Below are 123859 nucleotides of genomic sequence, written 5' to 3' on the forward strand. Positions count from 1 at the left end.
TTTTCATTTTCTACCCCATTCCCATAATAGAGTAGAAGCTCCATGAAGGTAAAGGTCTTTGTCATTTTTTTAGGTGATATAGTCCAAGCACATAGAATAAAGCTTGACTCAGAGCAGGTGCTTAACAAATATTTGCTGAACTATTGAGTTAAAATTTTACATATGTACATAAATTATTTAGATTCGGTTGTACAACTTACCATTTAATTTTCATCTAAACTGAAGACTCAATAAAAGCAAGTATTATTGCCTATCTTGTTCACCATTATGCCCTAATACTAAGTATACTACTTAGCGTATAACAGACACTCAAATAGTAAACACTTGCATGAATGAAGCAAAATAGAGCAATGGCAGATCCTTTATAAATTACCCAAAAACAACAAGGAAAAGGTCTACATCTGTTTTAGTTATAATTGATTCTTGATTCTAAACCCTCTCATCAAGCATTCTTTTTCTATGGCATGTTATATTATGCCCCAAAGGATCATAAAAGCAGCCAGGCTATATGTCCACCCTGAAAAAAAATTATGTCACTGCTGGAGTTAGAAAATATTCCAGTTCCCCTAGAAAGAAGTAGATAACATTGTTCTACATCTCTATTACCAGAGTTACAAAACAGCCCAAGAGTAAAAAGCATTTCCAAAGACCTCAATTTAGAGGGATAGCCTTGGTTAGGTCTAGAAGGACTACATATATACAGGCCAAAGAAAATAAAGTCCATCAAAAAGACCTCCGGTTTCACAAAACACAGAAATTGGGCAAAAACAGGAGAAACAGCAGAACTTAGCTATGCTAAGGTTAAGAAGTTCCTTGAAAATTTGAATGTCAAATGGTAGAACTCTTGAGGATATACTTCTAAAGTGTTTTGTATTAAATTTAAATCTCCAAGAATGCTGGCCAATAAAGCTCAAACTCATGAAGGAAAAAATGGTAGGTTTTAAAATTTAACTAACATCATTCATTCTCGCTTTTTTTTCTTTCTGAAGGAACTAAGGAAAAAAAACATTAGCTTTGAGAGAAAACTGAAGCCTTGAAGAGATATTGCATAGAGGACTCGTTTTACAAGGACCTGAATTGCCTGCAGGTTACTGCTGATCTAATTTGAAGTAATAATTTAAGGGTGAAAAACGATCTGTCTCATTATCTGTAAGTTTTCATCAAATTATTCTTGAAGATGCTATAATTATTTTCTATTATGTGCTTTGTAAATTAATGTTTAAGTATCACCAAGAAAAGGGTGGCATTTCAGAAGGAAATTTTATTGGATTTATTCATCTTGAATTATTGAACTTGTGTGATAGAAATGATAATAGAATGTTCTCTTCTTCCACTTTGGAGTAGTATTAATGAGCCATTTACTGTCTCCTTTCAAACAGGGAGCTGTCTCCTTCTGTACTCTGCTCAGATTGAATCTGTCTTCTCTCTTGTTCCAGCAGAGAACAACCCTTACACAGCCAAGTACAGAAAAGAGGACCACAAAAAACTTCAGGGTAAGCTTGCTATATGATTCTAAAATGCTCCATAGCATTAAAGAATGGCAACACCTACCCCTTCTTTCTCCCAGGTCATTATTTAGGTCTTAAAGTAATGTAAGGTCAAACAGCTATATACTGGAAGGGATATTTATCTGGAGAGATATTCATCTGTTTGATGGGGTGGTGGTGAGGGAATGGAAATGACATTGCTGTTTTAATTCAGAGAAGCAAAGGGTATCCCACATAGGTCTCAGCATTTTTACTGCATTAAACCTCTTATTTCCATGTAATGTGCACACCCACCTCAAATACAGACTTCATCCTAAATAGCCCCTTATATGATATGACAATTTTATTGCTAACACAAGAAAACTACAAGCCACAGTTTGATTCGCTAAATCATAAAAGGCACCTATTTATCACAAAAAAGCTATATTCGAGCTAATTTTCCATTCGGAAACAGTAGGTAAAATACAACAATTTACATAGACATAGGTTTAACCATTCTTACAAGTACTTCTTCATTCACCTTTGCCACACTTATCTACAATTATAGACTAGCCACAATTATATTATGAGTTTAAGTGGATAGGGCTTGCAATGTTCACAAAAGTAACTTACTACAGGCTTGAGTTAAAATGACACAATGCTGAAAAATAGTAAGCCATGAATTTAATACCAATATATTTTCATAAAAGGTATCGAATCAATTAATAGATCATCTTATAATACTTTGTCAGAATGAGAAAATGAACTGGGAAGACAAGTTTTTCAGGAAAGAGTCAGGTCAAAATATGGCCAGTGGTTTGCAATCTGAGAAGACAAGGAAGTAAAGGAGAGTGCTTAGATATATGGTGTTGAGAGGAGAAGACACCAAAATTGGAGAATTTTCCTAAATAGGCAACGGAACCATATCTAATATACATATCACTGTTTTATTCAGCATTTGTGTAATACTTTGGAGTTTGTAACAGTCTCTTATGTCCAATGTATCTTATTATATTCATAGCCAGATTGTAAGAAATGTAGGCAATAACATCATCCCAAACAGGAGAAGTCATCATCCCAAATCATTAAAGGAGATATTAAGAGAGTTTTTTCTTGTATATTTATTTAAAAAAATATTTTTTGAAAACATGGTACTGTCATGGGCTTTGAGGATAGAGTACTGAGCAAGATAGGTCTGATTTATTCTCCAATTGGAATGATCTTCTAGTGGAAGATTCAGATAATAAGTAGACAAATAAATATAATTGCTCTCAACTGCAATAAATGCTACACAGAAAACAAACAATATATGATAGCAAGTAACTTCAGGAAAATCTCTTTAAAGATATGATATATCATTGAGACCAGAAGGATGACAAATCATTAACCACTCAAATTATGGAAAAAGATTGTTACAGGAAAGTGGAAAAGTATATGCAAAGGCCCTGTGGCAAGAAAGAGGTTAACATGTTCAGTAAGTATAAACTATGAAGTCATGGGAGTCAAACCTGGCCCTTTCCAACTATGCCTTCCAGATTTATTATATTTTAATTTTGCAACAGCCAACTCTGAGGTAAATGCAATATAATCCAAAAATTTCCCAACGGAGTGATTACAAGAGGCCTTACTTGTACTTGGAGGTCACTAGTGTTTACCATGGGTCATGTTAATGACCAGTTTTTAACTTAACTAGCTGTTAAATTGGCTAAACTAACTTTACTGAAAATGCCACAATCAGATTTTATAGTCAAAGGGGATTGTTAATGGGATTTTCTGGCCCCCAGAGATGTTAAGATAACACAGTGATCAAAAGAAGACAGAAACCAAGATTTCAATGCCATTACTGGCTATATAATCTGAGGTAACTTAAATGGTCTTACTGAGTTTTACTTTCCATATAATAGTTCTCTTTTACTATCATGCAGGATTGAAGTAGGGATTGAATGAGAGAAGGTATGTAGTACACCTTAATATAGAACTTCATCAGAGGAAAAAAAAAAAGCTGTCTGATCTAATGTGAATTCTTTCTCTTTCAATAAGAATTTCTGCTCCTCTCCTAAACTTCCTAGACCGTTCTTGCCTCAACACAGCTGCTTCTGAGAAATAATTTTCTTCTAACATCAATCTTGCTCTTTGATATACACTTGTTGAACCTAATTTTTTATCTGTTCTACACAGAATCACATAGGGAAAATGGTTGGTAGGTAGCTGCCTGCAGACACAATTCTAATGACTCTTTATCCCAGGGAGTACATATCTTCAGCAATTTTGTTTATTATCATATGAAAATTCATGTTTTGATAGTATTTAAATAAGGATACCTGGAGAAGAGTCTCCTTGTTGAAAATGCATCATAAGCAAAGTAAAACACACTAGTGCTATCATTCTTCAGATTTATATATATAATGTACAATTTTAAATTATTAAAGATAATTTTAATAAATTTAATAGCAAAGAAAGAATTAGAAATTTCAGTGATGAAAGAAAGAATGAGAAATTAGAAAAGCACAACAAACAGGATTCTTGTTATACTGGGTGTGGTGTACAAATGGCATCAAGCATGGTAGTTTGCTTCTATTTCAATGATCCACAGTATTTCTCAAATTTGGCAATATTTAACAGTCCAAATATGATATTAGTTATCATTAAATAAGTCTAATATTATATGAAAAATACCGAAAATTTTTGTAATACTTAAAGTCACTGTAACTATATTTTGAGTAGCTCTCACTAAACTATGTAATGTTATGCAAACCAAGTTTGTAAGTCTGAGAAAGAAGGGATGTAGCCCATAATTCACATATAATTTCATATATAATTAAAGCAAGTATATCGTTTATATCAGCTACCATGTTTAAAGTTGTTTATCCATTGATGCAATAAAGAGCTTTTCACCATTCAAGAGCTATACAAAGCAGTTTTTATATTGGAGAATTTACCAATTATCTTAACTTTGAACTTTAGTTCCTTAAGATATAATAGGTTATGTAGCATGTTTTGTTTTCCACATTGGTAAAGCTAATTTAGTAATATGAAAACATCCTTCAGGATGCCTGGGTGGCTCAGTCATTATGGTAAGCATTTGTCTTTGGCTCAGGTCATGATCTCAGAGTCCCAGAGCCCCATGTAGGGCGTTCTGCTGTGTCAGAAGGCAGAGGGGAAGTAGAGAGCCTGCTTCTCTGCTTCTTCCTCTCCCTCTGCCTTGTGCTCTTTTTTAAAAAAAGATTTTATTTATTTATTCATGAGACACACACAGAGAGAGGCAGACACAGGCAGAGAGAGAAGCAGGCTCCTTGCAGGGAGCCCGATGCGGAACTCGATCCTGGGTCCCCAGGATCACTCCCTGGGCTGAAGGTGGCACTAAACCACTGAGCCACCCAGGCTGCTTTGCCTTGTGCTCTTTCTCATGCTCTTTGCTTCTCTCTCAAATAAATAAAATCCTTTAAAAAAAAAAAAAAGCTCCTCTCAATTTACAATGTATAGAGACTTCTGGTGGTACACGGCAAGAAGCATTTTAATAATCATACCTTTGATCTACTGTTAGGGACAGCAAAAAATTATTTCATGTTACATAGGAAATGTTTTGGTGTCTACATTTCTGCTCAATCAGAAAAGAATCTTAGTGCTAAAAGGAGTATGATAAAACACTTCTATCACTACATGTGTTGAAATCAGCACACCAACACAGGACTCAGAATAAAACAAGAGCTAGGCACAGTCATTTCAAGACAACAGCTAAAGCAGACAACAAGCATTTTACAGATTATTTTAAGTTTTCTTTGCTGGACAGAGACTTCTAATTGCCCTGCATGTTCTAATCAGTTGGTCCAATCAACTATTTAAACATTTAATTTTCATTTATTAGGTAGGAGGGGGAAAAATAAATTTCTGTTAATAAAATTTTTGTACTTAATGTTCAAAACAAGAACTGATATAACTGTTATACAGTATTTTATCTTTGATTTTTTTCCTTAGAGTTACAATATTGTTCACAAATGAAGAGTTTTTATCACTCAGAATTCACCAACATGTCTAGATGTTTTCCATATCTCAATTTGAATAGTCCTTGCTCATCCTCTGTGGGTAGGGTAAATGTCACCCATGTAGTGGCTTAAATAAATAGAATAGGTTAGACTAACTGCCACCCCTATAGTTGCATGAATAAATAGTTTAGACCACTTGCTTTCAGAATATCCAAACACCAGAAGTAGAGTCAATTATTCAAGCTGAATTAGGAATCTTAAGTTCAGGAGGCCACATTGGAAACACTGTCAAATTCTCTTACTGATATAGTTTCCATTTTGGGGTCCCCAACAATTTTAAACAAATCTTTCTTTCTAGGGACACCATGTCCACCCTTGGGACTTCATTTCTTGTATGGAAGCCATTCATTAACTTCCTTTCAAAAACACTGTGAATTGCACCCTAGGAGAGGCCATAACAAACATCCAAGTGTTTAAGAAAATGCCACGTTAGACTGGATAGCCCTCAGATGTGTGGGAACCTCTCATAAATGAGCTACAATTGGTTAATCACCAGGCAATGTGGAGGGATAACAGACTTCCTATTTATGCAAACTGTATGGACAGTTGTCTCTATATTTGGTCACCTAATTAGAGAAAGTGATATGAAATTTGTTCCTGACTTTAGCTGAGGTGGTCAATGACACAACTTGGTCCTGGAAGTCATCAGATCAGCTCAATTTATTGGCCAAGTTTGTCCTGGATCAACAGATGCAGACTAAAGCAGGATCTTATGCAATTGTTTATGTACCCTTCTCTACCTGGATTAATGCCTCAGGCCAACAAAAGAGGTCATTATGAAACTGAATGAGAAAGATAAGTGACTTCCCAAGGTAAACTCTAATGATTTATGAATTGTTCTGGTTTACTGGTTGGATCTGGGACCTTGGGAGGCATGGTTGAGCTCAACAAAGAAAGTCAAAATTTTCTGCTTGGAGTCATTTGGTAGTAGCATTAATTAAATGCTTTAGGAGACTAATTAACAGATTTGGTCCCAAATTTTGTCAGACTAATCATGGTCAACAATAAAGTGGCATACTCAGAGAATTTCCCAGAAGCCAACATAGAGTAGAAAAGAAGGGTATATTTTTGGGAAACAATTCCCTATTTGTCTCTCACATTTCTACATAGCTTGCTAGTGATGTACTGCTTTTCCATTTTCCTGGTTGATATTTTAAAGGATGTTTGTAACATGAACAGCCTTGGAAGATAGTGCCACCCTACATAGCAAAGAAACAGGCTTGCTTACAGCCTTGGAAGATAGTGCTTCTTTCTGGAGCAAAGAGTAGGCATACTTATTCTCTAGCAAAATAAAGAGAATTTTCCCCTCTCAGGTAAAATGACAGATTTTCTTACTGTTCATTATAAAATATGTGGTTTTCCTGAATTTTGAGTCTTTCACCTATAACATAACCCACTCTGGGTCCATGTGTGTTGATCCTCTGAAACCTGGGGGCACAGAGAAATGATAAAAATATGCTCATCACACACTATCCATTGTGTGATAGTAATAAACTTTTTTCCCTCTGACTCAGGAGTCTTATATCTTTTGCCAACATCCATGAAATTATGGCAAGCTAATGAGTTAACATGGATGTGGGGTATGTATCAGACACTTCACAGTTCTTGACATCCAGTAGAGACAATCCTCCAAAGACAGGGACTTATCATACTACATAACATAACCTAGCCTTATATCTAATTAAAAAAATCTTATTTCAGCAACAACCATCTGCTATTCTGCTGGTTATTGCCTTGTTACAATAAAAATGTGACATGTACTCATCATGCATATAAGAATTATATTTTTAACAGTTTGAAGATTTTGTTTCTACAATAGCATAAGCTCACTAAGGATAGATCCCATGACTCCTACTTCTTTTCTATCTCCCCCAGAATACTTTCCAAAAAGTGATATTTCATAACTGAATTTTAAATGAATGAACATGACATTTTATATTTTACTTGGATTTTTTTAAATGCCCTAAATCTTTCTAAAGAAATTTGACATTTTGAAAACAATAAATTTATAAAGATAAATACCAAGGACACAGAAAGAAAAAGAAAAAGAGATATGGGCAGCTAACATAATTATTATTATTCTCCAAATGGATAAATGAATGATTGCCTAATTTATGAATGAGTGATATAGCTTTGTGACATAACTAACTAGAATTAGAGATTTAATCACTGGTTATTCACCATCCTCATATAATTCTAGTATTTCCGAGAGTTAAAATCATGACCTTGTTGTTTATACATCCAGTATTTTTTTTATAGTAGAGCTAACCTAACTCTAAAATATGTAGACTGCATGATAAAATATTATTGTTTTAAATATAACTGTTTTCTAGATGATCATAGATAATAATGATATGCTCTTTAAACATAGGAAAATAACTATCTACATATTTATTCTAAATATAAGGATACATACACATTTACATGCACATGCACACAAACACACACACATAAATGCAAAGAATGAAAAGCATAGATGATTTAATTGTTCTTTTACCTAATAAAAGCCCAAAGTGACTCCATTTGTACATCACAGGGTTTCAGCATCCCAGTATCATTCTCAATCTATTTTAGAAGAAATATAGTATACAGACAAGCAAACACGCTATGTTCTTCTAAACCTAATTACCCAAATCTTCATTAATATAAGTAAAGTAACACAAAGGGAGCTACAATATTCAATTAAAATAATTATGAAGCTACATCTCCCCCTGATAGAGCACAAATAATTATGTTTACAGGTTTTCTATCCCATATAAACAAATATCCCTGTAGCAAATCTGAGTAATAACAAAAACTACATAAAGTTAAAGAACTCTAGGCATAGTATCTAACTAGGATTGATGTAAGCAGTTTTGAAGCTCTGTACATTTTAGAATGTTTCTTAGCAGTGGTGGCTCCGAGGCATCTACCTATCAATAGCAAGGCTATGAGATTGTATTTGCATAACATTTTAAGTAAATGAGAAACTGTGCTTACACGACAAAGCATGAGGAGTGAAGCTTACTGAGAAAGCTGCACTGTCTCACTGTGAGATACACTTTGGTGCCTACTATTTCTTTTTCTTTTTCTTTTTTTCAAAACCACAATTGGAGAGCCTTAAAGCAGCTGATGCAAATCTGGATTTCCCTGAGTTCAACAGTAATTTCAGAGATTGTTCTCCAATCGAGTTTATGATTTAACAAATAATATGCCCAATTCTCCTTTCCCTTACTTTCCAGAAAAAAGAATAAGACTTTAAATGAAAATAGAACAAAGAAAAAATAAAAGTGTCACTTTTTTCCTCCATAATTTCTCCCCAGTGAAGCATTAGTGAATAATGTCTAGTCTTTTATCTCCATTGTAAGAGTGAAGGACATTGTGCATCTTGGAGAGATTTTCCTCTGTTTCAGCAGATGTAAACAGATATTCAAATAAAAATGTTTCATCAACTCTTCTCGCCTTTTTGGACATAACCATAATAAGCTATGAAAACTATTACTCTTCCTTTGGCTACAGCTCTCAAATACTTCCAGACAATGGATTCTAAAAAAGAAAGCAATAAGGAATAAGTCAAGACAGTGCTGATGTTTGCTTAGCTCCAATCATTGTTATAAGTGACTTATGAGTGTTATCCCATTTATTATTCAATTATAAAAAACTCAGTAATACCTTTTTTAGAACAAAGTAAAAGATTTTCTGATAAGAAACTGAGTCTCAAAAAAAAAAAAGAAACTGAGTCTTACGAATTAAAAATAACTTGTCTAAAATCACAGTCAGAAAATGGCTGAGTTCAAACTTGCACACAGTGCTTTCCCATTCTAAATTTTAGATTTTGTTTATTGCAAAATTAGCATAAAAACTTTAATATCATGAAAGAATAACTACTATCAGACTTGTCCTCTTGCTGTAAACAACTATGAAACTGAACAAAATATAGGAAGCAACCATTTTCAGGCTCTGGACAATCAGCCGCATAGGAAAAGAAAGAAAAGAAAGCTTATGATGAATCCAAAGATCATTCTCTATTTCTGCTTGGGAGCCATTTCTAAAGTGGTAGCAGCAGTATTAGTATTATTGGGCTCAGAAGGAACAGATTCGAGTTCAGGGCTGCTAAATAGCTAGAATGTGCAGAGTAAGGTAATGGAGAAGAGAAAGCTGTTCAAATGGGAGTAACAAGAAGTATTGCGTGGGGATTCATCAGAGTTCTCTGACTGCCGGCTAAATGGTATATGCACAGGCTGAGACTCCATGATGCCTAAGAGATTACCTACCCTTAGGCTAAGAATTTAATAGTGATAATAATAAAGATAGCACAGTAATGGGAGATGTTGAAGATCCAACCCAGAAAGAATCTAAATCATAGTTTAGATTCCGGAAAGTCTAAAACTTAGGAAAAAGGACCACAGTACAGAGCAATGGCCAAGGCCTACAGCTAAATTCAAAACCTGACTATACTGCTTAGCAAAAATACAGTCTACCAGGAAAATTGAACTATTAGGCCAAAACTAAACTCACCACCATTAAAAGAAGACAACACAATTCATGCTCTCTATGACATATTATCTATATCGTCTTGGATACCAAACAAATAAAACAAACAAAACGACATGTGAAGAAGCAAAATTTTATCTGAGTGGAATGATGGTGGAATGGAAGCTTGACTACAGTGAGTGTACAAGTAAATGTGAGATGAGAAAGTAAAGGTGGAGATTATACTTTTCAAGGTAATGACATTGAAAAGGATTAGAGGGGTTAGTAAGTGGTAGGAATAATGTCCAAGAAAAGTACACTTTTTTAAAATGGGAAAGACATGGCCATGTTTATAAGATACAGAGAGGGAGGCACAATAATGAAGTTTTAATATCATAAAAAAATTATAGCCAGATGAGACAAGGAGAATTCGATCAAGAGTGTATGTGGAAATATTAACTTTATACCAGGAAAAATACTTTTTCCCTTGTGATTTAATAGAAGTTGGTAAAATGCAGAAATTGATATTTGAGGACAAGTCTGGCAAGAAATTTAAATTGTTTTTAACATTTTTCCTTTTTCTCACTGCTAAGTAGAAATGAAGAAATCTGCTTAATAACAAAGAGGAAAAAGGGACTTGAGCAAAGTGTCAACACTTGTAATAATCAAGGACATGAATTGGAGGGATAGTTTAGAAAAAGTGAAAGCTCAATTCTATATGAAGATAGATACTTGAGTCTTTTTTTTCAAAAGGCAAGAGCATTTTCAAATGTTTTGGCACCAAAACAAGAGAAACAAGATTACAAAAATAAAAAATTAAATTAAAAATCATTCTGTCCTCAGAAATCTTAATCATCAAAACACAATGAAGGAATATGTATAGATGTTTGAATAGAAAAATTCATAATCCGAGATAGCCCAAGTCATGTTTTTAAATCATGAGAAAGCAGAAGGAATGGTTTAAAGTCTCAATGTGCTTTTCTTTATAGTTATAAAGCTCAAAAATTTAATACTACCCACTGATGATTAAGGCATTTTTATAAATATCACAAATAAATAGGGACTTTCTCTTCTCCCTTTGATAAGTTTGGATAAAGGTTTATCAATTTTGTTAATTTTTTCAAAGAACTGGCTGTTCATTGATCTGTCCTATTGTTGTTGTTGTTGTTGTTTTTTAGTTTCTCTATTCTTTATTTCTGCTTTATTCTTTATTATTTCCTTCTTTTAAGCTGGCTTCAGGCTTCATTTGTTGTTCTTTTTCTAGGTCCTTTAGGTATAAGGTTAGGTTGCTTATTTGAGATTGTTCTTACTTCTTAAGGTAGGCCTGTATAGCCACAAACTTCCCTTGTAGAATCACTTTTGCTATATTTCAAAGGTTATGGACCACAGTGTTTTCATTTTCATTCATTTCCATATATTTTTATATCTTCTTTGATTTTTCCAATTGATCCATTCATTGCTTAGTAGTATGTTGTTTAACCTCCATGCATTTGTGCCTTTTCAATTTTTTTCTTGTTTTGACTTCTAGTTTCACAGCATTATGGTCAGAAAAGGTGCATTGTAGCTGGTACAGCCATTCTGGAAAAAGAGTATGGAGGTTCCTCAAGAAGTTAAAAACAGAGCTACCTTACAACCCAGCAATTGCACTACTAGGTATTTATCCCAAAGATACATACAAATATAGTGATCCGAAGGAGTACCTGTACCCCAATGTCCACAATAGCCAAATTTTGGAAAGAGCCAAGATGTCCATTGACAGATGAATGGACAAGAAAAATGGGATATATATATATATATATATATATGACATATATATCATACACACACACACACACATGAATATTACTCAGCCATCAGAAAGATGAATACTTACCATTTACATCTATGTGGTATCTATGTGGAACTAGAGGGTGTTATGCTGAGCAAAGTAAGCCAATCAGAGGACAATTATCATATGGTTTCACTCATGTGGAATATAAGAAACAGCACAGAGGATCATGGGTTAAGGGAGGGAAAACTGGGAAGTTATCAGAGAGGGAGAAAAACAATGAGAGACTCTTTTTTTTTTTTTTTTTTTTTTTGAGAGAGAGAGAGACTCTTAACTACAGGAAACAAACTGAGGGTTGTTGGAAAGGAAGTGGGTGGGGGATGGGATAACTGGGTGATTAAAAAGAACACATAATGTGATGAGCACTGGGTGTTATATGCAACTGGTAAATTATTGAACAATACATCTGAAACTAACAATGTACTATATGTTGGCTAACTGAATTTTTAAAAATCAGCAAATAAAATATCTTTTCAATCTAAAAAAAAATAAAGTTTAATGTGTCTGATATAAATTTTGTTGCTCTGGCTTTCTTTTGACATCCATTTGCATGATAAATGTTTCTCTATCCGCTCACTTTCAGTCTTCAGGTGTTTTAGGTCTGAAATGAGTCTTGTATGAAGCATATAGATGAGTCTCATTTTTTAATCCATTCTGACACCTTATGTCTTTTGATTGTAGCATTTAGTCTATTTACGTTCAAAGTAATTCTTGATAGATACGTATTCATTGGCATTTTATCACTTGTTTTGTTGTTTCTGGCCACTTTCTCTGATCTTATCATGTCTTTATCACTTTTGGACTCACATCCTCACACTGCACATGCTTCAGAATGGCTAAACTCAACAAGAAACCACAGGTGTTGGAGAGGATGTGGAGAAAGTGAAACCTTTTGGGATTGTTGATGGGAAAGCAAACTGGTGTAGCCACTCTGGGAAGCAATATGGCGATTCCTCAAAAAAGTTGAAAACAGAACTACCATATAACCCAGCAATTGTACTAGTAGTGAATGATTTCACTCATATGTGGAATTTAAGGGAAAAAAAATGAGCAAAGGGGAAAAAAGAAGAGAGAAAGAGGCAAACCAAGACTCTTAACTATAGAGAACAAACTGATGGTTACTAGTCAGGAAATGCATGAGGGGATGGGTTAAATAGGTGATAGAGATTAAGGGGTGCATTTGTTGTGATGAGCACCAGGTATTGCAGGGAAGTGAAGAATCACTATACTGTATACTTTGAAACTAGTATTACTCTGTATGTTAACTAACTGGAATTTAAATTAAAACTTTTAAAAATAAGAAAATTGTAAAAAAGACTGGTAGTAAGTTGGAAGAGCAGAACTGATTTAAGAGGGAATTCAGAGGGAGAACTGAACTATAAAAGAGGAGAAAATACAAAAATAAAGGAGAAGAAGCAAAATATGTGAAGCTTTAAACTTAGGAAGTCTAAACATATGCAAGTCTCCAAGAACTTTTGGAGAAACAGAAAATGCAGATTAAGATCTTCAGACTATTTACATTTTCGAAACCATCAAAGTGAGGTGAAACATGTTGTGCCCAAGATTGCAAATCCGAGAAACCACCGAGAAGCCAACACTGATGCAAGTTTACGAGGGTTTATTTGCAAGCTGGAGCTTGGGTCCAAGTATACCCGACACAGGGGAGCAGGGACTTGGACCCCAAGGCTAAGTGGCGTAGCAGTTTTATAGGGGCCAGTGGCCAATGAGATTGTAACACACATAAAGTTGCACAGTCATGTCGGTCCACACGCAACTGAATGCGTGTGGCCAACTGAATTACAATTTACCCTATAGTGACCTTTTGAACTAGCCTATCACTCTGGTCAGAATTGGTGAGCAGGTTTGGCAGGCAAAAGGTGGGATTTACATTCTTTGGCGGCTAGGGGTGTTGCATTCCTATATGAGCAGGTTTCTGGTAAGGGTGTGCTCAGCAGCTTGACTAGGATAGGGGAGTGCCTTAAGCAATAACCAGGTCATGTGGGGGTTATACATGAGATGGCAGGTGTAGCACAAAATGGAGTTAGTCCTGCTCTGCTTGTCCAGGGGTAGGGGATTTTTGTTAAATTCCCTGGGTCCCACAAACAAAAACATGATTCAAACTTTATCAAATTCATGCAGCAGCAGGACGCTTGGCTAGTGTGTTTGGAAAACAGCAAGGAAGCCAGTGTGATGGAAACAGAGACAGCAATAAGATATTCTAGACTGAAAAAGTCAAAGACACAATAGGGGGTCAAATCCTGAATTTTGCCCGTCTTTGTTAAGATTTTGATCTTGCTCTGAGATAGGGTTTAGCAGAGAACTTACTCTATCCAACTTAAATTGGCTGTTTTGTGGAGACAAAAACATAAAAGAATGAGGTTGAAGGAAAGACAAGAATAAAAATGTTATTGCAATAAACAGTTGAAAACTGGGACATCTGGGTGGCTCAGCAGTTGAGTGTCTGCCTTAGGCTCAGGGTATGAACCTGGAGGACAAGGATCTAGTCCCACTTGGGGCTCCCCACAGCGAGACTGCCTCTCCCTCTGCCTTTGTTTCTGCCTCTCTCTGTGTGTTTCTCATGAATAAATAAATAAAATCTTAAAAAAATAAAAACAGTTGAAACCTAATGGTTGCTTTGAACCAGAGTGGTAGAAGTATAGAATGGTGAAAATTGGATTCTGAAGGTAAAGCCAAAAGGATCAGTGGGGAGACTGGATATGAAGTCTGAAGAAGAGAGAGGAGCCAAGGATGACAACATGGTACTTAGGCTTGGGAAATAAAGAGCTAACCTTTATTGAGATGGAGAAGGACAGGAAAAAAACTGACTTTTTGGAAAAGGATTGAATCAAGAATTCATTTAGGGGCACATTAACTCTGAAATGTTTACTAAACATTGAAAAAGAGATGTTAAACAGTTCATGGGGGGATTTTAGGCTGAAGAGATAAATCTGTGTGTCACTGGAACATTTTTTTAAAGATTTTATTTATTTATTCATGACAGACACACAGAAAGGGAGAGAGAGAGGCAGAGACACAGGTAGAGGGAGAAGCAGGCTCCATGCAGGGAGCCCAATGTGGGACTTGATCCCGGGTCTCCAAGATCCGGCCCTGGGCTGAGGCAGTGCTAAAACACTGAGCCACCCAGGCTGCCCACTGGAACATTATTTAAAAGCATAAAATAATATAAGAATTTAGAGAGAGGGAGAGTGGAGACAAAAGTAAAGTTTCAAAAACGAAGGCCTCAGACATGCCAATATTTACCAGCGAGATTGGTGAAAAATTTTAGAAAGGTTTGTTATTGCCTGTCCCAATGAGTAAAATGTCTCAGGCAGGCTTAGGGCAATATAATATATTTAATTCCAGACCTTCTAGAAACATACACCATTTTTCTGTCTCTTCATTGTCAAGGACTTTTCTAAAAACCAGATTCCAAGATAGGTAACTTAAAATTATTTTATATGACTTGAGGTTTTCTTTCTATTCACTTAAAAATTACAGATTAATCTTTCCTAAGGAATTTCTTTGGCAAATAGTATCAAACTTACAATCACTATATCTTGTTCCTGAACTTTCTGCCAAACACTGTGTATATCTACTAACCAGGAATTTTTGGACAATTTATGATAATTTCAAGACTAATTTTACCAATTCTTCATTATTCTCCAATAAATGATAAGATTTCAGAGTCTATATTCTATACACCAATTACCCCCAAAGAAGCATAAACACTGTCTCAAAATCAATCTGTTCTGTAGACAACCAGCTTCTCCTTATGGCAAAATAGCTCATATCAGACCAACATTCCCACTAATAGTAATTATAAAATTATCTAACTATCTACCTATCTATCTATACACAAAAAATACACACACACACACACACACACACACACAGAGATTCTGTTGACCTTTGAAAAAGAACTGCAAGGTGTGAGATCCACACATATCCACCTTTTCCCCTAAGGACACACCAAGAGTTCAGTTAATGAGTAACAGAGCTCCAACAAAAAGCACCAGATTTACTGAGCTGATGATGTTCCCTTGGGACTGCCAGAAAGACTGGAAAGTGAAGGGAAATTGCAGAAAGGAACACAGGGAAAGAGTAAGAATCTGGGTACTAATTTGCCTTTAAATCCTTGGCAAACTCAAACTACACATATGTGGCATAAGATTCCAAGAATTCCAGCAGAAAGATATAATGGGAAGACTAAAAGAACAGATATTTCATTAGCTAATAAAGTTTTAGTTCAATTCCTGCCAAGATGCAGGATTGGCTAACAATTCAGATTTCTGTGGAAATCTGAAAGGGCCACACCCATGTCCAAGTACCAGGAGTAATGACTATATGACAAAACTAAAGAAAAAAAAGTTGACTTGTGCTAAAAGAGTCAAAATTCAAGCTTATGAGTAAGATGACTTGCCAGTAACTTAATAACTTGTTAAGTGTATCTGAATGTATATTCCAAATATCCATATTTAATTTAAAAATTGCTGAGCAAGTGAAGAAAGGAAAGATGTGGCCCATATGATGGGGAGTAAGGCTAGCTGAGGACAAAGCACAGCTGACATCCCACAAATGATCCCACCCAAGGTGGGATATGTGTGACATTCTTCAGAAAGTTACCAATTCTCTTAATGTTAATACCTTGCTAGAGGGAAAATAAATCTTTAACTTGACAATGGCAAGGCCTCCAGTATCTTCCTTAGCATATAAAAATCCTTCTGAAATCTCCCTTTTGCTTACTTTCCTCCAACTCCAGGGTATATAATCAGCCACCCCTCAACCCTGGGGCAACAGGTCTTCTGCCCCAGGGTCCTGTCCCCAAGCTTTAATAAAACCATCATTTTGCACCAAAGACGGCTCAAGAATTCTTTCTTTGTCGTAGGCTCCAGACCTCACCTATATTCCAAAACTTCATCACATTTGGTTAAGGGCTTCAAAATGACCAAGGGCTTTAAAATAATTATGATAGATGTATTGAGTCTTTGGGAAAAGATGAATACAATGCATTAAGATATGGGAATTTTTTTTGAACTTTTAAAAAAATGGGAATGTTTTATAGCAATTTTAAGTCACAACAAAATTGAATGGAACATAAATTTGCCATATACCCCTTAACCCCACATACATACAGCCTTTCCCATTATCAAAATCCCACCCCAGGATGGTACATATATTACAATGAACCTATAATCCATAATTCTGCTTTGAAACATCATAATCATCCAAAATCCGTAGTTTACATTAGGGTTCATTCTTGGTACTGTACATTCTATGGGTTCAGACAAACTTATAATGACATGTATCCACCGTTGCAGCATCATATTGAGTAGTTTCACTACTCTAAAAATCCTCTGTACTCCACCTGTTTATTTCTCCATCCACCCAAACTCCTGTCAACCACTGATCTTTTTACTAACCCCATAATTTTGCCTTTTCCAGAATGTCATAAAGTTCAAATCATACAGTATTTGTCTTTTTATTTTTTTTATTTTTTATTTTTTTTTTTTAGTATTTGTCTTTTTAGATTGGCTTCTTTCACTCAGTATATGCAAGTAAGATCCCTCTTTTATTGTCTTTTATTTTCATTCTTCAATTTCAGTTAACTAAAATCACACAGACTGCTTTTGTTATCTGCTGAGCTACAGAATTAGTATTTGAACAGCCTTCAGATTTCATTAAACTTGATTTGAAATCCTTAATTACTTCAGTAGGAAAAATGATTCTATATGCTTTTACTATTGACAGGCAAGAGCTACTTTTGGTCTCTAGAAATTTGAAAATTTGAATGATCATTGATGGAAAAATGATTACATGTATAGGCCTGTGTTAGGCACAAAATTGCAAGATGGCCCTCACCGCTGGTGTACGTACACCTTACCCCAGTTACTGAATCAAACTCTAATATAAATATGTTAAGAAAGGTGTTTTGCAGATGTAATTAAGGTTTGAAATCAGCTAACACTAAGATAAGGGGATTAACATGGTAAGCCCAACCTAATCAAAAAAGGCTTTTAAGGGGGATTCCTGGGTGGCTGAGCGGTTCGGTGCCTGCCTTTGGCCCAGGGCGTGATCCTGGGGTCCCGGATCGAGTTCCTCGTCAGGGTCCCGACATGGAGCCTGCTTCTCCCTCTGCCTGTGTGTCTCTGCCTCTCTCTCTCTCTCTGTCTCTCTCTCTGTCTATTATGAATAAATAAATAACCTAAAAAATATATTTAAAAATAAAGGCTTTTAAAAGCAGAGTGTGTTCTCCAGCTGATCACAGAATAAAACATCAGAAAGATGTATGCTAAGGCTGGGTTAGAAGAACACAAATATCCATGCTATGAACTGCTTATAGGGCCACACGGCCAGGAACTATGGGCAGCCTCCATAAACTCAGAGAGGTTCCAGGCTGAGAATCAGCAAGAAAACAAGACCTCAGACACACAACTATAAGGAACAGATTTCTGCCTATAACCAATGAACCAGGAAGAGAATCCCAAGCTCCAAATGAATACATAGTATATACCCAACACTGATTTCAACTTTGTGGAAAAATCACACTGTGCCTAGACTTCTGGCCTATGTGAGCTAATTAAAGGTTTTTGTTTTGTTTTAAGATGTTAAGTGTGTAGTAATCTGTTGAGCAAAAATAGAAAACTAACTTGCGCACTAAGTACAGGTTATTATTAGTAAAAATCAAAAGTCAAATGTACAAAAATTATAATTTTTTGAACCTACCAATTTTTTTTGCAAATTTAGTTTCAATTTTGACAAGAGACCCCCTTGTCATGCTTCTTTTTTCTATTTATTCAATATCATACATGCAAAGCACCTGGAAACCTCCAAGTGATCAGGACACTTGACACACTGTGACAATAAAGTGTGTCTGGTACCATATAAGGTTTTCCAAAAAATCTAAACTGCATGCTCTCTTCACCTATTACCACACATATGTCCCAATTTTTTTTTAACATTTTTAATAGACCTATTGCCATTTCTTATGTGGCTCTCTTCAGGATGCTAAAATCCTGGAACACTATATATCATCTGTTTCATCTCATTTATAAAGAATTCATAGTATCCCTTCCTAGCTATATAATTAGATGAGGTGTCTTTAAGTGTAAAGTTAGCTGAGATGATTTTCATGTCACTTCTAATTCTACATTCTGAGTGATAATCTATTTTTTTTTAAAAATTACTTTGTTTAAAAAAAAAACAGTTGGCTAGCCATGTAATTGAAATGTTGTAAGGAATGTGCACAACTGACTTATTTCCCATGAAAAATTCCCAGATAACTGCATGACTTCCTTTTAGAATTTTTATTCCCTGGATGGTTGACAGAGCAACAAGAAGTTGGAGAAGTTAACATATAATTTTGCCACCACTTGCCACCATTTACAGAATTTACTCTATAACTATTGTGTAAGTACATAAGGAGAAGTAGTCTTAGTATATAGCAAGTATAAAGCTTAGAATGGTAAGCATATACAAAATTTTTCCAAACCAAAGTAAGGAGAAAAGAGTGAACAGTTGTAACTATTCACGATGTCATAAAATATAGAGGTTAGTTAAGAGTTAAAGGTCTAGGTCTAGTCAGGAAGACCTGCATTAAATTCTTTACTTTATCTTTCCCTAGCTTGGTTACTTTTGACAAGTAATTTACCTTCACTGTGGGTAACCAGCTGCAGAATTCATCTGAGAACTGAATCTTGTTGTCCTTGGCACACTGGGGATACATGAGGTCCTGAACCAGCACACTAACTCTTGACCAAATTGTTCTCCATATATGGCTTTTCTGCTCCCCCTCCTTGAATTAATAGCCTTCTTGCACATCTTATGGCATGGTTGCAAAGTATTGTGCAGAACAATTATTTTATCCTTTGGAGTAAATATGTTTTGCTCTGTTTCCCAAAATTAATCATTCCTATAGCTGAACAAGTAGATTCATGATGATTGTTACCTGCTAGCTCTCTTAATAAAAGCTAGATGAGACAAAGCCTCGGGGTCAGTGTCCAAGTGTTCTCGGTACCCTGTCCTCCAGATTGAAATTTGGTGAGACTCCAATTCTTTCTTCATATCATTGTCTCTGACTGTCCTGGCTCTGTGGCACTTCACAAAACCTGTTTCTTTATCTATAAAATGGACACATTTCTAGTACCTATTTCATCACATGGGGACAAAAAAAATCTGACTATAAAATACTGATGAAAATAATTGAAGATAACACAAATAAAAAGATATTCCATGCCTATGGATTGAAAGAATTAACTTTATTACAATGTTCATACTACTGAAAGCATTCTACAGATTCAGTGCAATTCCTATCAAAATACCAACAGCATTTCTCACAAAACTAGAACAAATAATGCTAAAATTTGTATAGAATGACAAAGATCCCAAATAGCCAAAGCAATCTTGAAAAAGAAGAACAAAGCTGGAGGTATCACAATTCCAGATTTCAAATTATAATACAAAGTCCCAATAATCATAACAGTATGATATTGAAACCAAAACAGACACACATATCAATGGAACTGAATAGAGAGCACAAAAATAAATCCTAGCTTATATGCTTATATGGTCAATTAATCTGAGGAAGAAAGAAAGAGTATACAATGGGGAAAAGACAGTCTTTTCAATAAATGGTGTTGGGAAAACTGAACAGCTACATGAAAAGGATGAAATTGTACCACTTCCCTACACTATACACCAAAATAAACTCAAAATGGATTAAAGACCTAAATGTGGGATCTGAAAGCAAAAAATTCTAGAACACAGATTGTAATTTCTCTGACATCAGCTGTAGCAACATTTAAATAAACTCTTGTAACTACATCAAAATAAAAAGGTTTAGCACAAGAAAGGAAACTGTCAACAAAACAAAAAGTCTACTGTATAGTAGAAGATATTTGCAAATGACATAACTGATAAGGGGTTAATATCGAAAGTATAGTGAGAACTGATACAACTAAACTCTAAAAAAAACTAATCTGACTAAAAAATGGGTAGATCTGAATGAGCATTTTTTCAAAAAAGACATGCAAATGGCCAACAGACACATGAAAAGATGCTCAACATTACTAATCATCAGGAAAATCCAAGTCAAAACAACAATGAGATATCACCTCACACCTATAAGAGTGGCTGAAATAAAAAACACAAGAAATAAGTTTTGACAAGGATGTGGAGAAAACAACACTCATACACTGTTGGTGGGAATGTAAATTGGTACAGCCCCTGTGGAAAACAGCATGGAAGTTCCTCAAAAAATTAAAATAGAATTACCACAAGATCCAGTAATTTCAGTACTGGGTAGTACTGGGTATAACTAAAAAGGTGAAAACACTAGGAGTGCACGTCTGGGTTAGTCGGTAAAGCATGTGTCTTGATCTCAGGGTCTTGAGTTCAAGCCCCACATTGGAAGTAGAGTTTACTTAAAAAAGATTTAACAAAAATTGAAAAATGAAAACACTAATTCAAAAAGATATATGCACCCTCGTTTATTGCAGTATTATTTACAATAGCCAAGATATGATAGCAACCTGTGGCCATTAACAAGCAAATAGATAAGGAATTATATATATATATATATATATATATATATATATATATATATATATATAGGAATTCCTATATATAGGAATATATATTATATATATATATAATATATATATATATTTGAGTATTATTCAGTTGTAAAAAGAAGAAACAAATCTTGCCATTCCTGACAACATGGATGGGCCTTTACTATGTAAAATAAGTCAGACTGAGAAAGACAAATACCATATAATTTCACTCATATACAAAATGCAAACACCCAAATGAATAAACAAACAAAAAGCAGAATCAGACCTATAAATACAGAGAACTAATGGTTGCCAGAAAAGATGGGGGTGAGGGGGGGTGGACAAAATGGATGAAGGTTAGTAGGAGATACAGGCTTCCACTTAAGGAATGAGTAAGTCACAAGGATAAAAGGTACAGCATAGGGAATAGTAATGATACTGTAATGATGGTGAATGATGACAGACAGATGGGAGCTACACTTGTGGTGATTACTATATTGTAGACTTGAAACTAAGATCACCCGTGTGTCAACTACACTCAAATAAAAAAATTAAAAACAAAATAAAACAACACTGAGGCTTAGAGAAGTGTAGGGAATAACAAGATTATGTAACTAAAATGTAGAAGAACTGGTACTAATACTGGGTTGGGTCTCACTCAAACTTAAAGCTCCTGTTATAATAAATAATCCAGTTTACCTTTATATTCATAATAATTATTAAATTAATTAAAACAATAAATAATTTTATTAATGCCTATCAATGTCATATAAGCCCTAGGATCATGATTGAAATATTACGGGTTTGCATTACTTCATCTATGGGTAGGCAGTCAGCTGACCACTGAAGAGATATAGCAGAGTAGAGATGACCTTACTCTTTGGTCCTAGGGTCAAGTGTAGGCAAAGACTAGGACAAATAAATTATATCTATGTCTCTCCTAGTGAAGAGACAATGGAGCTTTAAACGTTGTAGGAGTCCAGAAATGCACCTTGCATAGGTAACTTCAATAAATGGGGTTTTCAGAAAAAAAAAGTTAGTTTAATAGAATGTGTTTCATGTTCTTTAATCAGAAGAGATAGCCTAAAAACATTAGAAAATGGCTGTGAACATCATGAATGTTATTAGGTAAAAATACTCTATAAAAATTTAGGTAAGCACTATTTAAGATTCTTAATATTGTTTGGGTCAAAATTCCCTCTAGAGACCCTTTAGAAATTTTTCCTTGGAAGAAAACAACACCTGAGTATAGGAAACAATTCATCAATCACTCATGATATTCTAAGCGTTTTACATATATTATTTTTTATAGTGTTCACAGAATCCATAAAGACTTGCCTTATTTTCCTCAAGTTTTCAGATTAGGGACTAAGAGATGAAGTAATATGGGAAATGTTACATACTTAGAAAGTGTCAGAATGGAGTTTTCAATCCAATCCAATCCAACTTCAAAATCCATGCTCTTTCCACTTCACCAAGTTTTCAAAATAACCATGCCTTTTCAGATACAAAACAGTGCAGTACTGGAATAAAGCAGTGACAACTAAAGCCTGTCTTCTGAGGAATATTTTAAATAGAAGGACATCTAAGAGGAAAAGTGAATTTCAAAAAACTATAATATGTTCCTCCTGAATTTACTTCTCCATTTTCAAGTTTTGATCTCAAACACAGACATTTAAGTGTAAAATAAGGCAATCTCTGACCATCATCAAATGGCATAGGAAACATAACAGAGAATTAACATTTGATTCAGCTACAAGACTAGTATATGTGTACTATATTTTTATAAAATGATGTAAATGATCGTGAATTTGCATTTCACATATGGACGTTAAGGAATTTACTGCTCTAATTTTGTCCACTAAAAGCCAAAATTATTTTACTCACCTACTCTGCAATTTTTCCTTTATCGTTACAGATCAGAGAAAGTGAATCTTTTTTTAGGTTGTCTCTACTGATCAGTAACTCCACCACTCCTGTTAAGTATTAATTCCTTAAATGAGTCATAAATTCCTATAGTATTGTATTTCACAAAAAGGATATTACCTAAATACCCCTCCCTCACCCATGGTAAAAAAAAAAAAAAAAAAACTTAATTATTCCTAACTCCTTCGGTTAACTAAGTTAACTCCTTCCGCTAACCACATTTAGCATCTAATTCATGCTGGCAGGCTCCTCAGTGGGCTGTTCAGGGTAGAATCAGGCACTCCACAGGGCCATTACTTAGGCTTATATTTTTATGGTGACGGCAGGTTACATGCAGCACCTTCCATGATCCTTATTCTTTTTTTTTCTTTTTTTCCATGATCCTTATTCTAAGACATCACAAAATCTAATGTATTCTGAGGGTTGTAATTTTTACTTCTCAATCAACTGTCCAGGTAATGAAGTAGGTCTAGAGCTCCATTGTGAAAAGAATCTTGCTTTTTGCCCATATTACTAAGGAAGCACACTGCCATATGCTGGTGAAACCCAACAGAAAACATGACCTAGTCCGCTTAGACCTCCTGTTAGAGAATCAACACTGGCCATGGTCATCATGTGGTCCACATCATATAACAATGTTTCCTAAATCAGCAACATAGTATTGAGCCAGAAAATAAGATCCCAGGTCTATGCTATTTAATGTCTAGCAAAAGCCTAGCCAAAAGAAATAGGATTTAGAAGTAAAATTTAGGAAACCTGTAATTCCAAAATGAGTTGATTTTTAGCCAAATCTAGCAAACTTAAAAAAAAAAAAAAAAAAAAAACAGATTTGGGGATGCTGGGTGGCTCAGAGGTTCAGTGTCTGTCTTTGGCTCAGGTCATGATCCTGGGGTCCTGGAATCGAGTCCCACGTTGGGCTCCCCACAAGGAGTCTGCTTCTCCCTCTACCTATGTCTCTGCCTCTCTCTCTGCATCTCTCATGAATAAATAAATAAAATCTTAAACAAACAACAACAACAACAAAACAGATCTCTGGGCCTTACTCACCATGTACAGTATTACAATGTTTTGGTGGTGGACCTGCAAATCTCTTCTCTTCAATGTTCCGCCAGGTGCTGCTGCTGATGAATCAGATTTGAAAGCATCCCTTTAGGAACTCCAGAGGATATAAATCTCTAGATATAATAAAATCTAGATCGAGTTAGTCTTTGCACATGGAACATATCGGCCTAGCTCTTAACCACATCCCTTTTTCTGTCATAGCATGTCTTCAATTTTAATGAAATTATCCTTCAAGAACAATCTTATGAAGTCAACTTCTACATTCAAAGTAAAACAATTCATTATGACATTCAATGTCCATAATATAAAATCTCAAGTGAGAATTTTTTAGAATATGATATCAAAAATAATTATCTTTCTTCTGATAAACCGGCATGCTGCCACCTTTTGTATGAGGATGAATGATTTTTTTTAAGATTTTATTTATTTATTCATGAGAGACACAGAGAGAGAAGCAGAGACACAGGCAGGGAGAGAGAAGCAGGCTCTATGCAGGGAGCCCGATTTGGGATGGATACCAGGACCTCAGGATCATGCCCTGGGGGGAAGGCCAGGTGCTAAACCTCTGAGGCACCCAGGCATCCCAGGATGAATGATTAAAACACATCTTGGTTCCTTTTTGTTTGGGTTGTCAGGAATCTGAGCTAATATTTATTCTGAGACACTGCATTTTGTTCTCTCTTAGTATTTTGCTTCCTCCTTTCTATCCATTTTTGAATTCCTCATTTACATCTTCATTCATTACCTGGGTGGCTCAGCGGTTAAGCTTCTGCCTTCAGCCCAGGGTGTGATCCTGGAGTCCTGGAATTGAGCCTGAGCCTGCTTCTCCCTCTGCCTGTGTCTCTGCCTTTCTCTTTCTATGTCTATCATGAATAAATGAATAAAATCTTAAAAAAAAACCTTATTATACAAAACATGTATTTAACAACTCCGATCTTTTAGAGTCCTTATTACATATCATCAGTAACTATGCTAAATGCTTTATGTAAAATATTTCATTCTCATAACATCTTCGTATTTTGGGCTGCTATAATTAAATTCCATAGACTGAGTAGCTTATAAGCAATACAAATTTATTTCTCATAGTTCTGGAGGCTGAAAAATCCAAAATCAAAGTGCCAGCAGATTTAGTGTCTGATGAGAGCCCTGTTTCCTGTTTCATAGATGGTCTTCTGTATCCTCATAGAGTGAAAGAGGGCAAACAAGTTCTCTGGTCCCTTAGAGCATTAATGCAAATCATGAAGGCTTATGACTTAATAACCTCCCAAAGACCCACCTCCAAATATATCACACTGGGGATTAGGTTTCAGCCTATGAGTTTGGGGAGGACACAAACATTGCCTTTGGCTTTTAATAAACCAGAAAGATGAATATTATCATCAACCCATTTTCCAAATGAGAAAACTGGCTTAAATAAAGAAATTATATATCTTCCCCAGAGTCATGTTCTTAGTAATGGCACATACATGGTTTGAATACAGAACCAATTATTTTGTCTGTTACAGTATCTACTCTTTAAGATGATTATTTTTTGTGTGTTTAATTTTGGGAGAACGAAGGGAAAGGAAAAGACAAGGCAGTAAAAAGAACTATTTAACAAGAGATTGTTAATAATTTTATAATGTTATTAGGCTCTAACTTAATATAACCCATCCCCTCTATCTGAAATACCGAAATATAGAGAATAAGCAAAAAAAAACAAAAAAAAAAACAAAAAAAAACATAGTTCTCACTTTCTTTAGGAAGCAATCTTCATGGGAGTTGTGAATATTCTCTCTCATTCAAGACAGTAAACAAACCAGACTATTTGCATATTATGCAACTCAATGCATCTTTCATTATCATTTCCAAATACCATCTTTCTATTAAAGGGGAGAGAAACTAGGTTTTCTACAATAAAGCCTGCAATACATAAGAAATATAAATAGTACTCACTAAATGCTACAAAAATATATTCAAATGTTTACTGAAAGCCTCAGGGGTTTATAATCTAAACACCATTAATTATAAATTTATGTCGAATGTAATTTTATTTTTGTTGAGCATTGATTAAATTATTTCTCTACAAATATTCAAGAGAAGCTAAGCTACTTAAATCTTGTTCCAAATATGGGACATTATGTAACTATATGACCAGTATGGTGGCTTCAAATTATTGTGATAGACTGGATGATAGACAGTCCAGACTCTCTTTAGAGATTTTTTTTTTGGTTTTGGCACCGCAGTGGCTCAAACATCTGTACTTAGTACTGAACATGAAACTGCAAAAAGAAATGCATCCAGGATCAGCACAGACAGTGAGCCAAAAGAGAAAATTTTCCAAAAATAAAAGCTACTCATTTTTATTTTTTTTATTTTTATTCTGTGACTTAAAAAAGGAAAATCCCTTTTAGTCTCATTTTTATGCTCCATTCTCCATTTCTAGGACAAACTACCCTCGAATTCTTGATTCTTGAGGGGAATTCCCTGTGAAGCATGCCCTTCTCTAGTGTATCATATTGCTTTGTCTGATCCATTAGATTTGGCATCACTTTGGGCTGCAGTTAGTGGCTCATGCAGTATTCCATGTTTGAATGTGAAAAAGGAACAAGATTAAATTAAAGAAAATGAAATCAAGGAAATTAAATAATCACAGACATTAAGGCTGGACCATCTATTAGGTAACAATCTGTTTCCTTATAAAACAGTATTGGTTCTGACTATAGAAAACACTCATTGTAAGTATTTCATACAGGTCCACTATGAACAAAATTCCATGCAAAATTATGCCTATTTAAAGACTCCCGAAAATTATGATAGTATAAAACAATTTCTTTTAATCATTATTTAATCACCATCTTTGTCAGGTAGAGAGACACTTGAGTTCCTGTTATAATAGCACAAAATTTAACTGCTCTTTTTTCTATAACTCATGGAATCCCAGGTCTTCGAACTATAAGATATCTAGTCCAATTTAGGACTGCAATCATCAGGAAACATTGAAGTATTAGCATTATTTATATATTTAAATTGTTCCCTTCATACTGCCTGAGATTTGATGTCATGTATTGTTCCACAAAACAGGTCTAACTTTAAATTCTTTCCTTGAATATTCATTATTCCATATTACTAATATTCAAAGGTCCCTTAAATTTTCTTTTATTACTCTTTTGAGATAAGACATATCAAAAAGAAAGGCAGTTTCTCTACTAAACATATTGCAACAGATGATAACTATGTTTGACCTAGTTAGCAGATTAGGTAAGCATTAGCTCAGAACTAAAGAAGGATATGCTTAAAGCATACAAATAAAGACAAACAAGAACTTGACCCTCAAAACAAATCAGATTGTCTCTTCCTTGTCATCCATTTCTTCTACATTATAATAGATTTAAAAAAAAAACAATCATATTTGTGGTGCATGCATAAGAAAGAGGATGACAATTTGAAGAAAATCAATATTTTTTCTCAATTAAAAACATTTTTAATCAATATTTTAGAAAATCAAATCTAAAATTATGTAAAGAGGAAATATGACTAACTGGAGTATATCCTAGAAATGCAATGTTAGTTTAATTTTCAAATTAATTTTTAAAATTCACCCTATTAACAGAGTGAAAAGAAAAAAAAACATATAAACAGATCACTCAAACTTCATTTCTGTAAAAATCAAACTTTATTTGCAAAACTCCAAATTTATTTCTGATATAAACTCTCAGAAAAATAGGAATAGAAGGAAAGTTCCTATACCATAAAGGGCACCTATGAAAAATCTATAGTACACATCATATTTTATGATGAAAACCTGACAATTTTCCCTCTGTTTGGGAACAATGCAAGAACGACTGATCTCACCACTTCTGTAACATTATACTGGAGATTCTAGGTAGTTGATAAGGCAATAACATGAAATAAAAGACATAAAGACTGAAAAGTAAGAAATAAAACCATCTTTTTTATTCTAAACATGATTATCTACATAGAATGACTTTCAGAAACTACAAAAAGCTACTAAGACCAAGAGATGAGTTTAGCAAATTTACAGGTCAATATAGAAAAGAAGTGGTATTTCTGTATGCCTGCAATTCAGACTTATAATTTGTAACTAGTGAAAAAGATTTCCAATGTCATAAAATATACAAAATATCTAGTGATAAATTTAATGAAAAATGTGCAAGGCCTGTACACTGAAAGTTATAAACCACCACTGAGAGAAATTAAATGAGGTTAAATAAATGGAGAGATATATCACACTCATGGATCAGAAGACTCAATTTCATTAAGATTGTCAGTTATGCACAAATTTTTCTGCAGATTCAGTGTAATCTAAATAGAAATCCAGTGGACTCATGTTATTTTTTTTATTTAAACTCAATTTAGTTAATATATAATGTATTATTAGTTTCAAAGGTAGAATTTAGTGATTCATCAGTTGCATATAACACCCAGTGCTCATTACATCAAGTGCTCTCTTTTATGCCCATCACTGAATTACCCAATCCCCTTACCCACCTCCCCTCCAGCAACCCTCAGTTTGTTTCCTGGAGTTAGGAGTCTCTTATAGTTCTCCTCCCTCTCTGTTTTTATCTAATTACATTTTTCCTTCCCTTCTCCTATGTTCAGTTTTACTTTTAGTTGGCATACTAATTCTACAATATATATGATAACACAAAGTACCTAGAATGGCAAAAACAACTATGCAAAAAAAGAAATATTTTGAAGAACTGACACTATCTAATTTCAAGAATGATTGTAAAGCTTCACTAATAAAGGAGAGGAAGAGTTTAGATGGTGTAGAAGTGGGAAATCCAGGGTTTTCCTCATCCCTTGAACACAGCATTGAGGTCAGATCACTTAAAACTCCAAGGACTGGATCTGAGAACTGGAAGGAGCTCCATGGTTGGAAGGAGCTCCATGGTTGGAAAGAGCTCCATGGTTGCGTGGTATGTGCAAGGTATGTAGGAGTAAATTAGAGGAAAGAAAAACTGCCATGCCATGGAGGGGAAGAGAAAGGGATTGAGAGAGTGCAGCATTGGGTCTGCACAAAAGAAAACCTCTCTGGACCACAGAGTGAGAAATGAGGGGAACAGAGTGCTACAGGTTTTTCTGTAAACAGTGTGTGGGGCGCAAACTCTGAGGTTTCAGGAAGTGTTTGACTTTCCCCAAAGCTTTGGTGTGCAATCCTGAGGAGTAGGAAGGTGCTGGTCAGCACACAGGGTGGTGTAGGGACGTTCTGAGTCACACTGTAAGAAAAAACTCTTCTTCCTGGAGTACAGCTGGATAAAGGTGTATTGCCTCTGAAAGGATGAAACCCTACAGATGTCAGCAAACAGCCTTTCACTGGAAGGGGACAAAGGCACAGCGGAAGGTGGATAAACTGGTCGATGCTTTTCTAGGTTCTACAACACAGATTCTGAGCTCTTTTTTGTTAAGCAGGCTCCCCCCTCCCTTTTTTTTCCAGGCTTATTTTAACAAACAAATCAAAGCACATCTAGTTAAAGGTCCAAATATTCCCTATTGCAAACAAGGAAGAATGCTTCAGGGGACTGACAAGTGGGAAAGAGCACCCAAAACACAACAGCAGAGTGTACACAGCATAAACAAGATACACTTCCTGAAGTGCCAGGCTCTGGACAGTGTATGACCTCTTTTTAATGTAGCAATATTCTCAAGTGTAGGAAATATAACAAGCTTTCATAATACCCAAAAGACAGAAGCTTAGCCAAAATTACAAGATGGAGGAATTCCCCAAAAGAAAGTTCAAAAAGAAATCATAGCCAAGGACTTGCTCAAAACAGATATAAGCAATGTATCTGAACAAGAATTTAGAACAACAGTTGTAAGTCTACTAGCTGGGTTTGAAGAAAGAATAGAAGACACCAGAGAAGCCCTTGCTGCAGAGATAAAGAACCTAAAAACTAGTCAGGTTGAATTAAAAAATGCTATAACTGAGATGTAAAATAGACTAGATATAATCACAATGAAGATTAAAGAAGCAGAGGAGAGAATAGGTGATATAGATGCTAAAATTATGGAAAATAATGAAGATGAAAAGAAGAGGGAAAGATCATGGAAGTAGACTTAGGGAACTCAGTGATACAGTGAAACTCAGTGATAAAGTGAAATAATGTCCATATCACAGAAGTCCCAGAAGAAGAATGGGGAAAAGAGGTAGAAGGTTTATTTGAACAAATTATAGCTGATATCTTCCCTAATCTGGGGAAGGAAACAGGCATCCAACTCCAAGAGGCACAGAGAACTTCCCTCAAAATCAACAAAAGCAAGTCAATACCATGACATATCATACTGAAACTTGTAACACACAAAGATAGAGAATTTTCAAAGTAGCTAGGGACAAATGTTCCTTAACCTACAAGGGTAGACACATAAGGTTAGCAGCAGACCTGTCTAAAGAGACCTGGCAAGCCAAAAAGGAGTAGAAGGAAGTATTCTATATGCGAAAGGGGAAAAATATGCAGCCAAGAATACTTTATCCATCAAGGCTGTCATTCAGAATAGAAGGAGAGATAAAGAGTTTCCAAGACAACCAAAACCTTAAGGAGTTTGTGAACACTAAACCAGCTCTGTGAGAAATATTAAAGGGAACACTTAAGTGGGAGAGAGAGACCAAAAGTAACAAAGAAAGGAACAGAATCAATCTACAGGAACAGCAACTTTACAGATAATACAATGGCACTAAATTAATATATTTCAATAATTACTCTGAATATAAATGGACTAAATGCTCCAATCAAAAGACATAGGGTATCAGAAAGGATTTTAAAAAAAGACCAATAGATGTGCTACTTATAAGAGATTCATCTTAGACCAAAGACACCTGCAGATTGAAACTGAAGGGTGGAGAACAATCTATTATGTTAATGGATATCAAAAGTAAGTTACAGTAGCCATCCTTATATCAGACAAACTAGATATCAAACCAAAGACTAACAAAAGATGAAGAAGGACACTATATCATAAGAAGGGCATCTATCCAACAAGAAGATCTAACAATTGTAAGTATGTATGCCCCTAACTTGGGAGCAGCCAAATATACAAATTAAGAATTAATCAATTAATGACAAACTTGAATAAACTTATTGATAATAATACAATGATAGTAGGGGACTTTACACCCCACTCACAGCAATGGACAGGTCATCTAAGCAGAAGATTGACAAAGAAACAGGGTTTTGAATGATACAATGGATCATATGGATTTAACAGATATATTCAGAGGACTTCATCCTAAAGCAGCAGAATACCCATTCTTTTCAAGTGCATGTGGAGCATTCTCCAGAATAGATTACATACTGATTCACAAATTGGGCCTTAATCAGTACAAAAAACTGAGATCACACCATGCATATTTTCAGACCACAATGCTATGAAACTTGAAGTCAACCACAAGAAAAAATTTGGAAAGAACATAAGTACATAGAGGTTAAAGAACATCGTACAAATAATGAATGGATTAACCAGGAAATTAAAGAATAATTTTAAATAGACATGGAAGTAAATAAAAATGAAAATACAGCAGTCCAAAACCTTTGGGATGCAGCAAAGGTGGTCCTCAGAGGGAAGTATTTAACAATACAGATTTCCTCAAGAGCCAAGAAAAGTCTTAAATATACAACCTAACCTTGCACCTAAAGGGACTTGAAAAAGAACAATAAATAAAGTCTAAAATCAGCAGGAGACAGGAAATAATAAAGATTTGAACAGAAAGAAATGATACAGAATTTTTAATAAAATACAGTAGAACAGATCAATCAAACTAGGAGCTGATTCTTTGAAAGAATTAACAAAATTAATAAATCCTTAGCCAGACTTATCAAAAAGAAAAGAGAGAGGACACAAATAAATAAAATCATGAATGAAAGAGATCACAACCAACACCATAGAAATGCAATCAATTATAAGAGAATATTATGAGCAAATATATGCCAACAAATTAGACAATTTGGAAGAAATAGATAAACTCCTAGAAACATACAAGCTACCAAAACTGAAATAGGAAGAAGTAGAAAATCTGAACTGACCCATAACCAACAAAGAACTTGAATCAGTTATAAAAAATCTCCCAACAACTTGACGGGATGAGCACTGGGTATTATTCTGTATGTTGGTAAATTGAACACCAATAAAAAATTAATTTATTTAAAAAAAAAATCTCCCAACGAGCAAGAGTCTAGGGCTGGATGGCTTCTCAGGGAAATTCTACCAAACATTTAAAGAAGAGTTAATGCCTATTCTTCTCAAAATGTTCTAAAAATAGAACTGGAATGAAGACTTCCAAATCCATCCTATGAGGCCAGCATTACCTTGATTCCAAAACCAGACAAAGAACCCACTAAAAAGAATTACAAACTAATATCCCTGATGAACATGTATGCAAAAATTCTCAACAAGATATTAGCTAATGGAATATAACAGTATATTAAAAGGATTATTCACCACAACCAAGTGGGATTTATTCATGGGCTGTAGGGGCAGTTCATTATGTGCAAATTAACTAATGTAATACACTGCATTAATAAAAGAAAGGATATGAACCATATGATGCTCTCAATAGTTGCAGAAAAAGCATTTGATAAAATATAGCACCCTTCTTGATAAAAAACTCCCAATAAAGTATTGATAGAAGGAACATATCTCAACATCATAAAGGCCATATATGAAAGACCCACAGTTAACATCATCCTTAATGGGGAAAAACTGAGAACATTTCCCTAAGGTCAGGAACAAGACAGGAATGTCCACTCTCACTATCTTTGTTCCACATAGTACTAGAAGTCCTAGCCTCAGCAATCAGACAACAAAAAGAACTAAAAGGCATCCAAATTGCCAAGGGGGAAGCCAAACTTTTATTCTTCTTAGACATTATAGTCTATATAGAAAACCTAAAAGACTCCACCAAAAAAATGCTAGAACTGAGACACAAATTCAGCAAAGCTGCAGGATATATCAAAGCACAGAAGTTTATTGCATTTCTGTTCACCAATAATGAAGGAACAGAAAGAAAAATCAAGGAATCGATCCCATTTACAATTTCTCTAAAAACCATAACAAACCAAGGAATAAACCTAACCAAAGAGGTAAAGATCTCTATGCTAAAAACTACAGAACATTTATCAAAGAAATTAAGGAAGAAAAAGAAAAGGAAAACATTTCATGCCCATGGATTAGAAGAAATATTTAAAATATCTATACTTCCCAATACACATTCTCTGCAATCCCTAGCAAAATACCACCAACATTTTTCATAGAGTTGGAACAAGCAATTCTAAAATTTGTATGAACAAACAAAAAACAAATAAAAACCCTTCACTACTACAGATAGTGTAGCATTGGTGTGAAAGTAGAGAAATAGAACACAATATAGTATAGAAGGATACTCTCACATAAATGATCAAGTATTTGAACAAAGTACAAAGGCAACTTCGTGGTAAAAGAATACTCTTTTCACAAATGATGTTAGAACAATTGGATCTATATCCAAAAAAATAAATAAATAAATCTCTATCCACATCAACACTGTACTTATAATGTTAATAAAAATGGACCACATATCTAAATGTAAAATCTGAAGCTATATAACTTCTGGAGGAAAACAGAGAAGGAATCTTTGTGACTTTGTATTAGTAAAAGATTTCCTAGATATAACAACAAAGATCAACTGTACAAGAATTGATGAGCTGTACCTCATCACAATAAAGCATTTTAATCTTTAAAAGGGCTAAGAGAATGAAAATAAAAGCCGAAGACTCAGAGAATTTATTTGTAAGTTATATTGATGAAGAAATTGTATCCAGCATAAACACTCAAAATGCAATAACAATAAAGCAAACAACTCAATTTTAAAAGAGCCAATCAATTTGAACCCGGACTTCACCAAAGAAAACAAACAAATAGCAAATAGGCACATACTAAATGCTCAACAAGATTAGTCATTAGGAAAATGAAAATTAAAACCATAAGGAAAACTGATGGTTATCAGAGGGGAGGTAGGCGGGTGGATGGGTGACATAGGTGATGGGGATTAAGGAATACACTCGTGTTGAGCACCAGGTGATGTATGGAAGTGTTGGATCACTATATTGTACACCTGAAACTAATATTACACTGTATGTTAACTGGAATCTTAATTTAAAAAGAAAAAATACAATGAAATACCACTGCACACCTATTAGTATGGAAAAACCTGACTATACCACAGGTTCATGAGGATATAGAGCAACTAGTACACTCACTCACTGCTAGTAAGAATTAAAATGGTCTACAAAATTTAGAAAATAATTTGTTGTTTTCTTAAAATTGAAACATACATTATTTCACTCCTAGATATTTACATAAGAGTAATGAGAACAGAGAACCTATACACACAAATACTTGAACATGAATGTTTTTAACAGTATCATATTAGCCAAAACTACCCAAGTATTCATCAAAAGAAGAATGGATCAACAACACATGCTGGTACACCATTATCTTAGCTGAGACGCTATAACAAAGTACCATTGGGTGGATAGATGGCTTATAAGCAACAGAAGTTGATTTATCACAGTTCTGGAGGCTGGAAGTCTGAGGTCAGGGTGCCAGGGTGGTTAAGTTCTAGTGAAGGGCCTTTTCTGAGTTGTAGACAGCCATTTTAATATGCTTTTATGTGGCAGAAGGTGGAGAGAGGAAGTAAGTTTTCTCCAGACTAATCCCATCCATGAGAGTTCTACCTAATTTCCCTATTTCTAATAACCTCTTAAGGTCCCCACCTCCTAATAGCACCACATTGGCAGGGTGGGGTGTGGGGAGAGTGTTTCAACACACGAATGGGGGAAGCACAAACGTTAATCCCTTATAGTCATATGATGGAATATTATTCAGCAATAAAAGGCAACAAACTATTGATACACACAATGACATGAATGAATTTCTAAATAATTATACCTAGTGAAAGAAGCCAAACAATTAGAATATATATTGTATGAGTCTATGTAAATAAAATTGTATGAAATGCAAACTAATCCATAGTGTGAAAAGCAGTTCGATGTTTGCCCAAGGTTGGGATGAAAGGATAAATGGCTAGGGGAATTACAAAAAATATGAAGGAACTTTTGAGGGTGATCGATATGTTCATTATGTTCATATGTTCATTGTGATAATTTCTCAGTTATATACATATATTAAAACATAAAATCAAACCCTTAAATATGGGCAGTTTATTGTATGCCATTTATACCTCAATAAAATTGTTTAAAAACCATTTAGTATAATAAGTAAAATATGTCAGGCTATTCTTTTTTTTTTTTTTTTAAGATTTTATTTATTTATTCATGAGAGACAGAGAGAGAGAGAGGCAGAGACATAAGCAGATGGAGAAACGGGCCTCAATTCCAGGACAATGGGATCATGACCTGAGCTGAAGGCAGATGCTCAAACACTGAGCCACTCAGGTGTTCCTCTCAGGCTATTCTAATAAAAAAATAAATAAATAATAGGGACACTTTCTGTAGGAAATAATAAACAATTATTAAAGTATAGATATTGCAGAGGTAGTAACATGAAAAATCATAACACATGACAGGTCTAGCCTTCCCATTAGCCAATGTAAAGTTATAATCCAGTCACTATTTTATTTATGATATTAAATAAATTTAGATGGGAATAAGAATGATAACTAGGGAAAAACAGGGGCCCCTGGGTGGCTCAGTCAGTTAAACATCTGCCGTTAGCTCTGGTCATGATCTCCAGTCATGGGATCGAGCCCCCGGGCATCAGGCTTACTGCTCAGCCTGTTTCTCTCCCTCTGCCCATTGCTTGTTTATTTTCTCTCTCTCTCAAATAAATAAATGAAACTTTTTAAAAACGCTAAAATGGGGCAGGCCCCTAAAATTGCAAATCCAGGGCATTAACTTATGTGGTAATCAAAGGGCTAGAAGGAACTGTGTGTCAAGGATGGCAGTGAGGGGAAAGACATTGTAAGTGCATGAGTAAAAGGAAAGAAAACAAATTTAACCCAGATACATCATTTGGTATTTCTGCTAGTGCTATCCCAAGATGGATTGATTTAATGATATTACTATGTATTACCTGATATAAATCTAATTTAAGATTTGTTTTCAGAAAGGCCTTGAAAACTGAAAGGAAATTGTATGTATGTATGTATGTATGAATACATGTGTATGTGTCTGTAGCCCTGTTTATTTAACAACTTTGCCTTCACATACCTACCTATTAGCAAGATACAATTTTATGAAAACTTGGCATTTTCTTTTATGTTAGGCAGAGTCAGATATAATGCACAGAGTTATAAACTAAAATTTGACTTCAGAATTGTTTTGTATGTCCTAGAAGAGTCCTAAACTTTACCTTGGTATGTGCACTGCATAGAAACTACCAAGATTTTAATACATACCTATAATTTATAGCCTGCTGGTTTCCAAAATGGAGCAGAGGCAACTCATTCTAAGACGTATCATTTTAATTAAATAAGTTAAGAGGAATATAAAGAAAAAAACATGACCAGATTGAATTATCAAATGTAAAATTCACCTCTGTTTTCTGAGACTCAAAGTCACAAAGAAGAAGACATTCTCATTACATAATGAAAAGTAAGCATCAAATTTAAGAAACAAAATATTAAAAAAAAAAAGAAACAAAATATTTTATCAGTGCAAATTTCTGAATTCATCACATGCACTAGAGCCATAGGTCACATTGATATCACTGATATCTGGCTTTTATGGAGTATATAATGTTCTCGTTGTGTCTCTTTTAAGACCCAAAACTAATTATAACGTTTGTTCTTCCAAAAGTATTTTGCTAAGCACTTGGTAAGCATAGCCTGTTTAGCTTCTTATCGATAAAAGACCTCATGAAATGCTAGGATAAGCATACAACCTGATTTCCCCAGGATGGTTCCAATATCTGCCTGTTGCCCCAGCTTACTGATTAATAGCAACCTTTTCAGTTTCAAGAGTATGCCAGTTAGGATGATAAATTATATGCTCAACCTATAAATGACTCACTTACAAAATTCAGCAGCAAATCTCACTAGACACATAGGAATGTAATAGTTCTATAGTCAGAACTGTCAAATGTTAGGCGTTTTTTAAAAAATTGTGTTTACTTTCTCTTAAGTGATAACAATCAAGTATAGAGAAAAATAATGTGAACTAAAAAGGATGTGAAAAATGCTGGAAAAATCCAAATTATTTTGTCTGTATTTCTTTTAGGGGAGTACTCTTTCTCTGCCACTTTTTTTCCTCTCTCCTGGCACCACCATTGTTCTTTAGACAACTGTCATTGTTATGAGTAAATTTTCTTGTATTTAAATATATAAATATAGTCCTGGGACAGTGCCTACTGATAAGAATGATGGCTAAAGTTTTCCATGTCATTCACAAGAATATTGACAATAAATATGCCTTTCTTCACATATGACAAGGCTATCATTTCATTGTCTCATCTGGAGTTTTATTTTTCGTGGCTAAAACTGTAAGTCAGAGCCATAGTGAGATAGAGGTAATTGGTGCCGTAACAGAAGACAGGAAGTTCATGTAGCACAGTAGGAAGGCTGTTGGCAACGGAAGACAGCAGGAGCTACAGAATTCTCACATCTATCAAAATTTATGAGATCAGCTAACAGGGGAACTATGTTTACCTGACCTTTTATTAGTTTATGTAAGTAAAAAGACAAAAATACTAATTCCTTTACTGAAACTGTATTAGTGTAATAAGCACAGATTTTCTATTTCCACAAACACAATCCACCTGCAAATTAAGGCGTGTTTTAAAAGGATTTTTTGATTTTCTAGTCTAAGACACATGAGTGGACAGGTAGTGAAGTGTTTCCCTATGGATGGGCCATGTTCTAATGCAGTGCCAGGGTTCAGGCTGTGGAGGTGAGATACTTATCCAACACCACTGATGGTGGGATGACCAGGGGAGGCCAAGAAAGAGAGCCAGGGCTGAATGCTGGGGTCAAATGTGATTTGAGGTTTTAAGGCAAAACTGTGCTCAAGAGAGGGAAAAATACATGAGAACTAAAATCACCATGTAAATAAAAAATGATTAAGAGTAAAAATAGGAGCAATTCCTGGAAATTACAGTTCAATTTTTATGTAATTGGGAATGAACTCTGATGATTCTACAATGCCGAAAAGGGCTATATATATATATATATATATATATATATATATAGCAACAAAGCTTTCTTTTTCAAAAATTGTTTTTTCATCCGAATGAGATTTATTAAGGACCTAAGTGTTTGAATTAAACAATATGTGATTATTCAATTTATTTAATAAGGAAAATTAAGTACTTTGTTTTTCTTCCTTTGCTACAAGCTGCCCACAAAAGACACATAGTCTGTTTACATACTTCAACCAGGGTCTGTTCTAAAACAGTATCCATTATTCATAGAGTATGCACTATGTGCCCAACACTGTTCTAGTAAGTAGAGATAAAGAAAAAATAAAAAAGACATATCTAGGGTGCCTGGCTAGCTCAGTTGGTAGAGCATGCAACTCTTGATATCAGGGTTGTGAATTTGAGTTCCATGTTGGGTGTAGAGATTATTTAAAAACCAAATCTGGGATCCCTGGGTGGCGCAGCGGTTTGGCGCCTGCCTTTGGCCCAGGGCGCGATCCTGGAGACCCGGGATCGAATCCCACGTCGGGCTCCCGGTGCATGGAGCCTGCTTCTCTCTCTGCCTGTGTCTCTGCCTCTCTCTCTCTCTCTCTCTGTGACTATCATAAATAAATTAAAAAAAAAAATCCTATCAAAAAAAGAAAAAAAGACAAGACACAGGATGGTTGTATAGGAGGTGTTAAGTAGTAATCAAAAGCTGAATATATTTTAAAGCAGAGCTGTATTTGCTAATGTGAATGAGTATAAGAGAAACAGAGAAGTCAACATAAATCCACTGTTTCTGGCCTGAAAGATAAAATTTCCATTTGTAAGGATCAGGAAAATTTGGAAAGAATAAGGACTCAGTTCGACACACCCATTAACCACTGGAATGATCACTACAGAAGCTACAGAAGTCTTACTTCACCTGCACTGGACTTCAGCTATTGTCTATCAAGCAAGATTCATCCTTTGGATGGTCCACATCTGACTATTCTGTGTGGATATAATGGTCCAAGACACTCAAAATCCTAAGTGGGAGTGTGTTTGGGAAACTCCTGAATGTGTGCTGGAAGCAAAAGTGTGTTGTGTGAAAGAATAACTGGAGTAATAGTTGGTGACACTAATTGTATTCACTGCAGTGCCCCTGACAGTGTGAGGTTTAGTTGGTACTATAAGATAATAAATCATCATTACCTAGTTAGTATTTTCAAATTTATTAACTTATTTATCCTGTTTCCTAACCTACACTAGAAGGCAGGCTCTTAGAAAGCACAGTCCTTATCCATCTTCTATCAAGCAACAAGCCATTTGAATAAATGAATCAATTATGTGTTCACATAATTCAATTATGGGTTTACATTTACTAGAAACCTGTAGCTTAGATAATTATGATTTTGCATAAAGTTTGCATCTGCCAAGTTTTAGAGAATGCAAAATATATTGAAAGCATGTGGGTTTTTTTTTTTCAAAATTCAATTTTCTTAAAATATTTAGCACACTTATAATGCCACAATTATTTAATTTTACCTATTAAATATATTTTTCATTAGAATTTGCTTTGAAGCTTTAAAGTATAAGCGATGGAAAAACCAACACTAGAATTTTTAGAAGAAATGGTGTCTAGCTAGAGGTAAAGGAACAGTGGAAAACCGAAGAAGCCAGGAAAACTCGGAGACGACAAAATAAGCAAGAGTAGTGAAAGGAAGGATTACAGTAAGGATATTATCAAAATGGGCTACAAGATCTAGCTCCTTCTAGGGTTCCGTGAGCTACACTGTGTAAAGATGCCCCAGTTCCTTTTTGATGACAACCAACCTATGGCTTGGTTTCTGTTAGACTAATTTGTTTCACTCCTCACCTCACTCCTTTGGGAAAACAGGGCATGTTTTCCTGTCTCTATGTCTTTATGCACCAATTCTCTTCCCTCTGACACATTTATCCAGCTAAAGCTCACCCTAGATACTACTCATTAATTGACTACTTTACTGGGTCCTTCCCCACCCCACATGCCTGGCTAATGTTTAACTCTGGGCTACCAAATCCACACACAGAGAAAAGACACCAAGCTGGTCAAGTGCCCAGCTCCACAATGTCCCAAAGGCCTAGATTTTTCTTTTAGGTTCAGCTGGGAACTCAGGTATATCACTCACTTAAGCTCCTTAAGTTTCAATGTCTTTATTTATTTATTAGGAATAAAAATAGTACCCACTTCATAGAGTTAAAAAGAATGAAATGAAGCCTCAAAATTGCTATTATTATTATTATTATTATTATTATTATCATTGTCATTATCATTATTAATAGGTATCCATTGTCCCAATCCACTGTAAGGTTTTATTGAGATGAACACTTATTAGGTTTTCAATAAATAGTTGATCACGGGAGCTTCCCTCTTCTATATATCTAACATTATTTTAAGTTAAAATGCAAGAAACTAGATGTCAAAGAGTAGATATTATGAAAATAAAATGTTATCCTTATGTCAATTCTTCTCAAAGTTTAATTTTCTCCAGGTATTAATCTAGGTATGTTTAAATATATTTACACATTTTCATTTAAGTTGCCTTGAATAATAACTGCTAGAGGCAGATTACTGAAATTTATTATCATTAGACTATTGCTCTTCTCCAGCATAATTAAGTTGTTAATCTGTTGTCTACTGGAAAATCAATTTGTTTTAAATCTTTTAAAACTATCATGTTTTCATTTCATGTAACCAAGAAGAAAAATTAAGTGTCTAAATTCAGTCTACAAAAATGGATGGAAAACCTGAGATTTACTTACTGTTTTTTACTAACAGCTATGAACTGCAGATATTCCTCTTTAATCTTTTTATTCATCACCAGCTTCTTCCTATTCTGTCCAAATAACTTATCACCTTCCCATACCACCAACTCCAGCCCACTGCTACCTTCCTCAATTTCAGCAGATGATTTCACTCCATGCTTACCTAAGGACGTAAATACCATAATACTGCCCACACTTTTCCCACTCCACCTTGACTTCCAAATAGTCCTCCTGCCTGTCAAGGTGACCCTCTTTTTTGTTCTTTTAGCCCCACTCCCCACCTCCCAACTCTATTATTCCCCACTTCTACCTCAAGTATTTTTTTCATCAATTGTCCTTTTTTCTGCATCTTTGATCTTTCTCACTACGATGACTTAAATTCCATTCACCAGAAGATTCAAGTCCTCATAGTCTTAAATACCTTTCCCTTGATCTTCTTTCCTTCTCTATCTCCAGCCTCATTTCTCCTCATTCATTTTTCTACGCTGCAAGAAAGATAAATCAGTCTGTTTGGATTTTTAAAATTTCACCCATTTCCAAATCATACTACACATGTGGTTTCTATGCTCATCATGCCACTGAATTATTCATCTCTTCACCCCTGGCATTCTAATTTCCAACTGCTATTTGGCCTCTCTTTATCACATAGCCTATTCCAGTGCTTTGTAATATTTAATATGTTTGGTCACATCTTCCTCTGAAATTTTATTTCCTTTTCTTCTATGACACTATTCCCTTCTAACTTTTCTAATTTCCCTCTACTTTTTCACTTTCTTCCACTCTCTAAATAATAGCATTTCCAAGTATCTGTCTCAAGTTCTTTCCTAAGATCTACCTAAGCTGATTCATGGGTTCACATTTCATCCATTCACCAATTATTTTCACATCTGTAGCTCCAGTTTTTTTTTTTCTTTTCTCCAGGTTGGAATTTTTTTAAGCCACAGATCCACATTTCCAAACACTTAATGGGTATCTCTAGAAAGGCCTTTTGCCTGCATTATAAACTTAACATTCTCAAAATTCAAATTTCCTTCTAAACCTGCCTGTTCTCCAGAGCTCCCTAGCTTAGAGCACTAATATATACCAATATACAGGATCCAAAATTCTGGGAGCTAAGTTTGGTCTTTCTTTTCTATTTTCCAATTTTATTATTCAATAACTTATTTGTTCAAAATTTATTATCCAATTTATTTATTCAACAACAGATCATCTTTGTAGTATGAGATAAGGTATTTTAATACATAATAGTATATATGCCTTTCTAACCTATATTTATTATTTTATTAGTCTTAATATTTCTCAAGAATTTGCTACAAATGCCTCCTACCTTATTTTATCTGCCTCTGTTCTCTTTGAACTTATTCATAATTGCCAGATTAATTTTCTAAAATATAAAATAAATGAGGTTATTCTATATCTACTTTTATGTCTATATATTCAATGACTATAGAATAATGTCCCAAGTTCTTACCAGCCATTCAAAATTCTTCACGATTGCATTTAAATTAGTGATTTCTAGGCCCATATCCTAAAACTCTCTACAATACTAATTTTCTTTCTCCCATGTGTCCTCTGTGTTGTCTCTTACTATATAATGTTCTTTTTATATAAAATATGTATTTTTATAGAATTCTCTGGGTGACATCCTATATTCAAACTTCAACATCAAGTCAAATTTAAAATTTGTGACAGTACCCTCCCTTGACAGGTAGATTGAGCATACTTTGATCTGTGTTCCCATGTTATCCCTACTGCAGTAGAAATAAAAAATGAAAAAAGTCACTGCAACTAATCACTCTAGCAGAGGACAAACAAGATTTTTTTGAGAGGCCCATTTTGTTACCATATAATTATTCTATTTAACTCAATGGTCAATAAAATGTATAGTAGCTTTATAGGATTTCTGAACAGAAGAAATATCCAATTGAAGGAAATTCTAACATTACAATGGGAGGACCAAAATAAGCATTAAACTAAATTGAAATCTAAGGGCACACATTGTTTAAAAGCTAAAATAAGATGATATATTGGTCCAAATATTGGGTCCTGAACTTGAGAACCTAAAATTAAAATAGTAAAGCATGTTAAATAATTAAATCACACATCAAAATTATCAGAATGAAGTTAAACAAGTACCTAAGGGGAATGTATACCCTTTAACACTTACACTAGAAGAGTTGAAAAGAAATGAGCTACTACCTAACTGGAAAATCTAATAAAAAGACTACAGAATATATCTAAAGACATTAGGAGAAAATAGGTAATAAGGATAACATCAAATACTACAGAAATAAAAAGATATTCAAAAGGTTAACATAAATGCCAAAAAGTAACATAAACACACCCAGAAATTCACTCTTAAGAAATGTTACCAAAATAAAACTGCAGCAAAACTAACCTAGAAAAAAGAGAACATTTATTAATATGAATTACTGAAAATAAAAACATGTCAAATTTTAAAAAGAGAATAAAAATAATAAAATCACATTCATGCCAATATATTTGAAATCTCAGATTAAATGGACATGTTCTTTAAAAACTATGTTACCAAAACTATTGCAAGAAAACATAGTAAAATAAATAATCCTAAATTATTAAAGAAAATTATCAGACCAAAATTTAAAATCCACAAAAAAAATTAAGTACAGATATTTTTAATAGATGATTTCTGTCTATTTCAAGAACTAATCATGTAGGGACACCTGGATTGCTCAGTGGTTAAGTCTGCCTTTGGCTCAGGGCATGATTCTGGAGTCCTGGGATCAAGTCCCACATTGGGCTCCCTGCATGGAACCTGCTTCTCTCTCTGCCTATGTCTCTGCCTCTCTCTCTCTGTCCCTCATGAATAAATAAATAAAATCTTAAAAAAAAAAAAGGAATTAATCATCTAAGCCTATATATACTGTTCCAGAAAAAAAGAGAAAACAAAAAATACTCACCAATTCCCTGAAAAATTGTTATTAAGACCAAAATAGGGTTGTGCATAAAAGGAAAATTACAAATCAATCCCATTTATGACAATAAATGGAAAGACCAAATATAATTTTTTAGAAAAATAATACAACAAATTATATCATTGTTAAATTGAATTTATGCCACTAATGCACAATTTGCCTTATATGAGAAATGTAGAAAAAGTAAGATCTCAATAGCTGCAATAACAATTTCAATTAAATTTCAATAATCATTCACAGATTTTTTGAAGAAATCTAAAGAGAATTCTCAGAAAACTAATAGATTGAAAGGTCTACTCAGTAAGTGTAATCTATAATTACAAAAATTACTTTTATATATCACTGGGAAACATTCAACTATAATCTAGAAAAAAAACCCACTGTCATCCTTTTTTAAAAAGATTTTACTTATTTATTTGAGGGAGAGAGAGAGAACAGGAGCAGTGGGTAGGGGCAGAGGGAGAAGGAGAAGCAGATCCTGGCTGAGCAGGGAGCCTCACATGGGGCTCCATCCTAGGACTCTTGGATCATGACCTGAGCTGAAAGCAGAGCTTAACAAACCAAGCCACCCAGGCACCCTTGACTGTCATCCTTCTTTCAACATTATATTGCAGTGCCTAGTCACTGCAGCAAGATAGGGAAAAAAAGTCGTGTGAGTTAGAAAGAAATAAAAGTGTAACTTTTAAATGATATAATTAAAATACCAAGTATTTTTAAATGCATCGTTGGAATTATTCATAGCATTTAACAAATTGTCTAAATATAGGATCACTGTTCAAAACTATATTTTATTTTATTTTTTAGAGAGAGAGCATGCATGAGGGGGTGGGGTGCAGAGAGGTAGAGGGAGAAGGAGAAAGAGAAAGGTAATCAGGTTCCACACCCAGTACAGAGCCCTGCATAGGACCCCATCACACCACCTTGGGATCATGAACTGAACCAAAATCAAGAGTGGATCACTCAACCAACTGAGCCACCCAAGCATCCTATAAACTATACTCATATTTATATACAGATAAATACGGCTAGAAAAATCACTTTAAACATAATATGCCTAGAAATATTACAAAAGATGTTTAAATCTTTATAGATTTAATTATAAAATACATTTAAAACGTTAAGTCTTAAATAAATGAGCATTTTTACTACACTCATACACAGGGAAATATCATAAAGATGTCAATTTTCTTTTTTTTTTTTTAAGATTTTATCCATTTGTTCATGAGAGAACAGAGAGAGGCAGAGCCATGGGAAGGAAGCTCAATGCAAGGAGCCCATATGGGTTGGGACCCCAGAATCATGCCCCAAGCCCAAGGCAGGTGTCCAACCACTGAGCCACCCAGGTGTCCCAAGGATGTCAATTTTCTAAGTTTACCTGTAAGTTAAATAACTCAAGATTCTAAATTATGAGAGTTTTGCGAAGACTTTCACATACAAAGTTAAAAATGCATATGAAAAAGTAAATCTCAAGCGCAGCCATGATTACATAAGAAAATAAAAAAAAAAATTGGGCAGCCCGGTGGCTCTGCGGTTTAGCACTGCCTTCAGCCCGGGGTGCAATCCTGGAGATCCAGGATTGAGTCTCACGTCGGGCTCCCTGCATGGAGCCTGCTTCTCCCTCTGCCTGTGTTTTTGCCTCTCTCTCTCTCTCTCTCTCCCTGTGTGTGTCTCTGAATTAATAAATAAAATCTTAAAAAATAAATAAGATGGAGAGACTTTCCTTACTATATACTAAGCCTTAATATAAAGCTATAGACATCAATGTAGTATGATACTGACCAAGAATAGACAGATCTAGAGAATAGCTTTGAGAGTCCAAAATATCCATGCATGGAAACTTGGCAGATGATATATTATTATATTGGATATCATTTAGAAATGGAAAGACAGGGCAATGAAAGGTGCTGAGACAATTGGCTATCCATAGTGAGGGGAAAAAGACATAACCAATATTCTATTGGCAATAGGCAAAAGACACAAATAGTGATTTAAGAGAAGAATAAATAAGAATGTTTATAATAAATAAATAGTATATCATTGAAGACATGTTAGAGAAATGGAAATTCAAACCATAATTGATGTAAAATTTAAATCTATTACTTATGCAGAAATTAAGTCTGTCAGTACTAGGTATTGGCCAGAATGTTGAATAATACACTTCAACTTTGTTACTGGGATTTTAAATTGACATCATTATTTTTAAAAATTTCTTGTAAATATAGATATGAATTTACCTAAGAATGCAACAATTGCAGTAAGGGTTAAAAGAAACATGCACAGGAGTACCTGGGTGGCTCAGTGGTTGAGCCTCTGCCTTTGGCTCAGGTGGTAATCCCGGGGTCCTGGGATCAAGTCCTGCATTAGGCTCCCTGCATAGAGTCTGCTTCTCCCTCTGCCTATGTCCTTCTGCCTATGTCTGCCTATGTCCCTCTGCCTATGCCTCTCTCTCTGTCTCTCTCAGGAATAAATAATATAATAGATATTATAAAAATAAATAAAAATATAATATAATAGATATATTAAATATAATAGATATAATAGAAAATATAAAAAATATAATAGATAAAATATTATAGATAAAAAAATAAATAAAAAATAAAATAAAATAAAAGAGACATGCACAGAATGTCCACAGCAATACTTATTTTTCTTATCTCAAATTATTAGAAATAACCTAGACATCCATATATCAAGAAAAGGACAGACACAAGTTGTTTAACTTTATCAAATGAGATTTAACAGTGACAATAAATGAGAACAAATATGTACAGCAATATATAGTCTTAGAAACATGTTGAGTAAGGAAAACAAGTCCCAGAAAGCTACTTGCACTATAAAACAATTTTATAAATTTGGAAACAAGCCACTAGTTCTTCACTTAAATATTGAAATAATCTTTTTATGCAATTTAGGAAACAAAATGATAGACATTTGGCAAGTAAAAAGAGTACAGTTTTGGCTACATTGTTAAAGAACAAAGCATTTGTCAAATTATGTATCACTTCATTATAGTTGCTGGCTTCAATTAAATTGGTACCCTTTAATTTGAATTTTGGTGATAAGTTCTGTTGAAGTGAAACAAATATGGCCGCTGAGTAACATTACCTGGGATTCTACAATTGACTAAAAATAAAATGCTCTCCCTCTGAGCTGTGTCAGCTTCTCATTTTACATTTCATAGTTTCGTGAGTTCCTCATAAATGGCTTGAAATTCTTTGTGGTAAAAACTTGCTATCTTGTGTAAGAAAGCAGCAAGAGGTATGTTGAGTTCTTGTAATAGATAATTTAAGTGAGTGGCAAGGGAAATGGTGTGTGTTTTGATTACTTCAATTTCAGTCTTTTAAATTAAGTATGATAGAACACAATCCTCTTTTGTGTGGTTGCTCTAACTTAAAATGCTATAATGGAGTAAAAAAGTGTCCAGATGTTTTAGGATTCTGAGTGAAGAGTAGTCTGAATCAAATTTGAAGATGAAAATCAATTGCAGTTTCTTATGTAAATATAAGAAATGACTTCTCAAAAGTGCCCATGGCTGAAAACATCATTCACTAGACATCAGGGATTCTGAATCTTGGCACTGCAGACATTTTGACCTGGATAATTCTATGTTGTTGAGGACTGCCCTGTGCTTTGTAGGATGCTTACTAGACCCCAAGCATCTACCAATTAGATACCAGGAGCACCCTCCCCCCACTTGTGGCTATCAAAAATTCTCCTGAAATTGTCAGATGTCCTTTGAAGGACAACTATAGCTGACTAAGAATCACTTCCCTACACCAAATGCTGCTTTCCAATGATGATAACAATATTTGATATAATAAATAATAAATCTTAAAAACAAGAATGGAAAAGATCAAACTATTCAAAATAAATTAGCTATGCCCCCAAAAAGCAAGAAATTAATGGGAATACAAAAATATCCAGCACTCAACAGAATAAAATTTAAAATGTCTGGTATCAATAAAAATCTATGAAGCTCATAAAGAAGTAAAATATGTAACCCAGAAGAAAAAAGAAAGACAATCAATAGGATCCAACTCAGAACTAACAAAATGATGGAATTAACAATCAACAAAATGAACAGGGATGGGAAAAAATATTTGCAAACAATATATCTAATAAAGGGTTAATATCCAAAATATATATTCCCCAAACTTGATGGAAAGTATTAACCACAGACCCAAGAAGCTCAGTGAACTCCAAGCACATGAAACATGAAGAAAACTATATCAAGGCACATTATATTCAAATTGTTCAGATTGTTTAATTCAGTATGTAACAGGTCTAGTTTCTCAGCAATCCATAAAAATAGACATGTCACATACAAGTGGGACAAAGATAAAGATGACAACGTATTTCTCATCAGAAATCATGCAAATAGCAAGACCTCAATGACATTCATAGAATACTCTATGCAAGACCAACATAATAAAATTTATTGTCATGTGTACATGGAACATTTACTAAGCTAATATTTGCTAACCATATTCTAGAAATAAAATGAATATTAAAAAATCTCAAGACTTCAAGACATATAAATTATGTTCTCTAATTACAGTGGAATTAAAATATAAGTTGATTACAAAAAGATATTTGGAAAATTCTTCAATATTAAAGACTAAATAATGCACTTCTAAATAGTCCATAGGTAAAAAAAGAAATCAAAAGGAAAATTATAACATATTTCAAGCTGAATGAAACTGAAGGAACAGTATATTAAACTTTGGTTTTGAAGCTAAAATAGTACTTATGGCAAAATTTTTTGCATGAAATACCTATATTAGAAAAAAGGAAATGCAGGTGCCTGGGTGGCTCAGTTGGTTGAGCCTCTGACTCTTGGTTTCAGTGCAGGTCATGGTCTCAGGGTCCTGAAGTTGAGCCCTGCATCAGGCTCTGTGCTCAGCAGAGAGTCTGCTTCTCTCCCTCAGCCCCTTCTCCTGTTCACACGCTCTTGCTCTCTCTTTCTCTCTCAAATAAATAATTAAATCTTAAAAAAAAAAAAAGAAAGTAATGGTCTCAGCTTCTACCCTTAAAAACCTAGAAAAAAGAAGTGCAAATTAAATGCAAAGTAAGTAAATGAGATTGAGAACAAACAATAGGGAATATAATTGAAACCAAAGCTGATTCTTTGAGAAGATCAAGATTATTAAATTTCTAGTACAAGGAAAAAAAGAAATAAATAATATCAGAGATGCAAGAGGTAGTATCACTACAGACTCCACAAATATAAAAATCATAAAGGAATGTTATAAATAACATGATACCAATGAATTCAACAACCTAGATGAAATAAACGATTCCCCTGAAAGACACAAACTACCAAAGTTCACTAACATAGAACAGACTGCCAAGGTAGGCCTCTACCTATAAAGGAATTACATTTATAGCTAAAAATATTAGCACAAAGAGAACTCCAGGCCAAAATGGTATATTTTAATGAATATTAAAGGAAAAATAATATAAAAGCTACATAAATACTTCTAGAAAGTAGAAGAATAATTTCCTACTCATTCTATAAGACCTGGAGCATTCTAATGTCAAAGCAAACAGACATCACAAAAAGTCAACAAACGAACTTCCATCAGGAACATAAGTGCAAAATGCATTAATAAAGTTTTGATAAGTCAAACAGAAAAAATATAAAACTTATATCCTGACCAATTATGGCTTATATCTTGAATTCCAAGTTGGTTTAATATTTAAAAATCACTAAATGCAATTCACCATATTAGCAAACTAAAAAAGAAGAAAAAAACATATATGTATATTTTTCCAATAGACAGAAAAAGAATTTGATAAAAATCCAACATCCATTCCTAAAAATACAGGAAAATATCATTGTAATCTTGGGTTAGGCAAAAATACTATAAAAATAACACCAAAAATATGACACATAGATAATTGGTAAACTGAACTTCATCAAAATTAAAAATTGGGGGGATCCCTGGGTGGCGCAGTGGTTTGGCGCCTGCCTTTGGCCCAGGGCGCAATCCTGGAGACCTGGAATCGAATCCCACATTGGGCTCCCGGTGCATGGAGCCTGCTTCTCCCTCTGCCTATGTCTCTGCCTCTCTCTCTCTCTCTGTCTCTCTCTCTCTCTCTCTCTGTGACTATCATAAATAAATAAAAGTTTTTAAAAAAATTAAAAACTGGGATGCCTGGGTGACTCAGCAGTTGAGTGTCTGCCTTCCGCACAGGGCATGATCCTGGAGTCCCGGGATTGAGTCCCACACTGGGCTCCCTGCATGGAGCCTGCTTCTCCCTCTGCCTAAGTCTCTGCCTCTCTCTCTCTCTCTCTGTGTCTCATGAATAAATAAATAAAATCTTTTAAAAAAATTAAAAACTTATTTTGAGAGACATTGCTAAGAGAATGAAAAGGTAAACAAATTTAAAGAAAATATTTATAAATCATATATCTGGTAAGATTTTATCAAACTAATTCTTAAATCTCAGAAAGAAAGCAAACAACTCAATTTAAAATAGGCAAAATATTTGAAAAGACACTTCACCAAAAACATATAAATGGCAAATATGCACTTCACATCTCCGTCCTTTATGAAAATGCAAATCAAAATCACAATCAGATACGTTACTTCTATTCAATGTTGCATTGGAGGTTCTAGACTGGACAGTTAGGCAAAAGACAAAACAACAAAACAAACAATGAAATAAAAGGCATCCAGATTATAAAGTAGTAAGTCTCTATTTGCTGTCTCTACTTACAACTACACATCTATAAGAATGACTAAAGATAAAGACTGAACATATGAAACCTTGCCAAAAACTCAATCACTATTTATGAGAATTTTAAAAAAGCAAAATCACTTTGGAAAATAGTTTGAAATTTTCTCAGAAGCTAAATATATATCATCATAGGATCCAACTACTATTTATTCAAAATAAATGAAGGCATAGCTCCATATAAAGCTATATGTTAGTATTCATAGTACCTTTATTTGTAAAAGCCAACAGCCCATATAAGTCAACAAAAATATTAAAATATTATATCCATACTATGTATGCCCATACAATACACACAGATTCTGTTTATATTAAAATCTAGCAAGTGCAAAGAAGCTAAGATGTCAGAATATAAGTCAGTGGTTACCTGGGAACAGGATGGAGGTCAGGAAGAGATGGGAAAAGACAATTAAAAGAAAAGAATAAATTTTCCAGGTCATGGATATGTTCATTATCTTAATTGTCGATGCTATTACTGGTATATGCATATAACACAACCTCTCAAATTATTATTATTTTTAAAAAGATTTTATTTATTTATTCATGAGAGACACAGAGAGAGAGAAAGGCAGAGACACAGGCAGAGGGAGAAGCAGGCTCCATGCAGGGAGCCCGATGTGGGACTTGATCCCAGGTCTCCAGGATCCCACCCCAGGCTGAAGGAAGATGCTTAACCGCTGAGCCACCTGGGCTGCCTGAACCTCTCAAATTACATACTCAAATATGCATAGTTGTCAATTATTCCTCAATAAAGCTATTTAAAAATAAAATATGACAATGTAAAAATAATTTCTTTCAGAAACACATTTGTTTCTGCCCTTATAATATAGAACATACTACTGTAACTGCACATTGGGGCTCTAGAGCCACACTGTATGTGATCAAATCCTAGCTTCCTTGAAACAAGGAAGAAGGGCCCTGATTGAGGAGAAGTGAACAGTTTTGTTCTAAGATAAGATACGTACTTTGCTACTTGGTTTGCTCACCATATATGTTCCAGTGAAGAAGGAGGAAACCCTTGGAGACATGGCCAGGGGAAAGGTGACAAAAGCTTCTCTAAAAGGTTCTTTACCAATTGGCTCAGAAAATGGGCTCTTTTTTTTTTTAAGATTTTATTTATTCATGAGACACACAAAGAGATAGGCAGAGACACAGGCAGAGGTAGAAGCAGGATCCGTGTGGGGAGCCTGATGCAGGACTTGATCCCAGGACTCCAGGATCATGACCTGAGCCGAAGGCAGATACTCAAGCACTGAGCCACCCAGGTACCCCAGAAAATGGGCTTTTATTTGATTGAGATCCTGAAGTTGGAATCTTGTTTGTCTTCATAGGCCAGGTGTGGGCCAACAGGAATTCTGACACACTCCATGGACAAGAGGGCCAAAGAGGGCAAACTAACCAAAGACTCACAGAAACTTCACTGTGAGCAACCATATGCAGAGACATATGCTTCTCTTTTCCCTTTCTGAACCCTACCACTAGGTCAGTATGTGCCAGAAAGAGGGAAGAGTCAGGGTGGGGGTCATGTGAAAGCACATCCCTTCACCAGTTCTCCTCACACCCTCTATCACATACTCACACAGCCACAAATGTTATGTTGCCTCAGCTTTGCTTGAGAATACAAAAAAAAAAAAATTGAACCAACTGGAGACAGGAGTTTTAAATGTACAGAATTAAAAGTGAGATTATTTTATTGTAGAAAATATGTGACATGTCATGGAATCAGACTGACATGCTACAAAGAGAGCATTCTATCCAGATGGACGGCGGGTTTGATAGGGCACTGTTGGTAGAAACTACTAGGGAAAAGAAAACTTTCTTATGTTTACCCTTGTGATTTGTGACTATATATTAAATTGGCTAAAGCTCTATTAAATACATGTTACCTGAAAAATATATCACATGAAGCATTTAGGTCATTAAAACTTGATATGGGGGATGCCTGGGTGGCTCAGTGGTTGAGCATCTGCCTTTGGCTCAGGGCGTGATCCCGGTCTGGGAATTGAGTCCCGAATCGGGCTCCCTGTGAGGAGCCTGCTTCTCCCTCTGCCTGTGTCTGTGCCTCTCTCTCTGTGTTTCTTGTGAATAAATAAATACAATCTTTAAAAAAAAATCCAAAACTTGATATGACATGGTGTTCTCAAAGCTATAACAATTTGTTTTTGAGTGGGAGTAGGGAGTCAGGAAGGTGAGAGAATCCCATTTCTAGTTAGTTTGTGAGGATGTCTGCTTCCAATAAACAAGGCAGGAAGCTCTGTTTTGAGGAGAGGTTAAAATGGAATTGAGTAAATCTACAAACCTGATAAATCTAGAATGAAAAAAAATGTACATGTTAGAGCATTTTTGAGGGATAGAATCCACAGTCTTTACAGATACTTTCAGGATTCCATGATCCCCAATTCTAACTTGCAAGCATAGTTCTAGGTGGTAGCAGAACCAGTCTCTGGGAAAGTGGGTCAGCAGACAGATATGGATTAACAATGAGTAGAAGAAACTAGTGAGATGGGGCAAGCAACAATTGCCTTTAGACAGGAATGGAAAAGTGCAGAAGGGAGAGAAAATACTGCTTAAGGGGGATCTAGAGAGGCACAAAGGCAAAGGTGCCATTAGAAAAGTGTGCCTGGAGTCAGAACACCATATTTCAATGCAGTATGTTTAAATGTGAGCATGAAGTTCCTGCCCCTTATAATTTATGTTTCTGAAGAAAACATTAAAGAACCAAATAATTAGTTACTAAGGCAGCATTTAAATATTGCTGACAACAAACATATGTTAAGGCTTGAGAGGAAATACCCAGCAAGAAATTAATGTATTTAAATTTTGTGTAAATAATCTCTGTTCTCTAAATTATAGGAAATAAGTCAAGTATATACAATTCTGATGGGTTACCACTTGATCCACTTATTGTTATTCTTACTGTTTTAGTGCACTTAGTTTGAAGATTTTTTAATCCAACTAATACTGCCCTAAAGTATTTATGGAAACAATATAATAAAATAAAATATTATTTTATTTTATATAAAATAATAAAACAATATAACAAATAATAAAATACAATATAATAAAATAAAAACAATATAATAAAATAAAATATTTTATTTATCTCTCCACTTTAATATGCATTGCCTTATTCTGGGGAAGAGGGTATGATGATGGATTTTTCATTTTTCCCACTAGACTTGAAGCTCCTTGAAGCAAGCAATTTCAACTTACTCCTGTCTATGTCTTCAAGGTCTAGCAGAGAGTTCTTTACACACAAGAGCTTACAAATCATAAATGCTCAGTGCATTTTGCCTAGAAATAAATATAGCCCTAGAAACATAAGGAATAAGTTCTTAAATAAGTCTTAAATAATTAGGAAAGTGATAACTCATTGTAGGTTCTATCACAGAAAAGTTTATAGAAGAGGAGGAAATGAACTGGATGACAAGAGATAGGTAAGATGTTATATAAGGGTTTGTTTAAATCTGATAAAATGTTAAATGAAAACTATAGAGAAATTTTAGATAAAATTGCCATGAAATTTTGACAAGCCATGAAATATGACTTTTCAAAATGTTTCCAAGCGGACTTAGTATTCCATAACTAAGAGGATACCACACCAAGAAGATGTATCTTGAGGCAAACTTGAGATCAGGAATACACTGGAGAAAAAAGCAAAAAAAGATTATCCACTAGCAAACACACAGAAACAGAGAAGCTTGAAAAGCATTTTGGTGGGATCCCTGGGTAGCTCAGTGGTTTAGTGCCTGCCTTTGGCATAGGGTGTGATGCTGGGATCCTGGGATCAAGTCCCACATCGGGCTTTCTGCATGGAGCCTGCTTCTCCCTCTGCCTATGTCTCCACCTCTCTCTTTCTCTCTCTCTATATCTCTCTCTATCTCTGTCTCTCATGAATAAATACATAAAATCTTAAAAAAAAAAAAAGAAAAGTGTTTTGGCTCTTATGTATAAATGCTTTGAAAATACAAATCTTGGGGGGAGTCAGTCAAAGATCCATCTGAAGGTGCTTACCATCACATTGTAATCAAAGCTAGACATTTCAAGCAATTATATTTCTGTTATTGCATAATATATATATATATATATATATATATATATATATATATATATATATGTTTGAGCCAAGAATTCCTCCTACCCCAGCCTAATTCTCTTATTCTCTTTTCAGTTCTTCACCCAGGAAAGTCACTTGTCACCTGAAGCTAACTTTAATGTACAAATAATAATAATAATAATAATAATAATAATAATAATGAAACAGATCAGAAAGGCAAAAGGAGGGAAATAATTTTTCCTTTTTTTTCCTCCAGGGAAGTAATTTTTCAAAAATCAATCCACGAACTGGAGACCTCAGAATATTATAAGATATTTGGAAGGATTTGAGAAAAGAGTGCTAGTGACTAAGATGACCTGAAGTGGGGCTTTCTAGAATGAAGCATAAGAAATGTTGCTTGACTGGGGTTATACATATTTACAGTCCTTATAATATTCTACATACCAAGAAGTAAAAATGTAAATCCTTCATAATATCGCTTTATGCTTATTTGGATTATGTGTCTTTATTTTATTTTTTTTAAGATTTTATTTATATATTCATTAGAGATAGAAAGAGAGAGAAAGAGGGGGTGGGGGGCAGAGACACAGGCAGAGGAAGAAGCAGACTCCATGCAGGGAGCCTGATGTGGGACTCTATCCTGGGTCTCCAGGATCAGGCCCTGGGCTGAAGACAGCGCTAAACTGCTAAGCCCCCCAGGCTGCCCAGATTATGTGTCTTTAAACACTATATCTTGTCAGGCCTGACCTCCAGGAACCCAGTTTCAATGAGGTATATACAATAACTATGAATTAATATATTAAAAGAAGCAATTCATGTTTGTGCTGATTTGTTCTAAGTCCTCCTGCACAAGTTTCACTTGCCCAAAAATACCATTTTGATTTTGATTTTGGCAGCTGATGGTATTCTCCTGGTCCTGGGAATAGAAGCAGTGCAGTAATCTTTGAAAACGATAGCACAATTGATTTTACCTTATAAATTTCATATTAGGAAAGGCACCTTTATGATCAGTTCTAAACATGAGCCTTGATGTATTTCTCTGAAGACTTAATCCATGGAAAGGGACTGACTATGGTAAAGGATATGTGGCTAAATAAATGAAAGGGAAAAATAAATAGGAGAAGAAGAAAGAGGACACAGAGACTATGGTGGGGTCTGGCTCACTCAGGCTCTCCCCTTAAAATGGTCATGTCCCTGATGTGTGTGCTAAAAGAAATCCTTTCATCCAAGGGATTACAATGAACTCTGAACTTTCTGACATGGCTTTAAAATGTGAAACACTTCAAATCATATGTAGCAGAAAGTTTAAAATTTTTTCTATATTTATTGTCCACATCATGTTTGCTTTTTCCTTTCTGTGTCAATTTATTAATCACTTCCCATGACAGTTTCATCTCTAGGAAGAAAAGAGACTCTAGGAAGCAACTATTCACACCAAGGATGAAGAAATCTCATTCAGAAAATAACTGGTATTTAACAGGCTATAAGGATGGAGCCTGACCCACCTTATATAGGGGAAAAAATTCAGTCATCTTTTACAGGCTACAATCATGTGTCTCATCTTCCCCAGCTTGCATACATCAACATCAGACTACTTTCAGCCATTGGATATTTGATGGAATTGAGGATGGTCTAATAGAGAGCCAACCTCTGATATGGAAATAAGAAATTAATACAGTCTAATATGATAGCACCAAATGAGTATACTGGGAAACTCTTGCTTCATGATTCTGAGTCCTCTAATATATATATATTTTTTAGAAATAGGGCATTGAGGGAGTAAAGTTGAAACACATTTTTCATTGAGTAAACAATCAGTCTTTTTTCATAAGAAGTAATAAGAATTTGATCCTGAATTCAATAAATAAATATTAATTCTGTCTGCCTTCTTCTTAAACATAAGCAACTAATTTGACTAAAATCTCACGTGGGTAAATTTCTTTTGACTCCCGGAGGCTGAATACCCTCAGTTAGCTCTGGTCCAAACACCAGAACTATATTTCTTTAGCTCATTTAGGTCATAAGTTACACAGCTATTCCCCCTTAACCACAAGGGATATGTTTCAAGACTCCCAGTGCATGCCGAAACTATGGATAGTAACAAATCCTATGTATACTATGTTTTTTTTCCTATACACACATATCTATGATAAAATTTAATTTATAAATTAGGCATAGTAGGAGATTAATGACAATAGCTAATAATGAAATAGAACTATTAGAATAAAATACTATAATAAAAGTTATGTGAATATGGTCTCTCTCTCTCTCTCTCTCTCAAAATATCTTATGGTACCATACTCACTCTTCTTGTGATGATGTAAGGTAATAAAATGTCTAAATAATGAGACTAAGTGAGATGAATGACAGTGTTAGGCTACTATTGAGCTCCTGTTGTGTGGTCAGAAAGAGGATCATCTGCTTCCAGACTATAGTTGACCATGAGTAACAGAAACTGGGGTAAGAGATATGTTGGATAAGAAAGGTCTACTGTATTTGCTATTCTCTCACCCATATGTTCAGAAAAGTTTGCCCATTTCTAGACTTTCATTTGTAACCTGACCAGAGCTGAGAAAAGCCTTCTGGAAGTATTGGTCATTCTTATTAATTATAGAGACCCAGATTCCTACTTGACATTGCTCACAGGGATGTCTGTTAGGACTAAGTACTCCCCACCTCCTCTGACTCTGTGTACCCTATGAAACAGTGACTCACTTCCCTCTTGTTAAAGAATTCTTGCCACACACTTTTCTGTAAAGTTACTGACCTTCTGGCTCATTTAAAACTTATGTATGTGGACTAAATTTAGTTCTGAGAAGAGGACCCTCAAGAAGCCCACTGAGATTCTTAGAAATCATACTGCATAGTGGCAAGTACCTGCAAGGCAGGCCCTTACATCTGTCTGAGCTCTTAACAAAGGGTTTTACAATCACACTCATTAGACTTTGGGGGTTCATCTCTATCGGGAAAACACACTTTCCAGATAGCACCCTGGATTACTCATTGTCCCAATTCCTTCCTTACTTTTAGAATCTTCTACTAGAAGAGACTGGGAATAAAACATAATCTTATTTTTGAACTCAGCAAGTCCTTGCTCCTTTAAATTATCTTTAAATACCTTGTAATAAATAATTACTTCATTACATCATCTGTCTCCATCTGTATTATGTGATTATCAACTAAAAGAAACAAGTTGACATTTTTGATATTATGCCTAGAAATTTCCTTAGCCAGATCCATCAATTGAATGGGTGAATTTTCTATTTTTCATGTTACCTTGGGTGACAGGTTTGCTGTACTTTCTATCACCATGTAATAAAGAATGTCTAAGATACTTTATTCACTCACATGTTAGTCACCTGGGCCAGGATGGATGGAATAACAGAGGCTAGATGAGCATCTGACACTCTCTTCATGTCTTTTCCATATGGGAACCTAGGCTTCCCCATAGCACAGTAGTCTCAGGATAGTCAGACTTTTTGTGCCCCAGAGAGAATATTCCAAGAGACAGGAATTAGAGGCTACCATTTTTAAATTTTTAAAAATTTTTATTATTTTTTAAGATTTTGTTTTTTAATTTATTCATGAGAGACACACAAAGAGAGGCAGGGGGGACACAGAGGGAGAAGCAGGTTCCATGCAGGGAGCCCAATGTAGGACTCGATCCCGAGACTCCAGGATCATGCACTGAGTTGAAGGCAGAGGCTTAACCTCTGTGCCACCCAGGCATCCAGGCTACCATTTTTTTAAAGCTTAGATCTAAAACTACCATGTACTCACTTATAGCATATTTTATTTGTCAAAACAGAGAGTCTACCCAGACTAAACAAGAGAGAAAATAGATCTCTTCAAGGTACAAGTGTCAAAGAATGTTTGGCTCTCTGTAAACTACCATATTTAATTTATACTCTACCCTCTCCATTTCACTAAGCTTAAGAGGCCTAAACTTTTAGTATCCATCCATAGAATTGGCAGCTCCATGTAGATGTCTCAAAAGCATCCGATCACAACAAAAATCAAACTCACTCCTCTGCTGTTTCCAGAAGCAGTCAAGGCGTCTGTCACTTACCAAAACTTTTGAGGTCATCTTTGATATTTCTCCCACATGCTTTATGTAATGCATCACCAAGTCCTAATGATTCTACCACATAAATATCACTATTTGCTATTTTTAATCCATTAAGCATCCATTCTAGAGCTCAGATTTCTTGAGAATAATTCATCATTCAGGCATAAAAAGAATGGTGAAGAATTAACATCACCCCTCTCAGAACCACCTATTTCTTGTTTACAAACCCTAAGCCAGCAAGGATCTACATATCCCTCCCTCTTCACTTTAATTAAAAGCTGCATAATTTTAATTAATGTCTTACAAATGATATGAATAAAAAAATTGTGGGAGGAAGAAAAGATGGTGTTTTTCTATAAAAGAATAAATTACCACTTGTCACCCTTTGGACAATGCAAATATACTCTGTAATACAGTTTTCCAGAAATCTTTAAGATATAGGACTGCCAATTTCAGGAAGCTGAAATTGTACCATTATGTAATTTTAAAGTGTGACCTCAATTTTAGTCTTCATTTAGATGATTTTGTTTTTCTATTATTTTGTTATGCAGCTCATTGTTTTTTTTTTTCTTTTGGTCTTAGGAATATACTGAATGAGACTTGCCTCTGGGATGCAGGGGACACGAACCATCCTACACTTCAACTTTAATCTCCCTTCCTTCTCCCAATACATTTCTTACAGTTTGAGGTCTAGTATTTGATCTCTGGACTAGGTTTTCCTCTATGATGGATATACTGCTTTCTAACTCTTAGGGAGCAGGGGTATCTGAACTGCAATTAGGTTTGTCAAATCCCTAATATACCAGTTCACAAATGGAACTTTCTAAGGGTGTGTATATGTATATACACACACACACATTTAGCCTATTACATAATAAAATTTCTTTGTTTAAATTTGTGAATTCATACTTTCATCACAAAAATAACATTACTACTATTAAATGCTTATCTTGTGTTTTAGAACTCACTCAATATTGCAACACCTTCATTATGCTGCCATTTTTACAAATGGAAAAATTTAGTTTTTAAACAACTTTTACAAGTCACATAGTAAATAGTGATCTGTCTGGAATGGACTGTACAAGGAGTGTGTTTCATCATGAAACATGGAATCACACAAAATAATGGAGCATTGTGTCTCTGTCCTAGCAAATCTCAAAATTTGCCATGTGCTTAAGTTATTAGAACACATGCTTTTCCTTCCAATATATTTTGTAGTTTGGAGTTGAGGAATCCCTACTTCACAACTTTTTCACCTTGGGAAAGTTATTTAACCTCCCTACTCTTCATTTCTCATATATATAAAATGAGGGGGTTGAGCTAGAGTCTCTATGGTCTCTTTAGGTTCTAGGGTTCTGTGATTTCTGTGACTGTGAGCTCCTTGAAAAGAAGTATCTATTCATCTTGTATTATCTACAATCAATACATAGTTGAGTGCAATATATCTAGCAGCTACTCTACAAATGACTATTGAGTGAAGTGGGTGGGTTTTAGAATGTCTTAGTAATTATCATTTAAAGACAGAAATCCATTTATAAATACATGCACCCATCTTTAAAACTAAGGCCCAGAAAGGTTAACTGATTTGCCTAGGATGACATAAGCAGTGAATGAAGAAGCCCTAATTAAAACTCAATATTTGATTCTATGTCCAATAGTCTTTCCAGTATAGTATGACAATCCCTATTATCTCAATGATCAGAGAGGAAAGAGTCTGACCGAAATAAGCAGTGGGCTGAGGACTTAAATCTGGAAACAGCCATACTTAGTGGAATGGAGAAGTGAGTAAGGTTAATTTAATTCTGCATACATCAAGAGTGAAAGGAAGTCCAATGACACAAGAACAGTTCCTAACAATGCATTCTAATAATAATTATTTTTCTTTTTTTAAATAAATTTTTCAAACATAAGGTGTCAGAGAACCAATACCATATCTCCTATACTTATTTTGTGCTTAGTCAATAAGACACACATGTGATCACAAAATAAAGAATAATTGTCTTCTGGAGGTATTTGAAAATAGAAGTGTTACTCCTTTACACAGCATGATGGTGAGGAATGGTACTATGTGAGGGCAGAAGATAAAGATAATTCTTCTTTAAATTCCTAAATACAAGTATCCTTCTCTGATTTGATGATAATCCAATTCATTTGAAAGTAAAGCTTAATAGTTGAAGAAAATGAAAAACACTGTTGATTTGTTTCATACCTATCTACCTAAATCTGTACTTTGGGAATAAATAAATTTTACTGAAGGGCAAAATAAATCTATTAAACACTATGCAAAAGGACCTTATAATTTAATAAGAATCCTCTTCTGATATTGCTCCCTCCTTGATTTTATTGAAACTGAATTTTAAAAATAAGATTGTATAATAAAACAATTCCCAGTCAATGCCAACTATTTCTGGACTTCCATTTTCCTTCATACTTCAAATTTTATAAATTACCACTAACTTAAAACCTGGTTTGAGAGCCCTATTAAGGGAACACTGAACATTAGCTATAAAAATAAGTATGGGACCACTTGAGCAGAGCTTAAAAGAAAATTACAGTGGTCTTATTAAGAATCAGAAGATACTCTTAACGAGGATGAGTCAGCAGACCTAAAAAGAAATTTAAAAATGCTTCTTGTTGTCTTTTCCATCTCTGTTGGCTTGATTTTCTTCTGTGTTGCTCTAAGTTTTGAAGACAACTCAGAGTTTATGGGCTCTAAGCAAATTTTCATCTGTATTGAACTGGGGAACAAGAAGGGAATGCTAGAAATGAGAAAACATGATTTTTTTCCCCAGGCACACATTCTTTTGAAGATGCTGACATGGCTATCTAAGCAGGGAAAATTATAAAAGGTCAAAGACTTATTTTCTATAAGCCTGAGATAAAACCTTACTATAGGAATAACCTTGCCTTATTTCTAATATAACTCAATTTACAGACCAGGTTAAAAATTTTAAAGCAACAACAGCAATTTCTGTGTTGAATTTTATTGCACTTAGTTACTTCTCCAGAATTTTTTCCTTTTTGTTGGTCACCAAGGTTAGGAAAAGAGAACCTAAGTAGTTCTATTACTGATTTATAAGTGATTTTTGTTCTGATACTTAAGATTTTCATGTCTCAGTTTTGTCATTTATAAAGTAAAAAAATGGATGTCATTTTATTCTACAAGGATACTATAAAAGCACCTAAAATATCCTGCACTAAATAAAATATCTGAGCAAATAGCAAAATGTACACAAATAATATTGCTAACAATTATTCAGACCCAATGTTGCTTGAAAATATGACTTATTTGAGGAAGGAAAATTGTAACTCTACTCAGATAATTTTAGAAGGGCCAAAATTGCCTGGATATCATTTTGCCTGATGCAAGAATTTCCAATGCAATTGTGAAATTTTTTTCTTTTTTTTTTTTTGCAATTGTGAATTTTAAGACTATCTTTCATTCTATGAGGCTAGCATTACTCTAAGTCCAAAACCAGACAAAGATACTATAAGAAAATTACAGATCAATGTCTCATGAATACAAAAATCTTCAACAAGATACCAGCAGATTAAATCTAACAATGTATAAAAAGAATTATATACCACAACCAAGTGGGATTTATCCTAGATATGCAAGACTGGTTCAACATTTAATATTCAAAAATCAATTACTATAATCCATCACATTAACAGAATAAAAAATACACATTATCATATCAACAGATGCACAAAAAGCATTTAACAAAATCCAACGCCTATTCATGATAAAAACTCATAATGAACTAGGAATAGAGAGAACCTTTCTCAATTTGATAAAGACTATTCACAAAAGCAAACACCATACGTGCTGGTGAGAAATGTGAAGTTTTCCCACTAACATCAGAAATAAGAAAAAGATGTCCATTCTCATCACTTGTTTTCAACAGTGTACTGGAAATCCTTGCTAATTCCAATGAAGCAAGAAAGGGAAATAAAAGGCAATCAGAATGAGAAAGAAGACATAAAATAGCCTTTGTTCACAAGTGACATGATTACATATGAGCAAATCTGAAAGAATCAACAAAAAGCCTCCTGGAATTAATAAGCAATTAAGTTTGCAAGATACAAGTTTACTTTATAAAGGTAAATTTATAAAAGCAAATTGTTTTCCTATATACTAACAATGAAAAGGCATAATTAGAAATTAAGAAGACAATACCATCTGCATTAGCACTGAAAAAATGAAATATTAAGGTATAAATATAATAAAATGCATACTATACAAAATGTATATGAGGACTACTACAAAACTCAAATGAAACCAAGAACCAAAAAATGGAAAAATATTCCATGTTCATTGATAGGTAGACTCAATATTATCCCTTACAATGAAGATATTTTAAATGGAAGCAAATGTATCGTTATTTTATTTAATTTTTGTATCGTCTGTAGGGGAGGAAAGAATTAGTGATCTTGCAAAATGATAATTTATAGTAGAAATTTTAGTATAATTTTCTATCCATTCTCAGGATTCTACTGATGAAATGATACTTGAATTCTAAATTTGATTCAGGTTATAATATCAGTATATGTTTTATAATTTACTGTCCTTCAGTGGACAGAGAACATCTTTAATGTTGTTTGAAAAACTGGACATTTATAAATTCAGAATGATGAGTCATATGTTTAATTAAATCAAAGTTCTTTATATATTTAAAACTCAAGCACGGAAGTTTCTGTATTGAAAAAATGATCCAATTTATGCAAACTGTACAGCAGGAAAATGTATATGGCAACAAATTGCATAATGGATGTACTATGATCAAAATAGAGCAAAATACAATATTAAGCCAGGTGGTTCACACATTTTTTACTTTACTCTATAGGAACAAATTGCTGTCTGGAGAGCAAATAGATGAGTCAGAGCAGAGAGGTAAGAAAATTTTAAAGATACCAGCCAATGCCCACCCAAAATAAATAACAATTACAGAATAGAAAAATATTTATAATGATAATCTGGTAAGACTAGATGTTTTTTGGCACTGTGGTGTACTGTGGAAAGAGTTGAAGATGTTCTTTTCTTTAATGACTTTATTTTTTTGAGAGTAGTTTTTAGGTTTACAACAGAATTGAGAGATACAGAGATTCCCATATATCTGTTGCCCTTGCACATGCATAGATTTCACTATTGCTAACATCACTAACCGGAATGGCACATTCTTTATTAAGGATGAATAAAATACCTACATTTGTAAATCATCAGCACCAAAAGTCTTTAGCTTACCTTACCATTTATTCTTGATTTGTATATTCTATGGGGTTAGACAAATAAATACTAGAGTTGCTACTATAAATTATCATTTTGCAAGATCATTAATTCTTACCTCCACTATAGACCAATACAAAAATTAAATAAAATAATGATATAGTTGCCTTCATTTAAAATATCTTCATAGTAAAGAGAAGAAATTTACAATAATTATTCCGTATTCTTATTTTGGTTGTCTTTTTTTATAATCACCCATTTTGTCTTAATCTGAAGCTGAAGTCTTCAAAATAACTTTAGTCTCAATTTTATAATACTATGTAACCATTTCAACTGCCTTACTGAAAAGAAAAGGTTATCTTCTTTATTGAATACTCAAAAAAGCTTGTTATTTGAGCCATTAGAAGTCTTTCTATCTCTACTAAGTACAATGAAATAAAAGAGCTTTATCTTTATCATCTGGCTTATGGCAAAAACAAAGTTAGAATGTTTCCATATTATACATATTTTAATGAATTTGTATGGAACAAAAAAGATGTCAGTTTCTAAGGCTTGACAACCCATTTATTATGTGTAGAGACAGAAAGATTCAGTTTATTAAAAAGCTGTTAAATCTTTTATCATAGCTAGATACCTAATCCATAGAAATAAACAAGCTACATTGTCACCAAATTATAATAGTTTCCCTGCATTGTGCTGTGAAAGAACAAAGAAGGTATTTTGAAAATTGCAGTAGAAACAGCAGTTTCCACAAATTCATATATGGTAAAATACTTTAAAATGTTGATAAATTTAACAGTTGCTCATGTCTAATCATCTTATATGAAATGCAGGACATTTTAAAAATTGTTTTCTAGGCATTGGGAGCTTCTATTAGATTTTTTTTTGGGGGGGGGGGGTTCCATGATGTGTTCCAGTGCCCTCTGCTGAAAACTAAGACGAAGTTGCTATTTATTTAATAGATGATGGTAAAATTCAGTCAAAATATTATAAATTATAACTTTTATATGAAGTTGATTATTCTAAATGTTGTTGTATGGGTAATAACACAAATATGCTGGTGACTTAAAGAATTTTATTAGGAAGGAGGTGACATTCATCATACAAGAAGCACCTGTCACTATTTAATATAGATGTCTTATTTGTTTTATTATCTTTCTCTCCAAAAGAATTTGTTCTCTTATTATTCTCTGAATTGTTACTCATCTGCACAAAATTCTCAACTACATATATTTGCCTCTCTCTCTCTCCTCTTTGTGTATTCTCATGAATAAATAAATAAATTTTTTTAAAAAATGCAAAACTACAAATTACCTTTAAAGTATCTTGTTTGCAGAGAGTTGTCCTCCCAAGTTGTTACAGTTTTAGAGCCTATTCTGTGAATCCATTTCTTTTTTACTTATTTCAATTTTTTCTAGCTTTTTAAAACTTTGGGGTATTTTCACACATAATTTTCAGATGTACAACATTGCAATTTGCCATCTGTATACACTACAAAGTGATCACACCCAAAAGTTTATTACCATTCATCACCTTACAATTGACCTCTCTCACTCCTTTTTCACACACTGCCAACCCTTTTCCCTTCTGTAACTACTAATCTGTTCTTTATATCTATGAGTTAGTTTTTGTTTTGTTTTTTGTTTCTTTGTTTTATTTTGTAGATATAAATGAAACCATATGGTATTTGTCTTTATCTTTCTGATTTATTTCATTTAGCACTTGGGGTCCATCCATGTTGTTGCAAATGGAAAGATTTCATTCTTTTTTAGGGCTGAGTAATACTCCATTGTATATAATAATATACCAGACTTTTTTATCCATTCATCCATTAATGGACATTTAGGTTATTTATATTTGTTGATGCTTATGACTAATGCAATGAACATAGAGGTGCCTGTATCTTCCAAATTAGTCTTTTTCTTTTCTTTACATAAATACCCAGAAGTGAAATTGCTGAATTATAGCAGTTCCATATTAAAAGTTTTGAAGAATTTCCATGCTGTTTCCAATAATGGCTGCACCAATTTAGAATCCCACCAACAGTGTACAAGGGTTCACTTTTCTTCACATCCTCATAAACACTCATTATTTCTTGTCTTTTCAATAAAAGCTATTCTAATAGGTGTGAGATGATGTCTCAGTGTGGTTTTGATTTGCATTTCCCTAACATCTGTTCATATACCATTTGGTTCATATACCAAATACCATCTGTATTTGTTCTTTGGAAAAAATATCTGTTCAGATCCTCTGCTCATTTTTTATTAGGGTGTTTGGTTTTGTCTTATATGAGTTCTTTATATGTTTTGGATATTGACTCCTTATCACATATATGATTTTAAATATCTTCCCCCATTCTCCTATTCAGTAGTTTGCCTTTCATTTTGATGATGGTTGCCTTTGCTGTGCATAAATTTTTTTGGTATTGTCTCATTTGTTTATTTTTGCTTTTGTTTCCCTTGTCTTTGGAGTCTGATCCACAAAAACGTTGCTAAGACTGATGTCAAGGAGCTTACTGCCATTTTCTTCTAGGAATTTTATAGTTTCAGGCCTTACATTCAAGTCCTTAATCCACTTTGAGTTAATTTTTGTGTACAGTGTAACATAGTGGTCTTTTCATGCTCTGGCATGTAGCTGATGAATTTTCTCAACATCATTTATTGAAAAGACTACCTTTTCTTGAGTGTACATTCTTGGCTCCTTTGCCATCCATATGTGTGTAAGGTTTATTTCTGGCCTCTCGATTCTGTTCCATTGCCCTATCTGTCTGGTTTTGTGTCAGTACCATACTGTTTTGATTACTATAGTTTTGTGGTAGACTTTGAAATCAGAAGGTGTGATACCTTCACTTTGTTCTTCTTTTTCAGGAATGCTTTAGCTATTTGGGGTCTTTTCTGGTTCTGTACAAATTTTGGAATTATTTGTCCTAGTTTAGTGATAAATGCTATTGGTAATTGGATAGGGACTGTATTGAATTGGTTTATTGCTTTGGTAGTATAGACATTCTAACAATATTAATTTTTCTAATCCATGAGCACTGAGTATCATTCTATTTATTTTTGTCTTCTTAGATTTCTTTCACCAGTGTCATCATTATCAGTGTGCAATTATTCACTATCTTGGTTAAACGTATTCCTAGGTATTCTATTCCATTAGATGAAAATGCAATAGGAATATTTTCATAACTTTTATCTGATAGTCTGTTATTAGTGTATAGGAACACCAGAGATTTCTGTATATAGATTTTTATATCTTGTGACTTTACTAAATTCATGTATTAATTCTAACTCGTTTTTGGTGGAGTTTTTAGAATTTCTCTATGTAAAGTATAAGGTCATCTGCAAAAAGTGACAGTTTTACTTCTTCCTATTCAATTTAGATGCCTCTCCCCACCCCTTTTACTGGACTACTTACTGTGGATAGGACTTCTAGTATTATATTGAATAAAAGTGGTGAGAGTTGCCATCCTTGTTATAAGTTATTAATGTACTGTGTCTTCAAATAGTTCTGTGCTAAATATATTTTTTAGTACTTATTTAAAACTCTATTGTTTCATCTAGAAAATAGACATGGCATGCATGTCTTATTTACTTCTGCACCCAACTAGATATTTTCAATATCTTACACTGCAAAGCAAAGACAGAGTTCATGAATACCTACCGTAGAGAGCTCTTGGGGGAGAAAGTGAGATAAAAATGAAACCCTCTCACAAATTATACCCTAATACTACAGTATGATAGATACTATAATTCCCTTCCCTTGAAAGAGGTAATTCTATATTGTTTTGGATAGTTATCATAGACACCAATCATTGTTTTCAGACATATTACATTTGTACTAGACACAAAGCAGGGAAAGCAGAAAATGTACTGATCACATTTGAATGATCCAATTATATTCTACAGGAATTCTAAAAGCCATGCATAGAAAAGAAATGGTAAAATAGTTGTCGTTGAATTTCCCATATGAAAAATGTCAAACTTACTCTGATCTCTTTAATATAACATTTTTTAAAAATTTTTATTTATTTATTCATGAGAGACACAGAGAGAGAGAGAGAGAGGCAGAGACATAGGCAGAGGGAGAAACAGGCTCCATGCAGGGAGCCTGATGTGGGACTCCATCCTGGGAGTCCAGGGTCACGCCTGGAGGTAGATGCTCAACCGCTGAGCTACCCAGGTTTCCCTTTAATATAACATTTAAATGTAATGTCTAAATTAGAATGCTTAAAACATTATCAAATTATTTCCCTGAATGCTAATCTTAGAAACAGTGTTCTTAATTGTAGTGCATCTCTTAAACAACCTCTTATCATTCTTTTAAAATCAGAATAATAAACAATAATGTATTCATATTTTAATTAATAAGGCAACATTTATACCTTTTGGCTGCCTACCATAATAAACAATACTAAATTTTACAAGTTACAGTCAGGTTCCAAGATAAAATTTTGCCTTCCAAATTTCATCTACTTTCATAGATATAGACATAAAAAGAGATGTAGATAGATATAGGAAAGATAGAGATGATAAAGATAGAGATGGAGAGGGATCCCTGGGTGGCTGAGTGGTTTTGCGCCTGCCTTTGGACCAGGGTGCTATCCTGGAGTCCCGGGATCGAGTCCCACATCGGGCTCCCTGCATGGAGCCTGCTTCTCCCTCTGCCTGTGTTATGTCTCTGCCTCTCTCTCCCTTTCTCTGTGTATCTCATGAATAAATAAATAAAATCTTAAAAAAAGAAAGGATAGAGATGGAGAAATAGAGATGAGAGAGAATTAGAGAGACAGAGACAAAGGCTGGAAAAAATTTCCCCATATTTCTAATTTAGTGATCCAAGGGCAAATGTTACTACATTCCAATTTCCCATTTAATCTATGACTATTAGAGCCATATTATTAAAATAGTTAAGAAAAAGTTTAGAGGCAGTTGGGCCCAGGCAGGAAAATGGAAAATATTTACATAATTCCACAAAAGAACTTTAATATAAGAAATTGGTTACATAATCTTTGGAATGATGAAAGAGCAAAAGGGAGATGTTTGAATAACTCAGAGATAATAACAGTAACAATCTGCTACCACTCCAAAACTGGTGGCATAGAATACATTGGGACTCTCAAAAATTAGGAGTTCAGAGGTGAGGCTCTGTGAAATAGATGATCAGGATTTTGAAGGAAAGAAGTGTCCTGGGTGCTACTAGTACCTTAAGAACTTGATAGATAGTTCTCAGACCTCTGAAGGAGAGTAGCAGCACCACTGAACTTTTGCTGATATCATTATTAAGTGAACACAAAATTATCATTCTGGAAGTGCCTGAAAGAGGCTGAAAACAGGAGCCAACTGCCCTGCTGGGAGTGGATGCTGCTCCTCCAATGCCAAAGAAGGAAGATCAAAGCAGGAGGATATACCTTGTCCCTGACTACTATCCTATAGTATTATCATTCTTAGCCTTAGCTTCTCATGAGAATCGCTTAATCCTAAAAAACCTGACACCCAATCGTCACATGCAAATAATGAAAACTGAAATTGTGGACATGGGTGTTAGGCACTAATAGTCATCAACATTCTCCAGGTGATTCCAGTATGCAGCCAACCTTGAGTAGTTGAGAACCATTGCCCTGGTGCCTTCTCCTGGCAGAAGTGTTCTAGCAAATGAGTCCGGGTAATATAGTCTGCAGTTCCTGTTCCAGAACCACAGAAAAGAGTATATAAAGGTGGATTTAGAGCAGAGATAATAGTTAACCAATCGGCAACCAATGTTTCCTGGCAATTAAACACAAATAAATTTGTAGAAATAGTAATACAGGGAAATTTTCACAATATGTATCAGTGTGTCTAACATATTATGCAGGATCTGTCATAATGATTAAATTTAAAACTCATATAGTCCAGACTATATCATTTGGAAATACATTTGATTACATAATGACTCAAACCTACACAATATGATCAATAAATATATATTTTATTTTTATTTTTTTAAGATTTTATTTATTTATTAATGAGAGATACAGAGAGAGGCAGAGACATGGGCAGAGAGAGAGAAGTAGGCTCCATGCAGGGAGCCTGATGTGGGAGTCGATCCCGGGTCTCCAGGATCACGCCCTGGGCTGAAGGCAGGCGCCAAACCACAGAGCCACCCAGGCATCCCATATTTTAAAGATTTTATTTATTTATTCATGAATGACACAGAGAGAAAGGCAGAGACACAGGCAGAGGGAGAAGCTCCCTGGGGGGAGCCTGATGCGGGACACAATCCCAAGACTCCAGGATCATGACCTGAGCCGAAGGCAGATGCTCAACCACTGAGCCACACAGGCACCCCTCAATAAATATTTTTAAATTACGGAAATATAGGACAAGGTCTCAAGATATGATAAATGTGACTGTAATATCTTGATTATCTTAGTTTCCATCACGTATTTCTGTAATTGAATGATCTTCATACAAATCAACTTTTTCAAATCTAAAATATTGGCACTTTTCATAATAGAAAAGGACATAGATCAATGCCTCAAACAATAAGAGTATAGAAACAATCAAAATAATAATTATGTTAATATTGAACTTTAAAAAATTTCAGAAATGACATTATCACTTCCCAACAGATTTTGTGTATTAAACAAGTAAAAAAAAAAAAAAAAAAAACCACACACACACCTCACCCCAAGTCCTGGGATATAAGTGACTACTATTGCCTTTAGTAAGACATGTTCTGAATTCCAGATTCTGAACTAAAGCAAAGCAAAAAAAGATATAAAGACACCCATAAGTTTTGACAGTTCCTTAGTTGAATGTATTGGTAAATTAAGATAATGCATCATTCTGAATGGAGGTTGGCCAGCCAGGAGTCTACATAATCCAGTCAGCAAGGTAGTTAAAGTTGGCACTTGCAAAAGTCTTAAATTACTATCAGACTATCTGATTTCATTGACTTGGTTGCTAAAGACTAGAAACTTATGCTATTAAACATAAAATCCTTTTTTAAAAAAGATTTTATTTATTCATTCATGAGAGAGAGAGAAAGAGAGAGAGAGAGAAGCAGAGAGAGAAGTAGGCTCCATGCAGGGAACCTGACATGGGACTTGATCCTGAGTTTCTAGGATCGTGCCCTGGGCTGAAGGCAGTTCTAAACCACTGAGCCACCCGGGCTGCGCTAAACATTAAATTCCTTTTGGAGCTCCCCTTGCTTGGAGCCTATGTAAATCTCCTAAAGGAAAATCCACTGATAGTTTAGCTTCCCATGTAGTTATGCCGGTGTAAAGAATACACTGGGATGTATGATTCACTGGGAATCATTTGTGTCTTTGGAAATTAAAATAAATAAATTGGCATTCTACATTACACACTAAAATGTCTTATGATTTTGGTTAGAGTGAGTCATTGAGACACTTGAGATCAAGATTCTAGGCTTGAGAGACCATCAGATATTCCCTGTAGAGATTCTAGAACTTACTGACAGCTTTTGCATTCAAATACCTTTACTAATAAATGAATTGTTTTAAGTTTTGAGTAACACTTTTTAAAGCTATTTGCAGGTGTCCTAACATAATATGTCATTTTCTTATCTCTTTAGTATGTTGTAAATGACAAGAAGTCAGATACTCTCCTGTATAAATTTGTAACATATATGTAATTACAGAACAGGAAGGGACCTCAGAGATTTCCAAAGTCAAGTTCTCTCTTTTTAAAGATTTTACTTTTTTATTTGAGAGGGAGAGAGAGATAGGGAGAGAAAGCAAGAGCAGGTGGTATGGAGAGAGGGAGAAGCAGGCTCTCCACTGAGCAGGGAGCCCAACTCGGGCCTCAATCCTAGGACACCAGGATCATGACCTGAGCTGAAGGCAGACACTTAACTGACTGAGCCACCCAGGCACCCCCAAATTCTCTTTTATGAATGAAGTGGTAGTCTCTCTGACGTCATATGTTGTGGTAACACTTGAATACAGGTCTTTAATTCTATTGGTCATTTATCAACATGAATAAATCTTTTACCAGATGATATATAAATTCTTGTTGAGAAAACGAGTGAATACATGAATAAAGATATTAATATAATAATGAACAAGATAGAACATTTTAAATTCACACAAATATAGAAATTCAATTCCCACAGAGACAAGATTTGTTTAACAAGCTCCTGAACATTATCATTCATGACCCTGTCAGCAGTTCCTGTTTAATCATCCATCAACTTACTTTAAAATACATAGCATAAATCATTCAATCTGAATACCAAAATGATCTTACCAGTTTCAGATAATGCAGTATTTCTTCAGCTTGATATAAAATATTAGACTTTGGAATTCTGTAATCTTTGGTCTGCCTCCTTGTTAGCCTGAGAAAGTCTACTGCATATGTTAAGGACAAAGGAAATAGTGCTGTTTCCACTCAAAATACATTATGCTCTTATTCTTTGATGCATTATTAATAATATTACTGTTGAAATTGTTAATTTTTAAAAAAATTATAGGCACATGGGTGTTTAAAAACTTTAGGTCCTCTTTTGAAGGAGAACCATTCTATCACTATTCAGCTAAAAAACACAATAGAAATTAACAATTCACAAAACTTTAGCCCAAGTTTTTACATTTCATTGCAAGATATGCTAATGAAAGAAATATTTTCTGTCACATTTCTAACCTTATTTATATACATTAGTTATAAAAAAGGATAATGTTGATTCTTCTAGTATGTACTTATTAATATTATATGTAGTATTTTTTAGAAAATAGGTTATATTTTTATTCACAAAAACAGTAATTCTGGGCAGCCTGGGTGGCTCAGCGGTTTAGCGCTGCCTTCAGTCCAGGGCCTGATCCTGGAGACCCAGAATCGAGTCCTGCGTCAGGCTCCTTGCATGGAGCCTGCTTCTCCCTCTGCCTGTGTCTCTGCCTCTCTCTCTGTGTCTCTAGTGAATAAATAAATAAAATCTTTAAAAAAAAAAAACAGTAATTCTAATGGAATAAGTGATTTAAAATGGTGAGAGATAATCCACATTTGTTATTAGTGATGAGCTAGTTTGTATAGATCAATCCTATCATAGAAACAACAAAATACTTCATAAAACATTGTTAAAATTCCTTTAAAAATTAATGAACTGGGGCACCTAGGTGGTTCAGTGGTTGAACATCTGCCTTTGGCTCAGCTCGTGATCCCAGAATCCTGGGATCAAGTCCCACATCAGAATCCCTGCAGGGAGCCTGCTTCTCCCTCTGCCTATGTCTGTGCATCTCTCTCTGTGTCTCTCATGAATACATAAATAAAATCTTTTTTTAAAAAAAATTAATGAGTTAACAGCATAACAAACCACCAGACTAACATTTAAGGAAAATTAGGACCCTAGAGCAAAAATTGAAATTGCAGAGTACCAAAGCTGAGATTGATCAAAATCTTTTTTTTTTTTTTTCTTTCAGTGCTGTAGATTGGAATAACTAACATGATGTGAGAATTCAGAGGAAATTGTGATTCATTGCTATGGGTAGAGGGCAGGAGCTACATCCTGACCAACAATTTTTATCTATTATCTTATTGATAATGACCATTCTAATAAGTGGAGATGATATCTCATTGTGATTTTGATTTGTATAAATAAGTGAAGTTGAGTGCCTTTTCATGTACCAATTGCCTATTTGTATATCTTCTTTGGAAAAATATCCATTCAAATCCTCTGCCCATATTTTATTCAGATTATTTTTTGCTCTTGTGTTGAATGAGTTCTTTATATATTTTTAGATACTAGGCACTTAACAAATATATGATTTGCAAATATTTTCTCCCACACATAGGTTAACTTTCCACTCTGTTGATGGTTCCCTTTGCTGTGCAGGAGCTTTTTAGTTTAATGTAGACTCACCATTTATTTTTGCTTTCGTTGCCTTTGCTTTTGGCATCAAATCCAAATAAGTCATTACCAAAATTGATGTCCAGGAGTTTAGTTTCTACATTTCCTTTTGGGGTTTTTATGGTTTTAGGTGTTACGTTAAAGTGTTTAATCCATTTTAGTTGATTTTTGTTTATGTTGTAAGATAAAGATCCAGTTTCATTCTTTTGTATGTAGCAGATCAGTTTTCCCAGCACCATTTATCGAAGAGGCTATCCTTTCCTCATTGTGTATTCTTGGCTCCTTTGTTGTAAATTAGTTGACATATATGCATGGGTTTATTTCTGGACTCTCTATTCTGTTCCATTAACTTATGTGTCTATTTTGATGCTAATACTATACAGCTTTGATTACTAAAGTTTTATAATATAGTTTGAAATCAGAAGTGTAATACTGCCAGCTTTGTTTTACTTTCTCAAGGTTACTTTGGCTATTTGGGATCTTTTCTGGTTCCACACAAATTTTAGGATTGTTTTTTTTTTTTTTCTGACTTCTATGAAAAATGCCACATTGAATCTGTAAGCTGCTTTCGTTAGTATGGGCATTTTAACAATATTAATTCTTCCAATCATAAACACAGGATATTTTTCCATGAGTCTTCTATTTCTTTCATCAATGCCATAGTTTTCAGTGTACAGATCTTTCACCTACTTGGTTGTTTTCATTCCTCAGTATTTTATTATTTTCAACACAATTGTAATGGAACTTTTTTAATTTCTCTTTTTCATATTCCATTGTTACTGTATAGAAATGCATTTGATTTTTGTACATTAATTTTGTATTATAAAACTTCAGTTAATTCAGTTTTTAGTTCTACCATTTTTTTTTCTTTTGTGGAGTCTTTAGGGTCATGTCATCTGCAAATAAAGGTAGTTTTCTATTCCTTTCTGACTTTGATGACTTTTACTTCTTTTTCCTGCCAATTATTCTGTCTAGGACTTCCAATATTATGTTGAATAAAAGTGATAAGAATGGACATCCTTGCCTTGTTCCTGATCTTAGAGGAAAAGTTTTCATCATTTCACTTTTGAGAATGATGTTACCTGTGGGTTTATCATAAATTGGTTTTATTATTTTGAGGTACTTTCTCTCTATATGCAGTTTTTTGAGAGTTTTTATTATGCGCAGATATTGAATTTTGTCAAATGCTTTTTCTGCACCTTAAAATGAACACGATTTTTATCCTTCATTTTGTTGATGTGGTATATCACATTGATTGATGTATAAGTGACAAATTACTCTTGTATACCTACAGAAATCTCACTTGATCATAGCATATGATCCTTTTAGTCTATTGCTGAATTTGACTTGCTAATATTTTGTTGAAGATTTTTGCATCTATGCTTATCAGGGATATGTTCTATAGTTTGTTTGTTTGTTTGTTTGTTTTCTTATAATGTCCCTGTCTAGTTTTGGTGCCACGATAACAGTGGTCTAGTAAAATGAACTTGGGAAAAAAACAAAAGACAAATCAAAAATATCTTGAGACAAAAGGGATTGAAAATACAATACACCAAAATTTATAAAATGCAACAAAAGTAGTTCTTGGAGGGAAGTTCATAGCAATAAACATTTACATTGAGAAAAAAGGAGCTGGGGTGCCTGGGTGGCTCAGTAGGTTGAGCATCTGCCTTTAGCTCAGGTCATGATCTCCAGGGCCTGGGATCAGGCCCCATGAAGGCTTCCTGCTCAGCAGGGATTCTGCTTCTTTCTCTCTCTCCCTCTGCTCCTCCCCACCACTCATCTTCTATCTCTCTCTCTCACATAAATAAATAACAATCTTAAAAAAGAGCTGAAATTTTTTTTAAAAGCTAATTTTATACCCCAAGGAGTTAGAAAAAGAAGAATGAATGAAGATCACATTTAGCAGAAAGAGAGAAAGAATAAAGATCAGAGTGGAAATAAATGAAATAGAGACTAAAAACACAACAGAAAAATCAGTAAAACTAAGCGTTTTTTTTGAAAAGATTAACAAAATTGACAAACCTTTAGTTACACTTGGCAAGAAAAAAAAAGAAGATTCAAATCAATAAATTAGAAATGAAAGAGGAGATATTACAACTGATAACACACAAATAAATCATAAGGGACTACTATGAAAAACTACAGTGCCGACAAGCCGGACAACCTATAAGAAATGAAAAATTCCTAAAACCATACAGCCTACCAAGATTGAATCATGAAAAAATAAAAAATCTGATCAGATCAATTACCAGTAGGGAGACTGAACTAGCAATCAAAAACCTCATAACAAAGAAAGTCCAGAATCAGATGGCTTTACTGGTGAATTCTATCACATTTAGGAAATAATACCGACCAATATGCAACTCTGACTAAGATCATTTGATGAGTAGGATCAAGAACAGAGTCTTCAACCTTAGGAAAATGTGGGCTTTAGTGTTGGCGACCTCGTGGAGCAAAGGGGACATAATTCAAAGCCCTTGCCTATGTCAGGAAAGGTGCTATTGTTTCATCATTGGTTAAGCTTTTACACTCCATATAATAAAAGCCAGAGTCCCTCTTTGAATACCCTAGCATACTACACAACTATATCAGTGTCACTGCTCCTGAGTGCAAAAGACAGAAAAAATCTGTATATTTGCTACTATTCTACTCTCTGTGGTCTTTTGCATGTGAACACTGTTCTAGGTTTGATATGTGTGCTGCATTGATATTTGTCTTGTTTGATAAACATCTCACTCTGCTCAAAATTATGTAATCCTCTCCCAAAATGCCCTGGGGGTGAAGAGAAGAATGTAGATTCTGATATCAACTCTTATTTAAAGCTATAAATCAAGGTAAAGGGATAGGTTGATTAAACACAATTGAAATATAATGAATAAATCCACAGGTGTATGTCAATTAATTTTAGACAAACAACAAAGCGATTTCAATAGATTATATATTCAAAGATTATATATTCATCTTTTTTAAGTGCTAAAACAATTGGATATACATATGAAATAAATATATAAATTAGGCCACAATTCATACCTCTCTCCCTTTACAAAAATTAACTCAAAATGGATCACGGACATATATGTATAAATCCAAAACTATAAATAATCTAGAAGAAGACATAACGGGAGATCTTCTAAACTTTAGATCGGGCAAATATTTCTTTGCTCTCTTGGCACCAAGAGCACAACCCATTCAAAAAAACGATAAATTGGATTTCTTCTATTAAAAATTCTGTATTCTTTGAAAGACACCATTAAGAAAATAAAATTATGATAAGCAAAATAAGTCAGAGAAATAAATACCATGTGATTTCACTCATATGTGTAATTTAAGAAACAAAACGAACATAGAAGAAGGGAAGGAAAAAATACAATAAGATAAAAACAGAGAAGGAGGCAAAACCATAAGATACTCTTAATTCTAGGAAACAAATTGAGGGTTGCTGGAGGGAAAGGTGGGTGGAGGATGGGATAGATGGGTGATGGGCATAAAGGAGGGCACTTGATGTAATGAGCACTGGGTGTTATATGCAAATCATGAATCCCTAAATTCTACCCTCAAACTAATAATACAGTATATGTTAACTAAGTTGAATTTAAATACATTTAGAAAAAAAGAAAATAGGGATCCCTGGGTGGCGCAGCGGTTTAGTGCCTGCCTTTGGCCCAGGGGCGATCCTGGGGACCCGGGATTGAATCCCACGTCGGGCTCCTGGTGCATGGAGACTGCTTCTCCCTCTGCCTGTGTCTCTGCCTCTCTCTCTCTCTCTCTGTGTGTAACTATCATAAATAAATAAAAATTTAAAAAAAAAGAATAAGAGACAGCGCCTAGATGCAGCCTGATTATAACCTAGACATTTGGAAATTTATTTAAAAAAAAAAAAGGAAAAGAAAAAAAAGAAAATATAAAGTCACAGATTAAGAGGAAATACTTGCAAAACATATTTAACGAAGGATTTTATCCAAAAATTATAAGGAATTCAAGACTCAATAATAGGAAAATAATCAATCAATTAAAAAATAGGTTTGAATACATACATCACCAAAGATGGTATATGGATGGAAAACAAACACATATAATAATGCTAAACATTATCAGTGATCAAGGAAAGGCAAATTATAATCAATGAGATATCACTACACATCTATTAGAATGGTTGAAATGATAAAGATGCCAAACATCTGGAACATTCATCAATTGTGGGTGATATTGCAAAATGATACAGCCAAAATTATTTGGCAACTTCCTATAAAGTTAAGCATTATCATTATAATATGATCTTACAATACCATCCTTAGGTATTTATTCTAGTAAAATGAAATTTATGTACGTGTAATAAACTACATGTGAATGTTTATAGCTGTTATATACATAGTTGCCAAAAATTATAAACAACCCAATATACTTCAACTAGGGAATAGTTAAACCATGGTACCTCATTCAATGGAACACTATTCAGCAGTAAAAAAGGAATGAACTATATACAACAGCATGGATGGATCACAAATTCATTAAGTTAGGTGAAAGAAGCCAAACTCAAAAGACTCCATTCTATCATTCCAGAAAAGACAAAAATATAGGAACAGAAAACAGATTGGTAGTTTCCAGGGGCTGGAGCTGAGATAACTGATTAAAAAGTGACAAAAGGGAGTTCTTTGGGGTGTTCTTAATGTTGATGGTGGTAACATGGCAGTATGTGTTTATGAAAAGTCATGGAACTCCATACAAAAAAGGATGAGTTTCACAGTGTAGTGATTATATCTCAAAATCAAGCCATAAGAGAGTCTGCCAACATAACAATTTAACACAAAGGACTGGCCAAAACAAATTCTTAAGAGTTTATTACAGACAGAAACAAAGGGCTAACAGAAGATGCTGAACTGCAAGGAAAAAAAATAATGATTTAGAAAGATATATATGTAAATAAAATTAAAAAGAACACTGACTGTATAACAATAATATTTTGTAGATTAAAAAAGTCTAATTAAGGGGTGCCTGGGTGGCTCAGTTGGTTAAGGGTCTGCCTTCAGCTCAGGTCATAATCTCAGGGTCTTGGGATGGAGTATTGCACTGGTTCCCTTGCTCCCCAGGGGAGCTGCTTCTCCCTCTCCCTCTGCCCCTACTCCTGCTCTCTCCCTATTTGTCTCAAATAAATAAATAAATAAATCTTTAAAAAATCTAATCAAGATGCGTAACAATAATATAACATTTGAGAAGAATTCACGGAACAATTAACTTGATCCTCTCTGTGGAGGGTAAAGGATAAACTTTAGACTTTAATAAGTATATATGTTTTAACTTCTAGTATAGTTAAGAAAATAGTAAAAAGAAAATGTGTAACTTCAAGTCTGGTTAAAGAATGAAAATGACAGGGCAGCCTGGGTGGCTGAGTGGTTTAGTGCTGCCTTCAGCCCAGGGCGTGATCCTGGAGACCCAGGATCTCAAGTTCCATGTCAGGCTCCCTGCATGGAGCCTGCTTCTCCCTCTGCCTGTGTCTCTGCCTCTCTCTCTCTCTCTCTCTCTCTCTCTGTGTTTCTCATGAATGAATAAATACAATCTTTAAAAAAAATTAAAATGACAAGAAAACATTTACACAATCAGTTCTAAAGGGAAAAAAATAGAAAAGCAATCCATTGAAGCAGAAGTTTTACTTTTAGCAAAACATAGGTTAAGACAAACCATTATTCCCAGGGTAGAAAATAAAGTTAAGAAATGGCAGGGTTTTTTTAGAAAAAAACAAAACAAAAAACATTGCCTAAGCAAAGAAATCTAAAGAAACTGCATTACAAAGAGACACAAACTCTTCCTAAATGGCTAGATTTTAGGAGCTATACCCTTCACTAGGAACATTTGCCTAATAATATGGAAAGCAGAGAACTGATGTTACTGCAAGCTGAGCTATCTACTGAATTTAGGAATTACTAGCAGTTTTTAATGACAGTGTGAGTTGGTGGGACGAATTGGAATTTGTAGAAACCGAAAATACACAGCTCTTTCCAACATCCCACTGATTCTCCCCAATAGACTTTCACTAAGAGTGAAGGAAAAGTTGAATGGAACCAAAGAATTACATGGTAATAGCAAGTAAATATTCTTTTCATGATTTTATATGGGAGTATTGTGTTTTTGTAGGGGAATGTCCTTTTATAGAAAATACATACTAAAGTATTGGAGCACAATAGTGCATCAGGTGAGCAACATACTCTATAATAAGTCTTTTTTAAGTTTGTTATTCTATTCTTACCATTTTTTGTAAGCTTTAGATTGTATCAAAATAAAACTTAACATGTTTAATTCATTGGATGAGTTAAGAGCTGGATAAGGACCACTAAACTCTAAGATAGCTCAACAGAAAAGAATGAAAACCCAGGACATCAGAGATCAGTGGAATGAATCCAACATGTGATATAAATACAGTTAGAGATCCAGAAGAAAAAAAATGAAGGAGAAGAAAACATGTATTTTCCAAAATTGATGAAAGATTTCAAGCTCCAAAGCTTCAAGAAATTCAACAAACCTGCTATAAGATTAAAAAAAAAAAACCACACATTCATGGGTGCCTGGGTGGCTCAATCAATTAAGCCTTCAACTCTTGATTTTAGTTCAGGTCATGATCTGGAGGTCTTGAGATTAAGCCCCACAGCCAGATTGAGATTCTCTCTCTTCCTCTGCCCCCTTTCCCATTTGCACACACATTCTCTCTAATTAATTTTTTAAAACTCTTAAATAAAAAATAAAATAAATAAACACACATTAAAAACACACCTGTGATCACCATCATAAAATTGCTGAAGAGCCAAAGATAAAGTAATACAAGAAAAGGCATTACATTCAGAAAAGCAAAGATTAACAGTAAAAACGGTGGAAGGCAAAAGACGAGATAACATTATTATGAAGCATTGGGGGGGAGAGGGAAGGCCCATGCCAAAATTCAATATCCAATAAATGTATCATTTAGAAACAAAGTGAAAAAACGTTAACGATGGTGTTATGTCAAAGGGATTTAGGAACCAAATGAAGTAGTTCCCAGTGGCCAAAGCTAGAATAATTTTAGCAACAAAATTAAGTAATTTGGGTTCATAACAGTTTAAAGTAAGTTCCCATGAATCTATACTGATATAAATAAATGATTTAATAGGTAAATGGAAGAGAAAAGACAAATCTCCCATACAGAAGTTTTCTCCTTACAGAAGATTCCAAATAATTTGGAAAAGAGCAGATACTCTGCTTTTGGTGAGGTAAGACAAAACTCAAAACTCCCTACTCATTCATGTTCCTGTAGGGCCCTTGCCCTGATAGAAAACTTAGAAGAGGGAGGTTACAGAAGGAACTCTTGTAGTTAATTCTGGAGACGTAACTCACATTCATCCTCTCTCCCACTGCCATTCTAAATTTTCCTCCCCTTAGCTATTACTTTGGCAGTATGGGTATGAAGGCTTATCTGGAGGTATGAAGCAAGTCTTAATTCTTGCAGGGTCTGAACCTTTGTAATCACATGCTTCCCTGGCCTAGGTTGTTACATGTGTTTGGTCACACTGACAATGAGGCAAGGTCATACCTGAAGGCACTCGAATAGATCATCCAAGCAAATGCACTTGTAGTCTTCCTTGCGCACATGTGTAAAAACAATCCTATCATCCTTCTTGATCAGAGTCATTTACCCAAATCATAATGGTGCCTCTTCTTGTCTGCTGTTCAGTATATACTAAAAATTCAAAGTTCCCTGGGAAGTCCTAGCTTGTGGCTAAATGGGTTACTTGATCTCTCTGGGCAGTGTCCTCCTTAGGCATCGGTACCTTCACAACCCTCAAGGCCAGAGTTGCAGGGATGAACAACAAAAGGGTTGTCGATCACTTTTATGTTTGAGAGTGTTGTTAAGTGGGGCCAATCTTCCACCCCTTGTTTTGTGGACCTATGCATTGGGACCATAGGATCATAACAGAAGCCTCCAATTTGATTCATGTACCAATTCTAAAGAATAACACCCCATTCTTTAGGTGTATTGACTTCAAGTGGTCTTTCAGGTGTGCCTTTAACAAGTTTTTCCTGTTAGAATTCTATTAAGGTCAGCTACTTCTGGATAGTATGTTATATGATATGACCAGTGGAGCCCATGGTCAGGGATCCACTCTTATACCTTCTTCCCTGGGAAGTGGGTCTCCTGGTTGATTGGTATATTCTGTGGGGTTACATACTTGTAGATTAGGCATTCTATATGCTCCAGATAATGATGTTGACTAAGGCTTTCTGTGTAGGAAGAAGAAAACCCATACCTGGCATTATGCATCTATTCCTAAAAGGACAAACTGCCGAACTTTCTAGGACAGAAGGGTCCAATATAGCCAATTTGCTCCAAGTGGTTGGTTCAACTTCTCAAGGTGAATATAGTGCTATATCAGAGGTGGCTCACAGCTCGAATATTTATAGTTAGGTTGGTCTCGGCAAATGAGGATCTGCACTGTTGCATCCCTACATAATCTCTAACTCTTCCACTGTGTTAGCTCTATCTTATATAAAATAAATATCATAATTTTTGAATAGACAAATTATTTAAATGTACATTAAACTTTAATAACCTTACAGACAGAATGCCTTACAGAGAGAATTTGGTTATTCTTTAGAGTATAATTTTGTTATAAAAACAGGCAATATATATTTATATATATATATGATTAAATATTCTATATTCACAGGTTCATTATAGCTACATTCTGGGGAAAAAAGCATATTCTCATACTTACCTAAGATTTGCAAAAATGTTTTCAGTTATTCAGTTAGTCTGATGCAGGATATTAAAAGCAAAGATGAATGTGATATTTATTTATTTTTTTTTTTTAAATTTTTATTTATTTATGATAGTCACAGAGAGAGAGAGAGAGAGAGGAGAGAGAGGCAGAGACACAGGCAGAGGGAGAAGCAGGCTCCATGCACCGGGAGCCTGACGTGGGATCCGATCCCGGGTCTCCAGGATCGCGCCCTGGGCCAAAGGCAGGCGCCAAACTGCTGCGCCACCCAGGGATCCCTGAATGTGATATTTATATGCAGTATTCAATACTGACGAGATGCAGACACATGCCTCATCTTGGCAACTACTACTACTTATCATGTGGTCATTCATTTTAGTACAAGTTGTTCTGTTTTAATAAGTGATCTTGAAATCTGCTAAGAAGGCAAAACAAAAATTGTCTGAAGATGTGGTCTTACATCCAAACATTTATTTTGTTTACAAAAAAGTATCCTATTTGTCCAAACAACACACACGGTTATGTAGGTCAAAGTGTGGTGATATGCTTTTGGGAATGGTACCATTCACAGTTTTTTCATTAAGAAATATTTTCAATAGGCTTTTTTTTAATTGTGATAAATATATGTACATATATATTTACCACTTTGTTTTAAGTGGATAATGTTTTTCTTTAAAACTTTCTGTGTGATTTTTAAGATATACAAAGCAATATAAAGAATAATGGAACAAGTGTGTATGTGCATGAACTCATTAAATTATCTTAAATTATAAAACATCATAAATGAATTGAAGCCTTGTGTGCTCCACTCTGATCTCATTTATCTCCTTCTCTTTTTTTTTTTTTTAAGATTTTTATTTATTTATTCATGAAAGACACAGAGAGAGGGGCAGAGACACAGGCAGAGAGAGAAGCAGGTTCCACGCAGGGAGCCCAATGCAGGACTTGATCCTGGGTCTCCAGGATCACTGGACACTTCAATCCCTGTGCGGAAGGCAGCGCTAAACCGCTGAGCCACCCTGGCTGCCCTTATTTCCTTCTCAACACAGATGGAACTTCTTAATTTTTCTCATAACATTATATAACTTTATGATTTTACTACAATACAAATATACTTAAGAATTTATCGAAATGTTTGACTAAATGTTATTACATAAATTGTATCATTGTATGTAATCCTCAACTTGCTTCATTTTCTTCCTCTGTATTAGTGATATGGTTCATTCCTCTGCAATGCAATGTAATATTCAGTTAACCATATTGCAATATATTATATATATTTGCAGTATATAACTGGTAGACACTTATTTTATTCCATTTCTTGAAATTACAAATGCTGATGCTTTAAACATTCTTAAAAACATCTGTGTTTGAACAGTGCAAGTGTCTTTCTATGCTATATATCAAAGACAGTGCTTCCTATGTCAAAGGGTATGTGCACCTTCAATCCTATTAGTCTTTGCCAAATTGAGAGTTCAAATTTATATCAGTAGTGTATAAAAATTCTTGTTTCTCCATGTTTTCAACAACACTTGGTATTGAGAGACTTTTTAACTGTAGCCAACCTAATGAATCTGAAATGTAAATTATTTGGTTTAAATTTTCATCTCTGGTTAGTATAATATAGGGCATTTTTCCACATTTTTTGGCAACTTATGCATTTTCTTTAGTGATATATCTGTTAAAAGTTTAGTTATTTCTTCATATTTTAATATTGTAATATTTTATATAATACATAAAACATTTTTCATATTTTATGTTAAAAACAATTTGCTTTCTAGTATAGATTTTTACTTACTGACAATGTTTTTTATGTTTTTTTAATATAATAAAGTTTATCAAATATTTATTTAAGGTTTTGTGCCTTTGTGTGATTGCCTTTCCCTATTCCAAAGCCATGAAGATAATTTCTTCTACTTTCTTATACAAGTTAAAAAGCTTTATCACACTTAAATTTTAATCCAGGAGACAGTAATTTTTTCCTTAAATATTATCCCATTCGTTCTTACAGAAATCTCAGTGAGACTTATATCATTATTTTCTACCTTTTTTTTTAGCTTTCATTTTAAATTCCAGTTACTTAATACACAGTGCTATATTAGTTTCAGGTGCAAAATTTAGTCATTCAACACACATACATCACTGGTGCTCATCACAAGATTGCTCCTTAGTCCTCATCACCTATTTAACCCATCTTCCCACCCACCTCCATTCTGGTAACCATCAGTTTATTCTCTATAGTTAAGAGTATGTTTTTTGGTTTTCCTCCCTTTTTTCCCCATGTTCATCTGTTTTGTTTCTTAAATTCCACATATAGGGAAATCGTATGGTATTTGCCTTTCTCTGACTGACTTACTTCTCTTACCATAATACCCTCTAGCTCCATCCATGTCATTGCAAATGGCAAGATTTAATTCTTCTTATGGCTGAGTAGTATTCCATTGTGTGTGTGTGTGTGTGTGTGTGTGTGTGTGTGTGTGTGTACCACATCTTCTTTATCCATTCATCAGTCAATGGACAAATTCAAGAATACACTAAAAAAAATCATTCACGATCAAGTGGGATTTATTTCTGGGTTGCGAGGGTAGTTAAATATTTGCAAATCAATCCATGTGCTACACCACATTAATTAAAGAAAGGATAAGAACTATAGGATTATTTTAGTATATTTCTGAATATGTTATAATGTGCATTAGAAATTCTTCTTTGCAATGCAAGGCATTTGGAAATATATTACTTTTAACATGTGAACTTCTGATTAACTGAATTATAGTCAGAGCATATCTGTATGGCTACCAGTTATTGGAAAATTTTGAGGCTTCATTTATGTCATTTTAATTGTTCAATTTGGTAAATATTTAACTAATGCTTAAGAAGGATGTGAGTTGTTCATGGGGTGCCTGGATGGCTCAGTCAGTTAAGTGTCCAAACCTTGATTTTGGTTCAGGTTATGATCTCAGGGTCACAAGATTGAGTCCCACCTAGGGCTCCACATTCAGAGGGAAGTCTGCTTGAAATTCTTTCTCTCTCTCCCTAAACCCCTCCCCTGCTCCTCGCATGAGCACATGTGCACTCTCTCTCTCAAAAAAAAAATGTTTTAAGAATGATATGAATTGTTCAAATTTTAATTACATTGTACCCATCTTATTATCCAGCTTATCAAGCTTATTAATTTTATTCTATATCCTTATGTGTGCTCAATTCATCAATTATTGATATGTTGAATCTCATATGATAGTTAATTTGCCCACCAATGTTTATTTACAGTTATTTGAATTTGTTCTCATATAACCTGAAGTTATGCTATTACAAACTTAATTATCAGAAGTAAATTATGTTCATGGAGGCCTGAACCTGTTGAAATTATATTTTGTCTTTCCTTAATAGCCTTTGCTATAAAATATATTTTGTACTTACACAGTGATACAAATATTATTTTAGCAATTAAAAACTCATAATATTAAGTAGTATTAACTTATTCTTATCTATTCACCAGTTCAAGCCTTATATAAAGCCTAATTAGAAGAGACTAATTTAAAAGTAGAGAAGCGATTCTTTTAAATATTATATTTTCAAATGTCAAACTCTTTTGTATCTTCCTACTTAGTAGTGACCCAAAGAATGTATATCAGGATATGAGAGAAACAGATACAAACCCAGTAAGACACACATAAAAACACCACTATCTCAAAAAAAGTAAAAAAAGATCTATCCATATTTTGCTTAAATATAAAATGTCACATTTGTGTTCAAATATTCAAATGTGTATTTGGTTACTTTCAATAGCTCCCATGATCTGTTGATTTTTTTTGTCATGTGTCACACATTAAACTATGTATTGTACATGTATAATCCCAATTTGTACACTTCAGTAGATTATTTGGTTTTACCTTTGCCTCAATATCCTTATCTTTAAAAAAACACAGTAATACCAATTTATCTTTTGAGTTGCTTTCTGGTGTTATAAATTTGTTAGAAATATCCTCTTTTGTGAGTTTTCCTCAGGGGCAGCAGAGAAACCAATGTAATTGAAAAACAAACAAACAAACAAAAAACAAAATCTAAGTCTTGTAATACTTTACCAAAGGCGTGTGAGTCAATAAGGGAGAAAAGTAAGTCTTCAATAGGTAGCTTTTTTCTTAAAAAAAAAAAAAAATAAAAATAACACACACACATATACAACCATACACATACACAAAGAACTAACAATGTCCTCTTTGAAAATGTTTCCAAGTAATGAATACATTGATAAAAGGGCAACTTAATACCAACAGTAACTGATGGGATTATTGCCAGAATTTTATTGATCTATTTGTCTAGAAGAATAAATCTTTTTTCACACTTCTCATCTGTTTATGTTTTATTACTGTACTTAGAAAAATTTTCTCCTCTGCCAAATGTTTTTGTATATCAATAATTAAATATTCTCTTTTAGTTTTCAGATTCAAAAATCCATGCAGCTCTTTAGAATACTTTATAATATTAGAAAAAGGTAAGAACATAGTCCCTATTAAATAAAAAAATAATTATTAAGCTATACTGTTTTTCAGTTCCTCTATTTTGTGATTGTGCAAAGTATAACCTTTGTCTGAGTTTCACTTTTAATTAAGCTTTGTCTATTTTCCAGATTCATCAATGAGAAAAGAAAGAGCAATCATACAACTGGTAAGAGACAGCATATACAGCACACCAGGCTTGAAATTAGTGGTGGTAAAGATAATTAACAGATAATGTCAATGCAATGAAGTGTTGTCACAAGATAATGGTCTCCTGCTGCTATATAAATGTTGAAGTAGAGCCCATTTTTCAAAAACAAATGTCAAAGTTGAGACAGGAATTTTTTATCTCATAAAATAATAACCTTTAAGCAATGTTGTATTGCAATAATTTATTTTGGATACATTATACCTTGCTCTAAAAAATGTTAGAAAAGTAATTATTTTATAATAGGGATGCTATAATTGTGTCCTGACAGTTATTTGTTATTTTATTCAATGTTACGATTATTCAGCTTGATCAAAATCTGGCTGCTTTATTTTTAACAATTTAGAAATGTAAATTTGAGTGTATTTTTCTGCACAGCTAGTTATCATTTTATTTCTTACATTTTACTTCTTACATTTTACTTCGTACACTGTATAAACTCTATTTGAAATAATGCTTAGTATCTGTAAGACTAAACAGAAAAATGTGCTAATTTATTACCAATAATCATGTCTTACTGATGTTTTTAAATCCATTGCTATATTTTTTATCTAATAACTTCAGTTGAATATTATAATTTAATATGCCTATTTTTTAACTTACATTTTTTTCTAAGGAATATATCTTTCCAATTCTCAGATGATTGGAAGTAATATCTCAAACCCAAATGACAACTAAGTAATCACATATGAAATATTACATGACTCATGAATTAATATTGGAGGCTATTGCCAAGATCCAGACCAGACCTTTGTGTAACTTACTTGATTGAAACTTACTTTGTTGGGGATCCCTGCCTGGCTCAGTGGTTTGGCGTCTGCCTTCGGCCCAGGACATGATCCTGGAGTCTCGGGATCGAGTCCCACATCAGGTTTCTGGATGGAGCCTGCTTCTCCCTCTGCCTGTGTCTCTGTCTCTCTCTCTCCTCTCTCCTCTCTCTCTCTCTCTCTCTCTGTGTGTGTGTGTGTGTGTCTATTGAATAAATAAAATCCTTAAAAAAAATAAACTTACATTGTTAAAATAATTTTGTGCCAGTTAACAATTTATTGTTTGTCAGCTGAAAAACCTCTTTTCCTTCCTGCTACACAATAGTGGAAATAATCATGTAACTTTGTAAACATTTCCCTTTGCCAGTTGGCACATGTTAAGCTTTGTTAGAGCAGAGTGCTACAGGGACCCAGCAGGAGGAAGGGTCTTTTCTTAGTTTCAGGATGCTCCTCATGGTAAACTGCCATGCACAACAGCCAACAGCACTTCTTGGGCAGCTTCCCCAGCAGGCAATTTCCCAATTCACATCCTTGCAGGAGAAATACCAGTAAGTTCCACAGCCCAGGACCTCAGCAAACATTTTCACTATTAGGAATATCCTGTTGTATGAGGTACTGCTGCACTTTGTCTAACCAGGTTTAGGTCTCAGCCTTGGGAAGAAGGTTCTTCCATATTTGTTCCTTCCTTCAGGGCTCTGTCTCAGCCAAAAAAGGTAGGGGCTTCTTCTTGTATTTGCTCTTTTGCATTCTTTATTTTAGTAGGTAATCCATCATAATTCTTTGTAGTAAACCTTCCCTGCTAAAACTACTATATAGTTTCTCTTTTTAAAAAATTTTATTTATTTATTCATGAGAGACAGTGAGAGAGGCAGAGACACAGGCAGAGGGAGAAGCAGGCTCCATGCAGGGAGCCCGATGTGGGACTTGATCCCTGGTCTCCAGGACCACGTCCTGGGCTGAAGGCAGCGCTAAACCACTGAGCCACCCGGGCTGCCCAGTTTTATCACTTGATTGGACCCTGACTAGTACAATTTTAAGTTTCATCCCATCACTTAAAAACAAACAAAAAGGTACCGGAATGTAGTGGATTCTTTATTTTCTTACTGAGGTTTAATTTCCTTAATATGAAATTAACCATTTAGAAGTATATAATTCAGTGCATTTAATATATTCACAATGTTGCTCAACCACCACATCTGTTTAGTTCCAAGGTATCTTTATCACCCCAAATATACTCTCGTTAAATGATCATGTCCCATTCCCCTTTGCCTCATTCCTAGAAATCACCAATCTGCTTTCTCTAAGTTTACCTATGTTGATTATTTCCTATAAATGGAGTATATGTGACCTTTTGTGCCTGACTTCATTCACATAATGTTTTCAAGCTTCATCTACATGGAGGCATATATCATCAGTATTTCACTTCTTTTTAAGGTAACATTTCATTCTATGTATAAACCATGTTTGCTTATCCATACATCTATTGAGAGACATTTGAATTATTTGTGTCTTTTAGCTATCGTAAATAGTGCTGCTATAAACGTTCATATACAAGATCTGGTATATATGTCTATTTTTAAGTCTTTTGGGCAGTCACCTATAAGTGCAAATATTAGATAATAATTGTTTGATGAACAATTATTAGATAATAATATAGATAACAATATTAGATAATAAATTTTTTGATGAACTGCCAAACTGTTTTCCATTCTGTATACCCTCCGACATTGTACAATGGTTCCAGTTTCTCCACATTCTTGCCATTTGTTTTTCATTTTTTAAAGTTATAGCCATCTTAGTAGGTGTGAAGCAGTATTTCATTTTGGCTCTAATTTGGATTTTCCTAATAATGCTGAGGATCTTTTTTGTTTGTTGGCCATTATATATATGTCTGCTCTGGAGAAATGTCTATTCAAGTCCTTTTCTTATTTTAAGTTAGGTTGTATGCTATTTTGTTGAGTTGGAAGAATTCTTTATATATTCTGGATAACAGACTTTTATCAAATATATGATTCTTTTTGTTTTGTTTTTTTTTAATATATGATTTACAAATAGTTTCTCCCATTGTTGAGGTGGTCTTCTTACTTGCTTTATAATATCCTTTGGTGCACAAAAGTTTTATGTAGTCCAAAATATCTACTTTTCTTGTGTTGCTTGTGCTTCCATGTTATATTAAAGAATACATTGCCAAATCCAACATCATGAAGATTTAATACTATGTTTTTTTTTAAGATTTTATATATTTATTCGTGAGAGACACAGAGAGACACAGGGAGGGAGAAGCAGGCTCTCTGTGGGAGCCTGATGCAGGACTCAATCCCAGGACCCCGAGGTCAGGACCTGAGCCGAAGGCAGATACTCAACCACTGACCCACATAGGTGCCCCTCTCCCTGTTTTTCTTGTAAAATTTTTATAGCTTTAGCCCTTATATTTACACAACTGATCCAGTTAATAGTTTTGAGTTAACTTTTTTGCACCACGTGAAGAATTAACTTCATTCTTTTGCATGTGGATATCCAGTTGTGCCATCACCATTTGTTGAAAAACTACTATTTCCTCATTGAATGGACTTGTCATGTCACTCCTATCAAAAATCAATTGTACACAGGGGTGCCTGACTTGTTCTGTCCTTAGAGCTTGCAACACTTGATCTCAGAGTCATGAGTTCAAACCCCACATTGGCATAGAAGTTTACTTTGAAAAAGCCATTGCACGCAAGTGTATGGGTTTAATTCAGGACTTTCAATTGTATTTCTTTTTTTTTTTTTTTTTTTGTCTATTCTTATACTAGTACCACGGTGTTTTGATTAAGTGTAGCTTTTTTAAAAGATGTTTTTTATTTATTCATTCATTCATGAGAGACACAGAGAGAGAGAGAAAGGCAGAGACACAGGCAGAGGAAGAAGTAGGCTCCATACTGGGAGCCCAAGACAGGACTCATTCCCGGGACTCCAGGATCATGTCCTGGGCCGAAGGCAGGTACTAAACTGCTGAGCCACCTAGGGATCCCAAGTACAGCTTTTATATCATGTATCTTGGACAATGTTCTATGTGTACTTAGAAAAAATGTGTATTCTCATGTGTTGGATACAATGTTCTATATGTGCCTGTTATGTCCAGTTGTTCTATAGTGCTGTTCAAGTCTACTTCCTTATTCTTCCATCTATATATTCTAAAAAGTGAGGTACTGAAATCTCCAACAATTATTATACAACTGTCTATTTCTCCTTTTAATTCTTGTCAGTGTTTGCTTCATATATTTTAAGGCTCTGTTGTTTGGTATATGTTTATAATTTTTATATCTTCTTTATTAATTTTAACTTAAACCCTCCTTTTCTCGTATTACAATAGCTACCTCAGCTCTCTTGTTCCTATTTACATCTTTTTTTTTTTTTTTTCCATCCCTTCACTTTAAACTTATTTGTTTCTCTGGATCTAAAGTGGGTCATGTTTTGGGTCTTTAAATCTATTCTGCCAATCTCTGTCTTGAATTGATGAGTTTAATCCATTTACATTTAGGGTGATTAGTGATAATCAAGGACTGCTCTATTTTGAAATTTGTTTTCTGTGTCTTAATTCTTATTGTTCTTTGATTTCTCTAATACTGCTTTATTTTCTGTTTATTTCCAGTGTATCATTTTGACTTCCTCTTCATTTTTTTACTGTACACTTTCAGTAATTTTCTTAGTAATTTCCTTGGATATTACAATTAACAACATAAATTTAGGAGAGTCTACTCTGACCTGATACTAACTTAGCTTCAATAGCATTCACAAACTGTTTCTATATAGTTCCATGCCACCTTTATGTGATTATTGACAAAAATTACATCTTTGTACATTATGTGTCTTCACTAAAGATTTATGATTGTTTTATGCATTTATCCTTCAAATCAAAAAGAAAGGAAAGAGGTGTTACATATGGGATATAGCTTTAAGAAAGCCATGTTACTGCACAAGTGGGTTAGAAGAGCATAGGGTAGAATGCTGCCTCTAAGATGGAAAGCCACCTCCACGGCAAAAAGTGCCCAAGCTTAATAAGGATCATAATAGCCTCTAAGATGGAAAGCCACCCCCAGCGCAAAAGCACCCAAGTTTAGTAAGGAATACAACAAAAACGTTACAACCTAATTTTTAACTAGAATGCATGCTTTTCTAGCTCTGATGTCACAGACTGTCAGTTGCCTATTGTTGACTGAAACATGACATGTGTTAATGATTACCTTGTGATCATTGCCTCAAGCACATAGCTATAATGGCTGTCACAAAACCTGAGTGAATAAAAGTAATGGCATAGCCCTGCTTGGGGCTCTTGTCTATCCCTAACATTAGCCTCTCTCATCATTTCTGTGTTGGCCCCCTTGCAGGACAAAGGAGAACATTTCAGGTTTGAATAGCGTGCAATAGTTATAAATCAAGAATATAATACCTATTTTATATTTACCTATGTAGTTACCTTTACTAGAGTACTTTATTTCTGCGTATGCCGTTGAGTTAGTTTTTACTATCTTTTCATTTCACCATAAAGGGCTCCCTTTAACATTTCTTTAAAAAAAAAAAAAAAGATTTTATTCATGAGAGACAGAGAGTGAGAAAGAGAGAGAGAGGCAGAAGCAGAGGCAGAGGGAGAAGCAGGCTCCCCACAGCACGCTCCCCACAGCAAGGAGCTCAATGGGGGGCTCAATCCCAGGACCTCAGAATTATAACTTGAGGTGAAAGCAGACACAACCACTGAGCCACCAGGTGCTCCTTTAACATTTTTTATAGACAAGTCTACAGCTTTTGTTTCTCTATTAATATCTTAATTTCTTTTTCAGTTTCTAAAGATAGTTGGCCCAGATATAAACTTCTTCATTGACAGTTTTTTTTTTTTTTTTTTTCTTCCTAGCAACTTAAATGTCATCCACTGTCTGCTGGCCTGTATGATGGTAATTCAGTTTTAATCTTACTCAGGATCACCTGCAAGTGATGAGTCATTTCTCTCTTGCTCCTTTCAAGATTCCTTGTCTTTGTTTTTGTTTGTTTATCTTTGGTTTCTGACAGTTTTATTTGTCTCAGTGTTAATCTCTGAGTTCAGGCTACTGGAAGTTTGATGAACTGCTTGGATTTGTATATTCACTTGTTTTATCAAATTTGTGAGTTAGTTTTTTTTTTTTTTAACCATTATTTCTTCATATATTCTTTTTCTCATTAACTCTCTCTTCTTCTGGGGCTCCCATAATGCTATGCTAGTACACTTGACAGTGCCCAAAAGATTTCTCTTGTATTTTTTTTTTTTTTTTCCACAGAAAAAGTGATTGATTTTCTGGAATCTACAGAAGGGTAAGGGGAGAAGTAACATGAGATGTACCAAAAACAGAAGGACTCCAATGGTCCAAGAAGTCAGCACCAGGGTGATGCAGACTCTCCAGCTCATGATCACAGAATAGCGGAGGGGGTGGCAGATGGCCACATACCGGTCATAGGACATCACCACCAGGAGAAGACATTCTGTGACAGCAAAGGTCAGAAAGAGAAAGGTCTGTGTCAGACAGCCAGCAAAGGAGATGGGCTTGTCTGGCCTCAGGAGGTTCACCAGCATCTGGGGCACCGTGTTGCAGGCATAGGCTATATCGACGATGGCCAGGTAGGAGAGGAAGAAGTACATGGGGGTGTGCAGTCTGGGGTCCAGTGAGATGAGCCCCAGGATGAGCCCATTCCCCAGCAGGGTGAAGGTGTAGAACAGGGTGAAGAGCCCAAAGAGAACCATCTGAATCCTTGGGCCAAGAGGAAATCCCAGTAGGGTGAACTCTGTGATAGATGTCATATTGTCTTCCATATTCCAAAGTTCCTTGATCTGTGATGGCGGCTCCTTTTCTCAAGAGCTTCCCCACTCCCCAGTCTTGTCTTTTCCTCTGCACTCAGCATCCTCAAGCAGCTTCCCTGCTCCCAAACCAACCCTGGGGTAGGCATTTCCTACCTGTTCATTTTACTTCATTTGTTTCCTTTTCCATTCCTCAGAATGGATAATTTCAATGGCCTTATTTTTGAGTTTATTGATTCTTTCTTCGCTGTAGTACATCTTTTATTTCAGATATTGTATTTTTTTCAGCTCTAAAATTTTTGATTTGTTTTTTATAATTTGCATGTCCTTACTGATATTCTCTATTTCATGAGACATCAGACTTCTGGTTTCATTCAATTCTTTCAATGGCTTCTTTTAGCTCTTTGAGAAAATTAAGACAGTTGGTTTAAAGTATTGTCAATTAAATTCAATGTCTTGGCTTTTTCAGTTATGGTCTTTGTCCATTTTTTCTTTTAGGAATGGGCCATACTTTCTGTTTCTTTGTATGCTTTGTGTTTTTTATTGCTAAAAAGTGGATGTTTTGCATATTACAATGTGTGAACTCCAGAAATCAGATTCTTTTCCCCCTCTCCCTCCTCAAGTTTTGCTGTTGTTGCTTGTTGAGGGCTGTACTTATCCATTCATTTAATGACTTCTCCAAGCCATTTTAGCAAAAATTGTTTTCCTTTTTGTATGTAGTCACTCATTCTTTGTTCCACTGTCTCAAGATTTAGCCAGTGACTGACAGACATTTCTTTAAATGCTGAAACTTAGCAGGCTTTTCCTTCATTAAGTACATCCCTGGTTGCTATAAATTTTCATAAAACTCTGGAGTTCTAAAAAATTAATTGTTTTTGCCAGCTTAATGATAGTTTCAGTGGAGTGAGCCTCCTACTCTAGTTTCCATATCATAACTCTTAAGGTGTATTTTTTAAATGGTTTATACCATAAAATGACAAATTATTGACAGAATTTGTGAATTGCAAAAGGAAAGAACTATCTTATTTAATACATAACTTACTTATGAACATATTCTCTATAAGACCTAGATGATTGACAAACTCTGCTAAATCTTTGAATCCTATAAATCAAGTTATTTCTCCATGCTCACCCTATTAACAATTATGTTACCCCATATGTCTTCTGAAGATCTTTTCAGTAGAATTTAAAAGTAGTAAAATTTCCTAAGCAAGTGTCTTTTAAAGGGATCTTATTCCATGTATTTTAGTACATTTTATCAAAACTTAACTGTTAAATAACATTTACAAAAACTGTAATTAGATAAAATAGCAAGACCATTTTAAAGGCATTTACCATTTTCTATTCTTTTAATATAATGATGACCATAAACTTTTACCAGACATGAACAAGACCAAATATCTTAAAATTGGGCTCTATGATTGTAAACATCTAAAGTCTCTCCTAAAAAATCATGCTACACACACAGATAAGAAACCCACCTACAGAATAATGATGTCACATTGTAAAAACTAACATACCAGATAATTTTTCCCTCTACACATTCCATTTCTATTCAAATGAGAAATAAGCTCAGGCCCCTCAGTCACCACCGCTGGCCTGCCTCACGCCTGCACGCTCTGCAGTCTCCCACAGAAATGTTTCAATTACCCACAGTCCTCTGCCAGATCAGGCCAGTGTCCAGAGCCCTGGCTCCTCATGTCACTCGGGGCTATGCCAAGGATGTAAAATTTGGTGCCAATGCCCGAGCCTTAATGCTTCAAGGTATAGATCTCCTAGCCGATGCCATAGCCGTTACTATGGGGCCAAAGGGAAGAACAGTGATTATTGAACAGAGTTGGGGAAGTCCCAAAGTAACAAAGGATGGTGTGACTGTAGCAAAGTCAATTGACTTAAGAGACAAATATAAAAATATAGGCGCTAAACTTGTTCAAGATGTTGCCAATAACACAAACGAAGAGGCTGGGGATGGCACCACTACTGCTACTGTCTTGGAACACTCTATTGCCAAGGAAGGCTTTGAGAAGATTAGCAAAGGTGCTAATCCTGTGGAAATCAGGAGAGGTGTGATGTTAGCTGTTGATGCTGTAATCGCTGAACTTAAGAAGCAGTCTAAACCCATGACAACCCCTGAAGAAATTGCTCAGGTTGCTACAATTTCTGCAAATGGAGACAAAGAAATTGACATCATTTCTGATGCAATGAAAAAGGTTGGAAGAAAGGGTGTCATCACAGTAAAGGATGGAAAAACACTGAATGATGAACTAGAAATTATTGAAGGCATGAAGTTTGATTGAGGTTATATTTCTCCATACTTTATTAATACATCAAAAAGTCAGAAATGTGAATTCCAAGATCCTATGTTCTATTGAGTGAAAAGAAGATTTCTAGCATCCAGTCCATTGTATCTGCTCTTGAAATTGCCAATGCTCACCGTAAGTCCTTGGTTATAATTGCTGAAGATGTTGATGGCGAAGCTCTGAGTACACTTGTTTTAAATAGGCTAAATGTCAGTCTTCAGGTTGTGGCAGTCAAAGCTCCAGGTTTTGGTGACAATAGAAAGAACCAGCTTAAAGATATGGCTATTGCTACTGGTGGTGCAGTGTTTGGGGAAGAAAGATTGACTCTAAATCTTGAAGATGGTCAGCCTCATGACTTAGGAAAAGTTGGAGAGGTCATTGTGACCAAAGATGATGCCATGCTTTTAAAAGGAAAAGGTGACAAGGCTCAAATTGAAAAACGTTTTCAAGAAATCATTGAGCAGTTAGATATCACAACTAGTGAATATGAAAAGGAAAAGCTGAATGAGCATCTGGCAAAACTCTCAGTTGGAGTAGCTGTGTTGAAGGTTGGTGGGACAAGCGATGTTGAAGTGAATGAAAAGAAAGAGTTACAGATGCCCTCAATGCCACAAGAGCTGCTGTTGAAGAAGGCATTGTTCTGGGAGGGGGTTGTGCCCTGCTTTGGTTCATTCCAGCCTTGGATTCAATAACTCCAGCTAATGAAGATCAAAGAATTGGTATCAAAATTATTAAGAGAACACTCAAAATTCCTGCAATGACCATTGCTAAGAAGGCAGGTGTTGAAGGATCATTGATAGTTGAGAAAATTATGCGGAGTTCCTCAGAAGTTGGTTATGACACTATGCTTGGAGATTTTGTGAATATGGTGGAAAAAGGAATCATTGATCCAACTAAGGTGGAAGAACTGCTTTATTGGATGCTGCTGGAGTGGCCTGTTAACTACGGCAGAAGTTGTAGTCACCAATATTCCTAAAGAAGAGAAGGACCCAGGAGTGGGTGGAACAGATGGAATGGGAGGTGGTATGGGAAGTGGCATGTTCTGATTCCTAGAATAGTGCTTTACCATTCTTAATGAACTGTGAGAGGAAGCTCAAGGCTCTGTTCCTCAACCATAACTTCAGAGAAGTTAGTTGAAGGAAATGACCGAAGAAAAGGCTGGCTGATGTTTAAGAAAATCGCTATAACCATCAGTTACTGGTTTCAGTTGACAACATATAATGGTTTACTGCTGTCATTGTCCATGCCTACAGATAATTTATTTTGTATTTTTGAATAAAAAGACATTTGTACATTCCTTTTTTTTTAACTTATTTTTTATTGGTGTTCAATTTACTAACATACAGAATAACCCCCAGTGCCCGTCACCCATTCACTCCCACCCCCCGCCCTCCTCCCCTTCCACCACCCCTAGTTCGTTTCCCAGAGTTAGCAGTCTTTACGTTCTGTCTCCCTTTCTGATATTTCCCACACATTTCTTCTCCCTTCCCTTATATTCCCATTCACTATTATTTATATTCCCCAAATGAATGAGAACATATAATGTTTGTCCTTCTCCGATTGACTTACTTCACTCAGCATAATACCCTCCAGTTCCATCCACGTTGAAGCAAATGGTGGGTATTTGTCGTTTCTAATAGCTGAGTAATATTCCATTGTATACATAAACCACATCTTCTTTATCCATTCATCTTTCGATGGACACCGAGGCTCCTTCCACAGCTTGGCTATTGTGGACATTGCTGCTATAAACATCGGGGTGCAGGTGTCCCGGCGTTTCACTGCATCTGTATCTTTGGGGTAAATCCCCAACAGTGCAATTGCAGGGTCGTAGGGCAGGTCTATTTTTAACTGTTTGAGGAACCTCCACACAGTTTTCCAGAGTGGCTGCACCAGTTCACATTCCCACCAACAGTGCAAGAGGGTTCCCTTTTCTCCGCATCCTCTCCAACATTTGTGGTTTCCTGCCTTGTTAATTTTCCCCATTCTCACTGGTGTGAGGTGGTATCTCATTGTGGTTTTGATTTGTATTTCCCTGATGGCAAGTGATGCAGAGCATTTTCTCATGTGCATGTTGCCCATGTCTATGTCTTCCTCTGTGAGATTTCTCTTCATGTCTTTGCCCATTTCATGATTGGATTGTTTGTTTCTTTGGTGTTGAGTTTAATAAGTTCTTTATAGATCTTGGAAACTAGCCCTTTATCTGATATGTCATTTGCAAATATCTTCTCCCATTCTGTAGGTTGTGTTTGAGTTTTGTTGACTGTATCCTTTGCTGTGCAAAAGCTTATCTTGATGAAGTCCCAATAGTTCATTTTTGCTTTTGTTTCTTTTGCCTTTGTGGATGTATCTTGCAAGAAGTTACTGTGGCCGAGTTCAAAAAGGGTGTTGCCTGTGTTCTTCTCTAGGATTTTGATGGAATCTTGTCTCACATTTAGATCTTTCATCCATTTTGAGTTTATCTTTGTGTATGGTGCAAGAGAGTGGTCTAGTTTCATTCTTCTGCATGTGGATGTCCAATTTTCCCAGCACCATTTATTGAAGAGACTGTCTTTCTTCCAATGGATAGTCTTTCCTCCTTTATCGAATATTAGTTGACCATAAAGTTCAGGGTCCACTTCTGGGTTCTCTATTCTGTTCCATTGATCTATGTGTCTGTTTTTGTGCCAGTACCACACTGTCTTGATGACCACAGCTTTGTAGTACAACCTGAAATCTGGCATTGTGATGCCCCCAGATATGGTTTTCTTTTTTAAAATTCCCTTGGCTATTCGGGGTCTTTCTGATTCCACACAAATCTTAAAATAATTTATTCTAACTCTCTAAAGAAAGTCCATGGTATTTTGATAGGGATTGCATTAAACGTGTAAATTGCCCTGGGTAACATTGACATTTTCACAATATTAATTCTGCCAATCCATGAGCATGGAATATTTTTCCATCTCTTTGTGTCTTCCTCAATTTCTTTCAGAAGTGTTCTACAGTTTTGAGGGTATAGATCCTTTACATCTTTGGTTAGGTTTATTTCTAGGTATCTTATGCTTTTGGGTGCAATTGTAAATGGGATTGACTCCTTAATTTCTCTTTCTTCAGTCTCATTGTTAGTGTATAGAAATGCCACTGACTTCTGGGCATTGATTTTGTGTCCTGCCACACTACCAAATTGCTGTATGAGTTCTAGCAATCTTGGGGTGGAGACTTTTGGGTTTTCTATGTAGAGTATCATGTCATCGGCGAAGAGGGAGAGTTTGACTTCTTCTTTGCCAATTTGAATGCCTTTAATGTCTTTTTGTTGTCTGATTGCTGAGGCTAGGACTTCCAGTACTATGTTGAATAGCAGGGGTGAGAGTGGACATCCCTGTCTTGTTCCTGATCTTAGGGGAAAGGCTCCCAGTGCTTCCCCATTGAGAATGATATTTGCTGTGGGCTTTTCTTAGATGGCTTTTAAGATGTCGAGGAATGTTCCCTCTATCCCTACACTCTGAAGTGTTTTGATCAGGAATGGATGCTGTATTTTGTCAAATGCTTTCTCTGCATCTAATGAGAGGATCATATGGTTCTTGGTTTTTCTCTTGCTGATATGATGAATCACATTGATTGTTTTACGGGTGTTGAACCAGCCTTGTGTCCCGGGGATAAATCCTACTTGGTCATGGTGAATAATTTTCTTAATGTGCTGTTGGATCCTATTGGCTAGTATCTTGTTGAGAATTTTTGCATCCATGTTCATCAGAGATATTGGTCTGTAATTCTCCTTTTTGGTGGGGTCTTTGTCTGGTTTTGGAATTAAGGTGATACTGGCCTCATAGGATGAATTTGGAAGTACTCCATCTCTTTCTATCTTTCCAAACAGCTTTAGTAGAATAGGTATGATTTCTTCTTTAAACGTTTGATAGAATTCCCCTGGGAAGCCATCTGGCCCTGGACTCTTGTGTCTTGGGAGGTTTTTGATGACTGCTTCAATTTCCTCCCTGGTTATTGGCCTGTTCAGGTTTTCTATTTCTTCCTGTTGCTGTTTTGGTAGTTTGTGGCTTTCCAGGAATGCGTCCATTTCTTCTAGATTGCCTAATTTATTGGCGTATAGCGGTTCATAATATGTTTTTGAAATCGTTTGTATTTCCTTGGTGTTGGTAGTGATCTCTCCTTTCTCATTCATGATTTTATTAATTTGAGTCTTCTCTCTCTTCTTTTTAATAAGGCTGGCTAATGGTTTATCTATCTTATTAATTCTTTCAAAGAACCAACTCCTGGTTCTGTTGATCTGTTCCACAGTTCTTTTGGTCTCGATTTCGTTGAATTCTGCTCGAATTTTAATTAATTCTCTTCTTCTGCTGGGCGTGGGGTCAATCTGCTGTTTTTTCTCTAGCTCCTTTATGTGTAAGGTTAGCTTTTGTATTTGAGTTCTTTCCAGTTTTTGAATGGATGCTTGTATTGCGATGTATTTCCCCCTTAGGACTGCTTTTGCTGCATCCCAAAGATTTTGGATGGTTGTATCTTCTTTCTCATTAGTTTCCATGAATCTTTTTAATTCTTCCTTAATTTCCTGGTTGACCCTTTCATCTTTTAGCAGGTTGGTCCTTAACCTCCACGTGTTTGAGGTCCTTCCAAACTTCTTGTTGTGATTTAGTTCTAATTTCAAGGCATTATGGTCTGAGAATATGCAGGGGACGATCCCAATCTTTTGGTATCGGTTCAGACCCGATTTGTGACCCAATATGTGGTCTATTCTGGAGAAAGTTCCATGTGCACTTGAGAAGAATGTGTATTCAGTTGAGTTTGGATGTAAAGTTCTGTAGATATCTGTGAAATCCATCTGGTCCAGTGTATCATTTAAAGCTCTCGTTTCTTTGGAGATGTTGTGCTTAGAAGACTTATCGAGTATAGAAAGAGCTAGATTTAAGTCACTGTATAAGTGTATTATTATCTAAGTATTTCTTCATTTTGGTTATTAATTGATTTATATATTTGGCAGCTCCCACATTCGGGGCATATATATTGAGGATTGTTAAGTCCTCTTGTTGGATAGATCCTTTAAGTATGATATAGTGTCCCTCTTCATCTCTCACTACAGTCTTCGGGGTAAATTTTAGTTTATCTGATTTAAGGATGGCTACCCCTGCTTTCTTTTGAGGACCATTTGAATGGTAAATGGTTCTCCAACCTTTTATTTTCAGGCTGTAGGTGTCCTTCTGTCTAAAATGAGTCTCTTGTAGACAGCAAATAGATGGGTCCTGCTTTTTTATCCAGTCTGAAACCCTGTGCCTTTTGATGGGGTCATTAAGCCCGTTCACGTTCAGAGTTACTATTGACAGATAGGAGTTTAGTGTCATCATGATATCTATTCAGTCCTTGTTTTTGTGGATTGTTCCACTGAACTTCTTCTTAAAGGGGAATTTTAAGAGTCCCCCTTAAAATTTCTTGCAGAGCTGGTTTGGAGGTCACATATTCTTTCAGTTCCTGCCTGTCTTGGAAGCTCTTTATCTCTCCTTCCATTTTGAATGAGAGCCTTGCTGGATAAAGTATTCTTGGTTGCATGTTCTTCTCATTGAGGACCCTGAATATATCCTGCCAGCCCTTTCTGGCCTGCCAGGTCTCTGTGGAGAGGTCTGCTGTTACCCTAATACTCCTCCCCATAAAAGTCAGGGATTTCTTGTCTCTTGCTGCTTTAAGGATCTTCTCTTTATCTTTCGAATTTGCAAGCTTCACTATTAAATGCCGAGGTGTTGAACGGTTTTTATTGATTTTAGGGGGGGAATCTCTCTATTTCCTGGATCTGAATGCCTGTTTCCCTTCCCAGATTAGGAAAGTTTTCAGCTAGAATTTGTTCAAATACATATTCAGGCCCTCTGTCCCTTTCGGTGCCCTCGGGAACCCCAATTAAACGTAGCTTTTTTTCCTCAGGCTGTCGTTTATTTCCCTTAATCTATCTTCATGGTCTTTTGTTTGTCTCTTTTTCCCTCAGTTTCCCTCTTTGCCATCAACTTGTCTTCTATGTCACTCACTCGTTCTTCCACCTCGTTAATCCTTGTCGTTAGGACTTCTAGTTTGGATTGCATCTCATTCAATTGATTTTTAATTTCTGCCTGATTAGCTCTAAATTCTGCAGTCATGAAGTCTCTTGAGTCCTTTATGCTTTTTTCTAGAGCCACCAGTAGCTGTATGATAGTGCTTCTGAATTGGCTTTCTGACATTGAATTGTAATCCAGATTTTGTAACTCTGGGAGAGAGGACTGTTTCTGATTCTTTCTTTTGAGGTGAGGTTTTCCTTCTAGTCATTTGGCCAAAAGCAAGTTGTATTGGGAAAAGGAGAAAAAGAGAGGAGAGAAAGAAGGAAAGAAAAGAGAAAGAGAAAAAAAAAGGAAGAAAAAAAGAAAAAAAAGAAGAAGAAGAGAAAGAAAAAGAAAGAACGGGGAAAAAAAGGGCGGGGGAAGCTAACAAATCAAAAAGCAATTCAAAACAAAACATAACAAAAAACCCACGGGGGAGTATCTTCTGATTCTGTGTACTTTAAGTCCCTTGACTTCCCCTGGAAATTGTCCGTCTAGCTGGTGTTCTGGGGGAGGGGCCTGTTGTGCTGGTTTTCAGGTGTTAGCAGTTGGGGGAGCTGCTGTGCCCCTGCCTGGTGCAGGGCTCGGTGGGGGTTGTTTACCCCGTGAGGCCGCAGGAGGAACAGCCCCAGTGGCGGGGCAGCTCTGGAAACCTGGATTCAGCTCCGGCAGGAACTCCGTCTGCAGGGCCTGGAGGCTCCGGGCGGGGCCGCTGATCTGCTCAGCTGGGGCAGGAGCGTCCTCGCTGTCCTGGGCCCTCCCGGCCTCTGCCTGTCCCGGGGGAGGCCGGATCCTGGGCTGTGTCCCGGCGCCCTGTGCTCCGGAGCCTGCGCTGGTGGATTCGCGCTCCCGCCCCGCAGCCCCCTCCGCGGAGCCGCCCCCGAGCCCCCCCGAGCTGCTCCGGGTCCCGCCGTGCGCGCTGCAGCCCTTAGGGAGCTCGGCGCACTCTCCCGGGGCGCAGGTGTCTGTTACTGTCCCGGGGAGCCCGAGGGCATCCCCGCCCTCCTGGGTCCTGCTCCACCTCCCCGCGAGCCCCTTTCCCCCGGGAAGGTCGGTGCAGCTCCTGTGTCTCCGGGACGGGGCTCTCCTGTCCTGGGGACACTCGCCCCGGCCTCAGCCCGGCTCCTCGCGGGCCCCTCCCCCTCGGAGGCCTTTGTTTCTTTACTTCTTTTTCCCCGTCTTCCTACCCTGATAGAAGCGCGAACTCTTCTCACTGGAGCATTCCAGGTGTTCTCTCTTTAATTCTCAGGCCGAATTCATAGATTTTCAGGATAATTTGAAGGTTTTCTAGGTAATTTGGTGGAGACAGGTGATTTGGAGACCCTACTCTTCCGCCTTCTTGCTCCTCCCCCACATTTGTACATTCCTGATAACGGAGTGCAAGAGCCGTGTACCAATGTACTGCTTTCAACTTAAATCACTGAGGCATTTTTACTACTATTCTGTTAAAATCAGGATTTTAGTGTTTGCCATCACCAGATGAAAAGTTAAGCAGCCTTTCTGGGGAGAGTAAGAATAATTGTGTACAAAGTAGAAAAATATCCAATTATGTGACAAACTTTGTGTAATAAAAATTTGTTTAAAGTTAAAAAAAAAAAAAGAAAGAAGCTCAGGAAGAGAACTTATTTTATAATAATATATAATGTTGGGGATCCCTGGGTGGCACAGCGGTTTAGCGCCTGCCTTTGGCTCAGGGCGCGATCCTGGAGACCCGGGATCGAGTCCCACGTCGGGTTCCTGGTGCATGGAGCCTACTTCTCCCTCTGCCTGTGTCTCTGCCTCTCTCTCTCTCTCTCTCTCTGTGTGACTATCATAAATAAATAAAAATTAAAAAATAAATTAAAAAATAAAATATAATGTTACATATAATTAATTTATATGTTTAATTATATGCAATAAATTATAACATGTGTATATAATAAATTATATTAATTTATAATATAATAACTTATTTTATAAGAATGTATTTTATACTTTTAAGATTTTTAAAATATTAATTCCATTTTTGTTTATACTGCTAGTTAAATATTAATCAGAAAATTGCACATATATAGCAAACAAAATTTTATCCCTCTGCTAACATTCATATTACAAAAAAAGAGAGAGAAACGTTACTCATTTGAATTTTATTATACACAACAAAATAAAAAGACAATGCAAAAATAATTATATCCATGTTTAAAATGATAACATTCAGAAAGGTGTGCTTCTTTAATCTGGTGGCCCTGTACAGCTCTCTCAATACTCTTCCAGAATTCAGCTAATGGAAAATAAGGCATTTGTATTTGTTCTCAAAATGCTGTTTGTTAAAGAAACAAAGAAATTAACTCAAGGAAACAATTTAGATACTAACACATTTGTTGCACACACACACACACACACACATATACATGGCAAAATATATATATATATTTTTTCAAATAGAAAATAATTTATTTTAACTTCATCTTACTTAATGTTTGTTAACTAATCATTTCATGAGCTTGCTTGTAAAACTCTGTCCCTTCAAATCTACAAAGCAAAGGTTTACTACAATGAGCACTTAAAATTCCACAAACCACTTCCATCCACAACTTCCCTGTACATGCAAATTCTTCCATCAGGCTGCAATATTTGCAAACATGCTTTAAACTTCCATAAAGCTGCATGGTCTTTTGCTTTCTGGTAAAACCTTTACACTCCCTTGGGAACTTTAACCAGAAAAAAAAAAAAAAAATTAAATGTGTATCCCAATTCTGAAACACTGCTGGTTTGGTTATGTGTCATGAACCACACAGTTTGGGGGTTTCGAGTTGAAACCTCGACCTTAATTATGTATTAATGATCACTCATGAAACACATTGAACAAAGTAATGTAAAATAGGGTTCCATTAAAAATACACACTGGCAGTTGTATTCGTGTTTTCGGCATATAAATATATATATATATATATAAATTTATATATATATTTTGGAATATATATATTTATATTATATATATTTATATATATAATATAAATATGTGTGAAAATTCAATTAAAATAATATTTTAATTTCATTCATATATATTTATATACATATATATGAATTAAAATTCAATTAAAATAATTTTTTAAGAAATATATTCACCAAACCCAAACTGATATATGCCAGGGCTTTAGTCCTTAAACAAAATAAGAAGCCAGAATTAAAGAAAATATTCTTGTCAGCCCAGGAGGGTAGTTAAATAGAAAGTCCAAAATTGAAGTAGTGGCAAAGTGAATCTAATAAAAATGAACCGGAATGTGTGTGTAGAATGGGAAATTGAGCTCATAAAAAGGGAGCAGGGTAGAAAACCAATGGATTCAATTAACTGTTGCAAATTGTAAAGTTTCTTTTCTGATCTCTGTATTTATCAATACTGGCCATGAACCAAAGCTACCTGTAGTACTTTGTAAAAATGCAGGTTTCTGGAATTTTCCCTCCTAGGAATTTTATTCATGAGTCTGTGGTATGATCCAGGCACAAGTGTTTCAGGAAGCCCTGCAGGCAACCCTTATGAATATCCAGAGGTGAAAATCGCAAATTCATTTGTATAGATGTTTAATGAATACATACATTTAATATCTTTACTTTTATATATCTTTGCCCATTTTATTAGGCAAATCTAATCTCTACTCTTTTTATTTAAATATTTATTTAGAGAGAGAGAGAAAGAGAGCACGCACACACGTGCACATGCACACAAGCAGGGGGAGGGGCAGAGGGAAGCAGACTGCAATGAATATGGAGACCACTGAGCATGAAGACTGAGCCTGAGCCCAATTTGGGGCTCAGTCTCCCCACTTGGAGATCATGACTGGAGCAGAAACCAAGAGTCAGATAGATGCTCAACTGACTGAGCCACCCACATGCCCCCTAATCTTTACTCTTTGAGACTACTCTCTGAGACTCCATGATGTAAATAGATGTATGAATTTAAATAAATGTATTTTGTGGGCTAAATTGTATTAAATGATAAAATAAAAAGTAGAAACTGGGGGATATTTTATAGTCCTACAGAAATGTAAAGGCCCTAAAATTCAGTAACTGCTCAATATAAACTACCAAGTTTTCCTTAACCTTAGTCTTTGCCAAAAAGTCAAATAAAACTTGAAGTGTATTTAATTCATTTCCTATTATGTCTGACATGGAAGTAAAAATGTCTTCTATGTCCTTTTTCATGACCTGCTATGGCCCCTTGGTACAATGTTATTATAAGCACCAGGATTTTTGTTTATTCTGATCAAAACTTTTTCTGTCACATTTATAATCTTGTTGACTCTGTTAACAGCTTGAGTGTAGCTGCTCTGGTTATAAAAGGGCGACCTTAATTCTAGAAAATCTGAAAGGACATTATGGTGATAGTAAAGTAACAACCATTCTTGTTTAGTACATTGTGACTGTGAGTCTTAGGCTTTCTCACCCAAAAACAGATTTCTGAGGAAAGGCTACAAGTGTTTATTGCTCTCAGAAAACTGAACTATTAAATAAAATTTAAAAAAAAATTAACTATTGTTCATTCAGCAGAAACTTCACAGATTTTACAGCCTGAATAAATTACATTTATATTCTAGTTCCAGTATGTCCTAACTGGGTATGTATTTGGAGTATCCAATGGCAATATTTTGCATATCTCTATAGCTACATCATGCCATGGATTAGCAGTGTTCTCTTTACCACTCAAGGTAGAGTCACTGATGCCTTTAAATCTAATGCGATTAGAGAATCCATTCCAGAACACCCAGAACCAATTTTAAGAATTCATCCTAAAATTCTCTTTTTCTAGAAGTACCCTTGGTACCAAATAGTATTAGTCAGGGTTCTAACAGAGAAATAGTACTAGCAAGATAGATAGATAAATAGATAGAAATCTTTTTTAAGAAAAAGGTTTGTTTCAAAGAATTAGCTTACACAGTTGTGAGGTTTAGCAAGTCTAAATTTAATTAATTAAATTAAAAACTAACTAAATAATTAAAAACTGGGTACTAGCCTAGTCATGTTGACATGTAAAACAGACCCCTCTGCTTGGAAATGACAATAGCAACTTCTAGGTAAATGGTTAATCAACTTGGATGTCTTCATAAGATCCATGTCTTCCTTATAATAATGTAATTTGTTGCATATAATTATCATTGTTGAAATCATCTTTTTTAAAGATTATTTATTTATTTATTTGTTTGTTTGTTTGTTTATTTATTCATGAGAGACACACAGAGAGAGAGGCATAGATACAGGCAGAGGGAGAAGCAGGCTCCATGCAGGGAGCTCCACGTGGGACTCAATCCCGGATCTCCAGGACCATGCCTTGGACTGAAGGCGGCACTAAATCACTGAGCCACCGGGTCTGCCCTGAAATCATCTTTTATGTTATATCTAATATATAGTTCACATGTACATCTTTGTTTCTGCAGTTACACTTTATAAAAATCACTATTATTTGTTCGTTTTATTCCAAACTAAAAACATTGGGACAATATCATTGGCAGGCACATTGATATTTCATTATGAGGGTAGGCACAGAGTGATATTAATTTCTGGCAGTTCTTAAAATTTTCTGTAGGTCATGGCTATCTTCCATGAAATTCTAATATAAAATTATAGGAAAATATTCTTCTACAAGCTCCTAAGTTGTGTTAAGATTCATCCTAAATGTAAGAGGTATGTTCCATCTCTTTAGTGACACCTTCAGGCTACAATTTCTTACATAATATTGTAGGAAGAAGAATCCTAACCCTTCTATATAATAGTATTCCAACTATAATATCCAGTAATAATTCATTTAGTTCCTTCTTTGCTCAAACATAGAGCATGATCTTTCCATTTCAACACCATATATTAAAAAATAGTTAACTCTGTGAATGCAGACTTATACTTTTTGACATCTGCAGTATCCCCAGATCCTGAGATAATACCTGATGGAAAAGAGGATTCAATTAATTAAAAATTTTTTTTAATATAACAGATATAATTCACACACCATAATATTAACTCTTTTAAAGGTATATAATTCAGGGTTTTTTAGTATAATCACATAGATGTAAAAATATTACCACTAGTATAATTTTAGAATATTTTTATCACCCCACCCCAAAAAAACAAACCCATATCCTTTTGAAATCATTTCCCATTCCTTCATTTTTGTCTATTATAAAACCCTGAGAGCCAGTAATCTACTTTCTATCTCTATGGATTTGTGTACTCTGAACATTTCCTATAAATAGAATCCTATAATATATGGTTTTTGTGATTGGCTTTTTTCACTTAGCACAATATTACAGGTTCATCCATGTTGTGTTATCAATACTTCATTTTTTTAAGGATTTTATTTATTTATTCATGAGAGACACAGAGAGAGAGGGAGAGAGGGAGAGAGAGAGAGAGAGGCAGAGACACAGGCAGAAGGAGAAGCAGGCTCCATGCAGGGAGCCTGATGTGGGACTCAATCCCAGGACTCCAGGATCACATCCTAAACCTAAGGCAGACACTAAACTGTTGAGCCACCCAGGGATCCCCACTTCATACATTTTTATTACCAGGTATATGCCAGTATAAAGCTGTATCATATTTTGTTTATGCATTCAGAGTTGATGGATGCTACCACTTTTTGGCTATTAGGAATAATGATGCCATGAATATTAACATACAATTTCCATGAATATTAACCTACAATATTTTGTGTATGAACATGTTTTCAGTTCTTTTGGGTAGATTCCTAGGAGTGGAATTCCCAGTCATAATGGTAACCCTAAGTTAAACATTTTGAGGAACTTCCAAACTGTTTTCCAAAATGGTTGCACCATTTACATGCCTTACTTATTTTGTTCACTGCTGTATCTCCAGGACTTAGAAGACTACCTGGTAGGTCTCATTCATATTGAATGAATGAGCAGAGTTTTCCTACTTATTAGCAAGTTCTCACTGTAACAAATTAGTGCCAAGCACTTATTTAAAAGAAGAAGCTGTAAGAAGGCATTCCTAATCTCGTTGTCAAATGACAATCTCATAGTTAATCTCATAGTTAAAGCAGAAAGGAAACTCAAATAGTTTCTAACAATTCAGGAGCACATTGTCTCAAGGAATAATCTAACATCATTTATTGTCAAGAATATAGTAATTACACATTCAAAGTAACTGACAGATATACATTCATGATTTATTCATAATTAAAACAACTGATAAATTCAGTTGGTTAGTGTATATGACAATAAAACCAAGATGATAAATTTGAAACCCATAAAAGGAGGTTTTCTATTTGTTTATGCACTAGCTACATATTATATTCTTTTCCCTTGGTGACTTAACAGTGCCAAAGAGTAAGTTGAATGTAATTACATCAGCAGAAACCATTAGCTTTACTAGACAAGGTGCTTTGAGTTTGTTGACCATTTCAAGAGATCCATCTGCAATCATACAATATTCAGGTGTAAATATTCAATATTCAAGGGTAATATTTACCCTGTGTACTCTGGATACTTGAGTTAAAAAACAAATCAGAAGCATGTTCCTATTTTAAATTCCTAGCAAATTCATTGTGTGCCCTCATTTACTATGAACTCTACTAAGAGCTATGCATGTGGATCCACAACATAGAGACTCCTTAATTATTAGACATTGATGCGTTGCTGTGGTTTGAACACCAGGCTGGCACTTATTTCATTTGAAACAATCACTGTGCTGAAAGAACACTAAAATCACTTAAATATAAAGTACAATTTGTTTTCTTAAGTAATGTCAAGTGTAAAATACAAGCTCACATGGAGAAATAATTTTAATTTCATATTGAGATTAAGATATTATTTAAATTTATTTTGAGATAGTGTAGAATATAATGAAATGCATTTCAAAGCAAAGCATTTAGGAAAGATATGCATGGATGTTCTTATGATCAAGATGAAGAAATGTGAGCTCTAGGAAAGTTTAAAGGAGACTGTAAGACCACCATTTATTGAATTCCTATAAAATATTCAGCACTGGGATCTCAGCTTTACATACATTATCTCACTTAATCTTCACAACATAAATAAAGTGTCCTAATCCTCAATTTATGGAAAACAATTCTGAGGTTTTAGAAGCGTTGTTGCTTAAGAATGCTAAAGGAGTAAGCTGGGATTTAAGCCTACAATGTCTCTAGAGCCCAGCTCTTAACTACCAAACTATAATACTTTCTTCCAAAAACTATAATCTTAAAAGAAGCTCTTTTTTTAAACTTCAGATTTATTCTAAACAATATTATTTTTATTATATAAATTTTTTTATATTACAACTGTAAAACATAGTAGCTGAAAATGTATATAATATGCATAAACTAGAGAATGAAAATAAAAAGAATCCAATTGTATCCATGTTCAGAGTCCAACTGCAGAGAACCGAATCCTTTCTGCCAGTGTAAATCAAAAGAAATTTTACTATTAAATAACTAACAGGGATCCTTGGGTGGCGCAGTGGTTTAGCACCTGCCTTTGGCCCAGGGCGCGATCCTGGAGACCCAGGATCGAATCCCACGTCGGGCTCCCGGTGCATGGAGCCTGCTTCTCCCTCTGCCTGTGTCTCTGCCTCTTTCTCTTTCTCTCTCTCTCTCTCTCTCTCTGTGACTATCATAAATAAATAAAAATTAAAAAAAAATTAAATAACTAACAGAATTATTGCAAAGGTGAAGAAACAAATTCTAGGTTGTGCTTTCAGAAATGAATCCTACTGCCATACCACAAGTAACTATAGATTCTTCAAGAGATGTTGAATGCCAACCATCACAGTCACCATGCCCAGCATTTGACTTAACCACTGTGAGCATTTTGGTACTTTTTTGTTACTTGTTCTTACTATTTATAAATCAGTAAGTTTGTACCTACTTCTCTATAATCTGATTATTTTTTTTTTAATCTGATTATTTTTATTGAATAGTTGAATGATTTCAATTTTATGGATATATACAATTGATCTAATAAGTCCCCCATTTACAAATGCAGATTATTATAACAATATAACATGTTTTATTTTTTTAATTTTTAAAATTTTTTATATAACAAGTTTTAACATTATAAATGTTTCAATAAATATTTTTGTGGCTAAATCAATGAACACATTTATGATATCTTCCTTAGGATACACTGTTAGAAGGGAGTTTCTAAGTGAAGTATGCAAAACTGTAAAGCTGATATCTTCCTTAGGATACACTGTTAGAAGGGAGTTTCTAAGTGAAGTATGCAAAACTGTAAAGCTGTTAAATAATTTAGAGAAAGATGGTATCAATTTATTTTACCAGCAGTGTATACAATTACTCAGTTTTGCCCAAAATCTGGACTACACTGGACTTTATCATTTTTTAAAAGATTGTCATATTGATAAACTTTGTGGTTACTTGACTATTAATAAAGTTATTTTTACATGTTAATTTGTCATGTGTATAGCTTCTTAAATTCATGTTTCCTACTTCATGTTTCCTACTTCATTAAAATTGAGCTTCTGTTTTAATTTATTTGTAAGAGGTGTTTTATTATTAAGATATTATTATTATTATTATTATTATTAGCCTTTTTTATTGCATATATGCCACACACATTTTTCTCAATTTTTATGATGCTTTTTCAATATATTTTTGTACTAATGTTATGGTCTCAATTTTTATAACTAGAAATTCTCTAAAGGAATCTTTATTTTATAAATAATTTTAAATATTTAGGTTTCAAAATTAAATAAGCTCCATGATGACAAATCAGCATTTTCATAAAATACAACAGCTTTGGTGAGGTCTAATTCCCATACCAGAATACTCACATTTTAAAGTATATAACTCAGCAGTCTTAGTATATTCATAGAGTTGTGCAAACACTACTACTATATAACTTTGGAACATTTTCAAATGAAAATGGAGAATCCCCATCTCTATTAGGAGCCACTCTGCATTCTCTAGCTCTCTCCACACACAGACCCTAGAAGCCACTAATTTACCTTCTGTCTCTATGTATTCTGTATTCTGGACTTTGATACAAATCACTATCATATAATATGTCCTCTATTGTGACTGGCTTCTTAAAACAATCTTTATTTAGGGTTCATGCATGCTGTAGAATGTATCAATAATGTATTCCTTTTTATTGCCAAATAATATGCCATTGTATAGATATATTATCAATTAACAGACATTACCATTTTTTGGTTACTAGAAATAATGCTGCTTGAACAGCAGTAGATGCATTTTTATGTGAACATACATTTCCAATTCTCTTGAGTAGATACTAAGTAGTGAGTTAATAATACCAAATAGAAAGTTCCAAACTGTTTTCCAAAGAGGCTGCACCAATTACATTCCTACCACAAATGTATGAGAGTTCTAATTAGTCCATTTTCTCCAATACATGTTTATCTTTTTAGTTATAATTATCTCACTTTGAAGTGGTATATTATTGTGGTTTTAATATGCATTTCCCTAGTGGCTAATGATGTTGAACATCTTCTCATAAACTTATTAACGATTTTTATTTATTCTCTGGAGGAATATCTATCCAAATCATTTGCCTATTTTTTAACTGGGTTATCTTTTTGTTGTTGACTTGTAAGAGTTCTTTATATTTTCTGGATAAAAATCCTTTATTATATATGTTTTGCAATATTTTCTCCAAACACATGCGTTGCTTTTTCACTATCTTAATAATTTTCTTTGAAGCACAAGTTTTAATTTTCATTAAGTTCAATTTATGTTTTTCTTTTGTGGATTTAGCTTTTGGTGTCCTATTTTAAAAATCGTTATCTAATCTAAGGTCACAAATATATACTCCTACATTTTCTTCTAAAAGGCTTATAATGTTAGCTCCTACATTTAGGCCTATGATCCACTATGAATTAATTATTGCGTATGATGTGTAAAAAAGGTCCAACTTCATCCTTTCACATATGGATACCAGTGTCCCAGCCCATTTGTTGAAAATATTATTCTTTTCCCATTGGGGTTCTCAGTTCTAGTCCATTGATCTATACAAGTACCTCGCTGTCTGAATTACACAGAGCTTTTAGTTTGAAAATGGGAGGTGTGAATCTCCCAACTTTCTTCTTTTTCAAGATTATTTTGATAATTCTGAGTGTATTACAATGCCATATAAATTTTAAGATCATTCTATCAAATTCTGCAAAAAAGGCAGCTGTGATTTTTATGTGGATGGTATTAAATCTGCAGGTTGTGATACCTGGGTAGCTTAACGGTTGAGTGCCTGCCTTTGGCCCAGGGTGTGATCCTTGAGTCCCGGGATCAAGTCCCACATCGGGCTCCCTGTATGCAACCCGCTTCTCCCTCTGCCTGTGTCTCTGTCTCTGTGTCTCTTATGAATAAATAAAAATCTTTTTAAAAATCTGCAGGTCAATCTTTTGATCCATAAACACAATACTATTCATTTATTAAACTCTTCTTCAAATTCTTTCAGCAAAGTTTTGCAGTTTTCAGGGTTCAGGTCTTGTGCTTCTGTTAAATTCATTCTTAAATATTTTATTCTTTTGATGTTATTACAAATGAAACTGCTTGCTTAATTTCATTTGGAATATTCATTGCTAGTGTATAGCAACGCAGTCTTTTAAAGTATTGGTCTTGTATCCTGCAATCTTGCATAACTCATTTATTAGCTGTGATAGTTTTGATATGGATTCCTTAGGATTTTCTATATAGAAGATCATGTCCTCTGTAAATAGAGATAATTTTATTTCCCCTTTTCAATCTGGGTGCTTTTTATTTCATTTTCTTGCCTAATTTCCCTAGCTAGAACCTCCAGCACAATGTTGAATAGATATGGCAAGAGTGGACATCCTTACGGTTTCCTGCTCTTAGGAGGAAAGCTTGCTTTCAGTCTTTCACTGTTAAGTATGGTGTTAGCTGGCGTTTTTCATGGGTTTGTTATCAGCTTGAGCAAATCCTCTTTTATTCCTAGTTTGTTGAATGTTTTTATTATGGAAGAATCTTGGATCTATTTTTTTGAAGTCTATATTAAGCAGCCAGTATTCAACATTGATAAATAAAACATGTAACCAAATTACATTACTACAATTTAGGTTTTAAAAAATGGTGTTATCCTGAAGTTCTCTGCTTTTTGCAGTAGCATATGAATTGATTTTGAAGTCAGTCCAAAAAGAAGCAATCCCAAAATATTCTGAGTAAATATAACATTCTGAAAATTAGTGATAATCCTATAAAAACAACTACTCAAAAAACAGTATACTCCTTATTTTATAGGCACATTCTATGTTCTAGCACTAACTGTTTAATGTTTGGAGCCAAGAATGCTACAAATGCTTCTGCAGAAAATGTATTCAACAAATTAAAACTGAACTTTTATAAGAATGATAATAATCATCAGAAATTTATTTCTATTCTATTTTTTTATTAAAAATTTTTTAAAGATTTTATTTATTTGAAAGAGAGACAGAGATAGTGACAGAGATAGCTAGAGAGAGCACAAGTGAGGAGGAGAGGGAGAAGCAGACTTCCCACTGAGCAGGGAGCCCAACACGGGCTCCATCCCAGGACCCTTAGAGCATGACCAGAGCCGAAGGCAGATGCTTAGCCGATTGAGCCACCCAGGCACCCCCAGAAAGTTATTTCTAATATTCAGCCAAAGTTATCTTCCTAGAATTTACACCATTTCAACTAGTGCTACTCCAAAGAGTAAACACAACAACTTAATCATTTCTTCTGCTGGGAAAAGTATACCTAACATTAGGAGAATTGGTTCTAGAGTACCAAATTAGAATTGCTTTTTTTCTAGGCAAGCTTTCTAAGATTATATAGTAGAAAAAAAAAGTTGCTAAAAACTTACAAACTGTTCATTTTATCATATACAAATTGCATGAGTATTTGTTCAATTAATGCATAAATTGTAATCATGGTAATTTACAAAACATCTGATCACTATATCCTTCCTTTGGAACTTCCCAAAATAATCAGCGAAGCTTCAACTTTCTGACACTTAAGAATTGGCATAGTGCATTCTCAGTGACTCTTTCAAACTTGTCAGTCCCAGGAAAAGCCTACTTAGAAGCTGTTGTACAGTTTCCTTTAGTCCCTAAAAAGCTACACTGTTTCACTGCTACTCTGCCCATCATAGTTCTCAGTTCTGGAAGGTAGTGGGTAAAAAAAGTTAGAGAGACCTCGCTCTCAAGGAGTATGTACTCTAGTATGCGGAAGATGGATTGTGAACACATAAACAAGCAAGATAATTTCAAGAGGGGTACTGCTACAGAGATAATAGAATATTCTAATATGATGTGGAACAACTGGAATGTCCTCAATGAGTGGAAAGTGGAGGAGAGCATTTTCTAAAGAGGTATTTTAGGAATGTTAAGGATGTGCTTGTGAAATATATCACTTATCTCTTGAGAAAGATGTATTGTTACTTTTTAAGGCGTTTTTTGGCCTCCATTTGTTTTATGAATGAATGTCAGTTTGAGAAAAGCCTTGATGAGAAGTGATAGATTATAACTTGTTTACATATCAAGGAATCCTAATCCAAAGAATGATGATAACTTGTATTTGTATAGTACGATAGTTTTTATAGCATTTTCACATCTGTTGCGTCTATTGAGCCTCAGGACAATCCTTTGATAGAAAGTAAAACATACTGTTATTCTAAGGTTTAAAAAAGAAAAACTAGGTTCAAAGAGTTTGATTAAGCTATGTATCACACAGTTGGCAAATGATGGAATTTAGGCCAAAACTAAGGTTTTCTACCTAATTTAACTAACACCCTCAAACTTTTGTTATTTTAGATTGGTTATTTGAACTGACCAGGTATGATTATTGGGAAACTCACTTGTGGTATAAATTCTTAGGAATACTTCTTTGATTTTAAAGGGGATCCATAGAACAATGATTCTCAATGTATGGTCCCTAGACAAGCAGCACTGTCACCTGGGAACCTGCAAATGCAAATCCTCAGACCCTCACTTCAGACCTACTGAATCAGAAATTCTGGGAGTAGGGCCCAACAATTTGTGGGCCCTAAATTATGTTCCACACATACTTTAGCAGCCTTCTAGGTGATTTTGATACATGCTATGGTTTGAACTTAACTAATTTAAAAGATAAGTCATGGCTATCTCCATATTCTTGTTTTTTTAATTGAAAATAAATATGTTTGGGATGCCTGGGTGGCTCAGTGGTTGAGCATCTGCCCTTGGCCCAGGGCATGATCCTGGAGTCCTGGGATCGAGTCCCACATCGGGCTCCCTGTATGGAGCCTGCTTCTCTCTCTCTGCCTATGTTTCTGCCTCTCTCTTGTGTCTCTCATGAATAAATAAATAAAATCTTTAAAACAAATAAATATATTTAACTTTTAATTTGAACTTCATTTATATACACAGATAAAATTATTATATAGATAAAAATTTACAAAAATGTATAAATATGACTATTTAATTCATGTTTATTAGGGAAGTTTGGAAAAAAATCACACAAAATAGTGACAAGAATTTGTAACATCTATTTTTGTAAACAAGAGATAAAAAAATAATAATATTACATATATTCCTGGTAGAAATGTGATTTTTTAAAAAGATTTTTTATTCATTTACTCATGATAGACACAGAGAGAGAGAAAGAGTTAGAGACACAGGCAGAGGGAGAAGCAGGCTCCATGCCGGGAGCCCAATGCGGGAATCGATCCTGGGACTCCAGGATCGCACCCCGGGCCAAAGGCAGGTGCCAAACTGCTGAGCCACCCAGGGATCCCCAGAAATGTGATTTTTAAGGTGATTTCATATATCAGAATTCTCTTCCTTGGGAATCTAGATCAAATAAATACAATTCTTAGTATGTAAGTAAATATTACAAGGTTTACTACAACATGCACTATATATTATACATATACCACGACTCTATGGAGAAATCCACAGTGGTAAATAACTGAAAGTAAAGTAAATTCCTATCCATGGAAAAATAGTTGAATAAATTAGGCTATATCATCACATTGAATAATTTACAGCCATTTAAAATTATTAGTTAAAGCTACCCAAGTGAACTAGAGAGACTGTCATTATACTTGGGAAAAAAATGCACCTTTTTGGAAGGTAAACGATGACAGAACACCTATGTATACAATACACATGTCCACTCGTACACTTACTTAATTATATGAGAGAGGAGAAGAATATGACAAAACACATTCTAAGTTCTTAAATGGCATAACTATTGGGGTAGGGACTGCTTGCTAATATGAAGTAGGTAAAAGTCATGATTTTATCATTATACACTTTTACCAATTACAGCTGTCTGGCTGAATAGCCCTTTAATCTCCTCCTGCCCACCCTATGAGCACGTCATAAGGATAGGTAAGAAGTAGCATACTACAATAGTTAAGAACCTAAATTCTAAAAAAAAAAAAAAAAAAAAAAAGAACCTAAATTCTGCAACCTTAATGCCTTAGTCCAAATCCAGACTTTACTAACAATGGCTGGATAGCCTAAGAAAGGCTACTTAACCTCTCTGTGGCTCTTTTCGTACCTGTAAAATGAGAACATAGCAGTATCTATCTCACAACCTTGCTGTAAGAACTAAGTAAGTTAATATCAGGGCACATGGGTGGCTCAGTCAGTTAAGCGTCTGTCTCGATTTTGGCTCGGGTCATGATCTCAGGGTCGTGAGATCAAGTCCCACATCAAGCTCTTCCCTGGGCATGGAGACTGCCTAAGATTCTCTCTCCCTCTCCCTCTACCCCTCTTCTTTCCCTTTTCCCCCACTCTAAAAAAGAGAGAGAGAGAAAAAAGAAGGATTTAAGTAAGTTAATATATGTACAAAGCCTAGTACTATGCCTATCACTGTTCTAAGTGACAATGTGAGTTAGTATAAGTTACTTATGAGTTAGTATGACTTAATACTGTAACAATTAGCTTACAAAGTATTTAGTATTTAGCTTACACATCAAACAAAAACTATATTATTATTATTATTATTATTATTATTAAACCATGTATAGAATATACATAACCGGCCTAGTACAAAGCAGGTATTCAAAAGTTAGTGTATTTTCCTAAGATACAAAGGACCATCGTCTTCCTTCTCAAAGGATACATTCCACTACTATCACTCACTCTTCCTTCTCATCCCTCTTCTCTCAACTTCCCTGGGAATAGAATAGTTTATTAGTTTCTACTATATCCTATTATTTCTTAAACAAGTAATAAAGGCTTTTATTTCTGATAGTCAAAGGGAAAGAGGGTTAACAAAAGACATACATTAATTTATCAGTAAATATTGAGTGATTTATTATTGCTGGCAGAGTGAAAGCTCATGAAAAGAGCAGTGATGAGAGACAAAAGGTTTTCTACTGACCAGTTTATATCAGATTGATTGTTTAGTGTAAATTATGTTATGTGCTACAAAGGAGAAATGTAGAATGAAGAGAAAGCACAAGTCAAAGAATTCAGAAAAGAATACAGAAAGTAGGCAGAGGTCAGGTCACCGAGGGCTCTACAGGTCACATCCAAGGTGTTCGATGTTGCTACAGCACAAGAGGAAGGCACTGAAAGTGACATAAATCAGAATTGCCGTTTTAAACAGTTAAACATGATGGATTGAAAATGTATGTGTGTTCCTGTCTGTCCTAGAAAGACACTAAGATGACAATAGAGCAATAAAAAGCTATAAACTCAAAAGGACAGAAAGAATAGGGAAGGACACAGGAGATGACACAAGGACAGAAGCTGTCAAATGGTTTACAAGATGGAAGCAGTGAAGGAGTACTGACTTCTTGCTGAGCAAAGGCAACTGAAACCTCCAGAGGCAGAAGGTACGAGAGACCAGTGCTTCACTTGACAGAATCTCAGGACAACTCAGAAATGGAAGTAGCTCTTACTGACTCTGCAGAGGATGGCAGTAGAGGGAAAGGCTAAAAATGCAGGGAGTGTCATTCTGAAGGTGTCTAGAGTTTTAAGCCTTCATCTGCACAACCCCTGTGGTCAGGTGATTACCCTTCCCCAAGTTTCCAAGTAAAATAGTTCTTCCCTGGAGATACCAAACCTAAGACCAAAACTAGAAGAGGTCAGAACCATAAGAGGCCCAACTGGAAAATAAAAGCAGGTAGACTTTAATTATTGCCCCATAACCCTAATAAAAGATTAGATAGTCCCTCTCTGATATTTGGGGATGCTCCAATTCAAAATACCCTGACTCACCCTGCAGTGAAGCCTCTGGTTTATTTTTTTTTTAAGATTTATTTATTTATTCATTCATGAGAGACACAGAGAGAAACAGAGAGGCAGAGGGAGAAGCAGGCTCCACACAGGGAGCCTGATGTGGGACTTGATCCTGGGTCTCCAGGATCACGCCCTGGGCTGAAGGCAGACCTAAACCGCTGAGCCACCCAGGGATCCCAAGCCCCTGGTTTAAAGCCTAATACACTTGGGGCTTCAACTCCTTATCTTTGTGGTATTTATATTTCATTATTTAGGTGAGCAAACAGCTGAGAAAATCTTACATGAAAATGAATAATGACAAAACAAAACAAAGTTATTCAGAGAAAAAAGACACAAGACAGAAGCAGGGGAGGGGAGTTAAAAATATATAATTAATATGATCAAATCAATAAGCACAGACTATATATCCAAGAAATAAGAAAAAACAGTAAGTAAATACAAAAGTATGTATATCTTAAAACTATAATAGCTGAAATTCTAATGATTAGATAGAAGGCTCAGAAAAGAAAGCTAAGGAAATCTTCCAAAACTTAGAGCACAAGGAGTAGGGGTGATAGAGATGGAAAATAGTAGAGAAACAAAAATTAGAGATTCCAGTCTGGCATTCAAAAATTCAACATAAATGAGTTCCAGAAAAGAACTACACAGACACAGAGAAGGCAGAGGATTACTGAAGGAATAAGTCAATAGAATTTCTCAAAATCAAAGGATTCAAAACTGAGTCTGTATAAAGCATTCACTGAGTATCCATCGGGATGAATGAACAAAGTGAGCACAATGGAAAGAGAAAAGACAACAAACCTTCCAGAACAATGAATCAGGCTGATCAAAGGGTCTGGAGTCAGAATAGAAATGGACTTCTCAATAGCAATACCCATCCATGCAAAGCAGAAGTCGGGTCATTTTACCAGGTGGGAGTGAGTGGTGATGCCACTCTCCAAATTTAGGAATACAGAAGCAGGCCCAATATACAGGCAATTAGAACTAGGTTCATATGAATCTGAACTGTAGAACACAGAAAAGTAAGGTAGGAAAGCTTTAAGTAAGTTAAAATTTAATACTTGTCTCTCATATTCATCCAGACTGAGCTCAGCTATTCTATTTCCTCATTTACCTCCCTTCTTTGTGTGCCTGTCATGGGGATCGAGTCTCATTTGAAATTATAGACTCAGGAATGATTTCCAAATTCCCCTTACCTTAGGGAGATCTCTACCCAAGAAGATAACTCCCTCCAGATTTTGAAAGAGCCATGGAAAGGGGAAAAAGACTTGAGAGAGGACTGAACAAGCAGGGAAATCCTAGTGTTCACCCTTTAGAATGACTTCTCCAGAGTCTGGCTTAGCTTACTTAGATCGGAGTGCTTACGGGCTCTTCATACTAATTCCTCCTCTACTTAATGCAGAGATCATTCAGAAGGAAGCTAGCTATGTCAGAGACCTACCTGACTATCGATGTCTCATATATCACTTAGTGTAGCATCTGGTGCTTAGTAAAAGCAGTCTAACCTGCTTTCCCCTTCTTTACTGTTTCAGCAACTCCTTCAGAGTGTGTGTGGGGAAGTAAGTGCAAATCTGTATTGCTTGGTTTACTTGATGGGCAGGCTCTTAGTTGAAATAGTTCACAAAAACATTTTACAGATTGTGAATTGCAATTCCTGTCATCTTCTCTTTTAGCATTGAAATAGTGACCCACCTTGAATGCAGTTTCTACACTTCCCATACCTCTTACGGGAGCTGTTAATAAGTGACAAGAAAAACTGGTTTGATTCACCTGCTAATGACCTGTATGAGATGATCTAAAGAACAAAGGGAAAAAAAAATCAAAACCTTAGGGTATTAATTTTAGGTGAAAGCAAAACTATTTCAGACAAATAAATTCAGGAAAATAAATATACAAGTGAAATGAGCTCTGCTTGTTGTGGAAACACAGGTAAGGGTAGCAACAGGCCAGGAACAGCATAAACAAATATGAAGAGAGTTATTTTCAAAATTTGTTTACCTAATAACATTTAACACCGAAATCAAACATAAAAGGGTCATGAGAAAGACCTGCATTACTCCACTTAAGCAATTAGAGTCTGCAAGTAGTATAGAGATAAATTACTCATTTGGACTCCCACATAATCGTTTGCTCATACAGTAAATAGGAAAGAACAACATCGCATTTCAGGTTTCTTATATGAATCTGTCTAAACTGTGGAAGACTGGAAGGCAAGGACAACTGGAAAGGGTCTTATTAAAGTGTGTTATTCTGTTTCAAAGACACAGTCGATATTTAATATTTTTTGACAGTGAAATTATTTCAAAAGAGTCAATCTTATCTAAAAACCATCCAAATGAATGTGCATAAAAACAAACAAACAAAAAACAAATGAAGCCTGCAGATTTTAGTTTGTCTTGATTCATGATAAAAATAGTCCTAGTTATACCAAGTGTCCTATGAATCAGGTCAAAATGATTCAACTAATGAATGCTTATCTACTGGGATGCTATGCCTAGCATTTATAGTAAATTTACCATAGTGTCCTTACACAGGAAATAATTTATCATAAACTGCCTAGCAGTTTAAAATAAGATTACGTACTCTACTAGTACAAATATGTTAACGAGGTCAGGATATTCCACTTCAGAAACAAAGATCCCCACCTAATAAAGGCTAAATCAATCTTCACGTTATAAGTGGGTACCAAACTCTGTCTCAAAACAATTTAAAAACAATGTAAATCCATTTACTGTGACCTTGCGGTACACACTTATTAACATTATTTTATAGTTGTAGCTCCAGGAGTGATTTCCACCCATTTTCATTAGAGAATTAGGACAGGTGAGTCCCAGCCCTTCATTTTACAGATTGAAAGAAGGACCATTTCTTCAAGGCTATTTCTTCAAGGCTATTTCTTCAAGGCCATTTCTTCAAGGCCATTTCTTCAAGGCTAAGTGCAGGTGTATGTGATAGATTTGAACTTCAGAGCCCTCCCTTTTAACACCCACGCCTTGTTTTCAGGATTTCTATGCAAGAATGAGGGGCAGTCCGGGCGGCCTTTAGCTCAGGACCTGATCCAGGTGATCCAGTCTCACATGCTCTCTGCATGGAGCCTGCTTCTCCCTCTGCCTGTGTGATTGCTTCTCTCATGAATAAATAAATAAATAAATCTTAAAAAAAAAAAAAAAAAGAATGACAAAGAAGATAAGTTGGGCATTTTGGTTTTAAGATTTTATTTATGCATTCGTGAGAGACACAGGGAGGCAGAGACCTAGGCAGAGGGAGAAGCAGACTCCCTACCGGGAGTCCAATTCGGGCCTTGATCCCAGAACACCGGGGTCACACCCTGAGCCGAAGGCAGCCGCCCGCCCAACCACTGAGCGCCACCCAGGTAGGTGCCCTAAATTGTGCATTCTCAATTGCCAATTACGATTAATCAACAGTGAGTATTAATATAAATAACATTTCCCTTTACAAAATGAGTTTTTTTTTAAAGTACAAATTAAAGGCAATAAATTAAAATCTGACTATTCACTATGCATAAATTAAAAAACCCCAGACCCTGAATTGGGTAAACAGGAAACCCACGTTATGGTGAATTTCAGAGATAGCCATAAAAAGAACTGTGGGATACATTTTGCCTCTAGACCATCATCATTAGAAATCTTTTTCCTTTTTCTTTCAAATATTTATGTATTTATTCATGAGACAGAGAGAGAGAGAGAGAGAGAGAGAGAGAGGCAGAGACACAAGCAGGCTCCACGCAGGGAGCCCGACGCGGGCCTCGATCCCGGACACGACCTGAGCCAAAGGCAGGTGCCCAACCGCTGAGCCACCCAGGTGTCCCCATCAGGAGTCATTTAAAACACGCTTTCCAGGCACACCTTTCTTTTCCGTACAGACGTCTGACTTGGATGTTCATTGATCCTTTTTTTTTTTTTTTTCTTAAATTCAACTTTTTCCGCTTGTGTTCAGTGGAGTCCCAGCGGTTCAACCCGCGAGCGCGGCACAGGTGTGGAGCCAAGTTGGCGGGGCCGCGGGCGGCGGGGCGCGGGGGGGCGGGGCTGCCGCTGGGGAAGGGCCGCGGAAGACCAGGTCCGCCCCGCCCCCCCCCCCCGCCCTGCGCCGACACCCCGGCCTCGGGGCCGCCCCTCCTCCGGCGCCAACTCCAGCCCCGGCTGCGCGCGGAGGGGGCGCTGCGGGGCGGCGGGGCCCGCGCGGGGCTGCGATT

General features: G+C 35.1%; 1 protein-coding gene and 1 pseudogene across 1 annotated transcript; one reads left to right on the forward strand and one right to left on the reverse strand.

Moving 5' to 3' along the window:
• Nucleotides 1-37859: 37859 nt before the first annotated feature.
• LOC144297743 (olfactory receptor 2A7-like) lies at nt 37860-94145 on the reverse strand. Its single transcript, XM_077871916.1, has 3 exons — nt 93614-94145; nt 41222-41387; nt 37860-37923 (listed from the first exon to the last, which is right to left on the reverse strand). The coding sequence occupies exons 1-3, from the start codon at nt 94143-94145 to the stop codon at nt 37860-37862; spliced, it is 762 nt and encodes a 253-aa protein (XP_077728042.1).
• Nucleotides 94146-95767: 1622 nt separating this feature from the next.
• LOC144297611 (60 kDa heat shock protein, mitochondrial pseudogene) lies at nt 95768-97723 on the forward strand (annotated as a pseudogene).
• Nucleotides 97724-123859: the final 26136 nt, after the last annotated feature.

The sequence above is a fragment of the Canis aureus genome, chromosome 25 (genome assembly GCF_053574225.1).
Source record: "Canis aureus isolate CA01 chromosome 25, VMU_Caureus_v.1.0, whole genome shotgun sequence".
Lineage (NCBI taxonomy): Eukaryota > Metazoa > Chordata > Mammalia > Carnivora > Canidae > Canis > Canis aureus.

What these genes read in the sequence shown, in the direction of transcription:
- LOC144297743 (XM_077871916.1), bottom strand. Translation starts at nt 94,145, where the DNA reads ATGGAAGACAATATGACATCTATCACAGAGTTCACCCTACTGGGATTT. An exon ending in GAAAATCAATCACTTTTTCT is followed by an intron (nt 41,388 to 93,613) that starts GTGGAAAAAAAA and finishes TTACGTCCTTAG; the next exon opens with GTAAGCATGGAGTGAAATCA. An exon ending in ATAGCTGTTAGTAAAAAACA is followed by an intron (nt 37,924 to 41,221) that starts GTAAGTAAATCT and finishes AAATTTTGATAG; the next exon opens with ATGTGAGAATTCTGTAGCTC.